Source organism: Lynx rufus, unplaced genomic scaffold (assembly GCF_022079265.1).
Source record: "Lynx rufus isolate CCGP_SWC_20201006 ecotype Redwood Valley unplaced genomic scaffold, mLynRuf1.p SCAF_1, whole genome shotgun sequence".
NCBI classification, from domain to species: Eukaryota; Metazoa; Chordata; class Mammalia; order Carnivora; family Felidae; genus Lynx; species Lynx rufus.
Window position 1 is genome coordinate 70,967,173 of NW_025814823.1, and position 143,749 is coordinate 71,110,921.

The window sequence follows — 143,749 nt, forward strand, 5'->3', positions numbered from 1 at the left end:
GAGCTAAGGCAGCTAGCCGGGGCACCAGCCCGACAAGTGGGATGCTCCTGGACACCCCCAAGAGAGCACTAAATCGGAATTTGGGATGGGACCGAGAACGCGGAAGCAAGCAACCACCTACTCGGCCCCCTGAAAACCTGGAAAGTGGATTTCCTCCACGATCCCTCCCGGAAACTCCTCGGGGCGCTTGCGGTCCCTTTCACTGAGCATGTGCAGGCGGCGTTGCGCATGCTCTATCGAGCTCCGGTTCGGTTTCTGTTGCGGGACCCGCGGTGTTTCCTAGCGCAACCGGAACTGTCCATCGCGGGTCCGGTCTCCTTCAGCTCCCGCGGTCTTGTAGTCGTCTCCGAGCCTCCGCGTCCCTCCTTCCCTCTTCACCCCCTCAGCTCGGCTGCCCTTTCCCCGAAACAGCCGTCATGAGCGCGAGGCTGCCGGCGTTGTCTCCACCTCGGTGGTCGGGGCTGTTGCTGCTGTCGCTGCTGCTAGGGGCGGCCCCAGGCCCGCGTCCGGGCGCCGCCTTCTACCTGCCCGGCCTGGCGCCCGTCAACTTCTGCGACGAAGAAAAAAGGAGCGACGAGTGCAAGGTGGGTGAGGCCTGGCGGACCTTGAGTGCTCTGACCGAAGGGGAGGTCACCCTTACCCGGGGAGCTGGGTTCCGAGGGAAGGGGGCGTAGCTGGGAGGGGGTCAAGTGTCCCGAGAAGCGCTTGGGGTCGCCCCGGCCCTAGGTCGGGGGTTCTGGAACGGCCTTTTGGGGGATAGATTCTGCGGGACTCCGTGGGCCTCAGGCTCGCCTCCCGTCTAGAGAACCAGGTAGCGCGAGCCGCTGTATTCCGTTTGCCTGGAAACGGGGACTATGTATGTATGGCGCTCCCTGTGAGTTGGGTGCTTGCGGGTCAGCAAGCGTTCCACGAATGAATGTTCGCTCACAGCCCTATGTCCAGGTTTTCCAGTTACTTTTTATTTCATTGCTTCCGGTTTTATTCTACTTTCCTGGAACTCCTGGTTGGTTTTGAGAGCTTGTTTCTTTCTGAGACTTTGATATTTTAACTTCACGCTTAGCAGATGATTCGTTGTGAATTGTAACAACTGCATTAATAAAGAGTTGTGGTAATGGTTGAGACCGATAATTTCTATCTCTTAAGTTAAAAAACATTTTTTAGTATAAAACAATTTGTAAGATCCCACTATTTAGTTTCTCTGAGATTGTTTCAAACACTTCACAGAAGCAGAGGACAGGAGAAACTGGTGTTTTCTTCCTAGGGCAAAATCTTGAAAACTTGATCTCTTACGACGTTTACTCTAGGTTTTCAGTTTAACCGGTAGTGAAAGAGGCATAAGTAACTTGCTTTTAGATTATTCGGTATAGAGCATGACAGCATATATACATAACAATTATTTTAAGTTGCTAACACCATTGGGGCATGAGGATCTCTAAAACCATTTATAATTTTAACAATTCAAATAATCATTCAGCAAACTTTTACAGTCTATAAATAGGTTTATTTACTAAGTTTGATTTTATTTTTAAAAGCTGGTGTTTATTTTATTACTACTAGTTTTACTGTAGCTGTGAATTTCAAGCTTATTTTAGGGCATTAAATAAGCTATTAAGTTTTTCATAGCATTTTACAGTTTCAGTTTTAAAATCTTGTGTCTCTAAAAATGTCTAAGGATCTTTGATGTTTATTCAAGTTGACAGTTACCACTTGCATTCTGTAACTTTCATGCCCTGCAGTGCAAGAGGCTTTCACTGTTTGGAGTAATGACTGAAAGAATATATATAGTGCTTACAAGTGGAAAAGAGAACTAGTCTTGAAAGCACACTGGTTTTTCCATTAAATATTTTAGTAACCAACCTTTAAAACCTAGTGTTTGGTCTTTAAATTTAAATTTAACAGCAATCCTATATTGTATTCCTAGTGCCTTAGAGACAAAAAATGTATCCCTGTCTTCTAGGGACCTCAAAGTAAAGGGCATAAGCTTATGAACAGATTATTGAAATCTGATATGTTACAAAAGATGTATGTCCAAAGTGCTTTAAAACACAAATGACGAAACATCTGTGGATTGGAGTCTTTAGGGAGGAAGTGACATTTGAGATGGACTTCAGAAAATGAATATGACTGAAATTTACAGTTGGTTTGCCACTTAGATTTTTGTTTTCTCAATAGGACCTTCTTAGGTCCTACTTTTAGGACCTTAGTACTTAAAAGTAGCTACTTTTAAGTTAACTTTTGATTAATTTCAGGGAGTCCTTTGGGATTTTTTTTTTAATTTTTTTTTTTCAACGTTTATTTATTTTTGGGACAGAGAGAGAGCATGAACGGGGGAGGGGCAGAGAGAGAGGGAGACACAGAATCGGAAACAGGCTCCAGGCTCTGAGCCATCAGCCCAGAGCCCGACGCGGGGCTCGAACTCACGGACCGCGAGATCGTGACCTGGCTGAAGTCGGACGCTTAACCGACTGCGCCACCCAGGCGCCCCTCCTTTGGGATTTTTAATTTTCAAAGCTACAGGGATAAAACAAGTCAAAACAAAATTTTTTTTTTTTTTTTTTTTCTGGAGCGTTTGGATTTCGTCTTTGTTGCCAGCTGCTCTCACATCTTGGTCAAAGGAAACTATTCTTAGGAGAGCAGAAAGATGTACCTTTTGCACTTTTTTTCCTACAATTTGACTAACTGGGATGGAGAATTTGAAGTAAACTTCAGTATATCTTCTTGTTGCCTCTCAAAGGAGAAAAACAGTAAATAATTCAAATTTTCATTACTTCATTCAGGGTATTTACAGTTTTTTTCTCATCTAGTCCATATTTAAAGAGGACAGTCACGTATATACTGTTGAGAAAAGCTGAAGGGAATTTTGGGGGGTGTGGGGGGAGAGTGCAAGCGGGGAAGGAGCAGAGAGAGGGGACAGAGATCCAAAGTGGGCTCTGTGCTGACAGGCTGACAGCAGTGAGCCTGATGTGGGGCTCGAACTCATGAGCCGGGAGATCATGACCTGAGCTGAAGTTGGATGCTCAACCCACTGAGCCACCCAGGTGCCCTGGGAATTATTTTTAAAATAAATAATGAAAAGTAAAATGTTGTGGATGGGAAAAATTATTTTCAGAAGATGCTGTTAGAATAGGGAATCAGGAGTTAGATGAATTGGGTAGGACACTGATACTATTCCTATCATTTTTTTCCATCTGTAGAATAGGGATAATCTTATTTGATTATTATATATTTCCCTTGAAAAGTATTGTGCATTTGTTCGAGAAAACACATATTTATTAGTTGTGATATTATAAAATGTTTATAAATATAGAGATGAAACAAGTATATCTTTAGCATATGTAATTTTTGTAGTGTAGTCGTATTTACAGTGTCCTCCATTCAGCTCACTATGTACATTATTGAGAGACATTCAAAAGAACCCTGAGGATTTGGTCATTTTCTTCTCCCAAAATTATTTTATATTCAATTTACTGACAGAAATAGGAGTCCAGTGAACATAAAATTCTATTTATGATGCTCTAACTTCTGATTTATGATCTTTATAAGCCATCGTAAATACTGTGACTGTGTTCTGGTGGGTTCCTTTTTTTTTTTTTTTTAACTTACTATGATTATACGTATGTACATTTGAATATCAACATAGTACACATTCTTACTGGTTTTTATTGACCATATAGTATTTTGTTCTATTACTGTGCTGTGGTTTGTATAATCATTTCTTGCCTGTAGGGCATTGAGATTGGTCCCAATTTTTTTCCTTATAAATAACTTTGCTAGAGTATATTTAGCAGGAATTACTTGCATATTCCCAAAAATAAAATTACTAGGTCAAAGGCAAGAAGCAATTTTATAGCTCTATTTAATATTGCCAGATTTCTTTCAAAAAAGATAGGTTTGATTTATATGCCTTTAGCTAAATGATTCCCTGGATCTCCACAATATTTTATCATTTTTATTTATCATTTTATTAACTATATGATGGTACTGAAAGCATTTTTTAAAGTATTTATTAGAGAGAGAGAGAGCACAAGCAGTGTAGGGGCAGAGGGAGAGAGAATCCCAGGGAGGCTCCGTGTTGTCAGCTCACAGCCTGACTTTGGGGCTTGATCCCACAAACCCTGAGATCATGACCTGGGCTGAATTTGAGTCGGATTCTCAACTGACTTAGCCACCCAGGCACCCTGGTACTGGAAACATTTTTATTTTTTAATTTTTTTAATTTTTTAACATTTATTTTTGAGAGAGAGAGACAGAGACAGTGTGAGAGGGGGAGGGGCAGAGAGAGAGAGGAGACACAGAATCTGAAGCAGCTCCAGGTTCTGAGCTGTCAGCACAGAGCCCGACTTGGGGCTCGAACCCACGAACCGTGAGATCATAACCTGAGCCGAAGTCGGAAGCTCAACTGACTGAGCCACCCAGGCGCTCTGGTACCAAAAACATTTTTTTTTTGTAAATTGTTTTTAACGTTTACTTATTTTTGAGAGAGAGAGAGAGAGAGACAGACAGACAGACAGACAGAGCACAAGCAGGGGAGAGGCAGAGAGGGAGGGAGACACAGAATCCAAAGCAGGCTCCAGGCTCTGAGCTGTCAGCATGGAGCCTGAAGCAGAGCTCAAACCCACAAACTGTGAGATCATGACCTGAACTGAACGCTTGGCTGACCGAGCCACACAAGCACCCCCCGAAAACATTTTTAATGCTGTATTGCTTTCATTGCTATTAAGTTTTCTCTCTTTTCTTTTGTCTTTTGTTGTTAGCTTTTGAAACCATAGTAATAAAGGCTTAAACTGTGGTAATCCTGTCCTCTGGAATCCATTTTGCTTTCTTAAAATCAAAGGACACTGTATTGACTACCATAAATAGAATAAAGCCCTGACCAGAAATTAATAGATCTGCACAGAGTAAAATGTGCAGTTCTAATCTACTTTGCAAAAGTTTGGATCATCTCTGTTAGCTGCTGCATCCTATTTAGCTTTAGATTGAGTCTTCAGTGTGCTGAGCGGCTCTCTGATGGCTAATAGCTGATTAGTGAGCAGTTCACGCTGCATTTAACTTCCAATTAATTGTTGGCTTGTCAACATGAAATCAGATGGAATAACTAAACTCTCCAAAACATCTGCCACTTTTTTACTGTTTATGGATTGTGTTCTTAGATGAAAGATTAAGATTTTCTTTCCTGTCCGGTAAGGAAAAATCACCAAATATACCCCATGGTATATAAAAAAAAAAAAAAAGAATGTTCAAGTTAATTAGTTTAACAACTTTTTGATAAAAATGAAACAATAAGAATCATAAGTTCTTTAAATTGAAGTATAGTTGACACACAATGTTAACATTAGTTTCAGGTGTGCAACAAAGTAATTAGACAAGTCTACAACTCTTACCATACAGCACTATTACAATACCACTGACTGTGTTCCCTATGGTGTACCTTTCATCCCTGTGACGTACTCATTCCATCTCATGCCATAACTGGAAGCCTGCACCTGCAACTCCATCCATTTTGCCTAACACTACATCCCCTTCCCCTCTGGCAACCACCAGTTTGTTCTTTGTATTTATGGATCTGCTTCTGCTTCTTTTTTGTTGTTTATTCCTTTATTTTTCAGGTTCCATATATGAGTAAAATCATCAGTATTTGTCTTTCTTTATCTGACTTATTTCACTTAGTTATAATACCCTCTAAGTTCGTCCATGTTATTGCAGATGGCAAGATCTCATTCTTTTTTATGGCTAAGTAATATTCTGTGTGTGTGTGTGTGTGTGTGTGTGTGTGTGTGTGTGTGTACACCGTATTTTCTTTATCCATTCATGTATAGATGGGGACTTAGGTTGCTTCCATATCTTGGCTATAGTAAATAATGCTACAGTAACCATCGGGTGCATATATATTTTCAAATTAATGTTTTTGGTTGTTGTTTTTGTTTTTGTTTTTAAGGTAAATGCCCAGTAGTGGAATTACTGGATTGTATGGTATTTCTATTTTTAATTTTTTGAGGAACCTCCATCCTGTTTTCCACACTTCCACTGTTCCATCAACAGTGCACAAGTGTTCCTTTTCCTCCACATCCTTGCCATCGTTTGTTGTTTCTTGTCTTTTTGATTTTAGCCATTCTGACAAGTGTGAGGTGATATCTCATTGTGGTTTTGATTTCATTTCCCTGATGAGTGATGTTGAGCATCTTTTCATGTGTCTGTTGGCCATCTGCTTTTTTAATGTTTGTTTATCTTTGAAGGAGAGTGAGAGTAGAGAGAGTGGGACACACAGAATCCAAAGCAGGCTCCAGGCTTTGAACTGTCAGCACAGAGCCCAATGTGGGGCTTGAGATCATGACCTGAGCCAAAGTCAAACACTCCTGAGCCACCCAAGCGCCCCAAGTTCTTTATATATTTTAGACAATAACTTCTTATCATATATATCTTCTCACATTCAGTAGGTTGTCTTTTCATTTTGTTGGTTTGCTTTCCTTCCATTTTGTTGGTTTTCCATTTCCAAAGCAAAAGCTTTATATTTTGATGTAGTAGTCCCAATAGTTTATTTTTGCTTTTTTTCCCCTTCCCTGAGGAAATATATCCACAAATATGTTGCTAAGACTGATGTCAAAGAGATTGCTGCCTGTGTTTTCTTCTGGGAGTTTTATGGTTTTAGGTTTTACATTTAGGTCTTTAATCTATTTTGAGTTTCTTTTTGTGTATGGCATAAGAGTGGTTCAGTTTTCCAAGCACCATTTGTTGAAGAGACTGTCTTTTCCCCATTGTAAATTCTTGCCTCCTTTGTTATAAATGAATTAGCCATATAAGCATGGCCTTGTTTCTGGGCACTCTTTCCTGTTTTATTGATCTGTGTGTCTGTTTTTGTGTCAGGATCATACTGTTTTGATTACTGTGGCTTTATAGTATATCTTGAAATCTGGGATTGTAATGCTTTCAGCTCTGTACTTTCTCCAGATTGCTTTGGCTATTCAGAGACTTTGGTGGTTCCGTACAAATTTTAGGTTGAATTGTTCTGGTTCTGTGAAAAATACTATTGGTATTTTGATAGGAATTACGTTGTATCTGTAGATTGTCTTAAGTAGCATGGACATTTTTTTTTAATGTTTATTTTTGAGAGAGTGCAAGCGGGGGAGGGGCAGAGAAAGAAGGACAGAGGATCCAAAGTGGGCTCTGCTTGGAGCCCCGTGTGGGGCTTGAACTCACAAACCATGAGATCATGACTCGAGCTGAAGTCGGACGCTCAACCGACTGGGCCACCTAGGTGCCCTGAGGTAGTATGGACATGTTAACAATATTCTTCCTGTCCATGAGCATAATGTATCTTTCCATTTGTTTGTGTCATCTTTAGTTTCTTTCAGCAGTGTTGTATGGTTTTCAGAGAACAGGTCTTTTACCTACTTGGTTAAGTTTATTTCTAGATACTTTATTCTTTTGAGTGTAATTGTAAATGTCATTGTTTTCTTAATTTCCCTTTCTGCTACTTTGTTATTAGTGAATAGGAACGCAACAGGTTTCTGTATATTATTTTGTGTCCTGCAAATTTACTGAGTTCATTTATTACTTCTAATAGTTTTTTGGTAGAGTCCTTAAGGTTTTATGCACATTATCATGCTATCTGTCATAGTGAAGTTTTACCAGAATCGTACTTTTTTTCTTTTTTTCAGAATAGGACTTTTTAAAATGTTTATTTACTTTTGAGAGGGACAGATTGTGAATGCGTGAGGGGCAGAGAGAGGGAGACACAGAGTCCAAAACAAGCTCCAGGCTGAGCTGTCAGCACAGAACTACATGTGGGGCTCAAACTCACCACGAGATCATGACTTGAGCTGAAGTCAGACTCCTAACTAACTGAGCCACCCAGGTGTCTCCAGAATCATACTTTTAAACATCCTTTCTTGGTAGTTATTTTTAGAAACGTTTAATAAATTGTTATTTTAGGAGTAGTTGCCTATACATATGGAATAAGTAAAATTTAAGAGAATAGTTCTAACTATTGCTTTGAACAGATAGAATGTATAATTACTTGTTTTAATTTGACCATAGATATAGTTTGAAGATTTTGAAATGTCTAAAAAATATATGATTACACATGAACTTACTGATATAATTGATATGTATTTACTTCTTGGTATTTAGTTTCATGTTATCAGAGTTTTCTTTGGAATAAGAGATTGACTCTTAGCTTCTAGAAACTAATCAGTGTATGTGGGTTACTGATAATGTTTCATATATGAAATTTGGCATTGGGATGACTTTGACTATGATAAATTCATGTTCTAACAACTGTTTTTCCTTTCTGTGAAAAAGTACATGGAGCTTAGTTAGAAAGTTTGCTTTCAGAAATGAAATTTTTGAGTAAAATTATTTTAAAACCGTGATTGTTCTGGGGCGGTTGGGTCACTCAGTCGATGAAGCATCTGACTCTTGATTTTGGCTCAGATTGTGATCTCCCACTTCATGAGTGTGAGCTCCCTATCAGACTCTGCACTGACAGTGCAGAGCCTGCTTGGGATTCTGTCACCCCGCTTCTCTCTTTGCGCCTCCCCTGCTTGTGCTCTCTCGCTCTCTCTCTCTCAAAATAAATAAGCTTAAAAAAAAAAAAACAACTGTGGTTATTCATTATAGTGGATTTGGGAGCTAGGAATGGGAAAGCAAGCAAGGTCAATATGGATAAAGTACTGCCCTGCTGTTGGCTCTCCACAAAGGGAAGCCCTTCCAAAGGTATATATTTGAACATGTGAAACAAAGCCACAGACGTGGGCTTTATACCCCACACCCTCAACGTACTCACAGAGACACACATAAGTTCTAGAGACTGATCTGTACTCTGTGGGTCTTAGAGCCCAATTCTTTAAGCTCCTACTTCCTATCCTTCCTTTTTTTTTTTTTTTTTTTTTTTTTTATCAGTGTCCTTTTAGAAAGTGTTAGAGGGGCACCTGGGTGGCTCATTCGGTTAAGCGGCTGACTTCAGATCAGGTCATGATCTCGCGGTCCGTGAGTTCGAGCCCCGTGTCCGGCTCTGTGCTGACAGCTCAGAGCCTGGAGCCTGTTTCAGATTCTGTGTCTCCCTCTCTCTCTGACCCTCCCCCGTCTGTCTCTCTCTGTCTCAGAAATAAATAAATGTTTAAAAAAAATTTTTTTTAAGTGTTAGAGTTAATTGTAGCTACTTTAAATGTGCTCTACAAAGTTTTTCTTTGTTACCATTAAAATTAAGTATTGATGAAAGCCTTTGGAGGAATCTTTTGAAATATTTTTTCTTTGCTCTTATTCTCAACTTTCAAACCTATTTATTGCCCTATGCTAATCACAACAGTAAAGACTACAATTTGTGTACTTTGTGTCTTAGTTAATCCTCTCAACAACCCTGTGATTTGTAAATGGGAAAACTGAAGCTGGATAAGATGTAGCAACACTCTCAAGTGTGTATACCTAGCAAGTGGTGAAGCGAAGATGTGCCCCCTAGAGTGTGATTTTGACGTTTGGGCGCTGCTGTATGTTCCACACTGAGTACTCCCTACCTCTTCTGCCTTACTCTGGAGCTCCCTGGCTTCCACAATTGATGCAATTTTAACCTATGTAATTTTTGAGTCATCAGATTTTGTATTTATTCCTTTCTTTGATACAATCTAAAATTGAAATTTTGTTTTTCAGTGAGATAGAGATAAAAGAAGAACCTTAGTATCTTAGGAAATCAGCTTCAAGGCATTGCTAGTTAGATAACTCAAAGTTCATGAGCATCCATTTATGAGTTCCACCATTTCCATTGGGATTGTTTTATCACGTCTGAGTTAAGATTTCCCTTTGGAAATTTTCCCACTGTGGACCTCTCCAATATTAAGCAGTTGAAATGTCCATAATTTTCCTTTTCTGTGGCTATGCGCTGATATCTCAAACCCTTTTCTGATTAGTCAGTTGCTTTGAGTCTTATTCAAAGTCACATTTCTTCTCTGAATGTTTCTTTCTACCTTGAAAACCAGTCATAGGTGTGGGTTAGGATAGATGTGACAGCAAGGAAGGTGGAATAAAGCAAAACAAGGGAACAAGAAAGTGAGAAAAATGCAGTTCTGTGGCATGGCACACATGGCTTAAAGCAATAAAACGAAGTATAGTTGTGACCAAAGCTGGGATCACATGTAGAATGGGCAGATTAGGACCAGAAATAAAATTGTACATTTGGGGTGGGAAAAGATTTAGAAGGGAGACCATAGCACTCTAAATTAAATGAACTATTTCCATAAAAAATTTCTTAGGGTGGGGTTGCTTTAGGATTTATATGTAACTTCCTTGTACATTTATATGTACATATTTATATGTAAAGTGTTTAATGTTGTCACAGCTTTTCATGCTTATAATAACTCTGTTGGGACATTTTGAAAGTGGGAATGTGAAGTAACCTTTAAAGCCTTTCAGTGATATTTTGGAGTTGGCTGTGTCCATTTAAGGCAGATTTCCAGGAGATGCACTTAATTAACTTTTGGATGGGAAATAAAGATGTTTAGAGTGGAAAGTGACCATAAAATTAATCAAATATTGTCATTTTATAGCACATTGCTGTTTTAATGATAAAAAAACTAAATCCCTTGGAGATTCAGTAACTACCCAAGAATTTATAAATAACATTGTCACTTTTTTCTTTTACTTTCTTGAATGTATGTCTTATCTCTCCATCTGGATTAGAAATTCTTTGAAGACAAGTGTTCTGTCTTTTGTATTATTTCACTCACAATGTCTAGTATTATGGGCATTAAATAAATGTGTTGAATGAATGACTTTCTCGTGGTTGTTCAGGATTTTTTGTTCTTGTACATTTCAAATTCTGTTTCCTCCTATTTAATACTTATTTTGAAGTCATCTTTTCTTCTCTAGAACAGCTTTCCACACTAAATTTTAATGTTTCATCTTTATTTCTTACTGCTTTGATTTGGCTTCTGTCACTGAAGTCTACTTTCAACTTTTACCTTTTTCCAACTTTTAATTGTGACACTTTTCAAAATTTAAAAAAGTTGACGGAATAGTATAAAGATCACCTGTATATCCATCTAGACCTCTGGAGCCAACAGTTGTTTATATTTTTCCTATTTGTTTTATCTGTGTATTTATATTTTTTAGGGATAAACGTCATGATGTTTATAGCATACTTTTGCCTTTTGTGAAACCACATAAACTCACTTTTTCTTTACAATTTTTAACATTTTCTCTATGCCATATTACAAGGATTTCATTCTTAAGATATTTTTTAAATATTCATTTACTTGGAGCAAGAGGTGGGGGGAGGGGATTGGAGGGACAGAGAGAGAGGGAAGAGAGAATCCCAAGCAGGCTTCGTGCTGTCTGTGCAGAGCCCGAAGTGGGGCTTGATCTCACAACTGTGAGATCATGACCTGAGCCAAAATTGAGAGTTGGACACCAACCTAGGTGCCCCCTTAAAATATTTTTGAAATTTTGTGTTTGAATTTTTGTGTAAGAATTGATACTTAAGATAGAGATTTCTAAATGTAGCATATTTACAAATACGTTGTAAATTGCTCTTTTAATTTTGAAGAGAGGATGCAAGTGAGTGAGGGGCAGAGAGAGAGGGAGAGAGAATTCCATGAGGGGCAGAGAGAGAGAGAGGGAGAGAGAGAGAAGCGGGTCTCACCCAAAGCACGGCTCGAACTCACCTGAAGCAGGGATGGAACTCACGGACCTTGAGATCATGACCTGAGCCAAAGTTGGGATGCTTAACCAACTGAGCCACCCAGGCGCTCAGCTCTATTCCTTGTTAAAGATATCATTAATTGTAATTTACATTTCTTAGCATGTTGTGAGACAATAATTCTCAAATTTTCAGATTCTTACAATTTAAAGGAAGAATGAAAGTGCCACAGAAATAGCCAAGATGAACTGAATATACAAGGTGTGTTTTGATTAGTTTACTGAATAATAGAAAAAGGTCCATAATTTCTTGGTGATATCTGTGACAAACTAACTTTCCTATAAAAGTAAGTGTGAAAAAGTGTCAGAAGAGACAAGAAGGAAAAGACGTACAGGACTGAGAGCAGCAGAGGTGAAAAGTGATGGTAGCAGCACTTGAGTTCACGTAGTTTTTTGAGTCAGCAATCCAGTTTTTGAACTTATGTCCTTAAAGTAGAGCAAGCAATTCCTAGTTCATAAGGTTATTAGGAGAATTGTGTGTGGTAACTCTTACCTGCCCCTTCCCTGGGCTAATAGCTGAGAAGAGGTCAATTAATGGGCAGAAACAGTAGATCAGAAGGCTACTGTCTTAGTGTCCTTTAATGGGAAGGAGGAGAAACTCCCCATGTTATCCTTATACTAAGAAATATTCAGATTCAGTAATGTCCATTTTCTCTGAAATAATAGTAGTAGCTATGTTTATTTAGTCATTATCTTACAATTCTTGTGTGCCAACTGTAGACCAGCTTCTGTATTGTTACCTGTTTTGTTATTTCATTTCTCAAATTCAAAATTACTACTTGATGAGGGGCGCCTGGGTGGCGCAGTCGGTTAAGCGTCCGACTTCAGCCAGGTCACGATCTCGCGGTCCGTGAGTTCGAGCCCCGCGTCGGGCTCTGGGCTGATGGCTCAGAGCCTGGAGCCTGTTTCCGATTCTGTGTCTCCCTCTCTCTCTGGCCCTCCCCCGTTCATGCTCTGTCTCTCTCTGTCCCAAAAATAAATAAATGTTGAAAAAAAAATTAAAAAAAAACAAAATTACTACTTGATGAAAAGCACATATTTATTAAAAGTAGTAGACTTAGGATTTGAAATGAATTCAGGAATCTGATGCTATGCAGCCTCCAATCTGAAGTTGTGTTCCCTGCTTATGTGTTGGGTGTAAAAATAAACTCTGTTTTTAGGTGAAAGATTTGTGAGAAGGATTGTTCTTTGGAGTTTGGCTATTTTGGAAAATTTTGTGGGCAGCCTTTTAAATCACAAGGCAAGGCTAAAACATATGTTTTGTAACTCTTTTGTTATTAGGAGTAGAATTTGAAGCTACTTTACCAGGTCAGGAAAAGTTGACAGATAAAATTAATTTAATGGGAATTTGATATTAGATAAAATGCCATGGATAAGTAAAAACTAATAATGTGCAAATAAAGTAGGAAGGGGAAGTGTGTGCGGGTCTCTGCGCTATAGACCAAAATGAGTATGTGGGAGTAATTAGTCAAGTGATACTAAATTATATAAACAGAAGACTAACATGATATCTTCAATAAAATTTTCCTGATTTGTGGAGTTATTCAAAATACACTTAACAGTAGATTTAGAGGGAGCCAGTGAATGTAATTTCTAAAATTTTGACAAGATTGTCTTTTAAAAAGATTAAATTGGAATTTAAACTGGTATGGGTTAACTTGGGCAGAGTAGGCTAGGCAGTAAATTCATGGGGAATGGTGAAATCCGTGGGAGATAGAGACAGACTTCCAGGACAAGTGCCTGAGGCCTATTTGGATCTTAAATTTAGTGAAGAGAATGCACGTGAGATGTTTTAATGTGCCAGCAGTATTAAGTTGCCATGTGTAACACACTGTAAAGTCAATGGGACTGTATTTCCTGGAGTGCTCTTAAATCTAAGAGAGCAAAGAGTGGAACGCCTGGGTGGCTCAGTCAGTTAAGCATCCGGTGTTGGCTTAGGCCCATCTCACCACCTGCGAGTTCAAGCCCCGCATCGGGCTCTCTGCTGTCAATGCAAGCCCCGCATCTGGCTTTCTGCTGTCAGTGCGGAACCCACTTCGGACCCTCTGTCCATCTCTCTCTGCCCCTCCTACGCTGGCATTCTGTCTCTCTCTCAAAAATAAATAAACTTTTAAAAAAAGAGATGGGGCACCTGGGTGGCTCAGTCGGTTGAGCGTCCGACTTCGGCTCAGGTCAAGATCTCACGGTTGGTGGGTTCGGGTCCCACGTTAGGCTCTGTGCTGACGGCTCAGAACCTGGAGTCTGCTTCAGATTCTATTCTGTGTCTCCCTCTCTCTCTGTCCCTCCCCTGTTCACACTCTGTCTCTCTTTCAAAAATAAATAAACATAAAAAATTTTTAAAGAAAATAATAAAATAAAAAATAAAAGAGAGCAAAAAGTAAATTAATTTGGTCACGGACAAGTTAAAAAGGTATACTTTAAGAAAATCAAATAATATATTTTTGAGATGATGAGTTGTGAGCTATCATTTATAGAACATGGGAAAGAGATGAAGAATGTCATTGAAGCATTTATGCTTATGGCCAAAAGGCTAATGAAAAACAGTGTCATTCTATGTATGCATGACACTTTGATGTCTAAACCTTGAATTCTGCCTGTAATTCTTTTTTCTTTTTTAACGTTTATTTCTGAGGGAGAGAGAGAGACCGAGTGTGAGCAGGGGAGGGGCAGAGAGAGGGGGAGACACAGAATCCAAAGCAGGCTCCAGGGTCTGAGCCATCAGCACAGAGCCCGACACGGGGCTCAAACCCACACACCGGGAGATCATGACCTGAGCCGAAGTCAGATGCTTAACTGACTGAGCCACTCAGGTGCCCCTCTGCCTGTAATTCTTAATGACATACCTTTTAAGAAAGATATGAGAGTAGGGTGAGGTCCTGAGAAAAGCAGCTGGCATGATCAAGGAGATAATTGAAAAGATTAAGACCTTTCTGTTTTGAAAGATTAATACTCAAAGGAGATAGGAGAAAGTCAGAAAAGGAAAATAGGGTTTTCTCTCACTGTATAATCCTGTAGCCAAAAGATGTGTCATGAAACTTCAGAGTGAACGTCATAGGCTAAGCAAAAATTCTTGTCTCATCCATTGAGTAGAAATGGAAGAAAATTTTACCCTAAATTTATATGCCCTTGGACATATTTTCAGGACAGTGTCCTGAAATTTTTCACATGGCAACAGCTCTTTGGACCCTATGCCCTATTTTGGGTTCTCTAAGATGTTAATTTATGGAATATCGAAAAATAGCTAGAAAGCAGAGCTCAAAGGTTGTCATTGCATTTATATTTTTAAGTGATTGGAAAAATTTGAAAGAATAATATTTAGTGATGAATGAAAATTACATGACAATCGAATTTCAGTGCCCATAAATAAAATTTCATTGGGCTACAGCTGCACTAATTTCACCTGTGTAACATCTGTGGCTGCTTTCATGCTGTACATTGGCGGAGACTGTAAACTTCAAAGCCTAAAGTGATTACTCTCTGGCCCTTTAAGAAGTTTACTGATCTTGGGGGCATCTGGGTGGCTCAGCTGGTTAAGCATCTGATTTCAGCTCAGGTCATGGTCTCGTGGTCAGGAGTTCGAGCCCCCCTGCATCAGGCTCTCTGCTGGCAGCTCAGCGCCTGGAGGTTGCTTCGGATTCTGTTTCCCTCTCTCTAACCCTCCCCTACTCACACTCTGTCTCTATCTCAAAGAATGAATAAACATTAAAAAAAAAAAAAGTTTGCTGATCTCTAGGATAGACTAACAACTTTAGAGTTAATTTTTAGGCAAAGAAAAGATTGTAGTGATTAGAGTAAAAAATAATAAGTATATGAAAAGGGCATATAAATATTACTAAGCAGCATTTCTTTATGTTACTGTGCTTTCTGGTGCTTTATGTTTCTGTGCTTCTAGCCATTAGCCTCCTGTGACTTTTCAAACATAATTAAACAATTCAGTCCTTGAACCCTGCTAACCACATTTTAAGTGACAAATGGCCATGTGTGTATTTGACAGTGCAGATAAGAATATTTCCATCATTGGGGCGCCTGGGTGGCTCAGTAGGTTAAGTGTTCAACTCTTGATTTTGGCTCAGGTCACAATCTTATGGTAGTGAGATTGAGCCCTGAGTAGTGCTCCATGCTGACAGTGTGGAGCCTGCTTAGGATTTTCTCTCTCCCCTCTCTCTCTCTGCCCCTTCCCTGCTCTTTCTCAAATAAAATAAACTTAAAAAGAAAATAGTAAAGTTAAAAAAAAAAGAATATTTCCATCCTTCTTTAAAGTCCTGTTGGAAGGGGCGCCTGGGTGGCGCAGTCGGTTAAGTGTCCGACTTCAGCCAGGTCACGATCTCGCGGTCCGTGAGTTCGAGCCCCGCGTCAGGCTCTGGGCTGATGGCTCGGAGCCTGGAGCCTGTTTCCGATTCTGTGTCTCCCTCTCTCTCTGCCCCTCCCCCGTTCATGCTCTGTCTCTCTCTGTCCCAAAAATAAATAAAAACGTTGAAAAAAAAAATTTAAAGTCCTGTTGGGCATTGCTGCATAATAGTGACTACTTAGTATTTTGTACCAAGTACTGCTCTGGAATCTTCTTAAAACAGCTTGAAGCAGGAGTTATTATTACTTCCATTCTACAAATGAGAAAACTGAGTTAAGTGAAGAAACTTACCCAGGATCACATAGCTAGTAAACGTCATTTTCAGGTTTTAAACTCAGGCAGCGTAGCTTCAAAGTCCCTGCTCTTGATCACTTTGTACTGAATGAAGTTGAAAGTAAGCAATAGGTTTAATTGTGGCACAAGGGATTCAACTTCCGTGGTGAAAATGTGGCTCTACAGATTTTGAAACTGAAAACCTAGAAAGTTCTATAGAATATAATAGCTGCGTTTCTTCCTAAAAAGAAATCTAGAAATGAACTGGATTAGCTTTTTAGGGATCTTTCAGTCTTCATTAAGATACATTAAATAGAATGCTTAGATTCTCAAGTATCTTCATAGCAGTGTTGATCTCTTATAATTAGTGAAAATTATTTGGGCAGAGTAAGCCATCAACTGGGAAATTTGCCTTCACAACAGTTAGGTTTAGGTATATTTGTGTTAATTATTCAAGCATTCTGTAATGCTTAAATGTCATGTCCCATTATCTTCTTAGCTAAAATTTAAACCAATGATAAAGAATGTTTTATGCAAGGACACACAGTTAAATTTTTTGTGTATGTTTGAGACAGTGTTGCCATTGAGTAATTTCATTTCCTTATAATTTTAGGGATTGAATATGATACTGTTTTCACTACTATATACAAAGACTAATGTTTTATCTTCCATTGTATATTAGGAATATCGGGTGAGCATTTATTTTGGCAAAAGAGCAGTGTAGTTTAGGCATTTCCTATTCTGAATATCATTAAATTCATTTGCTTTTATTCACTTAACAAATATATAGCACTTCATGTTTTAGGCACTTTTTGTAAGTACTTTATAAATGTTAACTCATTTAATCCTCATACCTCTATGAGGTAAATACTGTATCCCCATTTTGCAGATAAGGAAACTGAGATGTTAAATAACTTGACCAAATAGTAAGTGCTGGGATTTGAACCCAGGCAAACTGGCCCTAGAGTCTGTATCCTTTGCTTTTCTAGTGGCAGTGTATTATTTGTACAAACTACATCAAACATCTTGTCTCACCTTTGGGATATTAACAATTATAGAGGACTGCTTAGCAGTACCAGTGAACAAGATCAAAGTGACAAATGTGGCTTTATGCCATTCCAGGTAGCCCCATGATTAGAGTCCAGAGACAGCCATAGCAGTCTAACTCTATTAATATACTTATCCAAGGTAAACAGCTCCTATGTAAATGTTTTTGGTTAGCACGTAAAGCACTTCAGGGCATAAATTACTTACTGGCTTCTTCAACTTCAACTAAAGAATTCTGTCATGAATTGCAGTGAGCCCCTATTGAGAGTGGATATGTATTTTGGGTTCTGCAGAACTTCAAATATATCTTGGAGACATTTGGGGAGCTTCAGTAGGAGGAAGTATGGCTTGGGCAAAAGGCATGAACAGACACTTTCAAAGAAGACATCTAGACGGCTAACAGACACATGGAAAGATGCCCAATATCACTCATCCTCAGAGTAATACAAATCAAAACCACAATGAGATACCACCTTATACCTGTCAGAATGGTTAAAACTAACAACTCAGGAAACAACAGATGTTGGCGAGGATGTGGAGAAAGGGGGACACTTTTGCACTGCTGGTGGGAATGCAAACTGGTGTAGCCACTCTGGAAAACTGTGGGGATTCATCAAAAAATTAAAAATAGAGCTACCCTATGACCCAGGAATTGCACTATTAGGTATTTATCCAAAGGATACAAAAATGCTGCTTTGAAGGGGCACATGCACCCCAATGTTTATAACAGTGCTATCGACAATAGCCAAAGTATGGAAAGAACCCAAATGTCCACCAACTGATGAATGGATAAAGAAGAGGTGGGGTGCCTGGGTGGCTCAGTTGGTTAAGTATCTGACTTTGGCTCAGGTCACGATTTCATGGTTTGGGAGTTCGAGCCCCACTTTGGGCTCTGCTGTCAGTGCAGGGTCCACTTCAGATCCTGTTTCTCTCTCTCTGTCTTCCTCTGTCTTAACAAAAGTAAACATTAAAAAAAAAAAAGAGGCTTGGTATATATATATATATATATATATATATATATATGTATAATACACACACACACACACACACACACACACACAATGGAATATTACTTGGCAATCAAAAAGAATGAAATCTTGCCATTTGCAACAACATGGATGGAACTAGAATATATTACGCTAAGCAAAATAAGTCAGTCAGAGAAAGATAAGTATCATACGATTTCACTCATGTGGAATTTAAGAAACAAAACAGGTGAACATAGGGGAAGGGAAGGAAAAATAAGATAAAAACAAAGAGGGAGGCAAACCAGAAGAGACTCTTTTTTTTTTAATAACTTTTTAAAGTTTATTTATTTTGAGAGAGAGAGAGAGAGAGCGAGCACAGCAGGGACAGAAAGAGGGAAATAGAATCCCAAGCAGGCTCTGCACTGTCAGTGCGGAGCCTGTTGTGGAGCTCGAATTCACCAACCATGAGATCATGACCTGAGTCTGAGCTGAAACCAGGAGTCGAACGCTTAACTGACTGAGCCACCCAGGCACCCCCAGAAGAAACTCTTAAGTACAGAGGATAAACTGAGGGTTGCTGGAGGCGTGTTGGGTGGGGCTATGGGCTAAATGGGTGACAGGCTTTGAGGAGGGCACTTGGTGGGATGAGCACTGGGTGTTGTATGTAGTGATGAATCACTAAATTCTACTCCTGAAACCATTATTACACTATATGTTAACTGACTTGGATTTAAATAAAATTTTAAAAATAAATTGAAAAAAAAAGCTGAACTATAAAAAATAAATAAATAAAAGGAAGTATGGCTTTAAATTAGCCTGTATTTCCTAGGAAGGTGATATAACTTTTCTCCTCTTTCCCCATTGTGGAACTTGATTTGGTCTTTGTGAATTTCCTCACTGTTATTACCTTTGTAGTTAAGCACTCTCCAATTGAATCAGAGCAGTCCTCCAAAGTTAAATCATCTTTCCATTGTCTATCTCCTGTCTGTTTAAGAGCAGTGGTTGTATTTCTAGTATAGTTGATCTAGAAATTTCTTCTGACTTGGAAGCATTTCTTGACTGCTATGAGAATGTTTAAGAAAAAGTTGTTTAAAAATAAAAATTATTTTTGTGCTGCAGAATGAAATATTGATTTTGAAAAACAGACTTTTAAGAATGGCATCTATATTGACATGATGAATGATTTAAATATCTTAATTTTTAAGAAATTTTATAACTTAAAAAACATTTAGAAATTATTGGAGACATTTTCAACTATGAAAATATTTTGTTGTAATTTAACTGTATATAAGCCCACTTAGTGAATGGATTTATGAGAGAAATGTTTAAATATCATAAAGTTTTAATTTCAAACACGTCAAATTATTTTTCAGTTCTAAACATGACTTAAGTTTTGATCTCCAGTTTATATTCTAATTCTGTGTTTCCTCATTTTCAGGCTGAAATAGAACTATTCGTGAACAGGCTTGATTCAGTGGAATCTGTTCTTCCTTATGAATACACAGCGTAAGTTTTTTAGCTTGATTTTTATATAAAATTGCATGTAACTCGGGTTGCCTGGTTAGCTCTGTTGAGTGTCAGTCAGTTGAGTGTCCGTTGAGTGTCCAACTCTTGATTTTGGCCCAGGTCATGATCCCAGGGTCATGGGATCGAGCCCAGCATTGGGCTCCATTCTGAGCATGGATCCTGCTTAAGATTCTCTAAAATATAAAAATAAAATTGTATACGACTTATCAGAATTTTGTACTTTTAGAATTTTATTTTCTCCATAGTTATGGATAAATTTATATGTGCTTTAAAAATGTACAGGGCCTAAAAACATTTTTTAAAGGGTATTCTTTATTCCAAGGTAGGGTTAGAATGTGAAATGTGATCTTTTCAATAGAAGCACCAACTAAAACAGTGGATTTCCATTTTTATCTCAGTGGACAAAAAGCCATTGTGTTTTCTTTAAATTTTTTAATTATAGGGGCACCTGGGTAGCTTAGTCACTTAAGTGTCCAACTTTTTTTTTTTTTTTTTAATGTTTATTTTTAAGAGAGAGAGCAATCCAGAGCGTGAGTCAGGGAGAAGCAGAGAGAGAGTGGGAGACACAGAATCAGAAGCAGGTTCCAGGCTCCATACTGTCAACACAGAGTCCGACACAGGACTCGAACTCAGTAACATGAGCTGAAGTCTGATGCCCAACCTACAGAGCCACCTACGTGCCCCATGAGTGTCCAACTCTTGATTTCAGCTCAGGTCATGATCTTATGGTGGTGAAATTGAGCCCTGAGTTGGGCTTAGGGCTGACAGTACAGAGCCTACTTGGGATTCTTGCTCTTCCTCTCCCTCTCTGCCACCCATCCCCCAATAAATAAATAAACTTAAAAAAATAGATTTTTTAATTATAAAAATACTCAAAACATTTTTAAGTTTATGTATTTATTTTCAGAGGAAGAGTGCATGTGTATGCCGTGTGAGCGAGCAGGGGAGGAGCAGAGAGAGGGGGAGAGAGAATCCCAACAGGCTCCGCACTGTCAGTCCAGAGCCTAACAGAGGCTCAATCCCACCAACTGTGAGATCCTGACCTGAGCAGAAATCAAGAGCCCGAAGCTTAACTGACTGAGCCACTCAGGTGCCCCCAAACTCCACATAATTTTAAACAAAATTCTTTTTTTTTTGTTTTTAAATGTTTATTTTTGAGAGAGACACACACAGGGCGAGCAGGAGAGGGACAGAGAGAGAAAGAGACAGAATCTGAAGCAGGCTCCAGGCTCTGAGCTGTCAGCACAGAGCCTGATGTGGGGCTCAAACTTATCAATGGTGAGATCATGACCTGAGCTGATGTCAGACGCTCAACCAACTGAGCCACCCAGGTGCCCCTTAACAAAATTCTTATGTCCTACATAATCAATCCCCAGAAATAATTGCTTTGTTTTCTGCTCCTCCTACATTTTTTTCTCTGCATATTCTAATGTACCTAACCACATCTATACATTTTTGTTTTAAACAAAAGTAGTTTTGCACCTTGTTTTTCTCATCTAATCTTTTCACGTTAATACACAGCCATAGCTACCCCAGTCTTTTTCGTAGTTGTTTATGCTTTTTTTTTTTTTTAACATTTATTTATTTTTGAGACAGAGAGAGACAGAGCATGAACAGGGGAGGGTCAGAGAGAGAGGGAGACACAGAATCGGAAGCAGGCTCCAGGCTCTGAGCCATCAGCCCAGAGCCCGACACGGGGCTCAAGCTCACGGACGGTGAGATCGTGATCTGAGCTGAAGTCGGACGCCCAACTGACTGAGCCACCCAGGCGCCCCTTGTTTTGTTTTTTAAAGTAAGCTCTCACCCAGTGTGGGGCCTGAACTCATGACCCTGAGATCAAGAGTTGCATGCCCTACCAACTGAGCCAGCCAGGCACCCCTGTTTGTTGTTTCATTGTAGAGGTTGTGTAGAGTTGTGTATAATTTGTTCCACTATATCTCTGTTTTTGAACATTTTATTATTTTAACTTTTTTGATATTATAAAAAATTTTTAATGTATATATAACCTTTATTCATTTGATCACTATATACCCTATTGAGTATAAAACAGTTCCTAAATTTTATCTGGCTTCTAAATTTTTGTTGTATTTAAGAGGTTTAAGAGAAAATATGTGCTTACTATAGAAAAAAAGCACACACCAAAAAGTGAGACTATCCTATTAGAATCCAGATGCCTAACTACGTATTAGAAGGAAGTACAACATTCATAAATGGATGGACTGTTATTTATGTAACTATTGGAGACGAGACCTAAATGCTCCTTTCACTTTTTGTTTCTTTTGTTTTGTTAAATAAACAAACATATTTCCTGAAATCTTTGTGGGATGTATCGGGGAAAATTCAGTGGATCTCTTACGTCCACTACATGGAAAGTCTTCATTTGAGGACTTCCTGGCCCCAGTTTGGTGGGTTTGTTTTTTTTTTAAGATTTTTAAGTAATCTCTACGCCCAACGTGGGGCTCAAACTCACAACACCAAGATCCAGAGTTGCATGCTCCACCAACTGAGGCAGCCAGGCGCCCCCAACCAGCCTGTTTTTTATCACCGAAGATTCATCTTTGTTTTGGGAATCTAATCTGTAGCCATCACTGCATGGGTCCTGAGTGCTCCCATATCATTCCAGAATGAACACAAGAACTGTCCTTTAATTTTCTATAGCAAAGCTGAAATTTGACTGTAATGTTTAAAGCAAATTATTTTGAAACCTGGTTAATAATCCAAGGGAATTACAGAGAACCTTATAGCTGACTGATTATGGCTTCTTCACAATTCTCTGCTCTCTAGGGTCTGTCTTGCCATGCTTCTCATGTTGGGATGTGTTAGCCATTGTATAGGGATGAGGCATAAACCCAGGGAACTTTGACATATCTTCCTGAAATGTTATTAATTAAAGCTTTGGATTAGAAAGTTAGAACAAAAGGAGATAAGTTAATGGAAAATTTGCTTGAAGAAGAAAGATACCAGTTTTATCATTGGAATGAACAAAAATAAGTATATCGTGTTAACTTTTTAAATTCTGTAATTTACATCTTCATAAAAGATATTTAGACATCAAAGTTTTCTCGGGCATAATTTTCTGACGTTTTGCTTTTTTGCTTTGGGGAGATGTACATGGAACTTGGAGTGTGAATATATTTCTTATTCAACTACTAGAGCTACTGGAATGATCAGTACTTAATTTCTGCCCTCTAGATTGAATAGGGGCTTGATATGTCATTGTTTCCTTTTATGTGTAAAAGCTTAAATACTTCCCCCCCCCCCCCAGGTTTGATTTTTGCCAAGCATCAGAAGGAAAACGCCCATCTGAAAATCTTGGTCAGGTGTTATTTGGGGAAAGAATTGAACCTTCACCATATAAGGTTGGTATTCAGTGTGACATAGAGGTCATTTAGTTGTTCCTTTCTTTCTCATTCATTCTTTTTTCTTTATTTTTTCCTTACAGAAAAGCCTAAGATAACTTAGCTGTTATATCTAAAGAGGATTTCATTTCTCTTTTAGCTCTGGGAATAATTTTTTAATGTTAACGGTTTAGAAGGATTCCTCTCCTCATGATATGTCACGGATAAATTTGTCTTAACAAACATTCATATATCAGTTTTTTTTTTTAATTTTTTTAACATTTATTTATTTTTGAGAGACAGAAAGAGACAGAGCATGAGCGGGGGAGGAGCAGAGAGAGAGAAGGAGACCCAGAATCTGAAGCAGGCTGCAGACTCTGAGCAAGCTGTCAGCACAGAGCCTGATGCAGGGCTTAAACCCACAAACTGCGAGATCATGACCTGAGCCGAAGTCAGATGCTCAACCGACTGAGCCATCCAGGCCCCCTCATATATCAGTATTCTAAATGATAAGTTGGTGGCCTAAAGGATAGGACTCAAGACACTCTTCCTTATGTTACAGAGGGACCAGAAACCCAGGCCTCCGTCATGAAAAGTTGCCGCAGCTGCTCCACATCTCCTTCTCCCTCTTTGGGAGTATTCATACATATTTACCTACTCTCTCCTAGCAAGTATAGCACTACTTGGGTTCCCCCATTGGGGGTTTTGGGAAGCTAACCTTTCTCTTTTGACCATTGAAAATATATTTGGAATGTTCTCGGTATATTTTTAGAAACCAAACTAAGCACAATATAAGATACTGTCTTCAATGTGTGTACTCCATCATCACCCAGAATTACTCCTTTTTTTTTTAGTTTATTAAAAAAATTTTTTTTAATGTTTATTTTTGAGAGAGAGAGAGAGAGAGAGAGAGTGGGGGAGGGGCAGAGGGAGGGTGAGACACAGAATCTGAAGCAGGCCTCAGGCTCTGAGCCGTCAGCACAGAGCCGGACACAGCGCTCAAACCCACAAACCACAAAATCATGACCTGAGCTGAAGTCAGATGCTTAACTGACTAAGCCACCCAGGCACCCCTATTTATTTATTTTGAGAGAGACAGAGAGAGTGCAAATCAGGGAGAGGCAGGGAGAGAGGGAGAGGGAAAAAGGGAGAGAGAGAGAGAGAGAAAGAAAGAGAATCCCAAGCAGTCCCCACACTGTCAGGACAGAGCCCGATGTGGGGCTTGATCCCATGACTGTGAGATCATGACCTGATCCGAAATCAAGAGTTGGATATTCAACTAACTGAGCCACCCAGGCGCTCCCTGGAATTATTCTTTTAAATCTGTAAACACTTAAGCCTATTTTTCTTCCATGTTGTGCAGTACCCTATTCATTTTACATCTTTTCCCCCTGCTACACAAAGAATGATGCTCACTCTCTTTTAGAAAAATTAAACTAGTTTATCATAACAATGTATCACCATATAAAAACTTAAATGATGCAGAATAATATGAAATGAAAAGTAAGTCTTTCTCCCCCTACCCCCAGTTTTACATCAGTTTCTTTTTTTCTTAATTAAAAAAAATTGTTTTTTTAACGTTTATTCATTTTTGAGAGACAGAGACAGAGCATGAGTGGGGAAGGGGCAGAGAGAGAGGAAGACACAGAATCTGAAGCAGGCTCCAGGCTCAGAGCTGTCAGCACAGAGCCCGACGCGGGGCTCGAACTCACGAACCATGAGATCATGACCTGAGCCGAAGTCGGTTGCTCAACCGACTGAGCCACCCAGGCGCCCCATTACGTCACAGTTTCTTATTAATCTTTCCTGAAATTTCCCATGTACTTACAACGATATATAAATAAAATTAGACTTGACTTGTTTATGATTTAACATATTATTCTGCACTGTGAATTTTTCCTTTAAGTCTCTACTTTGGACATCTCTCTGTATTCATTTTAATTGCTGTAACTTGACTCCAGGTTTTATTCCCCAGGCTAATTCCTCTCTCAGTGTCTCATCCTTGTCTTCTACGACTTAGACCCTATGGTTAGCTGCCTTCTCTGCTTCTCACTAAGCACTGCCATCTATTTTCTTTGGCACTTCATTGCGCTGAGCATCTGTCCAGCAAATCCCCAAACCTAGAGTTGTCCCACTACCCACCTAATCCCCTCTAACACTACACTACACTGGGGAAAAGACGCATAATTGTGCAAGTTTAGTCCACATAAGTATATGATTTTACAGTTTTCAACCATAAGTCCTCTTAAAATAATTATAATTTTAAAATTTCTACCCTAAAGATGCCCGTAGTTTAAAATTTTTTCAAAGACAGATTTGAAGGCATATGGGATGAGGCCACTGGGAAGGAAGGAGCTCAAAGTATATGGACATGGGTATTACTGTGCCGGGCAAGCGTATTAATTGTGTATCATCTTAATTGTGTATCACTCCCTGATGTGATATTTTGAAAGATTACTTTGGAAGTTATTGTACTGTTTTTATAGTAGAGGGTGATTTTCAGGCATATTTATTAAATTATACAATCAACTTAAGATATTCCTGTGGTGCCTCAGCCCCATCATTCTGTTTAGTTATGCCTTTGCCTTGACAAATAATGGAAGGAAAGAGCATCAATAACATCGTCAGTGAACTTGAGGGACAGCAGGAGTTTCTTGCAGTAAACAGCTCATAGCAGGTTGCAGATAAACAGAGGAAAGGCCAGCAAAATATTCAAACCCCGGAAGAAGTTTGTCCCTTTGGGGAAGAATTTAAGGGCAAATTCTGTCCATGGTAGGTTCCCTCCAGGATATATTTATTTACAGGAAAAGACAGCCTTGCTTATGCAAAGGACCCTTCTTCTAGGCCTAGTACTTTGCACATTTAATTTTGAACCAGGAGTTGAGGTAAAATAGAACAGGAGTGCTTTAAAATGGAGAGACGTGCATCTCACATTTTGTATGAGTTTCCTAGGAGTTTTTAGGATCAAGATTTGTGCTAAAACAAAATCTTTAAGTCCCCCAAGCTTAAAGAGACAGAGTAGGCATTTCTTAAGACTAAGGCATAGGTAAACAGAAACATGGGGATAAGAGATTAGATTTTCGGGGCGCCTGGGTGGCTCAGTCGGTTGAGCGTCCGACTTCGGCTCTGGTCACGATCTTGTGGTCCGTGAGTTCGAGCCCCGCGTCGGGCTCTGGGCTGATGGCTCGGAGCCTGGAGCCTGCTTCCATTCTGTGTCTCCCTTTCTCTGCCCCTCCCCTGTTCATGCTCTGTCTCTGTCTCAAAAATAAACGTTAAAAAAAAAAAATTAAAAAAAAAAAAAGATTAGATTTTCATTCAAGTCAGCCATAAATGCAATGACTCATATTTTTCAGTATTGATTCAGTATTCTTTGTCCTTTATTTTCATAGAATTTTGCCTTATTTTTTAACGTTTATTTTTGAGAGAGAGAGAGAGAGAGAGAGAGAGAGAGAGCGAGCGAGCACGAGTCGGGGAGGAGCAGAGAGAGAGGGAGACCCAGAATATGAAACAGGCTCCAGGTTCTGAGAGCTGTCAGCACAGAGCCTGGCATGGGGCTCAAACTCACAAACTGTGAGATCATGACCTGAGCCAAACTCCGATACTTAACCACCTGAGCCACCCAGGCACCTCTTATTTTGCCTTATTTTAGATCTGCAGTAAAAACAATGGTAACAACCAGCAACAAAACAAAACCTCAAATCTGCTTTGCTGTCTTTTATCTCTGACTGCTGTTGAGGTCAGGAAAACAAGATTGTGTGTTAAGTGAAGCTGGAGCCACATTCTCAGGGTCATAGACTCATCCCAGATCTAACCAGTCATCCATATTCATTTGCTCAGTTAGTATGTTCGTGCCAGGCACTTTGGTAGGTATGGCATGCAGCAGTGATCGGAGACAAAAATCTCTGTCCTCATGGACCTTATATTCTGATGAGGAGAAGGAAACAAAATGAATTACTAAAGTACATACTGTGTCCATTGCTGATGGAAAAACTATCAAAAATAAGTCAGGGAAGGTGAATGAAGAATTGGCAATTTTAAATGGGCCAGCAGAAGTCTTGCTGAGTGAGAAGGTAACATTCGAGCAAAAGACCTGAGGCAAGTAAAGGAGTGAACCATGTGAATATCTGGGGGAATGTTCTCTGTGAAGATAGCAGCACATGCACCCGTTCTAAGATGTGAGCTTGCCTGGTGGGCTGAAGGTACAGAAATAGTTGGTGTGACTTGAGCGAGTGAGCAAGATAGAGAATAGCAGGGAATGAGGGCAGAGAAACAATGGGACCATATCACATAGGAACTCCTAGGCCACTGTAAAGACTGGCTTGTATATCTGAGCAAGATGGTTAACACTGAAGGATATTGAGTAGGCTTAAATTTTAACAGGATCACTAGGGCTGCTGTGTTGAGGAGGACCATGGGAGAGCAAGGAGAGAAGCCGGAGACTGGTTAGGAGGCTGACACAATCGTAGAGATATGTATGACCCGATAATAGCTCAGACCATGGAGTATAGGAGTAGGTGTTGTGTTGTCAGAATCTCAAAAGCTGGCTACATTTTGAAGGTGGGGTCAGTACAACAGAATTTGCTAAGGGATGGCATGTGGGGTGTGGATTTCCTATTTTCTAGAATGGGACAGTCTGGGAAGAGCAGGTTTGGGGGGAATGGGAAATTAGGCATCTAAATAGAGATGTAAACACTTCAATATATGTGTCTGGCATTGGAGGAGGGGTTCAGCCTAGATATATATATTTGAAAATCATCATTGGTGTAAAAATCAGTGTATCAGGAACTCTTGAGATCCCCAAGGGGGTGTGGGTATAGATAATGAAGAGGAAGATTCCAAGGATTGAGCCTTGGGGCACTTGGTGTTACTAGGTGAGGAAGATGAGAAGGATTCAGCAAAAGAGACTACCTCAAAGGTGGGAGGATTACATGAGTTAATAAATGCTTATTATGATGATTAAGCATCCTCTCCAGTTTTACTATTTTCCTTCACAGTTGAACACAGAGTTGACTTGCCTAAACCCAGTAAGCACTGGATTGAGGCGTAAGATTTGCCACTTTTAGTATAACTAGCAGTGTCTATGCTGAATGTAAATTTGACACTTACCCTCTAATTCCTTAGTATGTATACTTCTTTTTTTTCATTTTCCTCCCTTTAAAAAGGAACTTATAAGGTGTATATAAGGTTAAGAATATTAGATAATTGCACAAACATTGCTGCATTTACAGAAGTAGCAATGTAGACAAAACTTAACTCTTAGCTGACAGGTGGCAGCAGTGGGCTGCGCTTGAAGCTCTCCTCTGCCAGCTCATGCACAAAAACTGATTTAGGTGTTTTAATCATGTGCAAAGGATTGAACTGCTTAAAAGTGAAACATATGCAAGGTTTTTTTGTTTTTGTTTTTGTTTTTTTTAACTCCATGTAATAAAGTTTGAGTTTATTGAATGGTATACAATTGCAGACTATATATAGTTTAATAAATTACAGCCTTTAGAAAACTAGGGAATACTTTTTTTTTTAATTTTTTAATGTTTATTATTTTTGAGAGAGAGAGAGAAAGAGTGCAAGCGGGGGAGGGGCAGAGAGAAAGAGAGACACAGAATCTGAAAGGCTCCAGGCTCTGAGCTGTCAGCACAGAGCCTGACATGGGGCTCGAACCCACGAGCCGTGAGATCATGACCTGAGCCCAAGTCAGAGGCTTAACCGATCGAGCCACCCAGGCGCCCCAGAAATACGTTTTTAAAATGAAGACATAAGTGTATCTTGATAAAATAAACTTACATTATGCAGTATGTTATGAATACCATTATTTTTACACATGAAATAAGTCATAGGCTCCAAAATTGGAGGACTCCTTAGTGTTTTAACTTTTAAATTATTAATTTTTGTTTAAACCTTATTTGTTTCAATTTTATTTAAATAAGATCATGAAAATTGACAGTCTTTTCAAATGTGTGTAAAAAGAGAAGCACATTTACCCTGAGTTTTAGACATCCAAATTTGACTTTTTCTTGTGTCATCACAGTCTGTTACTTACTGCTGAATCTCTATTACCTGGCTCATAGGGGGCACTTAACAAACATCCATCAAATGAATATATGGGCATAAAAACTTGTCTGCTTATTACTAGAAAGCCTTCAACTCCATCATTTCAAAACATCAGAGGCCATTACTATAGAAGAACTGATTTCCATTTTGTTCTACATGTGGTTTTTTTTTCCCCTTTTAAGGTTCATTTACATTTAAAAGGTGAGTGGATTCAAATTATCGAAAATAAAAATAAAAACTGTTACTTATCAAAAGAAAAATTGATTTAGATTTTTAGAGAAATAGATTAAAATTTAAATGTAATTGAAGTATGAGAAATTTTACAATATTATCAATATTAACGCACTGAAGTAATTTGACAAGACCAGTATTTTTACTCTGCTTATGGCATAGGTGTGAAGGACCTAGATATTTTTTAATTTGCTTTTCACTTTATTTTAATACAGTTTACATTTAATAAGGAGGAGACCTGCAAGCTTGTCTGTACAAAAACATACCATACAGAGAAAGCTGAAGACAAACAAAAATTAGAATTCTTGAAAAAAAGCATGCTACTGAATTATCAACATCACTGGTAAGACATGGAGATTTTGGACTGTTGGTATTTTCCTTTTCTAGATGAAACCTCTGTTTCGTTGACTGTATAAATTACTTCATTAACTCGATAAAATATAGCAAATCTGTTGATTTTTTTGTTGATAGTAATAGCATGAAGTCTGACTTTTAGGTGCCAAGGATTACTAAGGTTGACAGCTTAAAGTATCATTTTTAACTGCTTAGATTACTGTAATATCTGGTACTTCTTTTGGTTCCTAGACCTGGTACCTAGAGTACTTCTTTTTTTCACATGTATTTAATAAGAACATATTCATGCTTTGGGGAAAGGACCTGGATCAGTCATCTAGAAAAATACTGTTATTTTATACTTGGAGGCCTTAAAAAAGACCATGGGAAAACAAACTTGAACGTCATTTAATGTTTGATACATAGCATCTGCTTCAAATAAAACAGTTACATTTTGAGTAACCTGTTTTTTATTTTATACACTGTGATGTTACATTAACTAGGTCTTTACCAGTTTGTGTTACAATCAAAAAGCATTTAAACCTATTTTATTTTTGCTTCTAAAGTAGTTAACTCAAAAAAATAAGGTAGTATTGACTCTTTATACATAATTCAAATGTAGAATATTTTTAAAAGGGTCTGAAAATCCAACTTTTGAAGTATGATCATTATTCTTCAAGATAATTTTGCTGACAAATACCTTACTCTGTGTGGGGTTCTAATTTACATATGTTTTGCCTCTTCTAAAAAGTATAAGGTACTGGAGATAGTGAACAAGAAGACTGTCTTCATGTACTTCCTCTTGAATGTTTATCCTATCAGTATCTCATGCTCACTTGCCCAGTGCAAGGGAGGTTAGGAACCATTGATCTCAGTTTGACATGCCCAGACCCTGTGGCTCAAATACTGTGGTTGGAGCCTGTCATTCTATCTTGCCCCCTAAAAGTCCTAGAGAGGGGCAACCTTGGGTCACTTGCCCATCCGTGAACTAGTCTGTCTGTAATTAGGGGAATTCATTCTGATTGGCCAGACCTTGATAGAATCTGTTTCAGTCTGCTAAACCAGATGGGAACAAGTTTCTCATAGCAGAACACCGTTGGAATAAGGAAGGACACTTGCCCATTACACTTGTGTCAGCTTCTTCCTCTTGTGAGCCTCAGTGCAAACAAGAACTTGAAATCTCCTCATTTCTTTGGTACTGTGAGAATACTATGTAATTGCTGAATCAGTGTAAGTTGGGTACATTTGCTTATTCATAAGTAATTGAAATTTTCCTTGGTATTTTCAGTTTGCTTCAAATTGTTAACAGCCTTCAAAATGATACCTAAGGCTCAGTTTTTAGAGTTTCATGTTAGCCTCATTCACCTCCGTTTACTCGAGGAGGTGTAAACGTTTAGAGTAATAGCTACTCTATCCGTTTAGCTATTAATAGCTACTCACTTGTTGACAGAATAAAGAATGACTTCAGGCCTATAGGTATTTTTAGTTATTTCTTCTACCCTCTGTTCTTGGAATACTGTCAAGAAGCTTGCTCCTAAAGATAATAGAAGCACCTCTTCTTCAGTAGCTTAGAAATATTTCTAACTAATTTATGATGGAATTAACATAGGTACTCTTTGTTGCCAAAATGCATAATAAAAAGAATAAACAATTTAAAATAGTTTATGAAGTTAGCATTTGATAATGAAATTGATTCAGTAATTTGTGATAGGTATATCAGTTGCAAACTTACGCTATATTCTGCCTGAAAAACTTGAAACTTGCTGGTGATTAATCATTTTATTGTTGTATCAGAAGAGTTTATGATTTCAGGTCTGAAACTATTAGCCAAACTCTAAGCTGTATCACAAATATATCGTCTGGTAATTGTGGACAATGGACTTAAGTCTTTATTATTATTATTTTTTTTATGTTTATTTTTGAGAGAGAGAGACACAGAGTGAGAGTGGGGGGAGGGGCAGAGAGAGAGGGAGACACAGAATCTGAATCAGGCTCCAGGCTCTGAGCTGTCAGCACAGAGCCTGATGCAGGGCTCAAATCCACAAACCGCGAGATCATGATCTGAGCCAAAGTCGGACACTTAACCAACTGAGGCATCCAGGCGCCCCTGGGCTTTAGTCTTTAAATGTTTTTTAATGTTTATTTATTTTTGCGAGAGAGAGAGAGAGAGAGAGAGAGAGCGAGCGTGAGCTAGGGAGGGGTGGAGAGAGAGACACCCACAGAATCTGAAGCAGGCTCCAGGCTCTGAACTGTCAGCACAGAGCCCTACACAGGGCCTGACCCATAACCCATGAGATCTTGACCTGCGCTGAATGAAGTCCGACGCTTAACCGACTGAGCCACTCAGGTGCCCCTGGGCTTTAGTCTTTAAATCAGTACATTACACATTTGGAAAATGTTGGTTCACATTGATAATTTAGTTGAACCCTAAGTTGAGTATATTTCTGTCTTTGACTTACTTCAGAAAGTTTTTACTGTGTAACTTGATTTTCAGCATAGATACCGGAGTTGATAGAGATAAAATAGCATGAACCTTTAGAAATCTGAAAGACCTTTAAAAGTGTAGTGTTATGTTATGGAATTTTATTGTGAATGTAGCACTTCTTATTAACCTTTGCACTGAGACATTTGGGGAGAGCGTAATCATTTTCTAAATTATGAAACAGTATATATCTGTGAAAAAACACAAGCAGCGTAGGAAAATATCAAGTAAAAAGTAAACATCTTCTACCACCCTCAACTTCTTTAATCCTGTTCCCCAGAGGTAGCAGTATTATTTCTCATGTGTTCCCAGATATTCTGTGCATATGCAGGCATATAACAGGAGTGTACCTGTTTAAAATAGTGCAACTGAAGTATTGTACATATTATTCTGCAAACTTGCGCATTTCTTTTCAGAAAATCTGGGCGTTTGTCATGTAAAAGCACATCTGTAGACCTGTATCTACCTTATTCTTTTCATAATTGTGTAGTATTACATTGCATGAATGAACTGTAGTTTTTCCCCCCATGACGTTTTTAACCTTACTACCTTTTAAACGATTACAATAACCGAATATTAGCTAATAAGCCAACCCATTTAGAGAACAGTTAATTAAGAATAGTTAATTTCCTTATCTAAATTGACAAATACTTTTAATTCATAATTTGGGATGTTGGAACACAATTTGAGGATTTTCTTGCCTTATTCTGTCCTGAGCTACTTCTTTTTTTTTTTTTTTTAATTTTTTTTTTTAATTTTTTTTTTCAACGTTTATTTATTTTTGGGACAGAGAGAGACAGAGCATGAACGGGGGAGGGGCAGAGAGAGAGGGAGACACAGAATCGGAAACAGGCTCCAGGCTCCGAGCCATCAGCCCAGAGCCTGACGCGGGGCTCGAACTCACGGACCGCAAGATCGTGACCTGGCTGAAGTCGGACACTTAACCGACTGCGCCACCCAGGCACCCCTGTCCTGAGCTACTTCTTGATTCTTGAGACTAGTGTTTTGATACTAGCACCAGGCACCAAATTCCCTTCAGCTATACTCTGCATGGTTTGTGCTTATACTTCTTGCCCAAATTTCCAGGTGTTTGTGACATTTTATTTATAAAAGTATAATTATATAACTAGGTATCACAGTACTTACGTTTTCTAGCTTATTGGACAGAGAGGGGTCTTTGAAGATATTTTAGTCCAGTGAGTTCTAATCCTGGATCTCAGCAAGCTAGCAGTGGGAAAATGTTTTTAAAAATTCAAAATCCTAACAGATAGTGTAAATGTACCCATGTTAAAACTATATAGAATAACTTAAATGCCAAGCTTCTTTGCTTTTCACTACAATTTTCTGAATATATTGTGATAACATGGGTTATTCTGTTCTGATCGGAAACTGGGAATTTAATTTATTGGGGAAAAATTATTAGTGGATGAGGCTTCATTAATAGAAGTGTTTTATATGGAGCCCATGGAGGGTAAAGGAAAATAATGGAAAGAAGTCCTAGATGGTAAAAAAAAAAAAAAAAAAAAAAAATTGGGGCCAACCTTTATCCTTTTGAATCCTTCTTTTTCACTGTGAAGATTAAAAATAAGATTTTTAGTATTTCTGGTGTTATAAATTTAAATAAGTACTACTCCCTAACTTAGCAAGGCAGTAATTGAAAATTATATTCTTTAAATTTTATTACATTTATTTCCAAGTGTTTGTTGTTCTTTTTTTAAATGCTTCCTATTACCAGGAAAAGGTTATTGTGTCAAGGCATTATGTAAATGATAAACTTAGGATGCTGGCTTTAAGAAAGCCTAAATTGCTGCTTAATTTCTCTTTTTATAGCTAGCACTGTAATTTTTTGTAGTACTTTCTCTGCTATGAAAGTATAAAGATATTATAATTAATATATTGTATATATTCATTGATTGCATTTCATCCTCTATCTAAAAAATTAAAGCAATTAACTGATTGTTTAAGCTACCAAAAAATCTGAATTATTTATTTTATGTAGCAGTGCTTTTATACTTCTAATATTTTATAGTCTTTTCATGGGAGCTGCTAGCCTGCTGGCTATAATAATAAGCAACTTAATAGTGAAGGTGATTCTAAAATTTGGTATATTGGGTACTATTAAATAGCATTTAAATGTGACGAGACATGTTTTATTAGGTCATTAATGTACACCTTGGGTGCATATAGAATCATAATTTTACTTCCTAAGGCATACATTAATTAACAAATAAAACATGCCCTGGAGTCATCTTATGACTGTAATATAGCTAGTATATTTTTAGTAATATTTTTTAATTTGTATCCTGTAGTGTGCTCTTGGCATTTGGGGACCACATGCTCGGACTTTAATGTAGTTTAGACAGTGCTACGGAATCTTATTCTTTTATTCTTTATTTTTATCCCCTTTTTAAAAAAGTTCTTTGTCACTATAGCACTTTAAATTTTTGTTTCTCTAGTTTTATAGCAGCATTTCTTTTACACATAAGTTGGATTTACACAGCTTAATAGATTAAGACTGTAATTTTCACTTTTTCACTGGCCCTTAAGTTGAATATTTTTCCATCTTGCAGTTATGTTCTTCCCCTTTTTATTGAATTACCTAGTAGTAAAGGACATTTGCTTCTATGCTGTTCCATTAAATTGTTCCCAAGGAACTAGATACATTGCTTTGCACCTAATTTAGAGCTTTTGAGTGTTCTGCAAAAGGTAAATTATACTCAACAGATCTAGATAGTGATATTAAATTAGCAACTGCAGTAAATTAATTTATAAAACTCTCTTTCCTGTATACATTTATAGTTTCAATGAAGCTATAAAGTCTTTTTCTTCACTACAGCATATCAAATATTGGCATAATGCTATTGCCTATGAAATACTACATTTTATCAAAATTCTTTTGTTGTAGTTTTGACATCTGAAGGCATTTATAGATATGTAAATTCTATGAAGTTGTAACACAGCTTTGAGTAGTATTTGTTAGTCATGTTTGATGATTTCTAACTTGACTTTTATTTTTGTGCTTAGGATTGTGGATAATATGCCTGTAACATGGTGTTATGATGTAGAAGATGGTCAGAGGTTCTGTAATCCTGGATTTCCTATTGGCTGTTACATTACAGATAAAGGCCATGCAAAAGATGCCTGTGTTATTAATGTAAGTTCGTGAAAAAAACCTCTATGCTACTTTTTAAAAATATGGGTTTTTTTGGTAGAAGGATTCAGTCTTTACCTGGACAAAATTGGTTACATTCATTGTATGAGTACAATTCACATGTCTGAAGCACAATTACTTAGATCTTTGACTTAAGCCAGATTAACAATATATAAATTTAACTCTAGCACTAAATAATTCAGATTCAGTTCAGCATTCACTGAGTGTCTGTTACATGCTAAGCACTAGGCTAAGGGCTAGGACTTTGTATGTTCTGACTCTATTAAAAGTTAGACGCATAAATCTTATATATATTAAAAAAAAGGTTACTGGAGTGCCAAAAAGACCTCATTACAAGCCCATGAAATTTGTATTACAAATTCAAGTCCATAAAATAATATATTGCAAGAGTTTAGTATTATACCTTTTCTTAAAAAGTAAATGCCTTTATAACCATTCTTTTATATTTAAAAACAATAATAAAGATGTTACTATAGAAAGTATTAAAATTACTGGGGATGTGTATTAAATTTTGTGTAATCAGGTCAACCTGATTTAATCTCCTAGTATGACCTGGTAGTAGAAGTTAGCATCAGCTTGATCATGAAACTGGTTTGGCTAATGCTTTTGGGAGAGTTGACTACACACACTTAAATTATTTAGGTTGTGAGTTAAGTCTGAAGTTATGAGTTTCAATTTTGAAATGTGTAAGTTTTGGTATGCTCATAACATTTAATATTCTAAAATTTATTTTGTTAGTTTTATCATAAGTGGAAAGATAGAAAATATTAGATGTGTTCTTTTTAACAGGTATTTATATGTAAGAATTAAAATATTAAAGAAGCATAATTTGTACTCTGCCAATTCATTTTGGCTTTTGGAGAGTTTCAGCTTAAAACTTAAACGTTTTTATAAGGAAGGACTAAAACTCTGTCCTAGCTCAAATTTTCCTACTTGTTGTGCCTCGTGTTAAAGTTTTGTTTTGACTCTTGTGTAGCCAGTTTTCTACCTTTAAGTTTTGTTCCACAGTCAGAATTCCATGAAAGAGATACATTTTACATCTTCAACCATGTTGACATCAAAATATATTATCATGTTGTTGAAACTGGGTCCATGGGAGCAAGATTAGTGGCTGCCAAACTTGAACCAAAAAGGTAACTGTACAAATAGATAAAAAGTGAATAAATGAGGAATGCCTGGCCAGCTCTGTCCTCAGTCAGAAGAGCATGTGACTCTTTATCTTGAGGTCATGAATTTGAGCCCCACATTGGGTGTAGAGATTACTTTAATTAAAATACAAAGGGGTGCATGGCTGGCTCAGTCAGTGGAGCATGTGACTCCTTATCTCAGTCATGAGATTCAAGCCACATTTTGGGCATAGAGCTTACTTTAAAAAATTAAATGAAAATAAAATAGTAAATAAGTAAATAAATGTGAGTGAAATTATTCCCAAAGAATAAATATTTGGGACCCAGTTAACTTTTTAAAAAATCAGTATTCTGGCATATAATCTGACATCTCAGTATTGATTTTACTAAAACTCCCTTTAGTGTGATTTGTTACTGAGTTGTGGGTTGTCCAGAGAAGCCATATAAATATATTTTTTTTCCTGTTATGGTAAGTAGTCAAGCCAAAGTGTCTTTCTGTTCTGTTTTTCAATCAGGAAGTTTTGACAGCTTTTCTGTGTCAGCCAGGAATGGAGAACGTGAGTGGTTGGCGCAGCATTCCCTCTTTTGGTGGAAAAGCACTGCCTCCAATATTTGCAACTTGACCTCTCATCGGATGCCCAAATGAGCCGATTTCTTAAAGTAACCTCTACACCCAACGTGATCTTGAGCTCAAGAGTTCCATGCTCTAATGAGTGAGCCCACTGGGTGCCCTCTAAATGGGCTGATTAGTGCCATCATTTCTAAAGTCTCCTTGCAGTGTTAGATGCCAGTATGTGACAAGTCACTGAAAGAGCATCTCTTCAAGTTGTCAATATTTTTAGTGTGAAAGTACCTATCAGTTATTTGTGAGATCCCTTTTTTGATGGAGCATTCCATTTTTTTTCATGACTTCCCCTCAACCCCTACCCCCCCATTGAATTAGTCTTTTTCCCATGCTACTGTTGGTTAAGAAATGCATGCCATTATTGGATGGCAGTTAATTTAAATTCCCTCAGTGTTTGTTTTTATTGTTTTAAGATATTTAATGTTCTTCATGTATAGTGCTTTCAAAAGTTTGTTTCTAATTTTGAATAATAATTTACATATACTTACAACTAAGCCCATTATTTATATAAAACAAATATTTGTACTATTAAATGTGACATGAATAATTTCACCCTTGACTATCACTAGCATTGTAAAATACATACAAAATCTGTAACATTTACCCCATTTTTTCAACTGTTCTTTATCAGCATCTTGCCAAAATGTTTCCTCCCACAGCTTCAAACATACCCATATAGATAAACCGGACTGCTCTGGACCCCCCATGGATATAAGTAACAAGGCTTCTGGGGAGATCAAAATTGCCTATACTTATTCTGTTAGCTTCCAGGTGAGTTTGTTTTTATCTCTAGTGTAACTCAGAAATTCTAAATTCATACTATGTAAACTAATTAAAAATATTAATGATTAACCTTGTCAAATACATAAGCTTTTAATGAGCTGATTTGGAATAGTTTGTCAGTGCACCAGGCAACATAATCACACTAAAAACTAAGTGTCCATTTAAATGAGAAGTATGGTTGATTAGAGAATTGAACCTGATTAAATGTTAAGTCATAAGAGATACATAGAAAGCAAAAGGTAGAAAAAGAAAATAGACGTAGAGGTCGGTTGGGGCATTTGGATGACTGAGTGGTTAAGCATCCGACTTCAGCTCAGGTCATGAGCTAGCTCACAGTTTGTGAATTCGAGCCCTGCATTGGGCTCTTTGCTGTCAGCAGAGTCGGCTTCGGATCCTCGTTCCCCTTCTGTCTCTGCCCCTCCACTCATTCCCTGCCTCCCCCCCCCCCCAAAAAAAAAATAAATAAACCTTAAAAAAATCTTTAGTGGCACCTGAGTGACTCAGTCGGTTAAGTGATTCTTGGTTTTGGCTCAGGTCATGATCTCACAGCAAGAGTTTGAGCACTACATTGAGCTCCATGCTGACAGTGCAGAACCTGCTTGGGATTCTGTCTCTCTCCCTCTCTGCCCCTCCCCATACACGTTCTCTCTCTCTCTCTCTCTCTCTCTCTCTCACTCTCTCACTCTCTCACTCTCTCACTCTCTCACTCTCTCACTCTCTGTCTCTCTCAAAATAAGTAAATAAACTTTTTAAAAAAATCTTAAAAAAAAGAAGGACACCTGAGTGGCTCAGTCAGTTGAGTGACCATCACCAGTTCAGGTCATGATCTCACAGTTCGTGAGTTTGAGCCCCACATGGGCTTAGCACAGGGCCCACTTTGGATGCTCCGTCCCCTTCTCTCTCTGCCACTTCCCTGCTCATGCTGTCTCTCAAAAATAAAACGTTAAAAAAAATTTAAAAATAAATAAAAGAAACAAGAAAATAAACAGGCATAGAAGCTGGTATGAAAATGTCAAAGATTTATGCAACAGGCATTTGGGAGAGCAACACTTTTTTCTTTTAAAGTTTATTTTTGAGAGAGAGCAGGAGCAGGTGAGGGGCAGACAGAGAGGAGAGAAAATCCCAGTCAGGCTCCACCTGCGCAGAGCCTGACACAGGGCTTGAACCATGAGATCATGACCTGAGCCAAAACCAAGAGTCAGATGCTTAACACAACTGAGCCACCCAGGTGTCCCAGCAACACTATTTTTAAGTCTGGATTAATATAAACTTTAATTGAGAATTTCCTGATGGTAGATGATTTATATAGGTTCTTTGGGAATTCAAGGAAGTGTTTTTATTAATGGAGAAGTTTCTTAGGGAAGTAGAAGTTCATTTTATGAGAATCTTAGGCAGTATTCCTCCTCTTTTTTATAAACTGTCTTGCCAATTGAATATAGTTGAGACATTTACTCTCCCTTTATAGTGTGTAATTTTGCAAGCCTAGTGCAAGAAACACTGTATATTTCTTTTTAGGTATTAAGAGTTCATTGTGGGTGATACCTGCCAGATGCTCAGTGTATCTAAATTATGACTCTGGTATCTCATTGACATGGATAGATGACATCAAAGAGCATAAAGAATAAGTTATGCCACTCAATTTTCTGAAAAAAAATGAATACAGCTCTAAATTTTGATATCTAAGTTAAACTTTTACTAGTTAAAATTTAAAGGAAGACTTTTAAAAAATACAGGTAACTAGGGACTTTTAGGAATTCTTATGTTTTTATTTGCTGCTTAATCTCATTTTGATTTTCCCCGAGACTTGAGTTAGAGCTAAACTCTCTAAAACTCCTGACTAAACCAAGTTATGATAATGAGAAATTACATTTGTTAACTGAATGGAAGGTCAAGCTTTGAGCAGAAATGTTTGGATTCTTAATATACTTTGTCAGCAAATGCTTAAAGAGTTTTGTTTTGTTTTATCCCCCTAGGAAGATAAAAACATCAGATGGGCTTCTAGATGGGACTATATTCTGGAATCTATGCCTCATACCCACATTCAGTGGTTTAGGTAAGAGTACAGAGTTAATCCACTTTATGCTTTGTGCTTGTTCTGTGTTTGGTCCCTTTCAATTTCACTTTCACTCTGTAATCCTCTCCAGTTATCCAGAAGTCTGGGCTTTTGAATTGGATAGACTTGTGTTCAATCCTGGCTTTAAATCATTGGTTGTAAGTCGGTCCAGGCCACCCAGTTTATCAGAGTCCGTTTCTTTATGTGGAGTTACCTGCTTCACAAGACTGTTCTGAGGATTAACAGAGATAATGAAATAGAGCATCTGAGCACCTTACTGGAAGTGGAAGAGTGCTCAATGAACAGAAGCTACTGCTCATGTTATGTCTACTTATAATTACTTTCTCTTCAAAGCATGATTCAAAATTTTTGTCTGGAAAGCTACTCATGGTGCCATCACTCTTTTTTCTATTTTGTTGACTGCCTTTTGACACTCATTAATTTATTGAATAAATTTGTTATAATTTCTTGAAGATACAGACCTTTGTTGGTCCTTGCAGCATTACATTTATATGGGCATAGTGGTTATTTACTAATAATGGCCACAGACAAAAAAAAATTGTAGTTCTTGGGGCACCTGAGTGGCTCAGTGGTTTAAGCGTCTGACTTCGGCTCAGGTCATGATCTCACAGTTCCTGAGTTCGAGCCCCGCATCGGGCTCTGTGCTGACAGCTCAGAGCCTGGAGCCTGCTTTGGATTCTGTGTCTCCCTCTCTCTCTCTGCCTCTCCCCTGCTTGTGCGCGCTCGCTCGCTCTCTCTCTCTCTAAATAAACATTAAAAAATTTCTAGTTAACAAATTATAAGATTATTATGATAATTATATAAACTTCTGTATCCACTAGAAGGACACATAACAGAGCACAACTCATTGAATCTGTTGGATTTTTAGTCAAATTTTGATTTTGATCAATGTTGTTGTAATGTGCCTGAATAAACATTTTGAAAAGGAAACAAAGCTACAGATTAATCCTGACATGCTTATTCCTACAGTATCATGAATTCCCTGGTCATTGTCCTCTTCTTGTCTGGAATGGTGGCTATGATTATGCTACGGACACTGCATAAAGATATTGCCAGGTATAATCAGATGGATTCTACGGTGAGTGAAACATTTGAACTGTTCTCTAGTCTTCTGAGAGTAGTTCTTATTTTGTTCTTTGGAAAAGTTGAAATAATAGCTTTAGACAGAATCTGTCTCTAAAACATTCTTCTCAAAAGTTACCCTGAATTCACATTTTCAAATAAGAAGATGATCCTTAAGAGTTGGTATTCCTAGGGGCGCCTGGGTGGCTCAGTTGGTTGAGCGTCCAACTTAGGCTCAGGTCATGATCTCGCGGTCTGTGAGTTCAAGCCCCATATTGGGCTCTGTGCTGACAGCTCAGGGCCTGGAGCCTGCTTCTGATTCTGTGTCTCCCTTGCTCCCTGCCCCTCCCCCGCTCATGCTCTGTCTCTCTTTCTCTCAAAAAAAAAAAAAAAAAAAAAAAGAGTTGGTATTCTAGTATATGTGCTGCCGAAGCGAACACAAAAGAGTTGGTATTCTATAGGGGTGCCTGGGTGGCTCAGTCAGTTAAGCGTCCAATTTTGGCTTAGGTTATGGTCTCATGGTTCGTGGGATTGAGCCCCATGTCAGGGCTGTGCTGATAGCTCAGAGCCTGGAGCCTGCTTTGGATTCTGTGTATGTCTCTCTCTGCCCTTCCCCACTCGTACTCTCTCTCTCTCCCAAAAATAAATAAAAAAAAGAAACATTAAAAAATATTCTCTAGAGGTCTTCTCTAGAAATTTAGTCACTCTAGTACTCAGAGCTGCACTGCTCACAGCTCCAGTTCTGTCCCCTCTATTCATGTATGTCCTGTCACCTCTCTCAGTCTTCATTCCCAGCATGCCCCTAGTTTGTGAAACAGCAAAGCTGAGTGGAATAACTCCCAGGCAATTTTTATTTGTTTAATTTTTCAAAAGTAATTTTAACTGAATTTTATCATTTCAACCTTTTGGTATATTCAGAGTAATTTAGTGTCCCAACCTCATTTATTCTCAAAGTGTATTTTTTTTAATTTTCATTTTTTTATTTTTTTAGAGAGAGAGTGTGTGCAAGCAGGGGAGAGGGGCAAAGGGAGAGAGAAAGAATCTTAAGCGGGCTCCACACTCAGTTTGGAGCCTGATGAGAGGCTTGATCCCATGACCCTGAGATCATGACCTGAGTTGAAATTTGAGAGTCGGATGCTCTACCGGCCAAGCCACCCAAATGCCCCTCAAAATATTTTAAATTGGGGGCACCTCGTGGCTCAGTTAGTTAAGCATCCAGTTCTTAGTTTCGGCTCAGGTCATGATCTCGTGGTTCGTGGGTTCAAGCCCCACATTGGGCTTTTTGATGACAACGCAGAGCCTACTTGGGATTCTCTCTCCCTTTTTCTCTGCCTTCCCTCACTCATGTGCTCACTCTCAAAATAAGTATATACTTGGAAAAAAAAGAATTTTAAGTTGTATAATGTTTTACATTTTATACTTTTTCATTTTATAGCAATTATTTCCACAGGACTCAGAGTGACTTGTAATGAATACAAAAAATTCAGATTTTATGTTTTCTTTTCCTGATTTCTTGGCTTTTTCTTCTCAACTTTTCTGTCCTATTCTAATTAGAAAAAGAACATGCTAATACTTATTGTCGTCTTAGCATTTCCACCCTAAAGTCTCTTTTTCATTATTTTTATTGATTATTAAATATTAAAATAATTTCAGAATACTCTCTCATAATTAGCAATTTCAAATGATTGCTCAGCTAATGGTATTTTTTTTCTTAATTTGTACAGAGGTGCCATGGGATACAGGCCAGGGCGACCCTGCTTCCACTTTTTCCTCTTCCATTCCTTTTTCCTCCCTTATTGTAGCGGTCAGAGCAGATCTGTTCAGATATAACTGAGATTGTTACACTCCTGTTCACAGCCCTCCAGTAGCTTCCCATTTCACTCAGCATGAAAGCCAGAGTCCTTACAGGGGCTAGTGTTGGTTCTGTTGAAATATTTTAGAAGTAGAGCTGAGGATTTGTTGAAGAACTGTATTCAAGGTGTTAAAAGAAGGAATCAAGGAGGATTCCAGGGTTTTGGGGACTGAACAGCTGGCAAGATGGAGCTTCTACAGGGTTGGGGGTGGCCTGCAGAAAGAGCAAATATAGATGGGGAGAGAAAATCCATGCAGTTGTGGTTAATTCTGTTCAGGATGCTTGTTAAATAACCAAGTGGAACTGTTTTTAGGCAATTGTATATGTATATCTGAGATCAGGGGAGCAGTTAGGGCTGGTGACACAAACTTCTTCATATGCTCATATTTAAGCCTACTGTACCTGGCAAAGTAGCCATGAAGTCTAATACCATTTGCTCATTTTGGAGATTAATAGACGTAGATGGGAAAGGGTAGAGTGTGAGTAAAAATTAAGTCATCAATTTGGATCATAAAGTTTGACTAGAACTAGGTAAGTATCACATTATCTTTGTATTATTTTTTAAAGTTTTTCAATAACTGTATTTATGGAACTTAACATACAACATTCCTTTAAAAACAATTCAAGAAAACTATATAAAGCTCTGTGAGTCAAACTTTATTACATAAAGCTTAGGAATAGAAATCAATATTAACATTTGTAAGTTTAAAAAAAATTTGTATCAGCATATTCACCAGTGAGCAAACTGTATAGCTGTTTTGGTGACCACATATCAATTAAACAAGTTCATTCCCTTTTTAGGAGGATGCCCAGGAAGAATTTGGCTGGAAACTGGTTCATGGTGATATATTCCGTCCTCCAAGAAAAGGGATGCTGCTGTCAGTCTTCCTGGGATCAGGGACACAGATTTTAATTATGACTTTCGTGACTCTATGTAAGTATTAAGTGACAATTAAAAAATAGAAAATACTTTTTTAAATAATTTAGAAAAACAGTTTTCATAAGTGAAGTAGCTAGACTAGATTGTATCTAAGAGTACTTTTGGCTTTTACATGTGTGTGCTCTGGCTATACGTTTCTTGGGGCAGTGTTAGCTGTGCTGGAAAACTGTGACTTCATATCTCCTTTACAGCTGCACAGAGACCAAGCCTTTGTCAAGGAGTTGGAGCTGGAGATGATTAGGTACCTGAAGACCATCTGGGTCTGAGTCTGGGTGGCTTGGAACCAGGGTCATGTAGGATGACTGTCCCATGCCACCAGGAGCAGTAGGATCAGGATTCCAGGATGTTTTTGGTTTCTACTGAGAGAGACCAAAAGAAAAAGAGGAACTTTCTTTCTGTAGCTTTGTTCCAGAGAGATCTTCCCACACAAAAAATAGCTCCTCCTTGTGCCACCTGAAAATCTTTAGAAGTGTTATTACTTAAATGTTTGTCAATTAGGACAACTTTTTTTTTTTTTTAAGTGTTTGTTTATTTTTGAGAGGGAGGGAGGGAAGGAGAGGGTCCAAAGCAGGCTCTGCACTGAGAGTGCAGAGCCCAGGGTGGGGCTCAAACCCATGAACTGTGAGATCATGACCTGAGCCAAAGTCAGACACTTTGGATGAGTCACCCAGGCACCCCTAGAACAACCTTTAAAAAAAAAAAAATAGCTCCTCCTCCCCCCCCCCCCCCTTAGAGTTATTGGTTAGCCTGGGAATACAGTATTTTTTCAGTTTTTCCTAATTGTGAGAGAAAAAAAATGTTCATGGAATTTTCTAAATTTTGCTTTTATTTCCCTTATGTTTCCTTTATTGGTCCTTCTGATGAACAGTAACAAATGAATTTTTACTATAAGTACATAAGTAAATGAAATAAATGAATTATTACTGGAAGAATTCAGAAACCACTGACCTTTTAATAATTTTTTTTTAATAAAATTTATTGTCAAATTGGCTAACATAGAGTATGTAGTGTGCTCTTGGTTTTGGGGGTAGATTTCTGTGATTCATTGCTTACATACAACATACATACATACAACAGTGAGAGTACATGAGTGAGGGAGGGGCAGAAGAAGAGGGAGGGGGAGAGAGAATCTTAGCAGGCTCTATGCCCAGCAAGGAGCCCAACATGGAGCTCCATCTCGTGACTGTGAGATTATGATCTGAGCTGAACTTAAGAGTAGGACGTTAAACCGACTGAGTCACCCAAGTGATCCTAATAATTTTTTTTTTAATGTTTGTTTATTTTTGAGAAACAGTGTGAGTAGGGAAGGGCAGAGAGAGAATGGAAGACACGGAATCCGAAGCAGGCACCAGGCTCTGAGCTGTCAGCACAGGGCCCGATGCGGGGCTTGAACCCACGAACTGTGAGATCATGACCTGATCTGAAGTCGGAAGCTCAACCGACTGAGCCACCCAGGCACCCTGCTCCTAATAATTTTTTAATGAACATTTGTTCTTATGTTTGATTGCATATTAAATATATAATGCTAAAATCATTTTATGTTAATAAAATTGTTCCAAATTTTTATGATGGAATAACTATATAAATACTTTACAAAGAGGATTCACACTTCCAAATATCTGGCACCTGAATAAGTTTGAGAACCATTGATGTATACCTTTAGGTATACATCACTTTGAAGCCTAACCTGAAGATTAACTAGAACTAGTATCTTTATTTAGATAAGGAGATACAACTATGATGGGGAGGGCTAAAATTCTTAAGTATATTATACTGAAGAGGGTAGGTTGGGAGAAGGCATCATGACAGAGGTTTGGACACAACCAGAGGATAGCGTGAAAGCTAGTTGGGGATCACTAGGTCCCCAGAGAGCCAGGGTAGAGCTGGAGGAGCAGAATGGATGCCTTAGGATAAAATGTTGCTTGAAAATTTTATTGGGAGTTGCCTTCAGTCATCACCTGATCTTTGTTGGAGTCTGCTAGAAAATGAACTTGTAAGGAAGGAAAGTTTCAGAGCGCCTGGGGATCATTTTCCTTGAATGCTCAAATATGAACTCTCTCCTCTAGAACAGTCCATTTCTTAGTCTTGTGGGGATTGGGGGGGGGGATGCATTTTGGTTGAAAATCTGATTGGTTTCCTGCTGATCATGAGTTTCTAGTCTTGCCCCTTGGTTGGTGTTGATGAGAACGTGTGAGTGGACATGTGCCTCATTATGTATACCTCAGAGAAATACATGCTCCTGGGGTTAGAAAACCGCTTGAATTTCTTTCTGAGAAAAGTCATAACTTCTGAATTCCAGCTTAAAGCCAGGAATGTCTACAAATACAAGGTAGTATTTTTATTCTTATTAGGTAGGTTATATAAGGAAGAAAAATAAAACTAACCAATTAAATAAGGGGAGAAGCCAGAATTTCCCTGAGTCAATCAATGACCAAGTCCTTCAGTAACTTGTGTTCAGAAAGCTAATAGTATTATGAAATGTTTTTTGTTTTATTTATTGATCAGATTCTATCTTGTCTCTTGTGTTTGAAGGTTATAGTTCTCACTCCAGAGGACCCAGTATTGTTTTTAAAGTGGGAATATTTCATGGTGGGAATGTCTATATTCATATTAATTTTAATGTTTATTTTTTATTTTTATTTTTTTGAGAGAGATCGTGAGTGGGGGAGGAGCAGAGAGAGGGAGACACAGAATCCAAAGCAGGCTCCAGGCTCTGAGCTGGACTTGGGGTCTGAATGCACAAACTGCAAGATCATGACCTGAGTCAAAGTTGGATGCCTAACCAACTGAGCCACCCAATTTTAAAATCTCAGAAGAGCTGAAGAGCGGAAAGCACTCGTGAGCATCCAGTCAACCTTCCCTGATGGCAGGAAAGGTGGGGTCTTGTGGACCCTACAAGAAGCATCCAAAGTAGAGATTGCTTTATTTATGATCCTATTGGTGAAGTACCTTAAAATAGTGCTAAGATTTAGCGTGGCCATAGGTAAGATAGTGTATTCATGAAATTGTATTTGGTTTCTTGTTTAAAAAATGAAAGGGGTCTTCAGTCACTTCACAACAAAGGAAACTAATAAAATTTATAACTTAAAACTACTTATTTTTTAGTTTTCGCTTGCCTGGGATTTTTGTCACCTGCCAACAGAGGAGCATTGATGACTTGTGCTGTGGTCCTGTGGGTGCTGCTGGGCACTCCTGCGGGCTATGTTGCTGCCAGATTTTATAAGTGTAAGTAAAAGTCACCCTGACTGTCAGGCTAGGAACCTACTCTGCTACATCACTGCATCTGTTCTTGAAACAATATGTTTTATAGGTGTGTATCTTTATTTAAAAGAAACTTGTAAAATGGATGGCCATCTCTAGATTTATTTGTTAAAAACTGTTTGAACAGTGAGGTAAGCAAATTTAGGTGTTGCTTATCCACAATCCCCCTTGTCCTTTTTCTTTTACATTTTTGACAAAAGAGATTTGACTGAACAACTTAGATTTGCTACATTCATAGAAACATATATAGACTAATGAAGAAAGTATACTTATGAGTATCACTGATTTATTAACTAAAACAAGTAATACATATAGTAACACTTTTCTTACATAAAGAGGTTGTGCTTATAATTGCATCAATTTAATATTTGGAAAAATAGACTGTACTTAAACTAAGATTGCACTATTTTAAAGAGCCCTGAAGTAATTTAATTTGCTTTTATAATGTAATTAGTGGTAATCTGTTGTATCCTTGCTTTCTAAAAGAAAAATAAAGTTGAGTGAAAAAAAAGCATCAGGGCCACAGAGTAAGGATGGGATATGACTAGATGACTAGAAAAAGCAGCTTTGCTAGGGGCAGTGAATGCCAGTGTTTGCTGTGGAATTCTGAAGTCTATCGAGATAGTCTCATAGCTAATCTGTAATTTAAAGTGACAGGGAGGAGGTAAAAAAATCCTATCCTCTGAAAAAGACACTGATGAAAGAAATTGAAGATAATGGATTCTTCTAATGTTCATGGATTAGAAGAAGTAATATTGATAAAATATTCATACTACTGAAAGCAATCTACTGGTTCTGTGCATTCCTTATCAAAATACTAAGAGTATTTTTCACAGAACTAGAAAAAATAACCCTAAAATTTGTATGGAATCATAAAAGACCCTGAATATCCCAAGCAATCTGGAGAAAGAACAAAACTGGAGGTATCATGATCCAAGATTTCAAGGTACATGACAAAACGGTAGTATGGTACAGTACAGTATGGTGCTGGCACAAAAACAGACACACGGATCAGTGGAACAGAACAGAAAGCCCAGAAATAAACTCACACTTAATATGGTCAATTAATCTGCGACAATGAGGCAAGAATATATAATGGGAAAAAAAGACAGTCTCTTTAAAAAATGGTGCTGGGCAGCACATGGAAACTGGACAGCTACATGCAAAAGAATGAAACTGGACTACTTTCTTGCACCATACACAAAAGTAAGCCTAAAAAGGATTAAAGGCCTAGATGTGAGACCTAAAACCACAAAACTCTTAGAAGAGAGAACACAGGCAAGTAATCTCTTTGACATTAGCCTTAGTGGCATATTTATGTTGTTTCCCCTGCCATTCCTCAGGCAGGGGAAACAAAAGCAAAAATAGAACTATTGGAACTATACCAAAATAAATATTATTGTCCATTTGCACAGTAAAACACAAATATCTTTTATGATTTTGCTTATGTAGAGTCTAAAAAAACAGAACAAACAAAAAAATGGACCCTTAAATACAGAGAACAAACCGGTGATTGCCAGAAGGGAGGTTGTTGGGGAGATGGGTGAAATAGATGAAAAAGGATTAAGATGTACAGACTTTCAGTTGTAAAATAAATAATTCACGGAGGTGAAAAATACAATATAGGAAATGTGGCCAATAGTACTGTTGTGACAGATGGTGACTACGCTCTATCATGGTGAACATCGAGTAATATATAGAATTGGGGAATCAGTTTGTTGTACACCTGAAACTAATATAACATTGTGTCAGTTATATACGTCAGTAATAAATTAGGGGGAAAAAAGGGCCCACCAAAAGCAAAAACAAACAAACAAAATGGAAGATGGGACAGAACTACAGTTGATGTGAAGAAGGTTTGAGGTAAAACACAGGTTACATAGGCAGCCCTAAAAGTGACGTTGGCTAGACTCAACTCCAAGTAGAAATATTTGTTAGAGTTTGCCAGGTACAGTGCTCTCTGAAAATGAGACGTGCTATATGTATGTGTGTCTGTGTTTTACTTTTTGTGTATTTTGTCCCAAGTTTTTTTTTCTTTTTCATCCTTTCCTAAAGGACAGAAGGTTGTGGGTGTCACGTGTAGTTTAACACACATGAGCTGAGCCACAGTTGGACCCCTGCCTCCCATGCAGCACTCCCTTTTTCTCAACCATGCTGGCCTTCTTCCCGTATCTTCACACCTGCCCCAGGAACTCCCCGTGTCCTGTTCCCTGTGTGAGAAGCTCTAGCTCATGCTCCCTCCCAGCCCAGACGCAGTCCCTCTTTAACTCCTGCTCCATCCTTCAGATCCCCCAGCTGCCCATTAATCAGGCAGAACATTCAAGAGGTGCTGTCATGTGGCCCCAGTCACAAAATACTTCATTTTATAGAATCATTTCTAATGTTTCAAAAATATTATTTGAATATTGATTGGAATTGTATTAAACCCTGAATTAATAATTTCATAATAGTCTCTTAATCAGTAATGCTGCAAATTCAAATCACATGTATATAATTTGTCATTTTGTTTTAAGGCAAGTGGTACTTATAAACTATTACAACTTTTTAAAGAAATCAGAGCTGTTCTCACACCTCAGCCAGTTTCATCTTCAGCTTTTAAGCTGGAAGCGGAAAACCATTTTTTACTCTGTGTACTTGAAAAAAAAAAGTTAAGTGGGGAAAAGAAATTAGAGAGGGACAAAGCATATTAAAAAGTTCATGAGCAAATTTGTTCTGTTAAGTGGCCATAACTGTCCTACTCTTCTCAGTCACCTGATCTGACATACCCAAGCCCCACCCCCACCTCTAGCCCCTCCCAGTAACTGCAGTGGTACATGAGCCCTGAAGATTTAGACCTGCTGTGGAAACTTAAATGTGTTGCACTTGAGGCTTGCAGGTTCCTAGTTGTATAACAGATTTTGAAACTGGCCACAAGATAAAGGAGAATCCTCAGTATGCCCTTTCTCTACCCAGTTCCATGGATTGGAACTGGCCTAGAACCTAAGGGTTTGTTTTATTTTGAAGTAAAAAAAAAAAAAAAGATTGGAAAAGAAGTGGTCTGGATGACCTTCCTCTGATATTAGATTTATGCTGAAGCAAACATCTTGAGAGCAGGGCTTATCCAGCAAAGTTTGTGATGTGCATCTCTGGTCTGCATCACCTAGGGAATACCACATCATTTGCTAGTGGGATTTTCTAGGAGTGGTACCCAATGCTGTCTGAAAATTTGTTTAATGCCAGACAAATATGGTCATTTGGTTTGCTTTGAAGAAAAGTCTGTATGGCATACCACTTTTGTTTTCTTCCACAGCCTTTGGTGGTGAGAAGTGGAAAACAAATGTTTTACTGACATCATTTCTTTGTCCTGGGTAAGTGAACATTTCAATAGTAATTGTCTTACATAGTCATATTTTAGTTCCCAAATTTTCAACCTCTTAGGTCTTTAATCTTCTCTGTCTCTAAACTGTGTACACTAGAAAATGAATTTAATTTTTTAAAAAGGGATAAAAAAATGAATATTTAATAAACATTTGCGGAATGACTTCCACCTGCTGTGTCTAGAAAAAGTATCTTTGGACATAAGAAATTTGTAGATTCCTTTTCTTTTTTTTTTTTTTTTTTAAATTTTTTTTTTCAACGTTTATTTATTTTTGGGACAGAGAGAGACAGAGCATGAACGGGGGAGGGGCAGAGAGAGAGGGAGACACAGAATCAGAAACAGGCTCCGAGCCATCAGCCCAGAGCCTGACGCGGGGCTCGAACTCACGGAGTGCGAGATCGTGACCTGGCTGAAGTCGGACGCCCAACCGACTGCGCCACCCAGGCGCCCCTGTAGATTCCTTTTCTTAAAAGTCTATTTCTTAGTCTGTGTGAGTTGGTCTGGCGTGTTGTTATATAAGGCTACATTGAAAGCTTTTGACCTAATCACAAGAAGGTGTTTTCGCTTGCAGATTATTCAGGCAAGCAAACATTTTCAGATTTCTATCAAAAGTATTGCCACTCTTAAGTAATCTAAGTTTCCAATGATAGATGAATGGGGTAAAGAAGATGTGGTAACACACACACATATACACACAATGGAATATTACTCAGCTATAAAAAAAAAAAAGAATGAGTTCTTGCCATTTGTGACATCATGGTCGACCTAGTGCTAAGTGAAATAAGTCTGAGAAAGACAAGTACCATGTGATTTCACTCATTTGTGGAATCTAACAACAAATGAACAAAGAAAACAGAAGTAGACTCATAAATATAAAGAAAAAATTGGTGGATGCCAGAGGGGATAGTTGGGGAAAGGGATGGGCAGAATAGGCCAAGAGGATTAAGAGTTACAAACTTCAGTTTAAAATAAATAAGTGATAGAGGTGAAAAATAGAGCATAAGGAATATATTGTACTAACAGTATATGGTAACAAAAGGTGACTTTACTTATCATGGTGAGCACTGAGTAATGTACAGACATTGTCAAATCACTACATTATACACCTGAAACTAATATAACATTGTCAACTATAATTGAAAGATAAAAAAATTTTTTTAAAGTAGTGCCACTTTATTTAGAGTTTATTCCATTAAATAGAGTAATATATAGCAAAAATTTTTTAAAATGACAATCACGTTTAAAAAAATAATAATTGTGACTCTTTGGAAGATAGCTTTTGATATCAAGTATCTGATCGGTGTCTGGTCCTAGAAATAGAACCCATTTTTTTCCCAACTCCCAGTTTTCTGGTGGACAAGAACCAGCCTCTGAGCAGTTAGCAGCAATAGTGAAATCCAAAGGTTAAATCTAAAAGCCAGGCCATTCCATTTGCAGGCCAGAAACTAAAGAGTAACAATAGTTGCATTGTTTATACATGTTTGGGATAAATATTCCCTCAGATAATTACCTCCATTGAAGAATGACATGATTCTCAGCCATTCATGATATATTCAGATTTATTTATTTATTTACTTATTTATTATTTTAGAGAGAGAGAGGGTGAGCAGGGGAGAGGGGCAGAGGGAGGGAGTAAGAATCTTTTTTTTTTTTTAATGTTTATATTTGAGAGAGAGAGAGAACACAAGTGGGAGAGGAGCAAAGAGAGAGGGAGACACAGAATCTGAAGCAGGCTCCAGGCTCTGAGCTGTCAGCACAGAGCCCGATGTGGGGCTGGACGTCTGAAACTGGGAGATTATGACCTGAGCCGAAGTCAGACGCTTAACCAACTGAGCCACCCAGGCGCCCTGATGTATTCAGATTTTTATGCTTTTTCTCCAGCCAAATCCTTTGTCTTCTTTCCCATCAACTAAAGAAGTACTCCTTCTTCCCAAGACAAGTCAGCAGTCTGTGATTTCCTTCAGAAACTTGCCTTTCAGACATTCCTCCTAATCTCTGGCATCTTCTATTTCTCAGTGTTCTGTTCGTGTTTCATCGTCTTTCCTACAAATATACTAGGTTCCCAAATCCTAAAATGAGCTTCTCCATAAGCATCTTCCCCTCTACTATCTTTTTTCTTTTACATTCCCAACAAACTGCCTTGAAAAAATATTCCACACTCCTTTATTCTCATTGTCTTCTCAGCATACATTCACAACATAAACCCACGGACTCTTTCTTCCCCTATGACTTTAGTGAAAACTTCTCTCAAATACCAATGATATTCGCATTTCTAAATCTAGAAATCATTTTCTCTGTCTTCACTCTATCTCTCTACATTGTCTAACATTGGGATACTTTCTCCTTGAAATGCCTTTCATTTTTTGGCTTCATAGAAATTATCCTAAGCCAGTTCTTTATATCTCTGATCAGTCTTTCTTTGATTTGTCTTCATGCTACCCTTAAAAGTGGGTGTTCATTTAAAAAAAACAACAAAAAAAACCTGTTAGGTTTTCACCAGAAGGATAGTGAGGTAATGAATGAGGGAAAAGCCAGGGTTGGGGGAGGAAAAGCACATAAGAGTGTACCAGGAACCCAGGGGGGCAGGGAGAATTGGTGTTTGCCTAGGAAAAGAAGTACCATTTAGTGACATGAAATTAATTCATGTAATTTTATGTAAATACCTACATATAATTATTACAGTAGACGCAACAAAATGGTATTTGATAATATTAAACATCGTTTCCAAATATAAAAATTATTCAATGGAGGGGCATGTGGGTGGCTCAGTCAGTTAAGCATCCAACTCTTGGTTTAGGCTCAAGTCATGATCTCACCTTTCATGAGATTGAGCTCCAAGTTGGGCTCTTTGCTGACAGTGCGATTGCTGCTTGGGATTCTTTCTCTCCCTGTCTTTGCTCCTCCCCCACTGGTACACACTCATGCTCCACTCTCTTAAAATAAATAAATTAAAAAAAAAAAGGATTGAATGGAGAGAAATGCTTCTTTATATTAATAAAAATCTCATATTTATTTGTGATATAATTTGTATACAGAGAACAAGTTTCAGCTATAAAACAACAACAGAAAGGAGTATTAGCAACAGAAAACCTTCACAGTACGAGATACAAATTCACCATGTTACTTGATCAGAGTATTGACTGCATGAGGGGTTTGGCAATGTGCTGCAGCTACTAGCACAGAAAACATAGAAATAGACCATATATTCATGGAAGCAGCTAGATGTGGCATCACCAATCAGAGGAAGTGTTAGATGATGCTCATACTTGATTGTGTATGTGAAGGAAGAAAAATTCTGTTCTTACCAGTCACACACACAATCAATTCCAAGGGGATTGTGATCTAAATGTAATGGGCTTAACAGTTGGAAGAAAATATGGAAGAGTGTCTTCATGGAAGTGCCTGGCTAGCTCAGTTGGTGGAGCATGTGACTCTTGATCTCGGGGTTGTGAGTTCAAATCCCACGTTGGGTGTGGAGATTGCATAAAAAAATAAAATCTTTAAAAAAAAACAAAAAAGAGGAGTAATGTTCATGATCCCAGGTTAGGAAAGACTTTCTTCTCTTAAATAAGTTACACAAAGGATAAAGGGAAAATTGACAACTGGTCACATTAAAAACTGTGTGGGGGGAATGTAGAAACAATTATCATGTGATTACAGCCATATGTTTTAAAATGTACTCAGAGAAAAAAGACTGAAGGGAAATTAAGTATACATATTCACTTGTTTGGGGTTCATAAAAAGCCGTTAACTCAGAGAACGGGATATTTAACAAGGAATTATTAGTAGCTAGAATATATAAATAACTCACATCTATAACTTTAGAAAAGATGTACACCCCAAATGAAAAGTGAGTAGTAGATGTAACCAGCAAGTCACAGAAATAATAACTATAAAACCAATAGACACAAGATGCTCTGCAGCAGTTGTGAACAGGACTTAAATTAAACAATAAATTTGACAATCCAAAGCACGATGAAATACATAAAGAGGTAACTTTCTTAAGCTACTGGTGGGAATTTCAGTCAGGCAAAACCAATCTGAAGAGCAATTGGGTAATTTCTAGAAAGTAATTTTAAATTCATATACCCCATTACTCAGCAACTTCATTTTCTTTGTATGTAACACAGAAATTGTAATATTAATTACATATGATTGGTACTATATCATTTTGCTTCTGACTCAAGTTTTACCCAAAAGCCTATTGTATCTTTCAGGATTGTATTTGCTGACTTCTTTATAATGAATCTGATTCTCTGGGGAGAAGGATCTTCAGCAGCTATTCCTTTTGGAACATTGGTTGCCATTTTGGCCCTTTGGTTCTGCATATCTGTGCCTCTAACATTTATTGGTGCATACTTCGGTTTTAAGAAGAACGTAAGTTTATGTGTTAATTTATTCAAATAAATTTCAGCTATGAAAATTAGCATATGCCACCTTAAAAGATAGAACAGTGTCTTAAAAAAAAAATGTCTAAAAGATACACACTTACCCTATGGGATCTGGATTTCATAGAAAATTGATGACCTCTTATTTGATTGCAGTCATTCTTAAAAATAGTATTATTTTGGGTGTGGTAGAGAAGTCACAGATATAAACTTAGATTTCAAAGTTTTGTAAGTAAATGGAAACTGTAGATTAATAGACAACGAAATGCTAAGTTAAAGTATTGAAAACTTTTTTTAGTGTTTTAAGTTAGTGCATTAAGTGTTTCTACATTACTTAACAAAGTAAACCAAGAATATGGGTTAGGAGGAAAGCTGTAAGAAAAGTGACTATAAAGTGACAGTGGTAATTTTTTTTAACATGTAGCTTTGCAAAAAATTTTCTATGGTTTTCTCCTAATATTTCCGGCTAATATTCAAAGCTCAGTCCTTCCCTGCCTCCAGTTTTTCTCCACCTCTGCTGCCTCCTTTTGCCCACAGGCTAAGAGGAAAATGAAAATTTTTTCTTTTCTTTTTTTTTTTTTAAATTAGTCCCCCCCACCTTTTTTTTAAGGTTTGTTTATTTTGAGAGAAAAAGAGAGTGTGTGAGTGGGGGAGGGGCAGAGAGAATCCCAGGCAGGTTCTGCACTATCACTGCGCTCCCAAAGGGGGACTTGAACCCACAAACAACAATGTGATCACGACCTGAGCCGAAGTCGGATGCTTAACCGACTGAGCCAGCCAGGTGCCCTGAGAATTTATCTAGTGTCCTTCTCACTTCACTGTCCTTGCTTTTCTCTGAGAACATCCAGTCCACAAGGTTAAAAGAGATAATGTATTGCCATACACTTTGTGAAGGGGACCCAGAATGTCCTGGAAGAAACTGTCATTGCTTCATTGTCTCCACTGCACCTACCATGCCAGCCTACTGTAAGATTTTTCAATTCTTTGGCATTTTGCTTAATTTACAATTCTAAATCTGTATAGCATAAAAATACATATATCGCACAAATAGTGACCTGGCATGATTTAAAAATTTTGATTACATAAATAAGTATTTGACATTCTAAAAATATTCCTGTTAAAAATACAAACACTGAAGAACGATCTAATGATTTTCTATCTGTGTATCTATTTCACAGAAGTATATTCTCGATGAGACTACCAGTTATACGTTTTTTTTTAAGAATTTATTTATTTTGAGAAAGAGAGTGTGTATATGCAAGTAGGGAGGGACAGGGAGGACAGGGAGGGGGAGAGAGAGAGAGAGTGAGTGAGTCAGAGTCCCAAGCAGACTCCACACTGTTAGTGCAGAGCCCACCATGGGGCTTGATCCCATGAACTGCGAGATTGTGACCTGAGCCAAAATCAAGTGTCAGACTCTTAACTGACTGAGCCTCCCAGGTGCCCTACCAAGTTTTAAGTTTTGAGATGTCATCACAAAAACTATAAAAGTATGCTTTTGTAATTTTTTGCAAGAAAATGTATTTCTGTATCTGTACCCCTGTTTCCCCTCGGCTGTGTTTTTGGTGCTTTAGATTTCATTTATTTTTATACCACCATGTCGTATGTTACAAAAGGGAGAATATTATCAGTATCTTATGGTCATAAAGCTTCATATAGCCAGTCATTGTTGCCTTTATGTTCTTAAATCTTAGTAGAATTGAACAATTTTAGTAAAGATGATATTGCCCATCTCCAAATAAAAATTCATCGACAGTTACTTCAGAATCAGCTAATTTCTTACAATAATTATGTCATTAAAAGGGAAAACCTAACATTTCCTTTGTCTTAACTGTTATTTTTAAGTACTATATTACCTCCTTCTATGTATTTCTTACTTTACCTAAAGCCATTAATGGATAACTGCTGGAAACAGTGATGGCTTGTTCCATTAGACAGACTGAACATTATACCTGATAGTATCTGGGGTCATTGCTTCTAAATACAAAATTCAGTTTGATGACTTAAGTAGACTTATATTGCCAAAACTATCATCATGGAAGCTGAGAAAAAGCAGGCAGATAATCTAATATAGAGAAAAATTTTTTAAATAGATAAATATTTATGAATCCTTTTTTTTTTTTTACTAAAGGCCATTGAACATCCAGTTCGAACCAATCAGATTCCACGTCAGATTCCTGAGCAATCCTTCTACACAAAGCCGTTGCCTGGTATTATCATGGGAGGGATTTTGCCCTTTGGGTGCATCTTTATACAGCTTTTCTTCATTCTAAATAGTATCTGGTAAGCTAAGGGTGAAGTCGTCTTATCCCCTTTCCCATTACATGTAGTATAAGCTTTCTCTTTTTGTTTATCTGGATGGATGACTATTTGTATCTTATACATGTAAAATCTCCAGTAATCAGAAATTTTAAGAGCCAAAGGTTATTTTATCTTTTCCATATGAGAAAAAGAATAAGTGATAACAGCTGTTACTAATTGAGTGCTTATTAATTCTTACTTTTACTTCTGACTTAATCCTCAGACCTCAGTGGGGTGGGTATTATCCCCATTTTACAGAGACAGAGGTGAAGCTTTGGATATTAAGTAATTTACCTGTGTCACACGGCTACTATGTGACAGAAAATTAACCTGTCTCCCCATACCTGTGTTCTTAAGTAACTGATCTGTACTGCTTCAGAGAGAAGATACTCTGAGCCCTTGATATAGGGGATTTGATTTGATCAAGCTTTGGGAGGAGGGTGGAGGTAGATGATGTTCAAAGTTCTTACTAATCCCAAGATTCCTTCATTCTCTTGATTTCTTATTTGCATGGAGAAACTCATGGTGCTAATTCTGAGCCACTTCATTAGGGTATATACACTGCAGTGTATTATCGTAATATGACCACAGTGACATGTTACAGCAAGTACCAAGGTTTGCAGTAACATGGAGTCAGCATTGAATGTGAGCTTTTTAGTGATTGGAACAGATCTTTCCTTCCCGATTGTTACAACATTTTCAAAAGTCAGCTGTTTTTATCACATATGATAAGAAACAATGTATACCAACTGCGACCCTTTTTTAGTTTGGCTCTGCATGTGTATTAATTTTTTATCAAATTTGTCTCACTAGTAAACAATTAGACTAAGCATATTTGACTAAATAAGAGTTTCAGGTTCTACTTGAGTGAGAAGGCAAAATCCAATGACATTACCAAACCTTTTCCTCTCCCTGCCCTACCCCTACACCATCCACACCTATGAGGTTGTGTTGTCTTTAGTTGGGAGAAAAAGCAAACATTTTCCAGTTCAGGGAAGGTGAAAAGACTGTGTCATTTACTGTGACAAAGAGAAAAGATTTATAGTTTAATCTTGACATGTTTGATTATAGGTCACATCAGATGTATTACATGTTTGGCTTCCTATTTCTGGTGTTTATCATTTTGGTTATTACATGTTCAGAGGCAACTATACTTCTTTGCTATTTCCACCTATGTGCAGAGGTATGTATTAGCAATGTTCACTTGTATTAATTTGTAGCCGGTATTTATAATTTTGGCATAAGACAACTTTGAATACCATCAATTGAAATAATTTCTGTAAATATATGTTTATTAAGATAGAAATTGACCTGCATTCCTCAATTAAATGTAGCTCTTTTTAGGATTGGATTATGATAGTATCTCAGTTCAGTATATTTATTTAGAGCTTAAATTTAAAATGTTAATTTTCTCGGTTTTTCTTTTAAAATTTGTTTATTTTTATCTAAAATCTTTTTTTTTAACACTAAAGTTTATTTTGAGAGAGAGAGGGAATCCCAAGTAGGCTCTGCACTGTCACACAGAGCCCCACTCAGGCCTCTATCCCACAAACTGTGAGATCATGACCTGAGTCAAAATCAAGAGTCAGATGCTTAACCAACTGAGCCACCCATGCACCCCTTTATTTATTTATTTATTTATTTATTTATTTATTTATTTTGAGAGCACATGAGCATGCGCATGCATGTGAGTGGGGGAGGGGCAGAGAAGGGGAAAGAAAATGCCAAACAGGCACCACACCCATTGTGGAGCCCGATGTGGGGCTCGATCCCCGTGAGATCGTGACCTAAGCTGAAATCCAGAGCCGGACACTCTCGACCAGCTGAGCCACACAGGCACCCTTAATATAAAACATTTTTAAGTGGGAGTATTCATTAAAACATTAGAGTGGTTACACTGTAATGAATTATAGTCATGGCAAAATGATGGCACTCTTATGTATATTTGATTTTTGAAGATCTGGGTTGTATTAAATCATTCTTTTGTATTTATTTTTTATATAGGAGATTAAATCTAATTTTGTTAAACTTAGATGCTTTTCTTAAAAGTTGAGGTTAAATTCACATAACTTAAAATTAAACCATTTTAAAGTGAACAATTCAGTGGCATTTACTACGTTCATTTACAGTGTTGTACAACTACCACCTCTTTCTAGTTCCAAAATATTTTCATCATCCTTAAATAAAACCTCATACCATTAAGCAATTACTTCTCATTCCCTTCTCCCTCCAAAACCCTGGCAATCATCAGTCTGCTTTCTGTCTAAAGATTTACCTATTCTGGACATTTCATGTTAATGGAGTCATATGTGACCTTTTGTGTCTGGCTTCTTTCACGTAGCAGAATGTTTTCAAGATTCAGTACTTTGTTCCTTTTTATAACTGAATGATATTCCATTGTATAGCTATACCCTAATTTGTTTATCCAGTCATTTGCTGATGGAAATTAGATTTGTTTCCACCTTTTGGCTATTGGGAATAGTGCTTCTATGAGCATTCATATACAAATACTTGTTTTGAGTACCAGTTTTCAGTTCTTTTGGGTATACACATTAAAGTGGAATCACTGAGTCATATGGTAATTCTTTAACTTTTTGCAGAGCCACCAAAGTATTTTTCACAGTGGCTGTACCATTTGCATTCTTACCAGAAATGCACAAGTGTTCTAATTTCTCCATATCCTTACCTACGCTTGCTATTTGCCGTTTTTTAAAAATTATAGCCATCCTTGTAGGTGTGAAGTTGTATCTTATTGTGGTTTTGATCTTCACTTCTCCAGTGACTAATGATGTTGAGCATCTTTTCTTTGGTTGTTGACCATCTGTGTATCTTGTTTGGAGAAATGTCTGTTTAGATTTTTCGCCCATTTATGACCTGGGTTATTTATCTTTTTGTTGAGTTGTAAGAGTTCTGTATATAATTCAGAGTTCTGTATATATTCTGAATACTAAGTACTAAACTTTTATCAGATAAATGATTTGCAAATATTTTCTCTTGTTCTGTAGGTTGTCTTTTTACTTTCTTGATAATGGCCTTTACACAAAAGTTTGTAATTTTGATAGAATCTGATTTATCTATTTTTTTCTTTTGTTGCCATATCTAAGAATTCATTGCTAAATTCAAGGTAATGAAAATTTATCTGTATGTTTTCTTCTGAGTGTATAGTTTTAGCTTACATATTTAGGTCATTGATCCATTGTGAGTTTATTTTTTGGTTATGGTAATTAGTTAGGAATCCACCTTCATTCTTGTACATGTGAATATCCAGTTTTTCCATTTGTTAAAGAGACTAAATCTTTCCTCATTGAATGGTCTTGCAACCTTGTGGAAAATCCATTGGCCATAGATGTGTGGATTTATTTCTGGATTCTCAGTCAATTCTATTCCAGTGGTATATACAGTGTCTTTATGCCAGTACCACACTGTTTTGATTACCATAGCTTTGTAATAAATTCTGGAATTGGGAAGGGTCAGTTCTCTAACTTTGTTCTTTTGTGAAGACTGTTTTGGCTATTCAGGACCCTTTGCAATTGCCTATGAACTTGGGATCAGCTTTTCCTTTTTTGTAATAAAGGGTTGTTGGAATTTTGATAGGAATTGCATTGAATCTGGAGATCACTTAGAAGAGTATTGCCATCATCTTATCAGTGTCAAGTCTTCCAATCCATGGACACAGAATGTCTTTCCATTTATTTGTCTTTATTTTTTTTTTTTTTATTTTTTTTTTTTTGGCATGTTTTGTATTGTAGTTTTCAGTGTATAAGTCTTTCATGTTCTTGGTGAAATTTGTTCCTAGGTATCTTATTCTTTTTGGATGCTGTTGTAAATGGACTTTTTTTTAAATTTCCTTTTCAGATTGTTCATCATTAGTGTATAAAAACACAGCTGATTTTCATTTCTTTCCTGTACCCCTGCAATTTTGCTAAATTTGTTCATTTGCTATAGTAGTTTTTGTGTGTGGACTCCATAAGATTTTCTAATTTATGCTGGCATACTTTTTAAATATATTTAATTTTTCACATATTCTACGGGGTAGGAAAGATGAAGTATTTTCTTTTAAGAGATCTCCTGCTAAGCTATAAACTACTTCATGTAAAAGTAAGAAGAGCTCTTTTTAAAATTTTTTTTTTTTTTCAACGTTTATTTATTTTTGGGACAGAGAGAGACAGAGCATGAATGGGGGAGGGGCAGAGAGAGAGGGAGACACAGAATCGGAAACAGGCTCCAGGCTCCGAGCCATCAGCCCAGAGCCTGACGCGGGGCTCGAACTCACGGAGCGCGAGATCGTGACCTGGCTGAAGTCGGACGCTCAACCGACTGCGCCACCCAGGCGCCCCAGAAGAGCTCTTTTTAAAACTTACCTTGTTTAAATTATGTTACTCACAACTGAAAATAGATTTCAACCAGGCTTTAATAGGATAATCTTCTTCCTAACATAGAGTTGACCAGAGTATAAGATAAATAATATTAATTTTGAACTATGTAAGTAAGATCTTGTGCATTGCTTTTCTTTGGGAAGAGTACATTTTAAAGTACAGTCTAATGCTTCATTATTCATAAACCATTTAAGATTTTTCCATGTGTTTTTAGCCCAGCTTGAAGTAGTTCCACCAAAAGTAGGGAATGCTTCTTAGCATCTTCAGTGAGCAGGGAAATGGGCAAAGTTCAGTAGGAGAAAAAGACGGGAAATGATAGCAAAGCTAGGTTTTGGGGCTGTGTCACGTAGCTGCATTTGCTTTGTAACTTTGTTCTGCTACATGTAATTAGTAATTGGAAAGTAATTCTTGTTCTTTAACTTTTTCTTTTCTACCTAGGATTACCATTGGCAGTGGCGTTCATTCCTTACCAGTGGCTTTACTGCAGTTTATTTCTTAATATATGCAGTACACTACTTCTTTTCAAAACTGCAAATCACAGGAACGGCAAGTACAATTCTGTACTTTGGCTATACCATGATAATGGTTTTGATCTTCTTTCTTTTTACAGGTAAGAATTAAAATGATTAGTTTTAGTTAATAAGTTTTTAGGCAAATTATTTATAAATATTTTCCTTGGGCTTCTACTACTTAGCACTCCTACATTTAGTCCTAAGTGCAGCTGAGCATTGTTTGGTCGGCCCTGCTGTGAGGTGGATGTCAATAAACCAAAGAGGAAACAGAACCTAAAGGAAGAAGGCTAAACAATGTCCATTGTTGTGCTATGAGTCCAGGGGTACCTGGGCCCATACCTGTCAAAAGTTTTCCCCTATTAACCTGTTAATGGTACAGTGCTTCTTAAGCTCATTTCAGAGATAGGGTGAAAGCTTTAGCTGTCTAAGTCTAGGGATAAGTAGAAATCAAAGGGGTGAAGTCAAGATGAAATTGAGAATAAATGTTACCAAGAAAAGACAATCATAGAATACCCCTTACTCTAGAAATTTAAACTACAAGTTTATATCTCCACTTTAAAATATATAAGTACCTAGGGGCGCCTGGGTGGCTCAGTCGGTTAAACGTCCGACTTCAGCTCAGGTCACGATCTCACGGTCCGTGAGTTTGAGCCCCGCGTCGGGCTCTGGGCTGATGGCTCGCAGCCTGGAGCCTGCTTCCGATTCTGTGTCTCCCTCTCTCTGCCCCTCCCCCGTTCATGCTCTGTCTCTCTCTGTCTCAAAAATAAATAAAATGTTAAAAAAAAATAAAAAAAAAATACATATATAAGTACCTAATGGGAAATTGTACTGTATTGGTATTTATTTTATATATGTATGCCTTATCTCTTCACCTGGATAAAAGTTTTCTGAGTCTTAGAGCGCTTAGAGTAGCTGCTTGGTAAACATTTGTGGAATAACCAAACTAAAAAAAGAAAATTGTGGGACCTTTCTTTTTCACAAAAAATGTGCGTCTATAATTTTATCTTAGATTGTGTTGCATGCTGTGTGAGGAAATATAGGATCTGAAAAGGAAAAAGGAATTAAAAATAAATTAGAACTGTTCTGCTTTTTAGTCATCTGTTAACAGTTGAGAGAATTAGATGGGGTTTTGAAGTTCCCCTGTTGCTGTATCAGCTGTAAGGAGGTTCAGGCTCTTACACTGATTCTGTATTCCAGGTCATTGGTCAGATACAGGGGGGGTTGGTGTATGTGGTGGGTGCTTGTCTTAGTGCTACGTAACACATAGCTAGGTCCACAGCCATAAATCTTAATCAGTGATCCGCAAAACAAAGTGTAGCCTCTGAAACGAGCAATTACTGTTGTGCATATGGATCTGTATGTCTGTAAAAGCATATATAGAAGAATTTACTCCTTGCCTACACACAAAAAGTAGTGATCTTAGTGAATGTCTCTTATTTTTCCAGGCATGTGATATGAGAATTTACCTATTGTGTAGTTTATCACCTCTCTTTATTGTTCTTGATTTTTAGTGACATTTTATTTATTCAGAGTGAAACAAACTTTGTAATCTAAATTTTGGAGCCACCTCAAATTGAATCAACCAGTTAAACCAGTAACTTTGGGTGTATTTCAGTTTATGGGAAAGATTCTCTGCTGGGGAATGGTGAACCCTTTCAGTGTCTTGCGTTTTTCTAAAGTGGGGTACATCTGTATTTACTTCAGTACTCCAAACTGACACCATTTTATTTAAGTAAATCTGTTTTACAAAACAAAATATTCTGTTACATAAGGAAAGATGCCACTTTTAGTATGTATATTATATTTATCCCTATTAAGGACAAAATAAAATACTAAAAGTATTTTGTTAAGAACAAAATAAACTTAACTTACCTAGGGTTGCCAGTATGATGACAAATGTATTTTCTCACCTTAGAATATTTTCTCTTTATTATCTTAAAGCTCTTGGTAAGCATAAGGTTGTTTAAATACTTTTATGTTTTACCATTACTTTTCTAAAATTAACCCCAACCTCTTTACAAACCTTAATAATTGTCTTTTGAATATCCAAAATGTAGATTTTTATGTCCTCTAAAACATACACAATGGTACATAGTGGGTACATGTATGATGTATGAGAACAACAATGCTGCTACTTCCCATAATAAGGTCCCCTGTATAGTCTCTTGACTTAGAAAATCTCCATTAATACTTTTCACCATTGTGTTAAGTGTAATAAAAAGAAAAAAGGTTGGAACTTTAAATTTATATATATATATATATATATATATATATATATATATATATATATACACACACACACACATACATACACCTGCCACAAGGATATGTGGATCTCCTTCTGTATTCTTCTGCATGTCCACTTATTGACTATTCTCAGGTGGTAATTCTGGAGAAATTCCAGGTTTTAAAAATATGTCAGGCAGTTCACAAGTTAGCAAATATTCTTTTACAAGACAAGAGTCTCTGAATTTATCTAAGCATGGTAAAGTTTAAAATAACACTATATTTGAAGTCAGAAAAGGTGAGTTTACATTCTGATCCTGCTTACCAGCCATGTGGCTATTAGACAGTTACTTAACTAAGTCTCATTTTTGTCACCTGTCTGGTTTTCAATTTTTTTGGAATCTAGACTGATGAAGATACTCGAAAACCAAAGCACGTATTTTTTCATGAATCATCTCATTTACTCTACCTAGGGCAGATAAAATTATCTCTGTTTTGTAAGAAATGGGCTTGGAGATTTCCGTTGACTAGTGCAAAGATAATACACACAGTCACAACAGCTGCTCTGTCCTCTGACACCACACCGCCTCTCGTATTCAGTGGGGTGCATCTTTGTTATTATCCTAATTGTATCACCTTTTAAACACTTTAAATTTAAAAAATTTTAATTTTATTATGGTTCTTTGAAAACTGATAATTCTCTGTAACAATACTTAGAAAATAATCCCTACTTATTATATGAATCTGATACTCTGTTTAAGGTATTCATATCAGACCTTGAATTAATTCTCATAGCAGTTTTCCATTTTGTGATAAGGAAGTATTAAATAGGAAAGGAAAATTGGCATCCTATTCATATTTTAATTTCAGTTTTTTTGCATGTAATAAGAAAAAATGTATTATAGAAAGTTTAGTAATTTTAAAAGTATAAAAAGTTCTATCAATTTCCGTAAGAAATTTGAGGTAGTGGTGTAAGTTTCAAAGAATTTATGGACCTATGGTATATTCCTGGTAAGTAATAGTTTATAGTTTTGTGGCTTTTTTTAAGGAACCAATAATTTTAAGTCTGTGTTTTTGTGTAAATTATGAGATTTCCTTGGGAAAAGAGTTTATTTTGTTTTTTTCTTTTATAGGAACAATTGGCTTCTTTGCATGCTTTTGGTTTGTTACCAAAATATACAGTGTGGTGAAGGTTGACTGAAGAAGCCAGTGTGTCCAGTTAAAACAGAAATAAATTAAATTCTTCATCAACAAAGACCTGTTTTTGTGACTACCTTGAGTTTTATCAGATTTATTGGCCTAGTAATCCTTCAGAAACAACATAATTCTAAATACACCTCTTCCCGTACACCTGTCCCCACAAAATGTGTTTTCAACACTAAAACATTTGTATTGTGATTTGATTAAGTATATATTCAGTTGTTCTCAGTGAAGAGCAAATTTAAATATTATGTGCATTTGTAAATACAATAGCTATAAAATTTTCAATACTTCTAATGACAGAATAGAGGAGGCCATATTAAACAGTACTGATGAAATGCAGGACAGTTCGTTGTAAATAGGATTTTCTAGGCACGGTAGGTGGAAAGAATTATTTTTCTTTGAAGGAAATGACTTTTTATCATGGTAATTTTGAAGGATGATTCATATGATGTGTTTATTGGGGGGATGTGGCTTTTAAAAAATCTCGTCTTGGTTGTAACTGTTCATATCTTCTTTTCTGTGTTGACTTCATTATTTCCATGGTATTGGCCTTTTAAACTATGTGCCTCTGAGTCTTTCAATTTATAAATTTGTTATCTTAATAAATACTGTAAAAATGTCTGCATTGCATCATTACCTATTGTATATTCAAGGAGAGTCTATAAATAGAAATCTGTTTACCAATGGTATTTTAAAATGGTTTTCACTGTTTTATCAGATTTTACTGATTTTTGTTTATATAACATTTTCTTGGTTGATCTAAATGAAACTCCAGCCTCCTAGGTCTTGTGACAAACCTGGAATTTTCACTATTAGGCAGTAATAGAAATTTTAGTTGTGCATATCTAGCCAGATAAATGATGTAAGTCTAGTAGTTAATATGGGCCCACTACATTGTCATTAAGGATTTTATGTTTTTGACCTGTTTTTCAAAATACAGTATTTTTTTTAAGTCCGTATTTATTTATACATTAACAATGACTAGCAGATCTTCCCCTTTGTGATTACATTGTCTTAATTTGGATTTCACAGTTTTATTTCTTAGAGTTAAGAAATAACTATTTCTCTTTCACATTCATCTGACTAATTAAAAAACATTTATGTGGAAATAGAAGTTTGGGATGATTTCAGAAACTTTAGTCTGCATATACCTATAAGAATATTCATCTTGTATGTTAGGGGCTCAGTGCTTGCTGCTTATGAGAACAAATCAGGTACTGTTTACACTAAATTGACACTAAAATTATTAACTATTGTTCATATGATATGGGCTCTTACTCAATAGTTTTAGGTTGATATCCCGTTTTAAAACAACTAACCTGTCGGTGTTGAAGCATGAAGGAGCTCTGGTTATTTTTACCTTCTCACATAGAGATTTAAGAGAAGTTCCTTTCAAATTTATTTTCTACATCTCTTGCAGTATATTTAGTTTTTTATGTATAATACTGTTAAAGTACAGTTGAGATAGACTGATTGACTAAACAAAGAAAAGGTTTATAAAAAACTCTGGATTCAGAACTAGGCTAGTTTTGTTGATCAGAATTAAGCGTCTTCAATCTTACTTTTCCTTCAGTGAACCGATTAGCTTAGTAACTAAAACTTACAAAGCCAACTTACTGCTTTGATAGAATGTTTTCCTATAAAATTTTTGTCTATACTTTGCAGTAAGCACATTTCACATTTAAATAATGAGGCCGTTAGAAAAACAAAAACATCAAAGGAAAAGATTTAGCAGGGAGTAATGATGAAAAAGCCAGTAAAGAGGAAGGCCGGTGGTGAGAAGGGCCCGTGAGGACACAGCCTTTTCTCTGTGGCTTTATCAGGACTTCCTGAGGAGGAGTCACTGCCGTGGTTCTAGCTGTATGTAGAAAAATATGTAGAAATCTGTATGTAGAAAGTAATGCTGCCACGGTGCTGCGAACACAGAGGGCAGTCACATGATTTCTGAGTCCTTTTGCCTTTTCTTGTCACTTCAGAATTTGCCCAGTTATGCCTTTTTCTCAGTGTCCCAACTTTTGGCTAATGGGAGAAGCTTAAGCAATGCCAGTAGTGAAAGTAGTCTTAATTAGCAATGCTGTTTAACATTTGCAGTTTGGGTTCTATGGCACTTGACCAGTGCTGGAAGTGAAAGGAGTGCCTCAAAAGGGTGCCTGCCACTTAGGTAATGGAGTAGTTGGGGGAAGTAGCTGAGGATAGACCTTTCCGTATGCATCACACCATACGAGATATGAAGCTTGTGCACGGTGCAGCCCAGAAGTTGCTATATGGTCATACGTGGGCATCTGGTGCCTCTGTTCTAGTTGATGTTTGACTTGAAAATTAACCAATACCTTAAATCTGTGCTATCAGTCCCTCATACTTTCATATATACTAGCTGAGATTATGCAGTGACGTGAGTCACAAAACACTTTTAAAATTACAAAGCGTTACAGGCCTTAAAGATTTTTAAATGATTAACTTTAGAAGGCTTAATAAAGGCCTGCTTTTGGTTTTTAATGAACAGGTTAAATGACCTCTGTTAACAGAATTCATTCCTTACCTTTTGCCTATGGATAGCAGGACGGTCTGGTATTTCATTAATATGTAAATTTATGTCATTAAGAAAATATTTTTCCATATTTGTATTTTTCTCCTACAGCCTGAATAGTGGCCGTAACATCTCCGCAATGAAATCTGTATGTAGAAAATAATGCTTTGCTTTCTCAGAAATTTTTACTTTGACAGAGTCAAACCTGTTTGCTTCTACTGATTTGTTCTCTCCTTAACTGTAATTTGAAGTCTAAACACTAAAAATCATTGTTTCTGCACATTTCTCTAGCTTTTGAAATTCTGGATTTCTTTGTCCTGTTCATTTGAACTATCTTCATTCTCACATTTGATTATCTTTTGTTCTCTTTTATTCTTTGGCCCACTGGTAACAGTTGACATTTTCATTAATAATTATTTTATAAAGAAGAAAACATTGGTTCTTTAAAAAATCCTATTAATTATTTCCTTTGGGTATTTTTAGCAAAAAGCAGTTCTAGGCCACATGAATGGTCTTGACCTTGATGTATATAGGTTCTAGGTCATTAATTTCTCTGGAAAGAGTTAAAAATATGGTAGATTTAACTCAAAAAATGATAGATTGAAAAATTACTGTTTTTTTAATGTTTTATTTTTGAGAGAGAGCACTAGCGGGGGAGCAGCAGAGTGGGGGGGCAGAGCATCTGAAGTGGGCTTTGTGCTAACAGCAGCAAGCCTGACAGAGGACTCAAACCCACGAACCATGAGATCATCACCTAAGCTGAAGTTGGACAGTTAACCAACTGAGCCACTCAGGTGCCCTAGACTAGTGTTTCCTTTAAAAGCTAGTTTTTACTGATACTTTATAATCAATGATGTCTACATAGAACTCAAATCTGATTTTCTTCCTAAATATAAGCTAAATGTTTTTGTTAGCATTATTATCAAAGAAAATAATAGGCCAGTAAGTCAGAATGCACCAGGCTCTCTTCTCTGGCTGATGCTACACCAGACAAGTTGTGTTGCAGTATTGACTGGGACACTCTCAGGTACAACAGCAAACTAAGGTGGTAGGGTGAGGGTTAGCCACAGGAAGAGTTGCTGCCCGTGTCCTGCTCTAGCAGTGCGAGGGTGGCAGGAGCTGTGGACTCAGAAGAGCCCATCCCATGATACTGCTGCTGAGCCAGTGTCCTCAGTGGCCGCCACCACTAGGACTCAGAGGACACCTTCCAGACTTGTTACTCCTCTGCTCTTGATGATGTGACTTTGAAGACCTTTGCCAACCCCTTGAGGAGAGGGGTCATGATGAGAAGCCGATGGAGCTGCAGAAGGTGGTAGAATCTTTAGGACATCAGGAAACCAGATGGTAAGGAATGGGAGCACCTGAGTGCAGTGCATTCACTTTACATGCAGGGAAACTGTGCACCTGTCATTACTGAAATTGCACAAACTAGCTGCCATCAAAAATGCTCCCCCCCCATTCATAGGTCTTCCTTGAGACCCATTACGTAACTCCTATCAGAGAATTGGGCAATCAACCTATGCAGGATGGGGACCCAGGAATCTGGTGTCTGACAGAACACACCCTGGGAGGCAGTGACCAGTAGGGGCAAGATTCATGGTGGCTTCCCTAAAGCCACAAGGGTGGTTTGGACCTTGACCTATGCAGTGATGCGTCTTTGGGTTACCTTTAACCATTCTAGAGGCTGTACGCTCACCTTTGTAAACCTCCTGCTGTGTGTGTGTGTGTGTGTGTGTGTGTGTGTGTGTGTGTGAGAGAGAGAGAGAGAGAGAGAGATTCAAGCGAGGTGATGTGGAAGGGACACAGGCTTTAAGAATCCTCTACCACTGTTGATCAGATCTCTCCCAGTATAAAGTCTTTGACCCAAGTAATCCTTCCCATCCTCTGAACTCTTTAACAGTGATGTTTGACAGCTCTCCTAATATTGTCTTAAATATTACTCAAATTATTGTTTTAACTTTGCAGGCTTATCTTCCCAAATAGATCACAGACTTCTCAAGGCAGGAACCACTACTTACATCCTCTTTGGTTCATGCCTAGGGCATAACAGTACTTGGCACATAGTAGGTGTGTATTTACTGATTGAAACTAGGAATTTAGGTAAGTGATGTTGATTTTAAATATTTAAATTGCTATAATGATGTAAAGACACCATTTCAATATTTTGTTTATTAGCTGTCAGGTTCTAGAATGTGCTATTTTGATTCCACAAAATTAAGCATTTTAATATGTATCCAGCAACATTGTCTTGTACACTTGTTCTGTGATCACTGACAGTTGTTAAAACAAATCAGCACTGGCAGAACTTGGCCAGCTCCTCTCTACACTTAGTTTGAACTGTTACCCATGGAAGGAGCTCAAACATAAAGCTACAAAGAGGCTAATTGAAATCAGAATGCTGGGTCATTTCTTGTTCAAACAAAACAGATGGCCCTCCTTGCCACACTTCTGTCAAACTTGGGGGTGGGGGGAATGATTAAATGCATTTTTAACTCCCACACATGCTTACTAGGCTCCTTCAAGGAGCTACACACAGCTATTGAGATCCGGGGGGGGGGGGGGGGGGGGACAGAGGGCTTTTATTTACTAGCAGAACTGTTTCCCTTTATTTTGAAGCTTTAAGAAAAAGCACTTTAACAGGATATCTAGTATTCTCAGTTTTGACTTAGATTCTGAATATTTATTTTAATTTTCACTATTTCTATTAGATTTTTCCTTGGGAATAGGTAATCCATGTACATGGTACACAATTGAAACTGTACTAAGGAATATAGACAAAGTCTGCCTTCATCCGCCAATCGCCGAGTTCTCACCCCAGAGATGATCACTGTTAACAGTCTCCTATGTATCTTCCCAGAAATCGAAACTTCATTTTTAAAAAAAATTTTTTTTCAACGTTTATTTGTTTTTGGGACAGAGAGAGACAGAGCATGAACGGGGGAGGGGCAGAGAGAGAGGGAGACACAGAATCGGAAACAGGCTCCAGGCTCTGAGCCATCAGCCCAGAGCCCGACGCGGGGCTCGAACTCACGGACCGCGAGATCGTGACCTGGCTGAAGTCGGACGCTTAACCGACTGCGCCATCCAGGCACCCCCGAAACTTCATTTTTAATTAATCTACTCAAAACCTCTTATCTGGATCCTCACTTAGCTGACAATATTAAAAAGATTTGGTTTCAAAATTGGTGTGAGGATTTTAAGAAAGTTAGTGTGGAGATAGTGTTTTATTGTGCAGAGTATATCTGGGATGTAGTACAAAGCATCTCTGTTGTTAAATGACACCCCCAGTGATATTTAATAAATATGTGAAGTGATATAAGCTACCTCTTAAGACCTGTTTGGTGAAACAAATTTGAAGAGAAAAGCTTCTATTGCTCCGTAACTCTCCTACCCGCAGTCAGTACATGCTGACAAAAACCAATAAAAGCATTGCCAGATCCCAACTAATGGATGCATCATCTGATTCTGTGCACTGCTACACAGAAATGTTGCCCCTTATTACCAATCTTTTAAAAGCAACTTAAAAACAACCCGTTGCCCAGCGAAACTGTGCACTTGACTGTTTGTCGTGTTTGCACCTCCCTATTTGCCTCAAGAGCCTGTTCTCACTCTGCTTTCTCTCCACCTCCCCCCTCCTGCCCCTCTTATTAAAGTGCAGTTTCAGGAGAAGTCACAAAGTGATTTCTTTCTACCTCAGGTGTGATTTTCGGTTCTTTAGATCTGTGTCAGAATGGTTGCATCTTTCACCATGTGAATGACAGCAGGATGGGCTTTGTTTCCTGGAGAAGAAAATCCAAAGATCAGTGGGAACAGGCGTGGGGCACAGTTCCTTCTCCGCACCCTGACCTTGCTCCACTGCGGTGGCTGCTTCCCTTGCTCCCCAGTGCTTCGTGCCATGGCTGTGGCTCGCTCCACGCCTCCAGAACAACCACGTGGGGCAGGTTTGAAGGGAACACCCCCTTTCATCTCCCTCACCTGTTCTGGGGCTTTGGCTAGAAGCCCAGGTCCATGGGTATCTCCGAGCATGCTCCGAACTCTGGCTCTAGGCTCTAACCGTTCCCCAGCATGTCCTACCACACACCCTGCTGCCCAGGCTGGTCCAGGAGAGAGACACAGCCCCCACCACACCTACCCCAAGGTAGTGTTGGTAAAAGGCTCCTTAAGTGCCTATGAGTTGCCCTCTTCCACTGGAAGATGTAGCCTATTTTCAAAGTTGTGAAAAATGTGTAAAATCTACTTTTCTCCTTTCTGACTTACACTTACATTCAAATATTGAGTCTCTAGGTTGCTATAGTTATGTATGAGTAAATACATGTGAAATCCTGTCGGCAAGTGGCAAAAGGCTAAAAAGGAGTTAGGTAAAGATGTCGTTTTACATTAAGCCACAACTACCTCTGATTCTCCCAGTGTTCTTGTTTACACAAGCAATGGTTTGGCCTTTATGATATTATACTAATTTTGCCAGACTTTCTATAGTATTTGAGTGTTCTGTATACACATTATAAAGAGTAACATATTACTTTTTTTTAAATAAAAAAATTTTAATTCCAGCATAGTTAACGTTCTGTGTTATATTAGTTTCAGGTGTATAATATAGTGATTCAACAATCTATACATACTCAGTGCTCATCACAGTCAGTGTACTCTTAATCCCCTTCCCCTGTTTCACCCATCCACACACACACTCCCCTTTGGTAGTCATCAGTGTGTTCTTTATTGTTAAGAGGGTTTTAGGGGGGCGCCTGGCTGGCACAGTCAGTAGAGCATGTGACGCTTGATCTCAGGGTTGTGAGTTTGAACCCCATGGTAGGTGTAGAGATTATTTAAAAAAAAAAAAAGTCTGTTTTGTGGTTTGTCTCTATTCTTCTTTGGTTAGTTGTTTTGTTCCTTAAATTCCACATATGAGTGAAATCATATGGTATTTGTCTTTCTGTGACTGACTGATTTCACTTAGCATTATACCCTCTAGGTCCATCCATGTTGCAAATGGCAACAGTTCATTCTTTTTTGGCTGAGTAACATTTATATTATATATTATTATATTTTATTTTATTTTATATATGCCACATCTTTATCCATTCATAAATAGATAGACCCTTGGGTTGCTTCCATATTCTGGCTATTATAAATAATGCTGCAATAAACCTAGGCATATAAATACCATTTCGAATTAGTGCTTTCATATTCTTTGTGTAAATACCCAGTAGTGGAATTACTGGATCCTATGGTAGTTCTATTTTTTAGTTTTTTGAGGAAACTCCATACTGTTTTCCACAGTGGCTGCACCAGTTTGCATTCCCACCAGTGGTGCACGAGAGTTCCTTTTTCTCCACCTCCTCACCAACACTTATTTCTTATGGCTTTGATTGTAGCCGTTCTGACAGGTGTGAGGTGATACCTCCTTATAGTTTTCATTTGCATTTCCTTGATGATGAGTGATGTTGAGCATCTTTTCCAGTGTTTGTTGCCCTTCTGTATATCTTCTTAGGAGAAGGATCTATTCATGTCTTCTGTCCATTTTTAATTGGATTATTTGAGGTTTTTTGGTGTTGAGTTGCATAAATTCTTTGTATATTTTGGATATTAACCACTTATCAGATATGTCATTTGCAAATACCTGATCCCATTCAATAGATTGTGTTTTTGTTTTGTTGATTATTTCTTTTTGTTTTGTTTCTTTTGTTGAAAGCTTTCTTTCAGAAGCTTTTTATTTTGATGTAGTCCTGATGGTTTATTTTTGCTTTTGTTTCCCTTGCCTTAGGAGACATGTCTACAAAAACTTTGCTACATATGATGTCAAAGAAATTATTGCCTGTGCTCTCTTCTAGGATTTTTATGGTTTGGTCTCATGTTTAGGTCTTTAATCCATTTTGAATTTATTTTTGTGTATGGTGTAAGAAAGTGGTCCAGTTTCCTTCTTTTGCATGTAGCTGTCCAGTTTTCTCAGCACCGTTTGTTGAAGAGATTATCTTTTTCCCTTTGCATATTCTTGCCTCCTTTGCTGAAGATTAATTGATCATATAAACGTAGGTTTATTTCTGGGCTCTCTAGTGTGTTCCGGTGACGTATATGTCTGTTTTTGTGCCAGTATCATACTTTTGGATTCCTATAGCTCCATAGTATATCTTGAAATCTTGGATTGTGATGCCTCTGGTTTTGTTCTTCTTTTCAAGATTGCCTTGGCTCTTTGGGGTCTTTTGTGGTTCCATACAAATTTTAGTATTATTTATTCCAGTTTACTCTTTATGTTCTTAAAACCATAACATGACCACTATAGAAAGAAGAAGAATTGTTAGAGGATAGCAAGAAGGAACTGATGTGGTTCATTATGAGGGGTAGAGTCATTGCTTGGGTGTTGGGAGACAAACCCGAGTCCCCTCCAATCAAGGCAAGGAACAGTCGTAAAAACCAGTTGGAGGTTGACCAAGCAGTGTTCGTTGACTGGGACCTGCTAGTTGAAGAGCCCATATCTACTGGTTTTCTGGTGAACAGAAAACAGGAATCAAATATAGGAGAGGATATAACAGTTAGATGGTAACTGTCATTGAGACAGAATGGAGAGGTTAAGGGAGGACAATGAGTTGGTCTCCATTTATGGAGTCTGAGCTCCTGCTACCATGCCACTTACTCTCTGAATAAGGTAAGTGCCCTCTTGGCTGAACTGGAGTTCAAGATGTTGCCCTTAGTTCATGCCTCTTGTTTCCATGTCTGCACTGGGCAGGGCCAGAGCCAAAGCTCCAGTACTGTGAATACCCCATAAGCACTGAAGAAACAGTATCCAGTAGGTGGAATGCCAAGACATATCATGGAGGGAAGTTCCAGAACTCTCAGTCTGTAGGCAAACAGTAGTCCTCAGGGAGATGAACTGTTGTATGAACTCCCTCCTGTCTTTAAATGGAATTTGATGAATTCCTCAGTCAAAGGCAGGTTTTAGAAGCTGCTCAGGGCCTGGATGCAAGGGAGGCCTGAGTCAGGCCAAGCCACCTGGTGGAACGTGGCTGAAGCGACATCCCAGAGAGACCTCCCACGTCCAGAAGCTGCAGATCAGTGTCCTGCATGGCCCATGTGAAGGACATCCTGTTGGCATATGCCGCCCCCCCCCCCCCCGCCAGGAATCTGTCTTATAATTTCTTAGGTTTTCTGGTGGGTTCTGAGGTATGTGCTGGCTGGGCTTTGGTGACCAGTTACTTTCCTGAGGAACAATGGTCTAAGTGATTGTGTCCAATTCGCGTAGAAATAAAGGGCTTCTAGAGAATAATTAAAACTTCCTCCCTTCTCCCTTTCCTGTCCTCCCTTCCCACTCCATACCCAGCAGAAGCTCCCAGAACTCCTCAACTGTTGAAGAATCAAAGTACATTTCTCTAATGGGGACCAGTAAGGACCAGGACATGGCTCTTTTTTTTCCCCCCTGACAGGAATCATTTCTCTTCTTTCTTTTTCTTCTATTTTTTTTTTTAATTAGTTTTGAGAGAGAGAGAGAGAGAGAGAGACAGAGACAGAGGATCTAAAATAGGCTCCATACTGACAGCAGAGTGCCCGATGCAGGGTTCAAACTCACAAACCATGAGATCATGACTGGAGTTGAAGTCGGATGCTTAACCGATGGAGCCACCCAGGCACCCCCCATTCTCATTCTTTTTTGAGAGAATTTTAAATTTACGTGCGGTTGTAAGAAATGACAGATCCTGTGTTCACTTTGCCCAGTTTTCCCCAAGAGTAATGTCTTACAAGACCACAGCACAATATCAAAATCAGGACATTGATATTGATACATCAGGATACAGAACATTTCCATCACCACAAGGATCCTTCAGGTTGCCCTGTTATGGCTACCCCCACCTACCTTATGCCCCTCCCACCATCTGCTCTCCATTTCAAGAATGTTATAGGGGTGCCTGGGTGGCTCAGTCAGCTGAGCATCCGACTGTTGGTTTCAGCTCAGGTCATGATCTCAGGGTTTGTGAATTTGAGGCCTTCCTCGGGCTCTGCACTAACAGTGTGGAGACTGCTTGGGATTCTGTCTCTACCCTTCCCCCATGCTCTCTCAATAAATAAATAAACTTTTAAAAAAAAGTTACATAAATGGAATCAAGCAGTGTGTGACCTTTGAGATGGCTTTCTTCACTCAGCCTGATTCTCTGGAGATTCATTCAGATTGTTGTGTGCATAACCAGAGTGTGTTTTTCCCTCATTGAAGGACATCTGGGTTGTTTTCAGTTTAGTGCTAGTGTGAGTAAAGCCTCAATGAACATTCTTACACAGGTTTTTATGTAAATGTAAGTCTTCATTTCTCTGGGATAAGTGCCCAGGAGTGAAATCACAGAGTCGCATCTCCCTTATGATAGGATATTGGACATATTTTCCTGTGCCTATTTGCCATCTGTATATCCTCTTTGGTAAAATGTCTGTTGTCCATTTCTAATTGGATTGTTCGGGGATTTTTTTGTTTTCTTTTTCAAGTTTATTTATTTATTTATTTATTTATTTAGTAATCTCTACACCCCACGTGGGGCTCGAACTCAGGACCCAAAGAGCAAGAGTCACATACTCTTCCAACTGAGCCAGCCAGGTGCCCCGGATTGTTTTTTACTGTTGAGTTCAACTCTCCATTTTTATAATATGGATGTATGGCAGACTGCAGTATGGAGGCTGGAGAAGTCCTGAAATTAACCTATTAATCCTGTTAGGTTTTGTGCATTCCCTAGATCTCTTAGCTGAGGATTAACAAATTGGGGAGGGGGGCCACGTGCATTTGAATCCTTGTTTTCTTCTCTGAAGTGGGTGGGGGTTGTCTGCAAGGACAGAGCCTTTCCTGTGTGTGTTTACAGTGGCTAAGAAACAGGGACAAACATCTTTCCTCCAACCTGGTCTCTGAAGGAAGAAAACCAGGGAAAGAGGAAATTTTAAGTTTCATAGTGATGGGTTCCTTGGTCTCCCTTCATGCCCACCAGACTCAATGAGTCTTAAATCAGTGCTTCTCAAATTTCCATGTGCATGTGAATCAACTAAAGATCTTAAGATGCAGATTCTGATTCACTGGGCCTGGGAAGCGTCCATAGATTCTGCTTGTCTCACCAGCTCCACATAATGTGATGCCCCTGCTTCTGGGCCCAGGTTTACGGAGGAAGGGCCTAAAGACCCCTGGAGCCATTGAGCCCCTCCCTCTCACAGAGAAGGGAACTGAAACCCAGGTGAGTTTAGCAGTTTAGCCAAAGTCACCCACAGTGCCTACGACCAGCCCCTCCCTGCTCCCATTGCTGGTAGCACCCCATAAACCCCACCACCTACTTAGGGGAAATGACATTCTTCTCAGGAAGCAGTCAGAAAATCCTGCTGTAGTATGCATTTACTGAGCTAATGCAATTCCCTCCTGGAGATTTCTGCAGTTTTAGTCTCCTCTTAAATGGTTTCTGTCCACTAGACAGATTCCAGGCTCTAACAATATAAATGAGCACCTATTTCATAAATTGAGTTTCATCAAACCAGCAGACTAAAAAACTTTCAAGGTCTCTGAGAGTGACATGCTGTTAACCTGGTTACCAGCCTTTAGGGGTTGAAGTGTGTCTTCCTAAAACTCCCATGTTGAAGTCCTATCCCCCAGTACCTCAGAATGTGACTATATTTGGACATAGGGCCTTTAAAGAGGTAATGAAGTTTGAATGAGGTCATATGGGTACGCCCTGATCCCATATGACTTGTACTTACAAGAAGAGATTAGGACACACACACACATGGTAGGGAGACGATGTGAACACACAGGAAGAAGATAGCCATCTAGGAGTCAAGGAGAGAGGTCTCAGGAGAAACCAAGCCTGCCGACATCTTGATCTTGGACTTCCAGCCTCCAGACCTGTGAGAAATACATTTATATTGAGTAAGCCCCCAGCCTGTCGTACTTTGTTATGGTAGCAGCAAACTAACACCCCGCTGTTAGGGTAGAGAGAGATGGGAGGTAACAAAAAGTCCTCGGCATGTTCTACAGAAAAGTGTCCTGGGAGGGTGGCTGTCTCTCAGCAGCAGGGCCAGGTTGCAGATCCTAGTTTCTGGGAAGAGGCAGGCCAGGCAAAGAATTCCCATTTTCCAAACTGAGAGAGATCTTTTTGTGCTCCTTCTAATCAAGCTCGTTCAAAAGGAAGCAGCGTTATTCACAACAGCCAAGAGGTGGAAACAACCCAAATGACCATCAACAGACAAATGGAGAAACAAATGTGAATGTATATACAATGGAATATCATTCAGCCTTAAAAAGGAATGAAATTCTGACATGTGCTACAACATGGATGGACCTTGAAAACATCATGCTAAGTGAAATAAGCCCATCACAGAAAAACAAACATTGTATGATTCCACTAATAGGAAGTACCCAGAGTACCTCATATTCATAGAGACAGAAAATAGAGTAGGGCTTAACAGGAGGTGGGAGATCCTGTCCAATGGGCACAGAGTTCATGTTTGGGACGATGAAAAAGTTTCAGGTACAGATGGTAGTAATAGTTACACAATATTCTGAATGTACTTAATGTCACTAAATTGCACACATAATTATGTTGTATATTCCACCAAAATTTTATAAATTTAGCATAAATCTAAAAATTAATATTTTTAAAGAATTATTTTTTTCAAAAAGATAAAAAATGCCCTTAAAGAATTTTACTCAGTTTCATCCTCTTAGTTGGGCAGAAGATCTTGCTGGGTAAGGAATGGTGGAAGGAATTTTGGACCTTGGAGTGGTGGAGTGAGATCCAGACTCTGGGGGGCTCTCTAGAGGAGATTTATATGGCCTCGAGTCAGCAAAGGGAGGAAAGTGAAAGTGTTAGGAGGTTAGAGAAGAGAGAATTGGACTTCACCTCTTTTGAATCCCCCTTTCCCTCCCCAAGACTGGCTTGATTTTCTCCACAGTTGTCTGTGTCTTGAAGCTTTGTGTCTTGAGGCACCCCTGCTGCTCTCACTTCACTCCGCTTTACCTGTTGAAGTATCATGTTGAAGGGTAAAATCAGGACTCTTTTACAAATATAAAGTGCTTGCATGTGAAAGCATTTATTTAACTCATTGATTAATGATAGACACACTAAGATGTTAAAACCAGATCAAATAAGATTTAGACTTACAGAGATTTATATTCTCTACTGGACAAATCTATTTTGCATTACTGTGAACAGGGCTCATTGGCATCACTAGAGACAGGAAACATTTGCAGGACTGTCAGTTTTCTACAAGTTTACTCATACCTCTACAGAGTTGTAAATTGGTCCAAAGACTATTAAAGGTGCACACACCCTTATCAGATCTGATAGTCCTGGCCAGGCTGGGGGACAATACCCCAGCATTTCACTGGAGGAATACTACTAGTCTTTTTTGTCCATTTCCAAATCTTTGACAATTTTCCCTGCATAGCTATTCTGCAGAATATGAGTGTGCGTGTCCACGGGGCTCTCCTTGAGTTCTCATCCAACTTCGTGGGTCAGGCATGTATGGGAAGGAACCTGTCACTAAATCCCTGACTGTACCTGAACATGGCCCCCTTGGGTCTGCTCCAACTTGTCTTTCCTGAGCTGAGCTGAAATCACCCTATTAGCTGTCCCCCTCCAACGTTGCTTGAGCCCCACTTCATCCATATCTACATCTTTGAGGGCCCAATATTATTTCATGTCAAGGGGGAACAGAGTGTCAGCCAACAGTCCAGCATTTTCTGCCTCAGCATTTGCCATTTTGTCTTATCCAGCTTGATCACCCTTAAACTGTGTGTCCGCTTCCTTGGTGCCAAGATGAGAAAACCAGTATCAGCTCCTGTAGTATAAACCTTCCTTACTCATCCTGTGGTATAGGCAGATAACAGCTTACAATGGTGAAGAAAATGAATTCAGCAAAGTTAATATTTTTACCAGTGTTTGAAACATTTATTAAATCGAGTGCCTATTATATGTTAGTCTTTATGGTAAGAGATAAGATAGATTTTTAAAAATCTAGGGGCGCCTGGGTGGTGCAGTCGGTTAAACGTCCGACTTCAGCCAGGTCACGATCTCGCGGTCCGTGAGTTCGAGCCCCGCGTCAGGCTCTGGGCTGATGGCTCAGAGCCTGGAGCCTGTTTCCGATTCTGTGTCTCCCTCTCTCTCTGCCCCTCCCCCGTTCGTGCTCTGTCTCTCTCTGTCCCAAAAATAAATAAACGTTGAAAAAAAAAATTTTTTTTTTTAAATCTAATGGGGATAACAACTAGGAAAGCAGATGATTAGCCAACTATCTGAGAAGTGCCTTGACTGTACATGGCGTTGTAATGTCCCCATCTTCTAAAAACTTACTGCTTTGCCCTGATGCCCCGTTGGTATAGGCTCTATAAGAGCATATTTATGAGTTTCCCCGAGCATATCTTGTTCGGACAAGCCATGCCACATAGCTGAGTCTTCCCAGTCTTGGCTTGGGTATTTTCACCCTTAGGTAGGTCAGTTAATATGCTTTTGGGGAAATCTGGGTTTGATTAGGAAAGAGAAAAGAGTGGAGGGACATGGGTAGATGTTATGGATTAATTGTGTCTTCCAAAAAAATAAGTCAAAGTCCCAACCCCCAGTACCTCAGAATGTGACCTTATTCAGAAATAGCGTCGTTGCAGTTGTAATTAGTTAAGCTGAGGTCATACTGGAGTAGGGTGGGCCCTGATCCAATATGGCTTGTGTCCTTACCAGAAGAGAAAAGACACACACAGGGGAAGGCCGTGTGACAACAAGGCAGAGGCTGAAGCAATGTGGCTGCAAGCCAAGGAGCATCAACGATGGGCAGCACACCACGAGAAGTAGGGAGAGGAAGGAAGGGTCCTCCCCTAAAGGTCTCAGGGAGGGCATGGCCCCGCTGACACCTTGTTCTCAGACTTCAGCCTCTAGAACTGTGCGAGAACAAATTTCTGCGGTTTTATGCCACCTGCTCTGTGGATATTTGTCCTGGAAGCCCTAGAAAACTCATACTGTAAGCAACCAATAATGTCTCACATTTGGGAAAAGTGCTCTAAAGTGGGGACAGAACTGAAATTAAAATATCCATCTGTGGGAGCTCTGGAGCCATCACTTCCTCAGGCATAATTTGACTTTAAACCAGATGATGGACAGATAATAGCCGTTTTCAGGAGGTGACTCTGTTAACCACCCTTCAAAGTGTTTCTGATAGTTTTTAGTTTCTGTTCTGTTGAATGTGGATTCAGACCTCTATGCCTTTATCACACCAAATGCCTTTGACCTGAGGGCTTTGGCTGAAAGTGCAGGATTCCGAGGGAGATAGATGCCAACTAACCCATTAACCTGCTCTGACCATCCCAGTCAGGGCTGGGTGCTGGGGCAGGGTGATGACAGCTTTCATGAAGAAGACTTACCCATGCCACTTGCCACAGTTGACAATGGGGCTATTCCAGGGGACAGGAATAGGGTTGGGGTTTTTTTGTTTTGTTTTGTTTTTTGGAATTTTTTCAGGAGACAGGAAGCAGCAAAATCTGCTATTCTCTGGAAATTGCTATCTGGACTGACAACATAGAAATGTTTTCAATCTGTCCATTACTTCATGCCAAGTCTCTGAGGTTCAACTGTCTTAGCCACTCACTCCTTGAAACTCTTGGCTCTCTCAGTGTGGTTCCCAGATCAGCAACATCAGCATCACCTGAGAACTTGTTAGAAATGCAGATTCTTAAGGCCCTGGTCCACACCTACTGGATCAGAAACTCTGCCAGTGGGGCCCAGCAAGCTGAGTTTCCCACAGTCCATCAGGGTGATTCTGATGCCCATGAATGTTTGAGAACCAAAACCTGAATCTGTTGCCATCTGTGGCAATGTATTGCCTTAAGGCACTGCCAGCCTTTTCAGCTGCCTCTTTACTATGTCCTATCCTGGCTCATTCCTCCTTTATCCTCCCTGCTCGTGTGTGAGTATGTATGTGGGCATGAGCATACACGTCAGCAGACATCCAGGAAAGGGTGTGCTATGGTCAGTTTGGTAGGTGGATCTACATGGGTCTGAAGCTCTGATGGGATGTTAGTTAAGCTCCTTAAGTTATAAAGAACAAAGATCCCGTCACATTTTTTCAGGTGGCTGCATTTATTGTAAAGAAACAATGAGAATGAGCATTTCTTACTACACCAATCAGGAAAAACTGTGAAGTGGAATCACATATAATTTGTATGTCTTTGGCTATTAGTGAAGTTGAGCATTTCTTCATATTTTTCCCTTTTATATCTTTGGCTCATTCTTCTACGGGTTTCCTGACATTTTTTGTTAATTTCATCATATATTCTAGGTAAGAGGTTGATAAACTTTACTGTAAAGGGCCCAGAGAGTAAGCATTTTAGGATCTGCAGGCCATATGTCCTCTGCTGCACCAGCTCAACTCTGCTGTTAAAGCATGTAGCAGCCATGACAATGCGTAAATGCACGAGCAGGGCTGTGGTTCAGTAAAACTTAAAGGCCAGATCCTGCCTGTAAGCGCGGTTTGCCAACCTCTGTTCTAGATACTACTTCCTTGTTGGGTTTTGACATTACAGTTACCGTCTCCTCCCTCTGTCCGTGGTGTCCTCTGTTGACCACAACCATTGCATTTTGATGGGTTCACATCTATCATATTTTTTCCCTTATAGGCTGTGCTTTTAGAATTTATTTAAGTTCTTCCCAACCTCAAGATGACAAAATTATCTGACAGTTATTTCTATTGGTTTTATATTTTTGTCTTTTCACATTTAGATTTTGGATTATCCAGAATTGACCTTTGTACATAGTGTCGTTTATTTTCCTCCATATAGTAAACCATTTATTTTCCAACATCATCTGATAAATAATCTATCCTTTCCCCACAGGTTTATGGTATCAAGTATCATATATTCATTCCCCGGTGTAAATAGACCTGCTTTTGAGCATCTTATTCTGCCCCACTCGCTTATCTACCTGTCCCTTTGCCAACAGCACATTGTTTTTATTACTATGGCTTTGTAGTGTGTCTTCATATCTCACGGTATGACTCTTTTCACATTTCCTTTCAAAAGCCTGTGAATCCACATTTATTTCAATGATGCAGACTTCGTAAGTTTTCTGCTACCATTTACAGGACGAAGCACAGAATATCAAGTCAGGCAAGCTCTGAGTGGTAATACTCTACTCAACATTGTTTAACTACTATTTCTTTTGTTTTTTAATATTTTATTTATTTATTTTTATTATTGAGAGAGAGAGAGAGAGAGAGCACAAGCAGAGGAGGGACAGAGAGAGAGGGAGACACAGAATCCAAACCAGACTCTAGGCTCTGAGCTGTCAGCACAGAGCCTGATGTGGGGCTCGAACTCATGAGATGCGAGATCATGACCTGAGCCGAAGTCAGACGCTTAACTGACTGAGCCACCCAGGTGCTCCTAAATATTTTATTTTTAAGTAATCTCTATGCCCAATGAGAACTCACAACCCCAAGATCAAGTGTCACATTCTCCACCAACTGAGCCAGCCATGTGCCTGTTAGCTACTATTTCTTGACTAGCTGCTGAATTAAGACTCTTGGTTTCAAGAACCAAAAACTGAGCTCAAACAACATTAATTTAGAAAATATATACACACTGGCTGGAAATGTGTCCATACACCTGAAGTCTAATGAATGGCTTTATTAGATCTAAGTGTTCAAACAATATCATTAGGGCTCTCTCTCTCCCTCTCTCTTTCTCAGTTTCTTACTGCTTTTCTCTGTTGCTTGTGTTCTCGAGCAGTCTCTCTCCCCAAAGTGGCCTGGATGGTGATACTGTCAAGCTTTCAGTATCCTTACTGCATGGGATATCAGGAGAGGAGATCCCTTAGTCGCTAAAATTCCTTGCCACACCTCCTTTCCCCCCACCCCCAAGGACTCCGATTGGGCCACGTGCCCTATACTGGATCAATCATGGTGGCAGAGAAAATGGTCATGTGAATGACAACCCCACTAACTAGCAGAGGGGTATTCTCAAAAGGAAAGGTACTGGGCAGACTGAACACCCACAGAGTCCACCTCACCTGAAAGAAGCCAAGGCGGAATTAGCAAGCAGCTCTGTCGACGTTAAAGCTGGCTCACTTTCCGCTATGCCACACTGCCATTTGATCATGCTATTGTTACTTTAAACCTGCCATGGCACAAAGTAAGCTCATCATTTTTCCTATAATCATGTTCAAAGTTCAAAGTCTCCAAAAACTACTGCCATTTCCTGGGTCTCCTAGCTGTGAAAATTTGCCTCCTTTCTCGTTGATTCAACCTTTCCTTTTACCCTTTGTCAATCTCCTCCCTCTTTCTGTTCCTTCTGGTACCCGTTGTCTACACACCTGTTCGTGGGCTGATCATCTGACCTCTGAACCACTGTACTATCTGTTCCTTACCTCAGTTCAGCCTGTGTACAGACACACATTAAACTCCCTAAAGTACAGTAAGGGTTGTAGTTTTATTTTTTATTTTATTTTATTTTATTTTTATTTAAAAAAAAATTTTTTTTTCAACGTTTATTTATTTTTGGGACAGAGAGAGACAGAGCATGAACGGGGGAGGGGCAGAGAGAGAGGGAGACACAGAATCGGAAGCAGACTCCAGGCTCTGAGCCATCAGCCCAGAGCCTGAAGCGGGGCTCGAACTCACGGAGCGCGAGATCGTGACCTGGCTGAAGTTGGATGCTTAACCGACTGCGCCACCCAGGCGCCCCTATTTTATTTTTAAATGTTTATTTATTTTTGAGAGACAGAGCATTAGCAGGGGAGGGGCAGAGAGAGAGGGAGACGCAGAATCTGAAGTAGGCTCCAGGCTCCGAGCTGTCAGCACAGAGCCCGACATGGGGCTGGAACCCATAAACCGTGAGATCATGACCTGAGCTGAAGTCGGACACTTAACTGACTGAGCCATCCAGGCGCCCCATAAGGGTTGTATTTTTAAAGAAAATTCATTATTATTCTTTTTGCTTAAGATGTGTTTCAATTTGTATCACAACAATGCAGCACAGCAGAGCACTCCAAAATTCAGGGCTTAAAAAAACAAAAAGGATATTTATTATTGGCAAGTGTGTATGTGTCTGTTGAGGTTCGGCCAATCTGGGCTGGGGCAGCTTTGTTTCTCCCTGCAGGTCTGAGGGGCAGCCCGGCTCCGTGGGTCTCTCCTTGCCCACGTGACAGTGTGCTTTGCCAGGGTCTGCTCTTCTGACAGTGATGGCAACGGTGCAAAGGGCCACCAGAAACATGGGAGGCCTCTCAAGGCCTGGAGCTTCAACAGACATAGGGTCAAGCTCAAAGTCAAGGGGCAAGGGGAACACTCTGTGCACACTGAGCTGATTGAAGGCTGTGGAAGAATTGGAGTCATCAACGCAGTCTACCATTAAGAGGGTCAATCCAAACTTCACTACCTGGATTTCAAAGTCTCCAATTGTCTGGATTCACTCCATTCATCCAACCCAACTCCCCCCCCCCCCCCGCCCCCTGCCTTTGGGCTATTCATTTGGGACACAATTCATGGACTTTGGGAATCTTCTAGAAGCTGGACAATATTGGGCAATCCCAGACAGCAAACCATATTCCAACTGCAGGCCAAACTTAACTTGCCACTTCTTTCCCACCACACAAAAAAGAGGGGGGAGTTTTATGGGTCCACTCGTTATTGGTAGTGTTTATAAAATAAACAAATGTTAAACAATTTTTCCTTTAGGAAATACACTAAGCCAGAGATCTTCTTTATGATCTTTTTTTTTTTTTTCCAGTTCTTTGGGGGGAAAAAAATCCCCAGGAATTATTTTCTCAATAAACAATGGCAACAGTTTATTTTTGTTGGATTAAGTTGAATCCTTCCCCACTTTCTTTTTTTGGATTAAGTGGTTGACTACAGAAATGAGAAAGAGATAGTTTTTTCTATTCTTTTTTTTTTTTGTATGTGGTTTCTCTGGCTGGAAAATAAAAGCTCTGCATTCTTTCTGTATTCAGTGTACTTCAAAGTTATAAAAATTTAGATAAAGTACATCAGGGTTATGGTTGTTCTAGATTTTAGTCTATTTATAACTTCCTCATATTTCACATTTGTTTGACCTCAGGTTAAAGGGATGCTTTTGAAAAGTATAATGATTTGATCCTAGCAATGGATATAGCAAAGATACCGGGGTCAATAAGTTAAATTAAAAGGCTTAAAATAAAAAAAATAAAAAAATAAAAAAAGAAGAAGAAGAAGAAAAAGAAGACGAAAAAACTAGATTTGGCAAACTTTAAGTTTTGGACTGCATGACAATAGAATTTCCTAGCTGTGTCTCATAAAACAATAATGGTGTGAAAAACATTTTTCAAAGCTTACCAGAGTAAAAAAGTTTGAACCAGAAGAAACTAATTTCCTAATATTCTGACTCATTTTCACAATTTACAGAGGGATTTTCTTTGGATTTGTCTTTAGTACCTTTACACATGTGTTTTGTTTATTTTCTTTTCCACAAAAGTCTGAATAATGCCAAATAATTTGGACTTTTACAATATTAAATATATGCTTCAGTAATTTGCTGAGAGGAAAGAAGCAAGTTTCAAAACTATATATGTGATCTTAAAAAATATAAAAATGAGTTGTGTGTATCTATAACTATCTAGAGAAAGATACATACACACATGCACGAAAAATGTGTAAGAACATGTATATAAGGATGGGGCGCCTGGGTGGCTCAGTTGGTTAAGTGTCCGGCTTCAGCTCAGATCATGATCTTGTGATTCATGAGTTCGAGCCCCGCGTTGGGCTCTGTGCTGACAGCTCAGAGCCTGGAGCCTGCTTTGGATTGTTTCCCTCTCTCTCTGCTCCTCTCCCACTCATGCTCTGTCTCTCTCTCTCTCTCTCTCTCTCTCTCCAAATAAACTTAAATAAAATAAAATAAAATGTTTTAAGAAAAAGAACCTGTCTATAAGGAGTATATCAAAATACTAACAATTACCTTGGTGTGTTAACTTTCTCTCCAGGCCCCTAATTATTTATCTATTTTCCTATAATAAATAGGCCCCTATTTATTTATTTTCATGTGTTCCAATTTGTCTATAATGAACATATATTATTGCCTATATAATACTAAATGGGATTTTTTTTTAAAGAGAATAATTTTTAAAAAATTTTAAGAGAGAGAGAGCACACATGTGCACATGTCAGGGGGACAGAGGGAGAGGGAGGGAGAGACAGAATTCCAAGCAGGCTCCCCACCCAGCACAGAGCCCAATGTAGGGCTTGATCTCACAACCTTGAGATCATGATCTGAGCAGAAGTCAAGAGTGAGTAGCATAGCCAACTGAGCCACCCAGGTGCCCCAAAAAAGAGAATAAATATTTAACAATCTGGCCTTTTCACCTGAGGAATTCTTTCGTTTTTAAAAGTTATTTTTTTTTAATGTTTATTTATTTTGAGAGAGTGTGTGTGCACTCACACAAGGGCAGGGGGAGGGGCAGAGGGGAAAGAGAGAATTTTAAGCAGGCTCCATGCTCAGTGCAGGGCCCAATGTGGGGCCCGACATGGGGCCATGTTAGAGCTCAATCCCATAACCCTGGGATCATGACCTGAGCCAAAATCAAGAGTCAGACACTCAACCGACTGAGCCACCCAGGTGCCCCTTGCCTGAAATCGCATGGCTAGTTTTATTGTTTCATTAGGCAGAAAATCAGAGTGGGAAAGGATGAGTTTGGATCCCATCAACTGCCTTCCTTACCCGGCTGGTCCTAACACACCCCTAGAGAAGCATGTTGTGTGCAGGACAGTCTGGGCCTGCGTATCAGCATTTCGTGTGCAACTTATCCAGCATGGAGAAGCTGTCACTAGATCAAGGGGTCAGGCAGATGTTGCTAAGTGAGATACTAACTTATGTTGAGAAAATGTTCTCGTGCAGTGATCCTTTATTGTACTGTTATGGATAAGATTAGATACTGACAATATGTGTAGGTTTAGAATTTGGCAGATGGCATTTTACTTCTTATAAATCAAAAGGAATTACAGATCTAATTTAACTTAATCTCTCTTTGTGTTTCCAAATGTAGTCTGTTAAAATTTAGATATCTGAGGACAGAAATTATGAGAATTTATCAACAAGGCAATCCCACAACTGGTTTGCAGAACGTGCTGAGTGTTAGCTGCTGTAGCTGTTGCTGGGAATGAAGAAATGGACTTTGCATTCAGGGATTTGTGCTTTTCATTGCAACAAGTTCAAGATTTGCTTTGTCCTTTTGTTTTAAATCCTAGAACGACAAATAAAAATAAGAAGAGTGACTAGAGAATCTCAGCCACATGAACAATTATAAACAAAGGGTCCAATTTGTTAGATGGACCATTTTGCCATCCTGGATCAAGGCCATTGTGGGCAGGGGCGCAAAGGTTTAGCAAATGGCGATTAAGGAACAGCTCAGAGCAATTAGATCTTATAAAGTCCCAAATGCCTACTTTATCAGGATGAATCCAAGTTTGGCTCCTATTGCTAAAAGAAAAAATAAAAAGCAATGCACATGTTACTTACAAGCAAACCTGAGGGCATGCCATCTATTATCAGCAATAAACAGATTTGATTCTTTTGTAAATGAGATTGTCAGGGCCCAGGGGATTTGTCAGCACCCAGATAATCCTCAAATCATCTGCCTGGCCTACCATGGTAATAGGAAATTGTCCGTAATAAGGCTGGTTAACAATCTTCTTGTCTGGTGCATTAAAGATTATTCCACAAAACCCAGAGGGTCTTAGCCAACCAGCCTTCGTTGTATGGTTCAACGTTACAAGTCCACAGAGGCTGTGAAGACTGTCACCTGTACAAGTCACTAGGCCCTCACTCTGCACAGCACAGGCTGGGACTCAGGGCGTTTTTTTGTTTGCTTTTTTGTTTTTTTGGTAATGTTTTATTATTTATTTTTGAGAGAGAGAGAGAGAGGGGGGCAGAGTGCAAGTGGGGGAGGGGCAGAGAGAGAGGAAGACAGAATCCAAAGCAGTTCCAGGCTCTGAGCTGTCAGCACAGAGCCTGATGTGGGGCTTGAACTTACAAGCTGTGAGATCATGACCTGAGCTGAAGTCAGATGCTTAACCTACTGAGCCACTCAGGCGCCCCTAGGACTCAGGGAGTTTTTAATGCACTATGGGATATGAACAGAGAACTCGGTGGCCAGGGGCATGCCAAAGTGTACACAGTCTCCCACACTCCACATACGAAGATGGCACAGGTGCCAGGCAGATGTAGGGACCCACAGCTTCATGAAGGTCACACCCTGGTTTCCTGTTTCTTCTTTTTGCCTTATTGTTCATATGATTCAAATTTAGTGTTTTGAGTAAGTATTACATACCCGTGTTTCAAAAAAGATGTCTCTGGTCTTTCGAGCTATACAGTGTCACTTTGGACTTACAATTGACTTTAAAGGCACTCTTTGAAAACCAGTTTCTATGTACAGGTGCTCTTGGGAAGGTTTCTTTTACTAGTGATAGCAGTTTCTTGTTGCTGCTGTGATAAGTTACCATAACCTTGGTGGCTTAAAACAACACAGCTTTATTATCTTGCAATTCTGGAGGTCAGAAGTCTGACATAGCTCTTGTGGGGATTAAATCAAGGTGTATGCAAGACTGCATTTCCTCTGGAGGCTGGAGGGGAGAAGTGGTTTCCTCACCTTGTCCAGCTTCTAGAGAGGTCCGTATTCCTTGGCTTGGGGGCACTTCTCACTCTAGCCTTGATTCCAGGTCATACTTTGTTCTTACTTTGACCCCCTTACCTCTCTCTCCTAAGGACTGGTGATTCCATTGGGCCCACCCAGATAATCCAGGATAATCTCCCCACCTCAAGTTCCTTACTGTAATCACACCTGCAAAGTAACATATTCAAAGGTTCTGAGGATTAGCTTGTGGACGTCTTGGTGGGCGGGGGGGCATTCTTCTGCCCACCACAGACAATTAAGAGCCTGGCTGGCTCAGTTGGTGCAGTGTGCAACTCTTGATCTTGGGGTTGTGAGTTTGAGCCCCACATTGGTTGTAGAGAGATTATTTAAAGATAAAATATTTAAAAAAAATAAACAGCAACTGGGGGGGGCAAGATAACATACAAGGTGAATTAAAGTAACAAGGAATTATGTAAGGAATAATTTTGTCAGAGGATGCCTCAGATTCAACACTTTGCGTTTAGCAAATGAGTTTTAAACATTTGGTGTGTGCCAGGACACATTAGAGAACAAAATAGGCAAAAATCCCTGTCCTTATGGGGTTTGCATTCAATAAAGGCATCATAAATAAGCTCATCATGTAGTAATTTGGAAAATGGATAAGGGCTGTAGAAGAAAGGAAGAGTGAATCAGTGGAAGGGACTGGAGAGCCACCAGTGGGCGTGGGGAAACCTCCACCTGCGGACACTAGGGGGAGCTGCTGCACAGTTTTGGCGGCTGAGATTGGTGAAGGATTTTAATTATATAATCAGTGTTTGGGAGCCAGAAGGAATTTTAGAGGTCAGCTAGTTTAACTTTCTCAGTTCATAAAGAGGAAGATAAGGCTCAGAAGGTCCACAATGTGGTCGTTAGTTATTCTGCATTTGGCCTAAATTTGAGAGTCTCCTCCTCTCTCCCCAAGAAAGCCAGACATAGTTATCATGTTATCAAAGGCAGTGGCTGTCAGGAGGTGAGGCTGGGAGGGTTTTGTATCAGAGCAGCAGGAGGGATGGATGATCTCAGAGTGTAGTTCTATCTATGCCACTGTTGAAAAATCATTCCACAGAACTTCTAATATGCCTCTTTCTAAGTGCAGCATTCTGAAGTCTTAAATCTGTGACACTGCCCTTCAGCCTTTGAGACTCAGTGTTGGTGAAAATAACCTATATCGGCCAGACACCAAAAGGAAGGGAAAAATGGATTATGACACAGAGACTTTGCTGTTTATAACAAAAGAATAATGTAGCTTCATTTTCCTAATCGTTACTGCTTCAAATGGTTATTTAAGTTATTTAAGCTTTAAATAGTTACAGTAAATCATGGGTTGATTAGTTATTTTCACCGCAGTATCTCCTGGGGTGTGACAATTTGCCAGAGGTGTAGTTGAGCCAATACAAAAGCCCAATATTTCTAAGATTAACAGGGAGAGGTATTTGAGTTTCATGATAATTACAAGACCAAGTGGTAACAATGTAATGCACTTCTATTTAGGACACCTGTATTTTTTAGGGTAACATTAGTTGAGACTTGAGCACTGAGGTAGATTACAGTCTGGCCCCAGGCAGCACCTTTCCCTAAAAGGCAGTACATTTTTAGATTCACTAGCAGTCCCAGCTGCCTATCCCCTTTCTGCAAAGTCCCCTGGTTGCCCTGCCCCCCTCAAGCAGAGGGGATTCCAGGAGTCTTTCTTTTCTTTTATTTATTTTTAATTTTTTTTTTATTTGAGAGAGAGAGAGTGCACACAAGCAGGGAAGAAGGGCAGGGTGGGGGTGGGAAGAGTGAGAGAGAGGTAGAGAGAGAGAGAGAGAGAGAGAGAGAGAGAAACAAAGAAGGGCAATCCCAAACAGACTCAAACACTCAGTGAGAAGTCCCAAGGTGCAGCTCGATTCCGCAACCCTGGGATCATGACCTGAGTCGAAATCAAAAGTCAAGCGCTCAACTGACTGAAACTCCCCAGGCGCCCCCCAGGATTCTTTCTGCTTCTGTATTCCTTTCCCCATATCACCAGCAGATCTCAGGACCCACCCATTTTTCCCAATTATCTGTCTGCCTCTTTTACTAGAGTGAATAGCTTCTTTTTAAAATCTTTTTTCTTATTGTGGTAAAATATACATAACAAAAATTTTATTATTTTAAGTATGTTAAGTGTACAGTTCAGTAATGGTAAGTATATTCACATTGTTGTGCAATCATCACCACCATCCATCTCCAGAACTTTTTTCATCTTATAGAATGGAAATTCTGTACCCATTAAATAGTAATCCTCATCCCCACTTCCTCCCAGCTCCTGGCAACCCTCATTCTCTGAATCTGATTACTCTAGGAAACTCACAGAAGTGGAATCATACAGTATTTTTGTGTTTGTGTGCCTGCCTTACTTCTTTTAACATGATGTCCTCAGGTTCATCCCTGCTGTAACATGCTTCTACATTTTATAAAGATAGCTTCTTGAAGTCAGGAATCATTCAATAAATGTTTAAATTTGTTTGAGTTGAAAAACTGGGTGGATATAAAGGTAAAGTAGTGAGATCTGTAAATAGTCCCAAACAGGAGGAAATAAACACTGACAGCCCCATATCAACAGGGTGAGCCCACAGATCAACAGGCGTGCATATGGCCAGCGTGCCTGGTACCCCACACTGACCTGCTGCTTCAGTTCCACCCTCCAGATGTCTCTTGTGAACAATCTCAACCTGGAACTACATAGGCAAGGAAATTCAGGGAGAAGTGGTTCCAGCTGAGCTGTGTCAAAGTGTGAAGGCCACTAAAATGCCATGAGAGTGTATCCCAGGGGCACTTGGGTGGCTTTGGCTCAGGTCATGATTTCATGTCCACGGGTTTGAGCCCCACATCAGGCTCTGTGCTGACCGCTCAGAGCCTGGAACCTGCTTTGGGTTCTGTGCCTCCCTGTCTCTCTGCCCCTCCCCTGCTCATGCTCTGTTTCTATCTCTCAAGAATAAATAAACATTAAAAAAAAAAAAAAAAGAGCATGTCCCAGACAGGAGAGTTTCCATGTTGACCAGATACAGATAAGAACCAATCCTTCTCTTTGCAGTTGTACATATCTGGTGACTTAAAATTTATCCACAATTGTCTCTGGCTTCATACATTGCAAATTTTCTCTTCTACTACCCACATACTTCTGGTGCCAGGTGCCTTAGGGGCCTATTCTTACTGGGATATGACCTCTGACCTTGCATGTCTACATGTGTGAGGCAGCACATTGGACAGTAATATTCCTAGAAAGCATTCCTAAACCAGGACAGCTAGTAATAACTAAACACGGAAGTGCTTGCAAATCACATAAATACAGGGGCATTTGGCTGGCTCAGTCGGTAAAGCATGCGACTCTTGATCTCTGAGTTGTAAGTTTGAGCCCTATGTTGAGTGTAGAGATTACTTAAAAATACAATATTAAAAAAAAATCACATAAACATAGTCTACTAAATCTAAACCAAATATATCCCGGCCCAACTTACCCTTAGCTGGACCTTCAAAATGCTGCACCCACAGGGGTGCTTAGCTGCCTCAGTCAGTAGAACATGTGACTCTTGATCTCAGGGTTATGAGTTCAAGCCCCATGTTGGGTGCAGAGATTACTTAAATACATAAATAAATAAATAAATAAATAAATAAATAAATATGAAAATGCTGCAGCCATTTCAACACCACTGAACACAAAAGAAGCTTGAGAGAGGGAAAGTTGGAGTACAAAGAGAAAGCACCTTGACTAATGGTAGTTAAAATTTCATTTTTATACACTTTACAAACACAAATGACCTAGAAAGGGCCCATTTAAGTCAGGAACCCTGAGGCTTAACCTCCACTGGCTTCAGGTAAAGTTGCCTTTGGCTCCTTCCATGCTAAGCATTAGTTCAATTGATTTTTGTTTTAATTTTTTGTTAAGAATATTTTCCAACATACACAAAGTTGAGGAATGTGTAACAAATCCCATTCCCACCTCATGTACCCATCACTTGGCTTCAATAATTATCAGTATTGGTTCATTATTTTAGTGTCCCCCATTGCCACCCCCAAGCTTATTACGCTCTAGAGGTAATGTCTCTGGCCCCTATCCTTCTTTCTCAGATCTCTGCAAGGTTCTTACCCTACCAGATTGCTTAAACAGGATAATATGTCTTTCCTAAAGTTCATATTTTTAAGTGTCCTTGGGGATAAACATGTACTTTTATTTTTGTTTTAGAGGCTGTGAATAAAAACAGATTTGACTACCTCAAACGAGGAACGCTGGATCCTTTTCTCTATTATATCCAGAAATATAGGAAATTAATAAAGCCTTATTTTAAAATACACAAAAATTAGAAAACAGCTCTCGAAACCTATGAGTTAGTAATCTCATGAAGAAGCTCAACAAAACCACAGAAGTCCTGGTGAGAATGGGCATAGCTACGATTTCTTCAAGCAGAATCTGAAGGAAATTGAATCACCTCTTGTGGGAGGTCCTACTTTACTTAAAAGGCCACAAGGCCCGGGGCATTTTAATAAGGAGAACTACTCATATAGCAGTTCTTGGAATTATAATGAAGCTGGTGGAACATTTTCACATTATATGTATTAAATACATACTGGTTACAAGTCACTAACCCAGGTGCTGGGGGCACACAGCACTGACAAGATAACCAGGTCCCTGATCTCAAAGAGCTCACAGTCTATTCCTAAAGATGATGTTTTTTAAACTAGAGCACTAGAGGCTTTTCTAAGAGGGGACTTCCCACATGACCCTAGCACTGTTCCCTAAATAACAATAATACAAGCCCCCCTCCCTTTGATCAGTGGGCAGAAGTTCCCTCCCACCTTGAGAACCACTGAGGGAAAGGCAACAATAAGAAAGTAAATTCATGGAGAGCCTGGGGGCTTAGTTAAGCATCTGATTCTTGGTTTGGGCTCAGGTCATGGTCTCACAGTTTGTGGGACTGAGCCCAGAATAGGGCTCTGCCCTGACAGCATGGAGCCCGCTTGGGATTCTCTCCCTCTCTCTTTGCCCCTTCCCCACTTGCACTCTCTCTCTCTCTCTCAAAATAGATAAACTTTAAAAAAATATATTAAGAAAAAGAAAGAGAATTCACAAACCCATAAAAATTGTGATATGGGCTGTGATGGAAACCGTCAGGTTGCTGTGCCAGTGGAATAGATTGGGAGGACACTCCCAATAGTTTGGGCAGTCAGTGCAGGCCTCTTTGAGCAGGGGGCAAGTAGTCTAAATGTCCCAGAGGACAAGAAGGTGTAGCTGTGAGTGTTCTGGTAGGTAAGGAGCAACATGCATGGTAGGTAAGGGCCCTAAAGTGGGAAATGGCTTAGTGAACTTAAAAAAAGTGGAAAGAAGAACATGGGGCTGAAGTAAGGTGGAGAGATAGGCAGAGGTCAGATCCTGTAAGGCCTTCAGAGTGTGATGAATTTGGGTTTTATTCTAAATGCTTCCTATTGGAAGCCACCAAAGAGTTTTAAGAAGAGAATTGATGTAATAACGGTAATAAGGAGAAGTAATTAATGCTACTGAGCACCTGCTCTGGGCCAGCAAGGCTTTAAGCTCTTTATATATATTAACTCAATTTATCCTTATAACAGCCCTATGAGGTGAGTATATTTATATTCCCATCTTATAGAGGAGGAAACTGAAGCACGGAGAACTTAAGTAACTTGCCTAAAGTCTAGTACAGTCTGGGAACCACTTGCTGAACCAAGTAAAGTGCTGAACTAGTAAAGTTTAGCACAGGTAGTAAAGCCTGTGTTAATACCTTAGTCCCCCAACTGTGAAGCGGCAGGAGTTGTATTTGCTGAAAGTAGTGCTATCTGGCAGGAAGGAGTTAGAGTGAAGAGTTGTGTTTGCTGCCCTACTTCAGAAGCATTTCTCTGACCCAGAAAGTTGCCCATATCTATTCTGATCCTATTGCAGGCATATGTATCCCATGATGGATTAACTGTTAATTAAGGCATGCACATGGTGAGGCTCACATATTAGGTAGTACTTCTAACAACAAAAACAATGAATCCCTCGGAAAATTGGCCTGTTCTGGCTGGGAAAACGCAAAAGTCGCCTTAAAAACCCAGAAGCACGAAGAGAAGTAACTGGATGGAGTCACCAGAAAACCTCTGAAGAAGTGGCCATCCATTCCGTGCCTCTGCTCTGCCCGCCATGATAGCGGACAAGAAGGTTCTGAGCTCTCAGACATCCCTGGTTAGGGGCGGGAACAGGTGCTCCAGGCAGCGGGGCGTGACTTGCGGGGACGAGGTGGGGCTGGGCTGGGCTTGTGGGGCGGGGCCACGTGGGGGGCGTGCCCACGGGGCGTGGCGAGATGAGGAAGGACCTGTCTGAGGCGGGGCGCGCGCGTCAGGAAGATGGCGCTGCGTCTGCTGTGGAGAGCGCCACGCGGAACGGCGGCGGCGGCGCTGCCGAGGCTGTGAGTGCAGGTCCCTGGTCCCCCGCCACCCGGGCCGGCCTCCCCAGTTCCTGCCGGGAACCCCTGCCGGCTGGGAGCACTGTGCCCCTCTCGCGCGCCGGCTCGACCTCTGCCAAGGTCGCCGACGCCCAGCGAGGGTCGCCCGTCCTCCGCGTGCCTCCCTGTGGGAGGGTCATTGCTTGGGGGCCGGGAAAATGGGTACAAACATTCGATTAGCAGCCCCAGAACACAAAACCAGCCCCCCGCCCCCCCCCACAAGTGGAAACCGCGAACGTGTGCTGTTTGATAAAAGGGGTCCTGGAATCAGCGTCCGCGAGGCGGCTCGCCTGCTGAGGGAGAACACCCTTCGCTCGTTGGTTCAGCACAGCGGTTCCCAAACTGGTCTCAGGACCCCTTTACGCGCCGAAAAACTATTGACCCCGACGAGCTCTTGCTTGTATCTAGTAATTTTTGCGGCGTGAGGAGTTAAAACAAGTTTAAAAAAATCTTCATTTACGAATAACACACCCATTGCATTTTAACACACCCATATGTAGTGAAAGAGTGGTGTGGTTTTAGATTTTCGAAAGTCTCTTTGGTTTAATAGAGGACAGCTGGAGTCTCCTCTCCGCTGATTTGGAGGAGGTTTACAAAGCAGTTCCGGGCTCACGGAGGTGCTAGTTGGAAAAGGGAAGACCTCTCAGACCGTGTCGAAGCGGGTCGGGAACTCTCAGGTGTGCTGGGACCGCCCTTGGATAGCCGCTGGGCTAGCAGTTGCCAACTACATGCACACACGTTACCTTATCTGGCTCCCTGACCACCATGTGAAGAAGTCAGAACGAGGAAACTGAGGCTTGGAGAGGCTAAGTGACGCCAAGCAGAGAATGGCAGAGTTTGGTTTAGAAACCAAGCCTGTGGCTCTTGGTCTGGAACTTCTTCCATTTGCTTGCTCCCTGCTTCCTGACTCTCCAGTGTGTCCCGCGCCAGGCCCTACCCCGTCTTGTACATCCCGCCTTCCCCTTTCCCAGACCTGAGCCTGGTATGTGGCCCTGGGCTCAGGGGTTCACCCCTGGAACCAGAGATGGCTGCCAAGGCGGTAACACCCAGGCCCTTCCAGAAGGCCCCCTTTTCCTTCAGTAATGTGGTCCAGTGACCACATGCAGTCACCTATTTCTAAGGCACTTGGGGCTCATCTCAAAGTGCTCTTTGCCATCTTTAGCACCTGGGCTCATTCTCCACACACACATCCTGCGAAGGCCATGGCAGCAGGCTTTCGTGCTGGGTGCTTCAGGGAGCCTGCTCCCTGGGTTAAATCCTCTGTTTCCGCATCTTCAGAACACACAGAATTGGGAGAAGTAAAGGTGCTAAACGTCAGCTTAGAAAGGTCTGCCTAGAGATGCCTTAATTTCTAGTTAGGTTGCATTTAAGCTTCAGGCCGGTAGACCTGCTTCTGGTGGCTTTTTCCTTCTCTTTTTAGAGTGTCAGGAGCATTGCTGCTAGGCGGGGACCATGCGAGTGCTGTCCTTGATGCCTCGTTTTCCACCCTGCCTCTGGCCCTGCTGTTTTCTGTAGCCACTGCTCAATTTATGTAAATACCTGCCCTCAGTCTCGGGGAGCATAACTCTCCACTCCTAGGGATGCTATTGGTTCGACTGTCTTTTAAGTCCTCTCTGCTGACAGAGAAAATTAAAAAAAAAAAAAAGTGTGAATAGTAACCCATATATATATATATATCTTCATCTATAAATATATATATATATTTTTTAATTTTTTTTTCAACGTTTATTTATTTTTGGGACAGAGAGAGACAGAGCATGAACGGGGGAGGGGCAGAGAGAGAGGGAGACACAGAATCGGAAACAGGCTCCAGGCTCTGAGCCATCAGCCCAGAGCCCGACGCGGGGCTCGAACTCACGGACCGCGAGATCGTGACCTGGCTGAAGTCGGACGCTTAACCGACTGCGCCACCCAGGCGCCCCAAAATATATATATTTTTACAATAGGCTCTACACCCAAGGTGGGGCTAGAACTCACCAACCTGAGATCAAGAGTTACGTGCTCTACCGACTGAGCCAGATGCCCCCGGATACTTCTGTATAAAACCACTGTATCTATATTAACCTAAACCTGAGTTCATACTGCCTCCAATTGTAATTCATTACCACATGGATCATTCTAGCCTCCTCCCCTCTGCTTGATTAATAAATTTTCACTACAACAGTTAGAAACCTGGCTCCCATCATCCACCATCCACCATCCAGTTACTTAATTGTTCAGTTTTAGCATACCCATACAGCAGTATTTGAATTGTTAGGCCATACTCTGGGGGAAAGAACTGTCAATGAAGTACAGTACTTGTGTGCAGTTCCTTTTCCTTTAGTCTTACAGGTGCCACTCATTTCCATAGTTACTTAGTTCAGGGCCTATTTCTCCCATCCCCTTCAGTGAGGTTGTTTCATACATTTGCAGTACAGTTTGAGAGTCCCTTGTCATAATCTGCATTATTTCCTACCTCCCACATTAATTTTTTTAAATTGCATATATTAAGGTTTGTTCTTTTTGCTATAAAATTCTGTGGATTTTGACAAATGCATAATATCATGTATCTACCATAAGAGTATTATATACAGAATTGTTTTATTTCCCTGAAAATCCCCCTGTGCTTCACCTGTTTGTCCATCCTGGCTTCTCCCAAACTCCTGATCATATTCCTGTCTCTATAGTTTTGCCTTTTCCAGAATGTCATAGAATTGGAATTACATAGTATGCAGTCTCATTAGACTGCATTCTTTCACTTAGCAATGTTCATTAAGGTTCCTCCCATGTCTTTTTCATGGCTTCTTAACTCATTTTCTTTTACTGCTGAATATTCCATTGTAGAGATGTTTCACAGTCTGTCTGTTCACCTATTGAAGGACATTTTAGTTCTATAAAGGTTTAATAAAGCTACTATAAACATTCTCGTGCAGATTTTCTCTGGGTATAAGTTTTCAAATTAATTGGGTGAATACCTAGGAATATGATTGTATGGTAGCTTTGTAAGAAACTACAAACTATCTTCCAAAGTGCCTGTACCATTTTGCATTCCAATCATCAATGGAAGGATGCTGTACATCCTTGCCAGCATTTAGTATTGTCAGTTGAAAAAACTTGTTTAGTCATGCTAACAGGTGCGTAGTGGTATCTGTTGTTGGTCTAATGTTCGTTTGTTTTAACTTGAAATTCCCTGATGTCAGGTGATGTTGGACATCTTGTCATATGTTTATTTGCCATCTGTGTATCTTCTTTGGTAAGGTGTGTATTCTGATCTTCTGCCTACTTCTTAGATTGTTTTCTTATTGTTGAGTTTTAAGTATTTGTTGCATAGTTTAGATATAAGTCTTATAAAAGATATATGTTTGGCAAATATTTTCTCCCAGTCTGTGACTTGTCTTTTCATTCTCTAATGGTATCTTTGACAGAACAGAAGTTTTTTTATTTTAATGAAATCATGCTTACTTTTTTTTTCGTGGATCATGCTTTTGCTGTTATTTTTAAAAACTCATTGCCAAATCCAGAGTCACATAGATTTTCTCCTGTATTTCCTTCTAAAAGTTCTACAGTATTATGTTTTATACTTGGGCCTGTGATCCATTTTAAGTTAGTTTTTATAAGTAGAAGGTGTTTGTCTAATTTTTTTGGATGTTGATCCAATTGTTCCATCCCATTTGTTGAAAAAATTGTCCTTTCTCCATTAAATTGCTTTTGCTCCTTTGTCAAAGGTCAGTTGGCCCTATTTGTGTGGGTCTGTTTCTGGACTCTTAATTTTCTTATATTGACCTGTGTGTCTGTTCTTTTGCCAATATTATGCTGTCTTTATTACTGTAACTTTATAGTAAGTCTTGAAGTTGGGTAACATCAGTTCTCCAACTTCAGTTTTCTTTCATATTATGTTCACTGTTCTGAGTCTTTGCCTTTCTGTATAAACTTTAGAATCAGTTTGCTGATATCCACAAAATAGCTTGCTGAGATGCGATTGGAACTGCATTGAATCTATAGATTAAATTGGGAAGAATTGACATCTTAACAATATTGAGTCTTCCAATCCATGAATATGGACTATTTCCCCATTTATTTAAATGTTCTCGATTTCTTTCATCAGAGTTGTATAGTTCTCTGCATACAGGTCTTGTACATGTGTTGTTAGATTTATACCTAAATATTTCATTCTTTGGGTGCTGTTGCAAATGGTATCGTGATTTAAATTTCAAATTCCAATTGTTCATTGCTAGTTTATAGGAAAGCAATTATCTTTTAAATATTAATTTTGTATCCTGCAGCCTTGTCATAATCACTTATAATTTACATGAGTTATTTTTTGTGAGTTCTTTGGGATTTTGTACATAGATGATCATGTAGTTCTCAAAAACTTTTTAAAAAATTAATTAATTTTAAGAGAGAGTGTGAGTGGGAGAAAGAGAGAATCCCAAGCAGGCTCCACTGTGCCAGGTGTGGAGCCTGATGCAGGGCTTGAACCCACAAACTGTGAGATCATGACCTGAGCTGAAACCAAGAGTCAGACACTTAACCAACTGAGCAACCCAGGCATCCCTCAAAGACATTTTTATTTCTTCTTTCTCAAGATGTGTGCCTTTTTATTTCCTTTTCTTGTTTTATTGCACTAGCTAGTGGCTCTAATAAGATGTCAATAAGAGTGATGAGAGGTGGCATTCTTGCCTTGTTCCCAATCTTAGGGAAGGTGTCCAGTTTCCCATCATTAATTATGATATAAGCTGTATGTATTTTGTAGATGTCTTTTATTCCCCATTTGCTGATACTTTTTGTTTTTTATTGTGAATGGGTGTTGGATTTTATCAGGTTCTTTTTCTGCATCAATTGATATGGTTTTCCTTGTTTAGCCTGTCAATGTGACAGATTACATTAATTGATTTTTGGATGTTGAACCAGCTTTGTATCCCTGGAATAAATCCTATTTGGTCATGGTGTATAATTCTTTTTATACATTTTTGGATTTGATCTGCAGATATTTTGTTAGGGGTTTTCTACCTATGTTCATGAGAGATATTGGTCTGTAATTTTCCTTTTTTGTACTGTGTGTGTGTGTGTGTTTTGGGGGGGGGTGGGGAGAGAATGCAGGTGTGAGTGGGGGAGAGGCAGAGGAAGAAAGAAAGAGGAAATCTTAAGCAGGCTCTATGCCCAGCATGGAGCCTGGCACAGAGCTTGATCTCACGACCTAGGCCAAAATCAAGAGTTGGTTGCTTAACCCAGTGAGCCACCCAAGCGCCCCTGTAGTGTGTTTATTGGTATTGGTTTCTGTGTATCTCATGACTTTTTTGTTTCTCTATTCCTTCTTTACTGCTTTCTTTTGCACTAAGTGAATACTTTGTAATGTTTTAATATTTTAAATTTCTTTAATGATTTTTAACTACTTTTTTACTTTTTAAATTGGAGTATAGTTGACACAGGTTTTTTTTTTTTTTAATACTGTTTTTAAAGAGATTTTTTAGTGGTTACTCTAGGGCTTACCATGTACATTTTTGAAAAGAATTGTGGTAAAATAAAATACATGTAACATAAGCTTTGTCATTTTAACCATTCTAAGTATACAGTTTAGTGGCATTGCCACATTCACACTGTTGTGCAACCATTACCACTATCCACATTTTTTTCCTCACTCCAAACAGAAACTCTGTACTCATGAAGCAATAATTCCTTCTCTATCACCTGGTAGTCCCTAGTCTACTTTCTGTGTTTCTGAATTTGCTTATTTTAGATATGTAAGTGGGATCATATAATTTACATTCTTTTGTTTCTGGCTTATCTCACTTTGCATAATGTTTTCAAGAATCATTCATGTTGTAGTATGTATGAGAACTGCATTCCTTTTTATGGCTGGCTAATATTCCATCGTAAGTATATCACCATATACATATTAACTTATAAGAATCTACTTTTGATTTATACTAAATTCCAGAAGAGAAATGTTATTTCTATATAGTTCTATTTCCTTTTCTTCTTTTTTGTGGTATTATAGTTATACATATTATATTTCTTTTTTCTTTTTTTTTTTTTTTAGTGTTTTTTATTTATTTTTGAGAGAGAGAGAGTGTGTGTGAGTGGAGGGGGGCAGAGAGAGAGGGAGACACAGAATCTGAAGCAGGTTCCAGGCTCTGAGCTATCTGCACAGAGCCTGATACGGGGTCCATACTCACCGACTGCAAGATCATGACCTGAGCCAAAGTTAGACGCTCAACCAACACCACCCAGGTGCCCCACATATTATGTTTATATGTTACAAACCCAGTATACATTGTTGTAGTTTTACTTATTTTATGTCTTTTAATTGATTAAAAAAACTTTTTAAATGTTTTATGTTTGAGAGTGAGAGAGCGTGAGTAGGGGTGGGGCAGAGAGAGAGGGAGACACAGAATCTGAAGCAAGTTCCAGGCTCTGAGCTGTCAGTACAGAGCCCCACACAGGGCTCGAACCCATGAACTGTGAGATCATGATCTGAGCCAAAATCGGATGTTCGACTGACTGAGCCACCCAGCTGTCCCTTAACTGATTAATTTTCAAAGAAAACTCCATGCCCAATGTGGGGCTTGAGCTCATGACCCTGAGGTAAAGGGTCGCATGCTCTACTGACTGAACCAGCCAAGCACCCCAATTTTATGTCTTTCAAACTTAGAGAAGGAGACACAAATTCACAGACACAAGTTCACAGACACACACACAGACACATTTTATAGTATTTGTTATACTTACTTTCTTATTTACTAGTTCTGGTTTTCATTTGTTCCTATAGAGTTGAGTCACCATCTGGTGCCATTTTTTAACACAGTACATCTTTGTTCTCACCTCCTTTGTGTTGTTATTGGTAAATATACTACATTTCTATATGTTACTGGCCTGACAACACAATTATATAATATTCTTTTTTTTTTTTTAATTTTTTTTTTTCAACGTTTATTTATTTTTGGGACAGAGAGAGACAGAGCATGAACGGGGGAGGGGCAGAGAGAGAGGGAGACACAGAATCGGAAACAGGCTCCAGGCTCTGAGCCATCAGCCCAGAGCCCGACGCGGGGCTCGAACTCACAGACCGCGAGATCGTGACCTGGCTGAAGTCGGATGCTTAACCGACTGCGCCACCCAGGCGCCCCTATAATATTCTTTTATATAGTTGCTTTTTAAATCAGACAAGAGAAGAAAGGAGCAGGAATGTGCATTTATCCTTAATTACTTTATTACTATTTGTGTATGTGTGTGTATGGATTTGATCTGTCTGGGATCACTTACTTTCAGCCTGAAGAACTCTCTTTAGTATGTCTTTAAAATTCTTTAAAAAAATTTTTTTTTAACGTTTATTTATTTTTGAGGCAGAGAGAGACAGAGCATGAACGGGGGAAGGTCAGAGAGAGGGAGACACAGAATCCGAAACAGGCTCCAGGCTCCAGGCTCCGAGCTGTCAGCACAGAGCCCGACGCGGGGCTCGAACTCACGGACCGCGAGATCATGACCTGAGCCGAAGTCGGCCGCTCAACCGACTGAGCCACCCAGGCGCCCCTAAAATTCTTTTAAGTTTATTTATTTATTTTGAGAGAGAGAGAGCAAGTGGGTAGGGGCAGAGAGACAATCCCAGGCAGGCTCCGCACTGTCAGTGCAGAGCCCCATGCAGGGCTCAAACTCACAAACCGTGAGATCATGACCTGAGCCTAAATCAGGAGTCAGACTGACCACCCAGGTGCCCCTCTTTAACATTTCTTGTAAGGTGGGTCTGCTAGCAATAGCCCTACACGTGTGTGTGGCCTTTCAAACCCTCTCCTTTCTCCCTTTTTAGTTCAGTCCCTGCGGCTGTTTCCACTTTTCCACTTTCTCTCCAGCTGCTTTTGGGGGGGGGGTGCTTTTCCTCGTATTCTCCCCCCCACCCTCATCCTGTCTCCCCACGCAAAAACAGCTCCCTGCCCTCCACAGCTTTTCTCTCCCCCAGTTCACCTCTCTGCGCTGCGTACCTGCTGAATTCTGTGGTTCTGGTTGTGCAGATTGTTGTGTTAATCCTCAGATCACTTGTCTCTCGCGGTCTGTGAGTTCGAGCCCCGCGTCAGGCTCTGGGCTGATGGCTCAGAGCCTGGAGCCTGCTTCCATTCTGTGTCTCCCCCTCTCTCTGCCCCTCCCCCGTTCATGCTCTGTCTCTCTCTGTCTCAAAAATAAATAAAACGTTAAAAAAAAATTTTTTAAGATTTTATTTTTAAGTCATCGCTACACCCAGCTTGAGGCTTGAACCCACAACCTCGAGATTAAGAGTTGCGTGTTCTGCCGACTAAGCCAGCCAGGTGCCCAGGTGTACAGTTTTATAATTTAACATCTGCGTACACTACAAAGTGATTACCACCACAAGTCTAGTTACCATCCTTCACCATACTGTTGACCCTCTTTACCCATTTTGCCCACCAGGCCCCCAACCCTGTTAACCCTCTGGTAACCATTAGTCTGTTCTCTGTATCTGAGATTATTTTTATTTTGTTTGTTCATTTCATTTTTTTTTTTTTAAGATTCTACATGTAACATCATATGGTATTTGTATGGTATTTGCTCTTCTCCATCTGACTTACTTTGTTTGAATACCCTCAAGATCCAAACATGTTGCAGATGGCAAGATTTCATTCTTTTTTGTGGTTGAGTAGTATTTCATTGTATAAATATACCACATCTTTATCCATTCATCTGTTGATGGACATTTTGTTTCCGTATATTGGCTATTGTAAACAGTACTGCAGTGAACATAACAATAAACAGGAGAGCATATATCTTTTTAGTGAAAGTTTTCCTATTACCTGGAGGTAGAAGAGTTGGGTCATAGGGTAGTTCTATTCTTAATTTTTTGAGGAAACTCCAAATTGTTTTACATAGTGGCTGCTCCAGTTTACAATCCCACGAACAGTGTGTGAGGGTTCCCTTTTCTCTGCATCTTCTCCAACACTTGTTATTTTTTGTCTTTTTGGTAATAGCCATTTTTACAGGGGTTAGGTAATATCTTATTTTGGTTTTTATTTGCATATCCCTAATAATTATTGATGTTGAGCATCTTTTTCATTTGCCTGTTGGCCATCTCTATGTATTCTTTGGAGAAATGTCTATTCAGATCTTCTCCCCATTTCATAATCAGGTTGTTGTTGAGTTGTATGAATTCCTTTTGTATATTTTGGATATTCACCCCTTATTGGATATGTGGTTTGCAAATATTTTCTCCCATTCAGTGGGTTGACTTTTCATTTTCCTGTTAATTTCTTTTGCTGTACAGAAGCTTTTTACTTTGATGAGGTCCCATTTGTTTACTTTTACTTTTGTTTTTCTTGCCTTTGAAGTCAGATCCACAAAGACGTTGCTAAGACTGATGTCAAGGACTTTACTGCTTATGTTTCTTCTAGGAGTTTTATGGTTTCAGGTCTTACATTCTAGTTTTTAATCCATTTTGAGTTAATTTTTGTGTATGGTGTAATATAGTGGTCTGTATTCTTGTGCATCTAGCTATCCAGTTTCCCCAACACTATTTATTGAAGAGACTGTTCTTTCTCCATTGTATATTCTTGGCTCCAGCTTTTCCTTTTAAGCTTTTTGGTTAGCCTGTCGTTTGCCCTGTTATCCAGCATCTCAGGTAGCGATGATATTAAATAATTGCTTCTGATTGTTTTGACAAACGCCCTCAGGGAGAATGCTGTTCCCACTGTGCAGGCTCTAAGCCAGGTGAGCCCTGCAAATGGAGTCTTCCAGGGAGCTACCAGGTGGCAGTTCTCTGTGTGTGGTGCTTTCAAAGACCTCCCACCCTACCCTGTCCCCTCCAGTGGCTGCCAGGCTGCTGGTTTTCACAAGGATTATGACTGTTGGTTTTTAAGGCTACCACTGAACTGGGGAGAGGGCGTGGGTAAGTTAAAAAAACAACAACAACAAAAACCCACATGGTTTGCTGTTCTTAACTGAGATTCATCCGTGTTTCTTGAATAAATGCTCCCAGATTGCTGCAGGCCTTTGGTTAATGTCTAGAATTCTAAAAAAGTTGATTCTGACTGCCAATATTCTCATTGTTACTGTAGAGGATTAGGTTTTTGAAGTTCCTTTCTCTGCAATTTTGCTGGTCACCCCTGCTTAGAATTTTGATCAAGAATTTGAGGGGCGCCTGGGTGGCGCAGTCGGTTAAGCGTCCGACTTCAGCCAGGTCACGATCTCGCGGTCCGTGAGTTCGAGCCCCGCGTCAGGCTCTGGGCTGATGGCTCGGAGCCTGGAGCCTGTTTCCGATTCTGTGTCTCCCTCTCTCTCTGCCCCTCCCCCGTTCATGCTCTGTCTCTCTCTGTCCCAAAATAAATAAATAAATAAATAAATAAATAAAAAAAAAGAATTTGAGTTGGGGTGCCCAGGTGGCTCAGTTAGTTGAGCATCTGGCTCTTGATTTCGGCTCAGGTCATGATCTCATGGTTTATGGGATTGAGCCCCATGTCGAGCTCTGTGCTGACAGTGTGGAGCCTGCTTGGGATTCTCTGTATCCCTCTCTCTCTGCCCCTCCCCTGCATGCACGCTCGCTCGCTCTCTCTCTCTCTCTCTCTCAAAATAAGTAAAATAAACTTAAAAAAAAAAAAGAATGGATTTGAATTTATAAAATGTTTTTTCAGTATCTGTTGTGATCATGTGGCTTTTCTTCTTAAGTATGTTAATATGATGAATCAGATTGATTAGTTAAAAAAATTTTTTTTAATGTTTATTTATTTTTGAGAGAGAGAGACAGAGACAGAGCATGAGTGGGGGAGGAGCAGACGGAGGGGAAACACAGAAGCTGAGGCAGGCTCCAGGCTCTGAGCCATCAGCCCAGAGCTGGATGTGGGGCTCGAACTCACAAACCATGAGATCATGATCTGAGCTGAAATAGAGTTGGACGCTTAACCAAATGAGCTCCCAGGTGCCCTGAAGTGTTATTTTGAAATATTTATTGGCATCATTAGAAATTGACTTTACTTGCCCAAGTGCATGGTGAGAAGCTAAAAGGAGATGCTGTAAACAAATATGTTTTGGGTTGTAAGGCAGAAAGTAATGTTAAGTGGTCCGGGAGGCAGGGGACCAACCATCTCAACTTTCCCAGGACATTCCTGGTTTTAGCACCAAAAGTCCCACATTCCAGGAAACCTGTTTCAGGCAAAGCAGGATAGTTGTTCACTCTAGAGATAGAGAAGTGAAGGGCTGGGACACCTGTGTGTCTCAGTTGGTTGTGTCCGACTTTGGCTCAGGTCATGATCTCATGGTTCATGGGTTTGAACCCCACATTGGGCTCTGTGCTGACAGCTCAGAGCCTGGGGCCTGCTTCAGATTCTGTGTCTCCATCTTTCTTTGCCCCTTCCCTGCTTGTGCTCTGTCTGTCTCTCTCTCTCTCAAAAATAAATAAAAAAAAGGGGGGGGTGAGGGAGAGAGAAGTGAAGGACTGTAGGATGAAATGAAGATGACCTAAGATGGTAGACCAGGGTCTCTGTTAAGAGGCTGAAGAGAAGAGAAAGAGGGAGGAGACTCTGAGGATGTAGGAAATACCATGACGGGGTACATAGACCAGGAGTAGCCTGGGGGCAGGGAACATGTCCTCGGGCTGGACGGAGAAGTTGGTGGGAAATGAGGTATCCCAGAGAAAAACTAGTGGGCAACAGCCAAGCTGGTGAGTAAGAACTAAAAGTGGTAGCTGGGCCTGAATCGGAAGATGCACATGTCCATGGGTGGTACCTCCTGGAGAAGATACCCCTGCAAAGGGAAACTCCCAGCAAGGTACTGTTTGCCAAAACAAGGCTGTGCCACGTCTACTAAATAGCATAGCCTTTGCTTGTGGATCTGTCTATTCCAGCGTGTAGTGCTTCAGCTCTCATTGTACTGTTTCCCTGTCATAGAGTTTTGCTGTGAACTAGAACCATCTGTGTGGGTACAGGCCAGGAGGAAGAACATTGGGTAACCTAAATGGTTTCTGTGGGAAAGGCCAGGACCTGAAGATGAATTCTGACTAAACAACCGTTACCCTATACCCCCATGGGCCCATAGCGGAGTTGAGGACAATTTTACCACATGTGCTTTTCTCTACTCCCCAGACTGTGGCCACCAAAGTCTTTGCCCTCTCAAGGAACTGTCCTGAGTGCCCCTGTCTTGCAGAATGTTTGAGTGACATATGCACTTTACTATTCTAGAAATACTCCATGTGGTGTGTTGAGGATAGAGTATTCTCTGAAGTTACTTACATATGAGACTTAGAAAGTGAACACATATGCTTGGTTGTGGATGAGCCTGGGGGAAGACATCATACATAGTGAAATCACATCCACAGAGTGGCTGACACGGCTCAGCATTGGTACTTTCCTGAAGTGACTGTTTTCTCCAGTTAGGGCTTTACAGCAGCCAATGTCTGATTGATGTAATTTCTGAGAACAGCCTTTGGTCAGTTTCCTTAACTGGGTGTTGTGGTGGCTGCTTTATAGGAGCTGCTATTTTATGTGTGACTCCCTGTGAGGAAGTCCACTAAAATTTTAGGTACATGTGGCTAAAATTTTAGGAAGGCAGGGAGAAGAAAGCTGGGCTCCTTGGGGAGTGGTTATTGATGGGTTTGATGACTGTTCTTAAGATTGGAAAAGTTGTTAATTGTAAAAACAATATGCTTTCGTGCCCCTGAGTGCAACTGGAGCTGTGTTCCATTGATACATTTGGCTTCTTTATTCCTCTACACATTGCTCATGATGGCAACAGTTTCAGAATTTTATTAGTTAATAAAAAAATCAAAGAAATAACGTTTATGTTTTCATATAGGTCACTGGGTATGAATTTAAATCCATTGCAATTCAAACAGGTTTAATTTATTTCATGTTGTTAACTTGAATGTTTTATTGCATATCAATTAAATAACTCACTTGAATGATGTAGATAATAAATGGGCTCAAGAATTGAGATTTATTCCTTCCTTCCTTCTCTTCCCCTTTCTTTTCTTTCTCTCCTTTTCCACATCTTCCTTCCCTTCCTTCCATAAACCAAGTTTAAGGTGGCTTTTTATTTAGTTGCTTTGATTTTATATTTTGGTTAAGTTTTAGGATGTTAACTAATCTTGGAGCATTGATGTACGCTACTGTTCCATGACTCTGTCACATATATATTTGGGTGTATATAATTCCAGCTATTCATTTAAACTATTTCCAAGTTTTCTGCCTCAGGAAATGCAGAGATAATGTCCCTATACCCGAATCTCTGTGGCAACTCTTACTCATGTACTTAGAGGTGAATTTCTGTATGTGAACTTGCTGGTTCAAAGACTATGGACATTTTAAGCTCTTTGATGCTTGTTTTCAGGTCATTCTCCAGAAAGGGTGAGATACCTGGATTGCAGTATGCCCTTTGGAGGCTCATCTTGCCCAATTTCCTCGGCATCTGCAGGCCTGTGCACAGTAAAGTAAGCAAGACTGTCACAGTCGTCAGCATCTGGCCTAGAAAGAACCCTATCCTCTGGCTGTCAGTCAGGGCCAGCTTTTCTCTCTGTGGCCTCAGCTGTCACACTGACCTTGCTTGTAGGTGGTTCTGGAAACAGCTATGGAATTTTACCCCTTTTGCAAGTTCTCTTTTGAACTACACCATATGTAATGTTTTCCTCTTAGTTGGCCTTTTGAGATTGACAGAGGTGCCTGATTTTATAATAAAGGATTCAAAGGAAATATCTGTGAGAAAGTAAAAATTCTATTTTAATAGGATGCTAGTATGGGCATGTCTTACTTACCTGTTCCCCTTCACTGTGCTCTGGCCAAGAAGGTAGAGTGTTCTGTAAGTATTTGCAGGACACTTTTCAAATATGAATATTTGGAACATGTAAATACTGGAAATTTTAGAAGACACTTCCTACTTTATTGCCCTACTTGGCCACCTTCAGTAAAATTAGGGTCACAGTTCAGTGGTAGAATGTGTTCACTGTTTAACTGAGAGTTCTACATTGGTAAAAAATTGAATTAAAAAAGAGACTCTGTGAACCTTTTGAAAGTTTATATGATTATTTAAAAATACCATTGTACATGTATACATTGTACCACTTTACAAGTAGTGCAGGCTCATTTTAAAGCACACTTGTATTCTTATTTAATGTCACAGTATTGTTTGTGAGAAAGATGATATGTCCTTAATATACATATCAAAGACAATATGTATTTATTTCTTGGCCAAATACAAAAGTTTAAGAAATAAAAAACAAAAAATCTGTGCCAAATGTGGTTTTCACACAGAGGCACTGGAGGGCGCTCTAGCAATGAGAGATATAAATTGTCTCCTTACAAACATGCCTCTTCGGAAGAGATACGGAAGTTCGTTTTCCTGTCACTTTAAAAAACAATTGTTTTTATTTTTATTTTATTTACTTTAATATTTATTTGCTTTTGAGCAAATAAAGAGAAGACAGAGCGTGAGCCAGGGAGGGGCAGAGAGTGAGACACAGAATCTGAAGCAGGCTCAAGGCTCCAAGCTGTCAGCACACAGCCCGACCAGGAGAGAACCATGAGATCGTGACCTGAGCCAAATTCGGACACTTAACCGACTGAGCCAGCAAGGCACCCCTTAATTAATTTTTTTTTAATTAAGTAATCTCTGTGCCTAGCAAGGGACTCAAACTCACAACCCTGAGATCAAGAGTAATATGCTTTACCGCCTGAGTCAGCCAGGTCCTTTCTATCACTTTTTAAGTCAAATGAAAAACACATAGATGGCAGAGGAAATATTTCTATACTGACCTTTTCCCTTGAAAGGTTTATAAGGAACTTAAGAAGCTGATCTGTGCCCCGCGGCACCTTATTACTTCCAGGCAGACTGGCCTCCTTACCACCTATACAACATAGCAACTTCCCCCCAACTATTTCCACGCTCTCATCCCTCTCACTCTACCTGATGTTTTTTCCATTGCATTCATTTCCACTTGACATAATGTATGTTTGTCTGTTTATTGCCTGTCTTCACCCCATCCCCCATGCAGCTATTCATAAGAGCAGACACTTGTTCTGTTTATCCCATTGCTATGTACCCCAGCCCTAAAACAATACTTAGCACATAGTAAGTGCCCAGTATAAGTTTGCCAAATAAAAAAAGAACATTTAGGAAGTGAAGTATTTGAGACAGTGTTTCTGGAAATTTGCGCCTTTTTTTTTTTATTGTGGTAAAATATATATAACATAAATTTATCATTTTAACCATTTTTAAGTTCATGGTTCAGGGGCATTAAGTTCACTCACATTTTTGTACAACCATCACTACTGTCTATCTCCGGAACTATATCATCATCTCGAACTGAAACTCGTACCCACTATAGAATAACTCTCCATTGTCTCCTGTCCCAAATCCCTATTCTCCATTTCTGTTTCTATGAATTTGACTATTCTATATTCTCACATAAGTGGAGTCATGCAATATTTGTCTTCTGTGTCTGGCATATTTCACTTAGAATAATGTCAATATCCATGTTGTAGCATGTGTTAGAGTTTGCTTCCTTTTTCAGGCTGAATAATATTTTATTACATGTAAATACGACATTTCGCTTATTCATTCATCCATCAATGGACATTTGAATTGTTTTCATCCTTTAACTATTGCTAGTGCATATTTTATACAGAGCATAGAAATGTGATGTTTAGGTTTTGAGTCTTAAGTAGATTTCTTTGGAAATAGTGATAGATTCTTTAGATTATACCAATGAGTCATAGTTCACCCTTGGATGATTTCTGCCTTCAGGAAAATACTCTTAGTTCAGATTAAAGTAGAAACTTATTTAAGACAAGCTCTGAAAGATCAGAAGTCCCTACTGGTGCTACTCAAGTTTTTCTTACAAATGCCAAAAAAAAAAAAAAAAAAAAGGTTCAAAACAAAATCAAATTACTAATTCTCTGGTATAAGCAAGAAGATCTTGGATAGATACTCTGGGGTTCTAGTCCAGTGCTGACCCTGCAGTTAGCCCTTGACCTTGTTCAAGGCTCTTGTCTAAATTGAGGCTTATTTTTCTCACAGTTAAAACAGGAGGTTGGACTAGATGCCTCTTATCGGTTGACATTCCATAATCTAGAAGGAATCTAGAAAGGAATTATTGATTTAAAGTAAGAGGACTTTAGAGAATTTAGAAATATAAAATATATGGCTTTTTGAGCTTTTAGTTATTTTGGTCCATTTCAGCTCAATTTTTTTTAACGTTTATTTATTTTTGAGACAGAGAGAGACAGAGCATGAATGGGGAAGGGTGAGAGGGAGACACAGAATCTGAAACAGGCTCCAGGCTCTGAGCTGTCAGCACAGAGCCTGACACGGGGCTTGAACTCACGGACCGTAAGATCATGACCTGAGCCGAAGTCGGATGCTTAACCAACTGAGCCACCCAGGTGTCCCTTTTTAGCTCAGTTTGAACAGAGATTGAAGATAAAAGCTTTGCCTTCCCCAAATTTGTGGGTTCAGTAATTGATTGGAACTCTTCTTGCCACGTTGGGAGGTTGTTTTGTTCATGTATTGTTCATTCTTATCCTTTAGAGCTCCCATACAGGAGGTGTCTTCGTTTCTCTCTCTCTGCAGCAGGGACTGCTGCCAGCTGCTTGCTGTGTTCAAGTCCTTAGTTTAAGTGGCTGCTGACTGCCACAGTACAGAGGGGCTCTGATTTCAAAATAATTTGGCTGTACTGAAAATACAAAATCTAGAAGAGATCAGGAATAATCAGAGGTAGATACCCTAAATTTTAGTCTAATCTGCAAGATTGTCTCAGAGAAGTGGAGATGTGATTTTTGCCTGCATTCCATCCTCTTCTAGTTATCTCCTGCGCTCCTAGAGCTTTCATACTGACCCACGAATGCTCCAGTGGGTGGAGCACAGAGCTCTTAGAGCCTGCCTATTCTAGCTCCCATAGTCCACGGTTCACCTAGAGATACCCAGTGAATATGAGAAAACCAGCTTGTGCTAATGTCATGTTTGTAATCCTCTCACATGCCTTACCTGCAAAGGAGGTGGGCCACTAAAGAGAATTTCTCTTCTACCAGGAAAGCAAGTATGGACATAGCTTGTGGGGCCCCTCCTGTCCTCCAATCCCTGGACAAGGGTCCAGGCTGTGAATTTGGGTCATGAGTGTCTCCCTGTGCTGCAGAAGAGCCAGGAATTTACCAGGTGACCTGGTAACATGCTTGAGACTGGGGAGAGGATTTACCCTTAGAAATCTCCCTGCTCCTCCCCACCCCCTACACTCACTTCTTACTGACCTTAAGCTTCCTAAAGTGGGCTCTGATCTCCCCCTTACACAGCATAAATTCCATGATATCCTCTGTTGGCTGCATGAAGTCCAGACCCCTGAGTGTGGCATGCATGTGTCTCCTCACTTATCACCTTTCCAACATTGCTCCCAGGGCTGCTTACCTTGCACCACTCAACCAGAAGGCTCACCATTCCACACACCACCCACCTCTCTCTCTGATTTGCTGACTCTCTTCCTCCCACCTCTCATCTTCAGGTTCTGCCTTTACTTATTAGCAGGCAGCCCTCTTCCACCGGCCCTTGGCAACTGTCAGCCTCCTTTCTGTCAATGCATCTACCTGTTCTGGATGTTTCATATAAATGGAGTCATACAATATATGGCCTTTTGTGACTGGCTTCTTTCACCTAGCATGTTTTCGAGGTTCATCCATGTTATGGCATGTATCAGTCAGTATTTCATTACCTTTTGTGGCTGAATAGTACTCTCCTGTAGGTATATATTCTGTCTATCCATTCATCAGTTGATGGACATCTGGATTGTTCCACCTGTCGGTGATTGTGAATGGTGCTATTACGAATATTTATGCATAACTATTTGAGCGCCCGTTTTCAGTTCTTTTGGGTATATACCTATCTATGGAATTGTTGGGTCATATGGCAATTCTGTGTTTAACTTTTTGAGTAGCCCACTGTTTCCCACAGAGGCTTCACCAGTTTACATTCCACTGGCGATACATAAGGGTTTCAGTTTGCATCCTTGCCAACTTTGGTTATTTTCTATTGTTTTTATGATAGCCATCCTAGTGGGTGTGAAGTGGTATCTCATTGTGGTTTCCTCCAAACAACTTTTAAATACACAGATCAGTTAAGTAACTGATTTTAAATAAGAATTTGAAAAGGAAAAAAAACACGCATCAGTTCATTTCACTTCTCTGCTTAGCGTCCTTAGAGCTCCTTCTCTTGGCCCTTCAGGGCGAGTCTGGTCTTGTTCCTTCTACTCTTTGTAGCTCACCTGCTTCCACCCTTCTCACACATACTACCCCTTCCAGCATCATTGGCTTTCACTTACTTTTTTAAGCAAGGAAGGCAGACCATGGGCTTTGAGGCTTAGAGGAGTTCAGACACTTCCCCAAGGTCATACAGACCTGAGCCCGAGCCCTGGCCCTGCCACTTACTAGCCAGTTCCCTTTAGTTTTGTCATCTGTAAAAGCAGCTTGTGATCCTTAACCACAGAGAGCAGTTAGAATTAAATGAGCTCATGCACTGAATGCATGGTGCCTGGCTCATAAGGACATTGATAAACAATGGATATAAAAAGGAAACAAGATAATACATAAGCACCACCTCCTTGGGGAGGGGGACGACCATCTGAAGCATGTCCTCCCTCACATCCCCTTTTGCCTCCCTCAGAGCTTCCTGTTCTTCATTATGCTTGCAGTTCAACATGATGTGAATGAATGGGTGCATTTCCTCTTGTTTGGTCTCACCACTCGACTGGAATCTCTGTTTACTCTTTATGCCTACACCCAGCATAGTGCCTGACACATAGTAGGCACTTATTAAATATTCCTGAATGAAAAAACCGTCATAGGGTCACAGTAAACAGAATTCCTTACTCATTATTCACTTGACATGAGAGGGTGGAAAGGCAAACTTTTTATGTGTGAGTGTGGGTGTATGTATGTTTTCCTAGATTATAGATTTGTCTAAACATTCCTGCTAATTTAATATGTCAAATCTGAAGGTTCTTTCTTGGCTTGAGTTTTTGAACACAGTCCAGGGCTGTTTTCAGATCCCTCAGTATTCTTCTTTTTTGAAAGAGTTTTTGAAAACATAAAGGGGTATCTTCTGTACATACTTCTCTACATTATTCATTTATGTAAATGAGTTGTGGATAGAGGGGCTATTTTAATGTCAAAATGTGGCTTTACCTTGGCATCGAGGTATCATTAGGAGAACCCAGTCTGTCTGAGTCTATGTGGTTGAAATATCCCTCCAGCCAGTGTTTCTGTCCCAGGTACATTCTGTTTATTTCAAAATTTCTCACCTGTGGAACACACTTCTTTCTTTCAACTCGGGATCAACTCAGCACCTGGAAGATGTGTTTAAACAAATAGTCACAGTCTTTCAGTTCATTGGAGAAATCTTAGGATCCAAAGCAATATTTACTTTTATTCTGCAATTTTCTTTTCTGCTTTTGTTTTTTCTTTCCCCATTCCACGCTGTTCTCCAACCCCCACCCCACATACCCTGGTTGATATTAGTGTGAGGTGTCCTAGAAGGCTTGGACTTCTGGCCTTGACTATAATCATGGATTAGTGACCACTGTTGGAGAAGAGCCCTGTATCCTTATGACTTCTCCATTGGGAATTAGTGAAATGAACCCACAGGCTGATAGGGGAAGAATTCTGTTGTTGATCTGATGCCTGGTGGGCTGGACGCTCCCTGAGGACAAGGCACCACATTCTTCATTTCTGTCTCTGTGCAGTGCCTGGGCAGGACTGCTCATCAGCAAGTGTCTGAAACCAACCAGATGCTGTAAACATTCTGTTATGTGTGGGAACCTCTAAGTATTAGCAACTAGCCAGAGACCAGCAGTGATGAGCACTTTTTAGGCTCGACACACATTTGATTCCTAAAACGAGGACCCTAGGCATCAGCTGAAGAAATGACTTTTAAAGATAGAAACAGGACTGTTAACACATGTGCATTTTACTAATCAGTGTACTGTTTTTGAGGCATTAGTAAAAATATTAGTATTTCCAGCATTATTGTTAATGAGGGATAAGAAACTTACATTTATCTTCACAACCATATGGTTTACTGCTTGATGTGGTTTTCTTTTTTGATATTTTTAAATTTGACTTTTAGTAAGGACAAAACCATTTGCTTGTAGGAATTTATTCTGCAGGTAAATGAGAAAAGTATTTACTTCATAGAATATTTCTTTATAACAAGAAATTCTAGAACATATTGATGATTTTCTTAAGAGATACTTATATTTTATTATTCAGTCGTTCATTTATACATTCTCCTGAAAAGAATGAAAATTATGCCCCTACATAGTCCTAGGGAGCTCCTGAGAGCGAGGAAGGGAAGAAAATTTCTCATGGGTTTTTTTCCATGCCAGGCACCTGGACACACTTTAGTTGGCACATCTTTTGTAAGATACTGTGTAGTCTAAGGTGCTTGGGTCAGGAGATGAAACACTGAAAGGTAAGTCTGCCACTATTATATTTTATTCCTTGAGTAGCCAGCATAGTGCTGTGGCCCATGGTAGGTACTTAGTAAATGTTGACTAAACGGGATGTGTCATGGGAAGTGGTAAAGTAGAGGCAGGAGCGACTTGCAGAGGGCATGGTGACTATTCCCAGGGAAGCTGACCTCTGAGCAGGTTTGAGAGGATGAAAGGGGAGGGAACGGCATTCCTGGCTGAGGGAACTGCTTGTGCAAAGACACAGCAGGAGAATTAGGAGTGAGTGGTTGTGGAGTAGGGGTGCCTCGTGGCAGAGGGGCTGGGCATAGCTGAGCAGGTGGGTTGGGGCCGGCTGTTGGCAATGGGGAGGCAGTAGAGATGTTTACTGTCTCTCAGCCTCCATCAAGTTAGTGCTTCATTCTGCACTCTGGTTTAGGGGGTAGTCCCTCGTCATGTCAACCTCTTGCCTTTCTCTTTTCTTTTAATTACATTCAAAACGGGCTGGGAAACCTAATTGGAACAGAGAGAAAGTGATGAAACTGTAGCCTGGGGGGCAGGCCAGTTCATCCGTTCCTCCTAATGCACTTAACTATGTTTAAGCACTTCTAAGTTATTTGGACCCTTCAGATGACTTCATTTCTGTGACTACTGTACACTTAGCTTCCCACATCTGCAGTTAATTTCTTAAGCGACTTTAATGGGAAACTTCAAACAGTTTAAATGTCAATTACCAAAAAAGTGAGGTTTTCAAATTCCAGTAATCTGTCCATATTGGTCAGTGGAACATAATCCCAGGTGGATGTAATTTAAGACAGATGACATTCCAGAGCTTCCCTTACAAAGAGCTTATATACCTTTAGGACTAACAGGCAGGCCCTGTTGTTGCTACACTCACAGAGCTGCCTACAGTTCTGCACAGGCTCTGTACTCAACGCTTTCAGTTCACAGCACTCATTCTGGCTGTGTTTTGGCTGGTGCTTTTGAAGCTGACAAGACCCAAAACCTACTCTGTACATAAAAATATGTTGAGAATATAGTAACTGTAATAATTCCAATTTTTAATCCTATACTTTTGAGAGGCATTAAGTATTTATGATGTACTTTATCATAGGTTTATTCTTTTTCTTCATAGATTTTTAAAAAAGATTTTAAGTAATCTCTACACCCAACATGGGGCTTGAACTCACAACCCAGAGACCAAGAGGTGCATACTCTGCTGTCTGAGCCAACTGGTTGCCCCTTCTTTTTTTTTTTTAATTTATTTTTTTGATTTTACATCCAAGTTAGCATATAGTAGCTTCCAGTGATCCATCCCCTGTGTATAACACCCAGTGATCATCCCAACACGTGTCCTCCCTAATGCCTCTTACCCACTTAGCCCATCCCCACCCACAACCCCTCCAGCAACCCTTAGTTCTCTGTATTTAAGAGTCTCTTGGGCGCCTGGGTGGCGCAGTCGGTTAAGCGTCCGACTTCAGCCAGGTCACGATCTCGCGGTCCGTGAGTTCGAGCCCCGCGTCAGGCTCTGGGCTGATGGCTCAGAGCCTGGAGCCTGTTTCCGATTCTGTGTCTCCCTCTCTCTCTGCCCCTCCCCCGTTCATGCTCTGTCTCTCTCTGTCCCAAAAATAAATAAACGTTGAAAAAAAAATTAAAAAAAAAAAAAGAGTCTCTTATGTTTTGTCCCTCTCCTTGTTTTTATATTATTTTTGCTTCCCTTCCCTTATGTTCATCTGTTTTGTATCTTAAATTCCTCATAGGGGTAAAGTCACATGATATTTGTCTTTCTCTAACTTTGCTTCACATAATACCCTCTAGTTCTGTCCACATGGTTGCAAATGGCAAGATTTCATTCTTTTTGATTGCCAAGAAGTACTCCATTTTATGTATATGTACACACACACCCCACATCTTCTTTACCCATTCATCCGTCGGTGGACATTTGGGCTCTTTCCATACTTTGGCTATTGTCGATAGCGCTGTTATAAACATTGGGATGCATGTGCCCCTTTGAAACAGCACACCTGTAGCCCTTGGATAAATAGTAGTGCAGTTGCTTCCTTGTAGGGCCAGCTGCCCCTTCTCAACGCATGGGTTAATCTTACATTTCTGACCGAGAAATCCTGATTTGTTTGTTTCTTGCCACTCTCACCTTTTTCCCCCTCCTGTGTTCCTTCCTTTGCCTTTATTTTTAAGATAAAATGCATGAAAAAAAAAAAGTTGAGTAGGGGGATGAGTATTATTTTGACAGGAAGTAAAACCAAAAGCATGCAAAATAAATTAAGCTTGCATTTTCTCTGCAGGTCATTTAATGAATGTTATGTGCTACAGAGTAAACAGTTTTGGGCAGCTAGTTTAGTTTTTTCCACTTCTAAGCCTCTGACAAATGATTTTAGATGATCCTTTGGTCTGAAAAAGGAAAACTTTATATGTGTGACTTTTAAGTTGAGTTTTGTTATTCTTCGAAGACTTTTTTATGTAAGCCATTTTTGTGAAGTTGTTTTAGTTGAATTTGAAATTTAAAAAAAGCTTTAAAAGTAGAGTCTGCCGTATTGAACTGTTTTTCACATGTTTTACATTAAAAAGTTAATTTGCGGAGTGCCTGGGTGGCTCAGTCAGTTGAGTGACTTTGGCTCAGGTCATGATCTGGTGGTTCGTGAGTTCTAGCCCCATGTCAGGCTTTGTGCTTGCAGCCTGGAGCCTGCTTGGATTCTGTGTCCCCCTCTCTCTCTGCCCCTTCCCTGCTCATGCTCTGCTTCTCTCTCTCTCAAAAATAAACAACAACAAAAAAAGTTAATTTGCCTTTTCTTTTTAATTTTTATTTACTTAAAACAATTTTTTAGTGTTTATTTACTTATTTTGGGAGAGAGAGAGAGTGAGCAGGGGAAGGGAAGAGAGAGGGAGAGAGAGAATCCCAAGCAGTCTTCGTGCTGTCATCACAGAGCCCGATGTGAGACTCGATCTCACGAACCAGGAGGTCATGACTTGAGCTGATATCAAGAGTCGGATGCTTAATCAACTGAGCCACACATGCATCCCTGATTTGCCTTTTCTATTTTTAAAAGATACCAAGAAAATAAAGTTCCCTCATTAAGCAGTCATTATTTGTCAGCTGCTTTTGAAAATTGAGAAATTATGTTTAGTGTGTATGGCTTTAGGTTATCTGACATCTCCTCCAGGAGAAATAATGTCCTACTAAGAAATATTCTTAGTCCTACTATCTGTCCATTTATCTATTTAGTCTGGCATAAATCACTTTCAAAGATAAGAAAATAGTCATACAAAGACATAGTGGAACATGTGAATTTTATGTATTTTCTGATAATGAGCCCTGTTTTAAAGGCTTCTAGAGTTCTTTCAAAAGCAGCTCACTGGTGCTGTGTTTGGCATGTTGTATGTTGTTAAAACTTCACAGAAATGTGGAGGTACTGAATTGTGCACTTTATAGAATCTGGTATGCTAACATGATCACTTTTCCATGTACCAGTAATCTTTGGATTGTGAGATACATATATCATGTTTACAAAACTTATGTCTGGCTTATCTGATTGGAATTGAAATGGACATTTTCCAGTAGTTACTTCTCAACATTCTAATTGAGTAATATCCACTAAATATCTATTTAAGTCAAAATGTAAAGGATCAGTGGCTTGCTTAATCAGCTTTAGAGGTATAAAGTTAGGATGTGAATTCACATCCCCTCTTTCTCCAGAGAGGTGACTTGATGACTTCTCTTTCTCTCAGTAATGTAGTAGAGCCTATTTGGCTTAATCAGCAGCCTTGGGAGTTGGAGCAATCATTTGAAATATTGAGTGGAAAAGTTCTTGCACTTGGAGAAGTCAGGAGGCCAGGAGTGAGAGACATATCCACATCCTTTCCCTGGTGGCCCCTCACCTGTGAATTCGCACCAGGGTGGTAATAAAATTGCAGGAGCTCATTTTATGTGAAACCATTAGCAGCCTGAGAATTTGGAGCTAGCTGCCTCTCATACTTTAAGACACTGGAAGGTGTCATTTATAAGCATGGAGAGCTTGAAGGAAGGCAGAACAGGCTTGTAAACCGTAGCTTTAGGCTCTGGACAGTAATCAGTTTGTAATATAGTTTAGTCTTAGGCTATCAGAATCACAAATGTGCCTTTAAGTGTTGCAGGCAAATCCCATGAAATACCTGACTATAAAAGGTAGAGACAATGGCTAGTTATTTCCCAGTTGTTATTGGGGATATGTTATTTTCTTTTTGTTCTTTCATGCATAAGGGTAGAGGGGAAGGGAGCCATGCTGCAAGTGGAACAAGTAAAACTGAATATTCGTGTAAGTTTTTGTTTTTTTTACATTGACCATGATGAGAAGTCAAGTATCACAACTAATATGGAGGTTTTACTTTTTTTTTTAAGTTTTTATTTACTTATTTTGAGAGAGAGCTCAGAAAGGCAGAGAGAAAATTCCAAGTGGACTCTGCACTGTCATCACAGAGCCTGATGCAGGACTCAATCCCGTGAACCTCAAGATCATGACCTGAACCTACATCAAGAGCCAGATGCTCAACTGACTAAGCCACCCAGGCACCCCTGGAGGTTTTACTTTGAAATAGCTACTCGTGCATGGTTCCTGCTTTTTTGTGTGGCTGACTCTGAGTTCCTAGGCTGGGGCAAGTGTGTGTGAGAGCCCTCGGGGCTGGGGAAATAAGGAAGCATTTCCAGCTTCTATTGGCTCATAAGGTGGAGGGTTCCCCAACATGAGGGCAGAATTCAGGTTCTTGGCCACCTGTGGAAATGACAAATGGCCCTCACTGTGGGCTAGCCCAGCTTCAGGATCTCTGCTGATGATCCCAAGAAATGATTCTTTAACTGAACCATGAAGAAAACCAGAAAATTAGGAGAGAATTCAAGAATGCAGTTTGCAGATCAAGAACAGTCTATAGAATCTACCTGGGCATAATGATGTGTATGTCAGGGTGCTCCAGGCTTTGCCTCCAGACCAGTACAAACGTGACTGTTCAAATCTCAGTACTCCAAGTCCCCACGGCTTGCCCTCTTCCAGGAGTTCGATAAGTTACCTGAAATGTCCCTGGTTGGCCCCTGTCTGATCAGAGCTGTCCCTGCTGCTTAGCGGTGGTCCTCCTGCTCCAGCCAGGATCCTGTGGCAGTGAGAGACCCAGGTTCATCTGCAGTCCTGTTGCTTGTCTATTTGGCCAGTAGAAAACAGCCTTTTCGATTCCCATGGGAGATCCAGAGGAATTTGTAGCCATTCAGTAATATTTCTGTCCTTCATATTAAAGTTCAGTTCTTTCCACAGGACCCAGATGGCATTGGGCAGGAGAGAGGTGGCCCTATGCCGAGAGATCAGTATTATCTTAGAGAAACCACTGCTCCCTCTAGACCCTAGGTTCCTGTTGCTCGGGATTCCTGTTTTTAGCCTGGTTCCTTTTTAAGACTTCTTTTTTTTCACAAGGAGATGTTACGCTAATTCTCTCTTAAGGATCTTCACTGTTTCAGTACATGTCTGTCGGCTCAGAGATGGTGTTTAAGCATTTGAAGGTAATCTCTGCTAACATACATGTTCAGAGTCACCAGGTAGAATTTTCTCTAGTGGTGTGGTCAGAAAGGCTCTGCTCATTCCCACAGGCTCTGAGAGGTGCTCAGAGTTGGGTCGGATATGGATTTTCTGCTAAGGCAGCCTTGCTTGCTGCCACTGTGTTCTGTACCCCTGCAAGTGTGGGACCTGGCTAGAAGTAGATTGTTCTCATCCAGCAGAAGTGTGCTTGGATACTGGCTGCCCATTCCCATCCTCTCCTGCAGAAGCAGCTCAGGGCATTCCTTGTTTAATGGTCATGTGGACTACATTAGCAATGCTTTTCTGAGAGGCAACATAGGGGATATTACCCTGATAAATTATGAATTGCCTCTTTCTGAGCCATCCTGTTCTTTTATGCTTCTTTGCCTTTCTTTACTCTGGAGCTCCTTGTAGTGCAGGTGTTAATGTTTTTATGAGGAGATCTTCCTGAGGTTGAGGGAGGCTTTGGGAAGGCTGCTGGCTAGAATAGTGTCCCCCCCCCCCCCAAATTTTTAGTTATAACTCTGGCACCACACTGATAGGGCTCTAGAAGGTTCAGAGAAGTGCTAAAACTGCAAGACTTACGGGCAGGGACTTTGCCCATTTTACAAGTGTTGAGTAAAGTAGTTCTGAACAAGAAAAGCATTTGATGGAATCTTACCTTGTACAAAGACATACTATTTTTGGCCTCTTTCTCTCTCTTTTTTTTTTTTTTTCCCCTCTTTCACCTTTCCCTTGCAACCTTCTCCTCCATATCAGCTTTCTGATCCCCAGTTGCCCTGTACTATTCCTCTCAATCCCAGATCTGCCCTCTCCTGTATCTTGTTCTTATTCTCGGGGAGGATTACATTCTTTTGAGCCCTATGTGCCAAGCCCTGTGCTTGCGCATTTGTGTATTATCATGAGGAAATTCTTTGGCCCATTTTACATATGAGGCAAGTGAGATTCAGGGAAGTTATTGACTTATCCAGATTCATACACCTACTAAGGGATGGAGCAGAAGCCAACCCCCTGTTTCTGAAGACTCTTTACTGAATCACTACATTTCAGTCATCTAGTCTGGGAAAAGAGTATTCTTTTATTGTTACCCAAAGCGATGATAATATAAAACATCTGTAAATTGGAGGTTTGTTAAGTAAATTATGGTATAGTCATACCCTAGTAATGATGTAGGTGTTAAAAATAATAAGGTAGTTTCCATGAATGGTGAAGTAGCTTGATTGCACTAAACCTTCTGTAGATTACATTCTGTACTCTGTAAAAAAAATATTTTTAAAAACCACTATTTTAAGGCAGTGGAAAGCAAGCAAAGTCAGGCAAAAACTGAAACATATCTACCCTTGAAACAAACTACAATGGATAGTTTTTTGGTGGCTTTTTACCAGACGGCACTTCAAATCTACCTTGTGTCTGTGGCAAAAAGCACAGCCGTACTGTACTGAGGTGTTAGAAGGAGAGGTAGAGACTGGCAAAGCAGCCAGAAAGTTAGGAGGGAAATCCCAGAGGGAAGGAGCTCAGAGGGAATAAACTTCAAAATTTACATATAAAATGGCATAAATCCTTGGCTAGCCACTAAGCTGTGTGTGTGTGTGTGTGTGTGTGTGTGTGTAGAGAGAGCTTCCAGTGGAACTGATGGAAAAGCAGCAGCTGGAAGCTGAAAGACCTGAGTAGAGATCTTAGCTGCTGTTCACCACAGAGGAGACAGTGGTGTTTGTGTTCAGCCAAATTAACTGTCTGCTAGAACAAAAATCACTCTTCAGAGAAATATACAGAATCTAGAATCTTAATAACAATCATAATATCCAAAGTCCTATAAAAAAATCACTATATCAAAGCATTATGATGAATACCCAAAATGAATTCAATGTTATATGTCAGTCATATCAATAAAATTGAGAAAAAAAATAACTGTAGAGATGAAGAAGCAAGGGGGAAAAAGCAGTTAATTGAGGCCAAACTCAAGATGATCTATACATACATTGCATTTAACAGACAAGGGCTTTAAAGCATCCATCATAAGTATGTTGAAGGACTTAATGGTAAATATATACACAATGAGCAGATAGAGAACATCTCCTTAGAAACAGACACACTAGGGACTCCTGGTTGGCTTAGTTGATTAAGTATCTGATTTCGGCTCAGGTCATGATCACACAATTCATGGGTTCAAGCCCCACGTTGGGCTCTATGCAGCCTGGGACCTGCTTCAGATTCTGTGTCTCCCTCTCTGCCCCTCCCCCACTCATACTCTGTCTCCTCTCAAAATTAAAAGAAAAAATTAGACACACTATTAAAAAGAGCTGAAAGATCAGTGATTGGCATTGGCTGGAGGAGAGGAGGGAGTGGGGAATGACCGATTAATGTGTATGGAGTTTCCTTTTGGGGTGATGAAAATGTTCTTGAACTAGATAATGGTGATGCTTTTACAACATTGTAAAAGTATAAAATGCCAGTATGCTTTTAACATGGTTAAAATTAATTTTATGAAGAGGGAACTTAAAAGTACATTCACTAAGTTTAAAAATATACTGGATCAGCTTAGTAGTGGATTGTAGACAGCACAAAAGTCAATGAACTCAAAATAGATCAATAGTAATTACTAATTTGATGAAGACAGGAAAAAGATTGAAGAGAAATGAATAGAGCCTCAGAGACCTGTGGGACAATATCAAGCAGTCTAATGTAGGTAATGAGAGTTCTAGAAGGAAAGAAAAAAGAGGCCCTAAAAATATTTGACAGAGTAAAGGATAGAAAGTTCCTCAACTTTTTTTCAGAAAGTTCCCAAATTTGATGAAATACACTAACCTGCACATCACTCAGCAAACCCTCAGCAAGATAAATTTCTCTCTCTCTCTCTCTCTCTCTCTCACACACACACACACACACACACACACACACACACACACACACACGAAAGCCACACTGCTAAAATCCAAAAATAAAGTCTTGAAAGCATCCAGATGGAAAAAAGATAACATTACTTACAAGGGAACAGAGATATGAATGGCAGCAGACTTCTCATCAGGAACAATGGAGAGTAGAAGGTAAATGCATCGATACCTTTCAAGTGCTAAAAGGAAAAAAATGTCATCTCAGAATTCTATGTTCAGCAAAACTATCCTTCAGAAATGGAGCTAAAATAAAGATGTTTACAGATAAGCAAAAACTGAGAGAATTTGTTACAAGGAAATCCACGCTACAAGAAATGGTAAAGGAGGGGCACCTGGGTGGCTCAAGTCCTTTAAGTGTCTGACTCTTTATCTGACTCAGGTCATGATCTCACTGTGAGTTCAAGCCCTACACTGGACTCCATGCTGACAGTGCAGAGCCTGCTTGGGACTCTCTCTCTCCCTCTCTTTCTGCCCCTCCCCCACTCACTCTGTCTTTCTCTCAAATAAATAAACTTAAATTTTTTTAAATAAAAAAATAAATTTAAAAAATGCTAAGGAAGTTCTTTAGGCTGAAGAGAAATAACCCCAGATAATTTGGATATATAAGAAGGAATGTAAATCACCAGAAATGATGAAGAAAAGAACGAGGTAGATCTCTATGTGTTCATATGAGCATGTCGTAATAACTAACAATAATAAATATTTATATAGCAATTAGTGTTCCGAGTGTCTTAGATATGTTATTTAACCCTCACAGTAATCATATAAAATGGGTATTATTATTAACCTCATTTTACAGATGTGATAACTGAGGCACAGAGTAACTTGCCCAGTGCCACACAATGTGGCAGATGTAGGATTCAAATTCAGCATTCTGATTCTAGAAGCTATCTTCTCAACTGTTCAACTCAAGCCTCTTGATATATTATTACCTGAACCAAGCAGTGTGCATATAGTATGATCTTTGTGTAAATAAAAGTATGAAGATACTATTTTTAGGAAGAATATATAGCCTTTAATGGCGGTCACCTTTGGGGAAAGATTGAAGGCTTGGAGTATGGAAGGGGCGACTAAAGTTTTGAATGTTTTTTAATGTACTTGTGTCACTTTTATTTTTGCAAAATAAAATTATAAAGTCACTAGCTGGGAAAAAATATAGGTACATAGTCTGGGGTGTGAGGATAATAATCTGTCTCTGCCTTATAAGGAATTTGACAGAAATGAAGAAAATGTGGACTGAGAATCAGGATTCTGGGTCAGCAAGATGCTGTCATTTGACAAAGGCTGTCATGGAGCTGTCAGGTAGTGTTCTTTGGTCTTTGACACTTTTATCCCTTTGCTGAATCTTCTCCATCCCCAGGCTTCCCCTGTCACTCAGGAGATGACTCTAGGGAAACACGTCTTGCTCTGAAGTTCTCTCCTCCACATTGCCATCTCAACATACAATCTGGCTTAATTCTTACTCAGAGCTGCTGATGTTAGGGCCCCCTGGCTGGTTCTGTCCAAGGTTACTTAGCTACTAAGTGGTAGTGCCAGAATTTGAATAGGGTGGTATGACTCATAGGCACCCTCTTAGTGCCTGTGAAGTGTGAAGTTATGTGCTGGTTAACATTACATCAGTTAACCTTATCCATTGCTAGATCAGGGAACCAAGGAGCAGAGGGGTGGGTACCTGCCCCAATATGAAACTAAGGCAGCGTTGGGATCCCAACCACAGGTTCTGTTCCAAAGCTGGGATTCTTTTGACAAGGCTGTGCTGGCCTAGTATCTTTTGTACACTCTTTCACCCAAGGCTGAATTTTAGGTCACAACCAATAGAATTTTGAAAAATCACCCACTTGAAGATCTTGAAGATGATAGAGATACATGCTGTTTCTAAACCAGCAATATACCAGTCTTCCCATTGATCAACAGTGTGGCCTTAGAATTTATCATCAAAATATGGCATTTTTGAGAGTGAAAGGGATGCTGTTAATATTGACACAGTGAGGGGGGGGCACCTGGGTGGCTCAGTTGGTTAAGCATCCCACGTTTGATTTTGGCTCAGGTCATGATCTCACAGTTTGTGGGATTGAGCCCCATGTTGGGTTCTTCACTGATAGTGCAGAGACTGCTTGGTATTCTTTCTCCCTCTCTTTCTGTCCCTTTTCTGCTCACACACACACACACTCTCTCTCTCTCTCTTTCTTTCTCTCCCAAAATAAATAGATGAACTTAAAAAAATAATTTTAATATTGACACTGGGACATTAGAAGTCAGCCAAGACTGTCCAGGCAAACCAGGGTTTGTGGTCACTCTATATAGACAACACGTTATTTAGTGCCCTCACATATTTATTGTTATTTGTGAATTCTATTACTTTTTGGATTGCAAGTTTCTGAAATGTAGAAATTAAAGCTACTAACCTTTAATCATACATTGTTCCATAAATATGGGCAACCATAACAGTAACTACTTGGCTAAATCCAATTCTAGAATGTAAGCATTTGTAGTCATTCTTAAAGGAGTGAAGCAGTTATTTAAAAATTTTTTTAATGTTTTTATTTATTTTTGAGACAGGGAGAGACAGAACATGAGCAGAGGAGGGTCAGAGAGAGCGGGAGACACAGAATCCGAAGCAGGCTCCAGGCTCTGAGCTGTCAGCACAGAGCCTGACGTGGGGCTCAAACTCAAGCTGAAGTCAGATGCTCAACTGACTGAGCCACCCAGGCGCCCCTTTAGTAGTTATTTAAATGCATTTATATGTAACACATGAAAGCCAAAAACAAAAATTAAAATAAAGTATAAACCCATCCTTTTTGCCTATACAAGGTGACTATATTTTTAGAGCCACAGTTTGGTGTATGCACTGAGCACATGATTTGAGTACATTTGTGGAAATGGGTAATTGGACAAAATATTTGAGATTGAAATTATCTGGGAAAATGCCAGGCATGTGATTGCTCTACGTGTAGCTGAAAATGTATATTCTCTATGTAGTGTAGAGTTTAATTAAACAGAATGATCTGATTTTAATCTAACTTTTTATACTTATAAAATTAAGTTTTGGGGCACCTGACTGGCTCACTTGATAGAGCGTGTGACGCTTTTTTTTTTTAAGTTTATTTATTTTGAGAGACACAGCACAACCTGGGGAGGGGCAGAGAGAGAATCCTAAGCAGGCTGCACCCTGCCGGCATGAGCCTGATGCAGGGTTTGATCTCACCGACTGTGATATCATGACCTGAGCTGAGATCAAGAGCCAGATGCTTAACTGACTGAGCCACTCAGGCACCCTAAACTCTTGATCTCAGCTCAGGTCATGATCTCATAGTTAATGGGATTGAGCCCTGTATCAGGCTCTATGCTGAGTGTGGAACCTGCTTAGGATTCTTTCTTTCCCTCTCTCTCTGCCCTACCTGGCTAATGTGCATGCACACTCTCTCTCAAAATAAACTTTTAAAATAAAATTAAGTTTGATTCTTTTATTTTAGGTGTTTTTTAATCATGAAAACTGATGCTCAAAGTACCTATCAAAACAATTTTGTGTATTTTTCATATGAGGCAGTTTATTTATTTATTTTTTAGAGAGAGAGCATGAGCAGGGGAGGAGGCAGAGAGGGAGAGAGAATTTTTTTGTAGTTTGAGAGAGAACAAGCACAAGTGGGGGAGGGGCAGAGAGCAAGGGAGACAGAGAATCCCAAGCAGGCTCCACACTGTCAGTGCAGAGCCCGATGTGGGCCTCAATCCCATGAACGGTGAGTTCATGACCTGAGCCGAGATCAAGAGCAGGACACTTAACTGACTGAGCCACCCAGGTGCCCTGAGAGAGAGAATCTTTTTTTTTTTTTTCCAATATATGAAATTTATTGTCAAATGAGAGAGAATCTTAAGTAGGCTCCACACTCAGCACGGAGCCCAATGTGGGGCTCAATCCCATGACCCTGGGATTATGCCCTGAGCCAACGTGAAGAGTTGGATGCTCCACTGACTGAGCCACCCAGGTGCCTCTTTGTGAGGCAACTTAATAGACTGGACAGTTGCATACTTAACTATTTACTATGTTTGCTGATCTCATTATGGTTTTTAAAAATCATTTAGTTTGGAGCCAACTAAATGTCCCTATAGTTTTTGTATGTTAATTAACATAAAATGTCATCTTTAATGTTTCACCAACTTCACCATGTTAGGCTGAAGATATTTTTTTGTTGTATCAGATACCTTTTTGTATTTTATTTAAATCCATATATACTTGTTTTAAGTATTTGGAATTATTGCTAAGGCTAGTGGAAAATATTTAAGTGTAAAAATTTAGGGTTTTTTTCCAAAGTGTTCTTTCAAGTAATTGATAGATGTGAAAAACATTTAGCAGGTTTTCTGCCTTTCTACCTTCTCTTAAGCTGTGCTTCTGAAGAAATATTCTTGCAGAACATACTTCAGTACTGCTGTATTATAGATGTAGCATCATCTAAAAGGAAAGGTTGAATGTGGGTTTGAAGTTGACAAGTGATGAAAAGTAGCCCTGAATTGTCAATTAGAAAGTGAAGGCCTGGAACCAATAACTTAATGGGCAATACCCCCTGCTATTTTACCTTAAGGACTGTAGGATTTTTCTGTTCTGGAAATATGTATGTGTGCACCCAGTTATAGACATCTGTACATAAATACACACATATATGAATATGAATATATGGGAGGAGGTGTAAATCTAAACTACTCACTGATACATCTCCTAAAAATACATTTCCTTTATGGGAGGACTTGCCAAAAAAATCAGTGCATAACGTTAACTTTGTTTCATGATTATTGCTTCTCTAACATAGAACTTTCATTGGTTTTATGAACCATATTGACAAATGACAAATGTGAAAAATATGTAATTTTTGTCCGTGGAGTTTTTTCTGAAAATTCTTGCCTTCAATCCTGTGGGAAGTCTTTTTTCCAGTCACCAATGCAAGCATATAATCCTGCGTTGTTTGCAGTTTATACAACCTCAGTTGATATATAGTATGCTTTTTGCTGATTTTAAAATATGAGAGGCACCTGGCTGGCTCAGTCAGTGGAGCGTACAAGTCTTGATATTAGGGTTGTAAGTTTGAGCCCCATGTAGGGCATAGAAATTACTTAAAAATAAAATCTTAAAAAAATATATGAGTAGGGGTGCCTGGGTGGCTCAGTGGGTTAAGCATTGATGCTTGATTTCAGCTCAGGTCATGATCTCATGGTTTGTGGAATTGAGCCCCACATCTGGCTCCGTGATGACAGCATGGAGCCTACTTGAGATTCTCTCTCCTTCTTTCTCTGCCCCTCCCCTGCTCATGTGTGTGTGAACCCTCATTCCCTGCCCCTCTCTCTCTCAAAAACTTAAAAAAATGAGTAATCATTTAAATGTTTATTTATTTTGAGAGAGAGAGAGAGAGAGAGAGAGAGAGAGAGAATATCCCAAGCAGGCTCCACGCTCAGTGGAGAGCCCAACACAGGGCTTGATCCCATGATCTTGAGATCACAACCTGAGCCAATATCAGAAGTCACACACTTAACTGACTGAGCCACCCAGGCACCCCTGAGTAATTAATCATTTATAAACTAGGTTAAAATGAATTTTAAGTGGTTAAGGTAGGAATCCAGATGAACCAAAGCTATTTGTATTGCATTGGCACTATATACATCTTTCCATTATTTATTATGCCAATAAAAAATCACTTTATTAAAAATAGTCCTACAATAAAAGAAGGGATGAAAATACAGAAATAAAAAGTCCAAGATGAATTTAGTAGTGTTTGTTGTTTCTGAGATTGGTGTACGTCCTTTTCTTGAAATGTCAATTCAAATTAAACCTTTTAAAATTAAATCTGAGGAGTGCCCAGGTGGCTCAGTCAGTTAAGTATCTGACTTCAACCCAGGTCATGATCTCATGGTTCCTCGGTTTGAGCCTGGCGTCGGGCTCTGTGCTGACAGCTTGGAGCCTGGAGCATGCTTCAGATTCTCTGTCTCCCTCTCTCTCTGCCCCTCCCCTGCTCATACTCTCTCTCTCTCAAAAATAAATGTTACAATATTTTTAAATTACATTTGAAAATAATGTTCCCCAATTTTTTGAATGGAATTTTAATTTTATTTATTTATTTTTAAGATTTTATTTTTAGGCGCAGTTGCGTGGCTCAGTTGGTTTAGCAGTAGCTCTTTGTTTCAGCTCAGATCATGATCTTGCGGTTCATGAGTTTGAGCCCAGAGTTGGGCTCTGCAGCTGGCAGCACGAAGCCTGCTTGGGATTCTCTCTCTTTCTCTCCCTCTCTCTCTCTGACCCATCCCCACTCACGCTGTCTCTCTCAAATAAATAAATAAACTTAGAAAAGGGATATGTTAAAAAAATAGATGTCCAACGTGGGGCTCAAACTTATGACCCCAAGATCAAGAGTAAAATACTCTACTGACTGAGCCAGCCAGGTGACCCTGAATGGAATTTTTAAATACAATGTGACAGTATGCAAAAAATGCATACCTGTGCTGGTGAAAATCCTTAGGACACATATCAGGGATGACTCCCCCAGGAGGAACTTGTAGAAGGGTCCCAAGTTCTCAGACATAGTGCAAGATTCTGAGAGATTGTTGGGAAAGATCCTCATTTCTGACCTCTGACTTTAGGTAGGTTTGGTTTAGAGGCGCACTCTCACTGGGGAGGGTAAGGGCCTCATCCTGTGGGCACTCTGACCCTTCAGTACTGCATCTTTGGCCAATGTGTACCTCCTGTGAGGATGGGAATATTCAGTCACTGTTAGCCAAAGCAGGCACGGGAGGGCTTGGCCAATGGTTGTAGGTGGATTGCTTGAATCTGCCAACAGCATGAAAACGAGAACATTGGCCCCTTTCTAATCTACTGAACTCAAGTGCTTATTGGGCATGATCTTCACGAGGACTTCACCCTGGGTTCATGAGGTTCCTGTCAGGCACTTACTTGTCTCTGGAGTCCCCAGAATCATCCATTCGTCCAGAGTCTTTGACTTTTGTCTGGAGAGAAAAAGCAGAAGGTCTGTATGAAGGGTCTACCAGGCTTGGGGTACTGTGCTTCTGCTTCCTGAGGCTGTGTGTGCCTAGTGGATAGCAATGACCTTGTGACTACTAGCTACCGTTTGCATGCTGCTCCAGTAGTGAAAGCCCAAACATTGATTAAATTATATCGATGTGTTCTGAATATCCAGGAACACTTTTTTTTTTAAGCTTTACAGATGATCAGGCTTGTTGTCAGTATGATTTGTAGTCTCTGTTATATAGTGTCTGTAATTATCTAGATCCTCTCATGTTTTCTGCCCAAACCTATATCTTTGACCAAGTAGAGAAGGAAGAGAACCTACTGATAAAACAGGTTGGAGCCTGCACATGGATGCGTGCATCTCTGACACATTTGCAGGAAATTGTCTCACTTTAATCTTTTTATTCATAATTACATCACAATTGAGGCATTTAGTATACAAGTTGAAGAAACACATGACCAGCTACTGCTTACTACCCTTTGCTCCTCAGTTTGGATTATCCAGGGCAATGGTGCTTTACACTGGGGATCCCAATAAATGAGCTGGAAACTAATTTATTAGGTCATGAGAAGCATTTAAAAAGTGAATTGTAAGAGAAGTTATTCTAGTCAGAGTACATCACATGTTGAATTTCATTTTATAAAACTTTTGTTTCTTTTAATTTGTGAGGGGGGTGTTTCTGGGCTCTCAGTATAAAATATGTTTCTTCCTATGAGTTGCAGTAAAAAAAATTTTTTTTTTTGGAAAATGCTGCATTGGAGGAATTTCTGATCCGGGGAGATGGCTTTCCTTCAGGGGGTATGGGGCACCCATAAGCTACTAGCAGTTTCCTGGTTATCTTTTTTTCCTGTAGCTGTGGAGTTCCCCAGTTTAAACTCAGCTTCTTTTCCCATGAACATGCTGTTATATAGCGTTTGGGAGATTGTGGAGTTAAATGGGTTTTTGTAGGCTCTCTTGGGGCCCTAACCGTCATTTGTAACATCTTTTCCATTGGGAAAAATTCATTTTCAGCTCCAAAGAAGCAAGTTCTTGGTGATTTTTTTTTTTAAAGCAGAACTCTGTCATTAATTGGGAACTACTTTTATACACTTTTCTGTATTATATAATAGTAAAATCTATTTGGACCTTAAGCATTCTGTCACACTCCTTTACCCCTTTTTCATTTCTGATGAAGAGTGATGTGTTTTAGGAGCTCTGGGTGGCCTGGGGTAAGTGGTGTCGCTGACAGCACTTCTGAAGAGGGAGGCTGACAAGCCCAAAGGTCAGAACATTTGTGTGTCCGCACCCCTTAACGAGTCTCCGAAGAAAAGCATCTTCTTGCACGTGCAACAGTTGATAATCATCAGGTTCCTTTTACCATTGAAGCCAGTGTGGCCCTATGTTAATATAAGGTGCTCTTTACAAAGGCACACTCATACCAGATCTGCCTGGTGTTCATTCACTAGGCATTGATTGAGTACCTTTTCTGTGCAAGGCACTCCTTAGGTCCTGGGATAAGGCAGTGGGCAGTGTGGACAGGGACCCTACCCAGGAGCTTCCCCAACAGTGAGCCTGCTCTTGGTTGGTCTCACACTTTGGCCTTTTGTTCATTGGGCTTGTTGGAGACAAGCTGTACAACAGATTTATCCTTCCAAAGTAGTAGCTGGGCCCAAGGACTGCTCTGTCCTCACCTTAAGCGGGGCTAGGTGTCGAGCATGTTAAAGGCTTGTAAGAGAGAAGGGAGTTTGTTCTTGGGAAATGCTACAGATTCTTTGAAGAACAAAAACTTTAATAAGATTTTTGAGAGCTCAACAAAACAATAAGTGGGGCACAAGCTGTAGACAGTAGTCAGAGAAGACAATGTGCATCAAATCAAGATTTATTGCTCTAGTCTCTGAAAAGTCTTCTTAGGGAAGCATCCCACCCCCATCTATAGCCTCCTGATTCCATAATATCTAACCCCTTACGAAATCTATCCACATTATTCTGCTACCCCCTCCCTACCAGCACAACTTCATGGTAGGAAGAACTTATTTCACTGCCTGTTTTTCCTGAGGTTTATAAAAACAAAACGTGTGAAGGGAATGTATGCTGATTCTCTTGGGACTAATTAAACAAACAGATTCAGGGAAAGAAAGCAGAGAAGATGTAGTATAGTTAAGATGTAAAAAATGTAATTTTCAGGATAACAGCCGTCAATTTTTCCACTCGAGTGTTTTTCCAAAGGGCAGAGGGCAAAAAGCGTCTTACGTCCTCTCAAAGCTGAGACACATTTCAACATGGAGATGTTAGAAGCAAATTTGGTGCCCAAGACAGGTGCCAGATTTTAATTACAGTTGGCATTTCTGAGCATGCTTTTGGCAGAGGTGGCCATCTTGTTGGAAAAGCCATAGATTTTGACACTAGCAGTATGGGTGCCCAGTTAAAAATGATTGAAAATAATTTCCCTCCTATTTTCATCATGTTGGTTGTGAGAGAAAACTTCAGTGGTTAATATTTAAACAAGATACTCTCTGTTCAGAGAAAACAGTTGTTCATTGGAATTGTCTTGGTGGTTTGGAGCGTTAGCTCTGGGGGTAATAATTTCTATCTCAGAGCCTTTGAAAAACCCCAGTTAAAACAATAAAATAGGATGTTTCATTATAAGAAATGAAGTTGGCATATACCAGGTTTTCCATTAAGTTCCAGGTCACAGACAAATAAAGTATGTTCGGGAGAAAAATCCTTTTTAAAAATAATTAGGGAGCTGTCTGTTTTGTTCACCAGATGGAAAATCCGTAGTTGTGGGTGGTCTGTGTTGGAGAGGGCATCTCACAATTGGCAGGACCATGCCTTTAACTTTTCAAGTCCTAGGACAAAAATCTAAATGCCACTGACTGTTCAGAAGGCTCCCAATATGTATTAGCCCTTGTAGGGCTCTGCTTCCTAAATTTTACCAGTTTTCTAAAAGAGTGTATAGGTAAAATGATTATGGAATGCCAAAATAAATGGCCTGTTGTTCTTTGAATTCTGAAACAGTTTTCCTGTCAGTCCTTGTTTTCTGTGACTTTTCTCGCTGTCAATACATTACGATGATAATGTGATTAGTGGAACCGCCTGCATTACTATTTAGAAGCCCCTTTTTATTACACTAATGTATTCCAGAGCAGATAGGATGGCCAAATGTGCCTGAAGCTTAAGAAATCATCCTAAGATTGTTGTTCATTGAAGAAAAATATCGTACCTTCATCAGTGTTTAAGGTCTTTTGTATTGTTTTGATAATCTGACGAAATTAATTCAGCAAAAAAATATGTATGCTTTTCTTACTGCTTGCTTGGACTGATAATAGAAAGTTAGCATCTAGCTTTGCTAGTAGTTTTTTTACATATACCAAAATACCATTTTTTAGCCTGATTTTACATGTTACATGGCTTTCCATCTGCAAATCAGACTTTGAAATGAATGTTTTATGTTTGAACATAAGGTTGTGTATGTGTGTTTATGTTAATATTTCATTCATAAATTTAACCCTTCCCAAATCAAAAACTGTTCATGATTATAGGACAGTTAAATTGATAAAAATAATTTTGGATGCATAAATGCATAAACTCTCAAATTGAGTGAGGAAAAAAAGCCCTGGAGTGTAAATCATTTTTTTCGGACAGCAAATGTTTGGCTTTGGATGTACTATGATATTCTGCCTGTGTGTAGTAAAAATGGCAATGATTTATTAGTCCCATATCCCCCCAGCACAGATGCCGCACAGTCTGGCCCTTTTCTGGGCACTAAACACTGGGTTTTAAAAAACATAATTTCACTCAAGTTTTCTGCTTGTGTTCTGTGTTGTACTATTAATAGCAACCCTTTGTTGCTGGTGCCAGCTCTCTGCTAGCATAAGACAATGATGCGTAGGAACCAGTTTTAACTAAAATACTGTAATTGGCACCCAATTTTCATATATAGTCCAGGTGCAGTTCTGTGAAGACTACAAAGACCCTTAAAACTTATGTCATGAAGGTAGAGAAGCTAAACAAATGTAGCAGTTCAGTAGACTGCAGTGCACTTACCTTTGCAATGTCATCGTTGCTTTGGCAAATCTTACTCATTTGCTGTTAAAAGGGGATAAAGGGTGGGGAAAATTTGAAACATTGATGAAGAACTTAAATGGTCTGTGATTCTTCAGAAGAAAAACATTTTTTCTAGAGGGGAATTAATAAAGAACAATGTTGGAAACCTCAGGTTTTACCCTCTTTCCCCCTCACTGCTCAGGAATCAGAAACTGTATTGCTAATTCTCAGTCTGAGAGGAGGTTGAGTCTTGATTTGGCCAAAGGTAAATGTGTTTACTGAGGAGTAAGGCAAGCAGGGAAGCCTCTGTGTTTGGTGTGTTGTTCTGGTCATTGCACCACTCAAGGCAATGCCTCTGAGGCCACATTTCCGTATTTCATGGCTGAAATCTTTGGAGTTATTCTTGATTCCATCCAACTTCTCAGATTCTGTGTCTCTCTACCATGGCTCCTGGCCATCCCTTCCTCACTGCTATCCCAGCTCATCACTCTCTCCTCTTGCCTGGTCTCTCCTCCCTCCTGTCTTCCAGAAGGAGGTCTCTGAACACAAGTCTCATTGCTCTACTCTTTAAAAAGTTTCAGTAGTTCCCAACACTAAAGAATGAAGACCCTCCATGGCCATACAGTGATACAATGTCCTTTATTCCCTGACTCCAAATTACCTTTCCAGAATCGTCTTCCCATACCATGTACCTGAGTCACATTAAAATTGTTGCTTTTTTTAAAAAGTTTATTTATTTTGAAAGAGAGAGGAGGGGAGGGGCAGAGAGAGAGAGCGCGAGCATCCCAAGCAGGTTCCACACTGGAGTGTGGAGCCTGATGCCAGGCTCAAACTCATTAACTGTGAGATCAGGACCTGAACTGAAATCAAGAGTTGGATGCTTAACCGACTGAGCCACCCAGGCACCCTTAAAATTCTTGCTTTTAATGAGCCCTCTGCTCCCCCAATCCCAGCTCTTGCCCATCTCCTTGCCATTGCTCATTCTGTTCCTACTCCTTATAGTGCCCTTCTTCCCATATTCTACTTGGTGAAATCCTGATCAAATATCACCTTCCTCTTATGGTATCTTATCAATCACCCACACTCACCCTGCTATCATGCACCCTTCCTCTGCATCTCTATAGTTTTGTTCATGTTTACTGTACTTTGTACCCTATTTTGTCTCCCATATTACATTAAATCCTCCTGAGGATAAGGCTAGTCCTTGTACCTGTTTGAAAGCCAGCACCTATCTTGGTGCTGAGTATGTGACAAGAAGAATAAATATATTTTTTTAATGTTTACTTATTTATTTTGAGAGAGAGAGTGTGGGCAGGGGAGGGATAGAGAAAGAGAGGGAGAGAGAGAATCCCAAGCAGGCTCCTTGCAGTCAGTGCAGAGTCTGACATGGGGCTTGATCTCACAAACCATAAGATCATGACCTGAGCTGAAATCAAGAGCCAGTTGCTTAACTGACTGAGCCACCCAGCCTCCCCAAGAATAAATGTTTTTTAATTTAATGGAATTCTAGGTTATGGCTTTCTATCAGTTAAGATTCTTGGTTAAGCAACAAATACTGAATCAGGCTCTTTTAAGGCAACAACATTTTTTTTTTTTTTTAAATAAGCTGTACACCCAGTTTGGGGCTTGAACTCATCATCCCGAGATCAAGAGTCACATGCTTTATGGACTGAGCCAAACAAATGAAGGCAACAAAGAAAGAATTTTTTTTTTTTAAGAGACAGAGTAGGCACAGGAGAGGGGCAGAGGGAGAGAAAGAATCTTTTTAAATTTTTAAATTTATTTTTAGAGAGAGGGAGAAAAAGTACACACATGGGAGAGGTAGAGAGTGAAGGAGTGAGAGAATCCCAAGCAGGCTCTGCACTGTTAGTGTGGAGCCCAATGTGGGGCTCAAACTCACAAACCAGGAGGTCATGACCTGAGCTGAAATCAAGAGTCAGACACTTAACCAACTGAGCCAGCCAGGCATCCTGAGAGAGAGAATCTTGAGGCTCCATGCTCAGCAAGGAGCCCAACCGGGGGCTTGATTCCCCGACCCTGGGGTCATGACCTGAGCCAAAATCAAGAGTTGGATGCTCAATTGACTGAACCACCCATGTGCCCCAAAGGCAACAAAAATTCTTTTTTTTTTTAATTTAATTTTTTATTTTTTAAAATTTGCATCCAAATTAGTTAGCATATAGTGCAACAGTGATTTCAGGAGTAGATTCCTTAGTGCCCCTTACCCATTTAGCCCATCCCGCCTCCCACAATCCCTCCAGTAACCCTCAGTTTGTTCTCCATATTTATGAATCTCTTCTGTTTTGTCCCTGTCCCTGTTTTTATATTATTTTTGTTTCCCTTCCCTTATGTTCATCTGTTTTGTCTCTTAAAGTCCTCATATGAGTGAAGTCATATGATTTTTTCTCTGATTAATTTCACTTTCTGATTAATTTCTCTGATTAATTTCACTTAGCATAATACCCTCCAGTTCCATCCACGTAGTTGCAAATGGCAAGATTTCATTCTTTTTGATGGCTGAGTAATACTCCAGTGTGTGTGTGTGTGTGTGTGTGTGTGTGTGTGTGTGTGTGTGTGTACACACCCCACATCCTCTTTATCCATTCATCCATTGATGGACATTTGGGCTCTTTCCATACTTTGGCTTTTGTTGATAGTGCTGCTATAAACATGGGGGTGCATGTGTCCTTTCGAAACAGCACACCTGTATCCTGTGGATAAATGCCTAGTAGTGCAATTGCTGGGTTGTAGTTCTGTTTTTAATTTTTTGAGGAACCTCCATGCTGTTTTCCAGAGTGGCTGCACCAGCTTGCATTCCCACCAGCAGTGCAAAAGAGATCTTTTTTTTCCACATCCTCACCAACATCTGTTGTTGCCTGAGTTGTTAATGTTAGCCTTTCTGACAGGTATAAGGTGGTATCTCATGGTGGTTTTGATTTGTATTTCCCTGATGATGAGTGATGTTGAGCATTTTTTCATGTGTCTGTTGGCCATCTGGATGTAGGGCAACAAAAATTCTTAAGAGATACCAAATCTGGCTTTTTTAGGCAAAAAGGGATTTATTGGAAGGATGTGGGCACATTCACAAAATTGGTGGGAAGGCAGCCCCAGGCATCTTGGCATTAGCACCACTCCTTCGCGTTGTCCCAGCTCAGACAGCCAAATGGATGTACCGCCAGCATGTTCAATCTTTAACTCTGTTCAAGATGTTAACTGTTGGGGGCGGGGGCACCTGGGTGGCTCAGTCAGTTAAGCATCTGACTCTTGATTTGGCTCAGGTCTTGATCTCATGGTTCGTGAGATTGAACCCCTTGTCGGGCTCTGCGCTGACAGTGCAGAGCCTGCTTAGGATTCTCTCTCCCTTTCTCTCTCCTCCTCCCCTGCTTGTGCACACAAACACTTGCACTCTTTCTCTCTCAAATAAACGTTTAAAAAAGAAAAAAAAAGATGTTAACTGTGGGGATGATGTGTTTGGTCTAAATTGGTCTACCCTTTGGCTCTGGGAGAACTATGCATCTTGATGATAATTTTGGAAGACCATAAGTTGTGGGTAGGATGAAGGAATTCCTTAAGAGGTGGGTGGACTTGGGGGCAGTCAGTAACCAATACGTGTTCACACAGGACTGAATATTCCGTTTCTAGCACTCAAGCACCCTGACTGGCCTGTCTGATGTGACTTGCTAGGGATTTGAGCAAGACTTTCTACCCAAATAAGAAGGAAGTGCTCTACACAAGTACAGATATCCCAGGGAAGAGATGATAACACAGCCCCTGCTGTTCACCAAAAGTGTGACCTGTGGCTGCAGGGTTCACAATAGGCACAGAGTAGGCTGAAGTGGGAAAGGTCAGTGTGCGTGCCAGCAGTACTAGTTACCCTGCTCAGTGGTGTCATGGCCCTGTACCACTTGTGGTGGAACCATGCAGAGGCCTCTGTGTGAGAATGGTTGGCTTCTTAGCTAGTCTCTGGGGGTGAGGGTGCCCCTGAAGGTTATTTCTCCTTATAAGTCAAATCGAAACAATGGATACCACTCTCCCAAGTGGAAAGGGCTGTGTCAGCCAAGTGTGGGAGGAGTTGCAGTGATGGGCTGGGAGAGACATGATAAGCAAGTGGCAATAAAAGAATATTTCCACGATGAGTAGGCTTTGAACATGCATAGTAGAATGGGTGTGACACTGGGGAGGCAAGATGGTGCTCAGTGTGCTGAGAAGACAAGCCCAGTTGAAGGCAAGAGTTTGTGTTGGGGTGGCGGGAAATGAGATTGGAAAGTTGTGTTTGGATCAGATTGTGGAGAGCCTGGACTTCTAGGCTAAGGATTTGGGACCTTGCTTTCTAGGCAAGTAGGAGTGCCTATAGATTTCAGAATGGGAGTATGGTGATAGGTGTTTTTAAAAGAGTAGAGTTAAGGGGCGCCTGGGTGGCTCAGTCGGTTAAGCGGCGGACTTTGGCTCAGGTCATGATCTCGCGGTCCGTGGGTTCTAGTCCTGCGTCGGGCTCTGTGCTGACAGCTCAGAGCCTGGAGCCTGCTTCAGATTCTGTGTCTCCCTCTCTCTGACCCTCCCCCGTTCATGCTCTGTCTTTCCCTGTCTCAAAAATAAATAAAAGTTAAAAAAAAAAAATTAAGAAAAAAAAAGAGTAGAGTTAAGTAATTGGCCACAGAGGAGTCACGGTCATGAGGCTGATAACCTAGGGACAAAGATGGCTATCTGAAAAAAAAAAAACCAAAAAACTTTGGGAGAGAGCATCTAGGATTCTAGACTTAAAGTTACTTGGTTGTACCTCCAGGGCAACTATCTGTGTCTCACTTTACGCATCTGGTGGTAATGGCACCATTATTGTTATGACCAAATGAAATAATGATGTTTCATTTTAAAATGTCTCCTTAATCACATACATCTGTTTGGAAATTTAAACTACTACACAAGAAGCTGTTATGATTATTTTCTCCTTGGCTTTCCATTTGTCCTCCAGTTTTTTTTTTCTTTTTTCCTCCTTGCTAGTTTTTTTTTTTTTTTTTAATGTTTACTTATTTATTTTGAGAGTCTTAGAGTGTGAGCAGAGGAGGGGCAGAGAGAGCGAGAGGGAGAGAATCCCAAGTAGGCTCCACACTGCCAACACAGAGCCCAATGCTGGGGTCAGTCTCACAAACCATGAGATCATGACCTGAGCTGAAATCAAGAATCAGGTGCTTAACCAACTGAGCCACCCAAGTGTCCCCCTTGCTAGTTTTTCTTAACCTTCCCTTAGGAATTTCATAGTGGTCCATATGTCCTGGTGGACCAACTGTATAATTTTGGTTTATTTGTTCTTCTCAAAATTAGACTGATTCAAGTGCTAATATGCTAGGCACAGTGATCTAGGTACCCATTTCAAACACGTAGGGTAACTGAGATAAATGTTGGGTACAGGTTTGGATGTTGTAACAAAAAGGCCCCCAAATACAGTGCCATTATCAAAGACACTTTATCTCTCACTTTAAGTGTAGGTTGGTGGCAGAGGGTGTATAGGATGGCTCTGGGAGGACCCAGGTTCCTTTCATCTTGTGGATCGTCCACCCTCAGCATCTTATCTAGGAAGGCTGCTCTGACCTGGCCTGTGACACAGGGAACCCAGAGGATGTGCTCTTCTTTTATGGACGTTTCATACTTCTGGTCACCCTGACCATACCCTGTCAACCAGAACTTTGTCTCATGAATACACCCAGACACAGGAGAGGCTGGGAAATGTCACTGTTAGCTGGGCATCCATGAATTTCACCCTGGGTCTGTCCTGGTGGGCAGACGGTACCACTGTAGCGGTTACACCCCAGACCTGAGGTGGTGGCTAAAGGGTGAGGTGTGCTGGGAAGTGAAACACTGAGCTTGGATGTGCAAGTTGGCATGTCCACACACATACAGGCCCGAACCAGGGCACAAAGAGGAAGGATTGGTTGGTGCTTGAGGCCTGGGGCCTCAGACCTTCACTTGAGCCCTGAGGCCCACATATGGAGGGGTGGGCCTGTTCAGCCAAATCTTCAGCTCTCCAGTCTTTTCTTGCCCACAGTATTATCGTGCTTCCATTGTCACCATAGTCTTGCTTTATATCAAGGTCTCCAAAACAATCACATCAGAACAGTGACTGAAAGTGGATAGAACACAGAGCCTCTGGCCTCAAAGCCGGGAGTGAGCCACATTGAGACAAGTCAGATTGTCTTAATTTTAAAATTAAGTAGTATTTTAACAAAACTTAGATGTCTGCCCAACTCCAGAACCTGTGTTCTTGAGCATTAAGCTGTGGGTTTTGCGTGCACAAGGGAAATGTGAACCGTGCTGTACACTCCTTACAGTGGAGTTCCCATGGTGATGCACACCACCATCATCTCTTGGTGATCCCCCTCCTTTCTTTCTGTCATTCAATGAGTATACATTGAGCTCCCCTTCAAGGCTGGTGCAAAACTTTGTGACTACATCATTTCATTTAACTCTGGTTGGGACAGGTGTTGTGATCCTGTTTCATATTGGATGAGCACATGGGCCAGAGAGTTAAGAATCTTGCTAGGATCACATGGTGATGCTTGGCAGAACCAGGATTCAGGCCCAGACCCACTCTGAAGCCCATTCTTTCCATGCAGCGACTCAACTGTCTTAAGCACTCCTCTCCCTGCCAGACTGAAGTAGATAGATCTTAAATGTTCTCACTACACACACACACAAACACACACGGTAATTATGTGAACTGATGGATATGTTACCTAATGTTATTGTGGTAATTATTTTGCAATGTTATGTATATCAAATCATTACGTTGTATATCTTAAATTTTCACAATAATGTATGTCAATTATATCTCAGTAAAGCAGGGTTGGGGAAAGAATTCAGAGGAGTATGGCGGGTGCTGCAGTGCTGCATCTTGTTGCTGTCACTGTAGCTGTGCTCTTTCAGGTGTCTGCACACCAAGTGCAACTCAGAATGAAGCCGGGACAGTGGCTTCTAGTGGGTGGGACAGGCACGTGGGTCAGTCAGCTCTGGGCATCTGTCCTCCCTTATGGGCCACCACACTCACGTGAGTACTTCAGGATGCCGCCTCAGATGGCTGGAGAGGTGCTTCAAGGTATGCTTGAAATATTAACCACTGTGCTTGTTTTACTAGGATTAATAGCAGCATAATTATCTCTCATTATTATTCATAATTCACGGTTCCTAAATCCATTTTGCCTCTTGGGCCCTGGCATAATGTGGAGAGGGGAACGTCTTCTCATCCCAGTAATGACACACTGTGGGTCCCTGCTCCATGGAACTTACAATCAAAGTCAGTATTTGAAGAATGGAAACTGTCGGCCTCGCTTCTACCATCTGTTGTCAGTTTGTTAGAGGCCCTCTGGATGTCGGGCAACAGGGATGGTCTCATGGGATGAAAATGAATACCACCTCTGTTCCATTGGACATGACTTTTTACAGAGCATATCCGCACAGATGATCTCATTGCATTTTCAGCAACCTATTCTGAGGTGGACAAGCAGATAACATAGCCCTATCTTACAGTCAGACAAACTGATGCTCTGACATGACATCCTTCCCCAAGGTCACATAGCTAGGGAACACTTACTACATGGCAGCCCTTGTCCTACATATCCAAGGACTGACCCTGTTAGCCCCAAACACCTTCTTTAACTGTTAAATGCTTTAAGTGTCCATGTTTTCATACAGAGGAGAAAGATGCTTTTGTGGAGGCAACCCAGGCTGGAGCCAGACTCCCACACTTGATC

General features: G+C 39.7%; 1 protein-coding gene across 1 annotated transcript; it reads left to right on the forward strand.

Moving 5' to 3' along the window:
- The first annotated feature begins 247 nt into the window (after positions 1-247).
- TM9SF2 (transmembrane 9 superfamily member 2) lies at positions 248-66,161 on the forward strand. The gene is made up of 17 exons (XM_047081491.1): positions 248-584; positions 19,760-19,827; positions 23,114-23,207; positions 29,681-29,808; positions 35,305-35,434; positions 36,461-36,585; positions 37,864-37,975; positions 39,961-40,040; positions 41,031-41,139; positions 43,777-43,909; positions 47,021-47,140; positions 50,466-50,523; positions 54,752-54,911; positions 57,054-57,205; positions 58,295-58,406; positions 62,038-62,209; positions 65,471-66,161. The coding sequence occupies exons 1-17, from the start codon at positions 417-419 to the stop codon at positions 65,536-65,538; spliced, it is 1,989 nt and encodes a 662-aa protein (XP_046937447.1). The 5' UTR covers positions 248-416; the 3' UTR covers positions 65,539-66,161.
- The last annotated feature ends 77,588 nt before the right edge of the window (positions 66,162-143,749 follow it).

Coding starts and splice junctions, on each gene's coding strand:
- TM9SF2 (XM_047081491.1), top strand. CDS start 417: ATGAGCGCGAGGCTGCCGGCGTTGTCTCCACCTCGGTGGTCGGGGCTG. Junction 36,586..37,863: donor GCCAAACTTGAACCAAAAAG/GTAACTGTACAA, acceptor TTCCTCCCACAG/CTTCAAACATACCCATATAG. Junction 62,210..65,470: donor GATCTTCTTTCTTTTTACAG/GTAAGAATTAAA, acceptor TTTCTTTTATAG/GAACAATTGGCTTCTTTGCA.